At 36.9% G+C, this 107,280-nt stretch overlaps 9 protein-coding genes across 19 annotated transcripts; 4 read left to right on the top strand and 5 right to left on the bottom strand.

The window, feature by feature from the left end:
- Positions 1-1,296: 1,296 nt before the first annotated feature.
- Positions 1,297-7,071, bottom strand: LOC126794074 (AP-4 complex subunit mu). The gene is made up of 13 exons (XM_050520720.1): positions 6,954-7,071; positions 6,561-6,655; positions 6,074-6,277; positions 5,517-5,633; positions 5,270-5,398; positions 4,329-4,455; positions 4,078-4,181; positions 3,881-3,985; positions 3,569-3,663; positions 2,758-2,845; positions 2,574-2,634; positions 2,419-2,492; positions 1,297-1,586 (listed from the first exon to the last, which is right to left on the bottom strand). The coding sequence occupies exons 1-13, from the start codon at positions 7,009-7,011 to the stop codon at positions 1,488-1,490; spliced, it is 1,356 nt and encodes a 451-aa protein (XP_050376677.1). The 5' UTR covers positions 7,012-7,071; the 3' UTR covers positions 1,297-1,487.
- Positions 7,072-12,189: 5,118 nt separating this feature from the next.
- Positions 12,190-14,977, bottom strand: LOC126794377 (beta carbonic anhydrase 5, chloroplastic-like). 4 transcript variants are annotated; one of them, XM_050521081.1, is made up of 10 exons: positions 14,879-14,977; positions 14,673-14,785; positions 14,522-14,574; positions 13,892-14,005; positions 13,769-13,817; positions 13,523-13,636; positions 13,382-13,435; positions 12,969-13,051; positions 12,778-12,880; positions 12,191-12,553 (listed from the first exon to the last, which is right to left on the bottom strand). In XM_050521081.1, exons 1-10 carry the CDS (start codon positions 14,892-14,894, stop codon positions 12,350-12,352), a joined length of 903 nt encoding a protein of 300 aa, XP_050377038.1. In that variant the 5' UTR covers positions 14,895-14,977; the 3' UTR covers positions 12,191-12,349. The 4 variants fall into 4 exon arrangements, with proteins under 4 accessions (XP_050377041.1, XP_050377038.1, XP_050377039.1 ...); XM_050521082.1 differs by having other exon boundaries at positions 12,192-12,553; positions 12,778-12,883; positions 13,892-14,002; XM_050521080.1 differs by having other exon boundaries at positions 12,193-12,553; positions 12,778-12,883.
- A 9,161-nt stretch (positions 14,978-24,138) lies between these two features.
- LOC126795183 (transcription factor bHLH30-like) lies at positions 24,139-25,555 on the bottom strand. Its single transcript, XM_050522023.1, has 2 exons — positions 25,307-25,555; positions 24,139-25,193 (listed from the first exon to the last, which is right to left on the bottom strand). Exons 1-2 carry the CDS (start codon positions 25,523-25,525, stop codon positions 24,750-24,752), a joined length of 663 nt encoding a protein of 220 aa, XP_050377980.1. The 5' UTR covers positions 25,526-25,555; the 3' UTR covers positions 24,139-24,749.
- An 8,712-nt stretch (positions 25,556-34,267) lies between these two features.
- LOC126794444 (uncharacterized) lies at positions 34,268-35,637 on the bottom strand. Its single transcript, XM_050521161.1, has one exon. The coding sequence runs from the start codon at positions 35,562-35,564 to the stop codon at positions 34,587-34,589; it is 978 nt and encodes a 325-aa protein (XP_050377118.1). The 5' UTR covers positions 35,565-35,637; the 3' UTR covers positions 34,268-34,586.
- Positions 35,638-36,414: 777 nt separating this feature from the next.
- LOC126793343 (MADS-box protein SVP-like) lies at positions 36,415-58,048 on the top strand. 4 transcript variants are annotated; one of them, XM_050519835.1, is made up of 10 exons: positions 36,464-36,553; positions 36,824-37,023; positions 54,231-54,436; positions 56,323-56,401; positions 56,790-56,842; positions 56,933-57,032; positions 57,167-57,208; positions 57,396-57,437; positions 57,553-57,731; positions 57,856-58,048. In XM_050519835.1, the coding sequence occupies exons 3-10, from the start codon at positions 54,249-54,251 to the stop codon at positions 57,872-57,874; spliced, it is 702 nt and encodes a 233-aa protein (XP_050375792.1). In that variant the 5' UTR covers positions 36,464-36,553; positions 36,824-37,023; positions 54,231-54,248; the 3' UTR covers positions 57,875-58,048. The 4 variants fall into 4 exon arrangements, with proteins under 4 accessions (XP_050375790.1, XP_050375791.1, XP_050375792.1 ...); XM_050519832.1 differs by having other exon boundaries at positions 54,225-54,436; XM_050519833.1 differs by lacking the exon at positions 36,824-37,023 and having other exon boundaries at positions 36,415-36,553; positions 54,225-54,436.
- Positions 58,049-60,202: 2,154 nt separating this feature from the next.
- LOC126793401 (probable ubiquitin-like-specific protease 2B) lies at positions 60,203-71,914 on the top strand. Of its 4 annotated transcripts, none has more exons than XM_050519913.1 (16): positions 60,203-60,480; positions 61,282-61,760; positions 61,852-61,927; positions 62,038-62,087; positions 62,872-63,072; positions 63,163-63,238; positions 63,411-63,519; positions 64,201-64,245; positions 64,812-64,943; positions 65,736-65,936; positions 66,022-66,077; positions 66,155-66,248; positions 67,919-68,009; positions 68,963-69,082; positions 69,978-70,403; positions 70,553-71,914. In XM_050519913.1, exons 1-16 carry the CDS (start codon positions 60,333-60,335, stop codon positions 71,636-71,638), a joined length of 3,390 nt encoding a protein of 1,129 aa, XP_050375870.1. In that variant the 5' UTR covers positions 60,203-60,332; the 3' UTR covers positions 71,639-71,914. The 4 variants fall into 4 exon arrangements, with proteins under 4 accessions (XP_050375870.1, XP_050375869.1, XP_050375868.1 ...); XM_050519912.1 differs by having other exon boundaries at positions 64,198-64,245; XM_050519911.1 differs by having other exon boundaries at positions 64,162-64,245.
- A 6,203-nt stretch (positions 71,915-78,117) lies between these two features.
- LOC126793614 (O-fucosyltransferase 31) lies at positions 78,118-81,675 on the top strand. Its single transcript, XM_050520183.1, has 10 exons — positions 78,118-78,302; positions 78,386-78,448; positions 78,562-78,646; positions 78,749-78,819; positions 78,978-79,066; positions 79,165-79,368; positions 79,901-80,162; positions 80,301-80,528; positions 80,785-80,982; positions 81,210-81,675. The coding sequence occupies exons 1-10, from the start codon at positions 78,168-78,170 to the stop codon at positions 81,417-81,419; spliced, it is 1,545 nt and encodes a 514-aa protein (XP_050376140.1). The 5' UTR covers positions 78,118-78,167; the 3' UTR covers positions 81,420-81,675.
- A 127-nt stretch (positions 81,676-81,802) lies between these two features.
- Positions 81,803-87,815, bottom strand: LOC126793613 (mechanosensitive ion channel protein 2, chloroplastic-like). 2 transcript variants are annotated; one of them, XM_050520182.1, is made up of 14 exons: positions 87,773-87,815; positions 87,406-87,560; positions 87,208-87,267; positions 86,780-86,931; positions 86,491-86,614; positions 86,305-86,402; positions 86,091-86,204; positions 85,895-85,955; positions 84,871-85,020; positions 84,604-84,714; positions 84,249-84,416; positions 84,031-84,144; positions 83,310-83,366; positions 81,803-82,727 (listed from the first exon to the last, which is right to left on the bottom strand). In XM_050520182.1, the coding sequence occupies exons 2-14, from the start codon at positions 87,487-87,489 to the stop codon at positions 82,002-82,004; spliced, it is 2,019 nt and encodes a 672-aa protein (XP_050376139.1). In that variant the 5' UTR covers positions 87,490-87,560; positions 87,773-87,815; the 3' UTR covers positions 81,803-82,001. The 2 variants fall into 2 exon arrangements, with proteins under 2 accessions (XP_050376139.1, XP_050376138.1); XM_050520181.1 differs by having other exon boundaries at positions 87,684-87,811.
- A 6,593-nt stretch (positions 87,816-94,408) lies between these two features.
- On the top strand, positions 94,409-103,195 carry LOC126796276 (kinesin-like protein KIN-4C). Its single transcript, XM_050523057.1, has 26 exons — positions 94,409-94,745; positions 94,898-95,044; positions 95,158-95,310; positions 95,404-95,648; positions 95,818-95,996; positions 96,154-96,278; positions 96,377-96,413; positions 96,525-96,616; positions 96,701-96,817; positions 96,915-97,028; positions 97,102-97,185; positions 97,307-97,505; positions 98,055-98,155; positions 98,320-98,415; positions 98,494-98,607; positions 98,685-98,801; positions 98,875-98,955; positions 99,549-99,620; positions 99,691-99,804; positions 100,180-100,265; positions 100,829-100,885; positions 100,974-101,201; positions 101,289-101,421; positions 101,705-101,758; positions 101,891-102,430; positions 102,543-103,195. The coding sequence occupies exons 1-26, from the start codon at positions 94,635-94,637 to the stop codon at positions 102,870-102,872; spliced, it is 3,726 nt and encodes a 1,241-aa protein (XP_050379014.1). The 5' UTR covers positions 94,409-94,634; the 3' UTR covers positions 102,873-103,195.
- Positions 103,196-107,280: the final 4,085 nt, after the last annotated feature.

Genomic DNA, 107,280 nt, shown 5'->3' with positions numbered 1-107,280 from the left:
ATTTGGTGAATAAATTAGCTGAGGCGATGCGACTCGATTCATTTTAACTTAACTAAAAGCAAATCATCAAATTTCATAACTTCATATAGAGCTTTAAGTTAGAAATTGCGTGTATAGAGTAAAAAAACGAATGTTGGTTCGTCTAAGATAAATATAATTTTTGTATCGAAAAAAGATAAAAATAATTTTAATTTTATAAGAACTGTCGGAGACGTAGAGATGCTCTAAGAAGTAGCATGACAATATATAAAAGATAATTTAAAAGAACATAACGAAATAATTTGATCTAACAAAATTTACCTTATAAAAGATGGAGAGTGTAGTTCATGGAATTAACTTGTTGATCGCAACATCCGCATATGGACGCAAGATTACAAATGAAATTCAAAGTTTTTTGTGCAGTGTCAAGGACCCGCAACATTCAATCGTTGCCTAATATGAATCGTTGCTTTGTTGTTCATAGTGTCGTAATATTTGAAGTTACCTGCAACTCTGCAAGTTGATATTCTCTCCAAAATGGCATTGCAAGTTGCAAGCTCAAAAGTTCTGCATGACTGTTTTGGTTACTACCTGGATGCCTTGAACATGAAGCAGTAAAAAGGTGGGGGAATTTTGAGGTGGCTTTGGTCAGAAAAGTAGAACATACTATTTTTGACAGTTTCTCCTTCATTCCTTTCATACGCAAGTGCAAGTTTTACCCAATCCGGAAAAGTAAGGGGGCATCGCATTTTTAACTTCATCCCACTTCCGGCTTTGATTCTTCATCTTGTATTTGAAACAAGTAAAATGAGAGTAGTTTCTTCTTAGTTTTATAGATTGCGACCGCTTCTTCTAAACAAACATAGAATCGCAATTGTCAACGAATCTTATATTTATAATATAGAAGCGGTCACAATGTAAGAGAAGGTTTTCGAGAGTTGACTATTCGGCTATTGAATCTCTGACTTATGGCCGGAGCCCTAACAAAGGATGACAACCAGCGATGATTGACAGACATTGGTTTTTGGTGACCTATAAGTTATTGTTAGGCAGATTTAGTTACTTAGGCGAGTTCAAACAGGCGACCTCAACTTCCGAACCCACAAGATTAGGTTTTGTAAATCATGGCTGTTGGTTAACTGTTTATCCACCATGCCAAAAATGTCAAAAAAGAAACTTCTTTGGTTGCTTGTTACTTGTTAGCTAGTGGTGCTTGGACTATCCAAACATAGCAGAGCTTCATTTCGAGTCAATAAAACCATAAAATTGTGGAGGCTTTCTTCAGACGACATAAAAATTCAATTGTGGACTTTCCAATACACAACCACTACACAGAACAATTCAATAATTCAAAAGTAAGACGAACAATATTCAATGCATAATATCCAAAACCGCCAAAAGAGAACAGAAAGCAATGGTCTCCATAGATATCTCAGAACTAGATCCAGTGTTTTCAAACATTCAGTTCATCATTCACGAAATGGCACAACAAATGAAGCACCATTGCATCATATACGAGCAACGTATGAATTCGCGACAGTAACGTATCTTACCCACCGATATGGATTATAAGTTCCAGACTTCTTTGCTATCTGCAAGTACTTTACCTGCACCACACAAATATTTATCTCAGTACTTTCATAGGGAGATGGAGATAAAAAAACACAGTAATGCTTTAAATCTTCAGAAATCAACATAAACAAAGTATCCATTCAATATGTCCATGCCACCATAGATAACACATATTTATTTATTTCTTTATTATTTTGGAAAAAAAGTTACTATTCGGAAATTGCGGATAACGTTGCTAACGAAATCATTCATTACATGAAGATCTTATCCCACGGAATCCTTAAATAATAACACAGTTACAAAAATCTCATTAGCAAAGAAAAACCCAATAATGGACAACTCATATGCTAGACTACTATTTCAGGTTGCCATAGTTTAGATGGAGTAGAAATGCGGGTTGGGAACTTGGAATTAGGATATAAGATCTCAACCCCTATACCGACCATATTCATTTATTACACGCAGATCTTATCCTACGGAATCCTTCAAAAAATAACTCCTATGACTTGGAATTAGGATATACGATCTCGACTCCTATACCGACCTTATTCATTCAGGTCCAAAGTATGAAATGTTAGAGGAAGTGTTATTCTACCCAACCTAGGTGTGTAAATGGTTTAACGTCATTTATAATTCATGACCTAGTGCTCGGTTGTATAGCACTTTAATCATGACGGGCTGGCATCTGGACTCAACTCATACTTTTTCCATCCAACAGGACATACATAGAAACAGCATAACACAAAAGGATTTAACAGGATCCACCCTAACCAAAAAAATTCAAACGTACAAAGACTGAATTTGATCATACAAATGTTTACTGCATGTTTTGAAAAGTCAAGTATCAAAATGATGACAATGGCTTACCTGAAGTCTTGAAGAGTTATACATGGGTATTGTGAACGTCATGCTCACCGGACCAGCTTCTTTTGTGATATTTCCTGAATTTAGCATCAAATCTACCATGAGCATTCACAGGTATTAAACATAAGTGATAACACTAAATTCACAGTAAATCATACCATGAAATTCCTGTGAAAATGTCAACCTGGCACGTAGGGTGTGTTCGGAACCACCAACAATCTGTTGTGCAGCAGTGCATCACTTATCAGTATAATAGATGTACTAATTGGAAATGATTCACAGGTTATTATCTACATTTATCAATTATACAAATAAAACAGATGATGGATGAAAAATTATTGCCTTCTTTAAACCCCATTCAAGTCTCTTATTTGGTTCCTTGAAATCTGTTGTTTGTCCGATTGCTCCTGGCTCCAACTCAAAACTGGCTCTGAAAGAAATCAGAGCAAGTAAATTTGTATTGACCAGTAAAATAAATTAGCAATGTCCGCAAGTTTAACTTGCCGTGCTTATAAATGCATCTCTACAGTCTATACCTTAATCATACCCGGACAGTAAATAGCCCATTTTTTTCAAAATGTTTTGGCTATTACTCCAAGACAGGGCAATATAAACTACTGCATCTTTTTTTAGTTCACCACCAACTGAATTTTTATCAGTTTGACCAAATTTTTTTTATCAGTTGATCTAGATAACCTCTTCCATGTGCAAAAAATCTCAAACAGACCCCCTCCCTGGCAGTACTCCGAATAAATTCATAGGCTTATGAAATTGAACTATAAATGATTCCAAATAACCTGCATTTTTGTTTTTTTATCCCTAAAATAAAATAAAATCATAAAGGGATAGTCAATGATTCCCCGTCATCATGTCTTGGAATGGGAAGATTTTAGTTGTTTAACATTCTCTAAATTACAGTGAGACAATGTATATGGGACTGGATTATTGATGGACATATCTTCAAACCAAGAATAGTGGGTAACAAGCCTCCTAAGACCGAATGCCAGCATTAGACTATCAAGGAAATTTATTAAGAGAAATTTAGCGTGTTATCAATAAACTTGGAGAAACTTCTCATCACCATAGCATAAATACAAGGACTGTAGAATAATAACTAATACTCTGTTGCCATAAATAGCAAGTAATATATTACCTTGTAGTAAATTTTGGTAGTGGCATTTGTACAGAGATGGTGTTTGCGGTAACGTTTGATGGAAACTCAGCATATAGTTTCAGAATCACTTCAGCCTAAATTCAACATTGCAAATTGTTATTCTCAAGCAGAATTTTAAAAAAAATTAATGAAATTGAACATCAGCAGGTCGAAGAGGTTTACATATTCCAAAAAGGCCCACACATAGTACATGAACATACTCAATTTCTTAATTTAAGTCTAGTTCTCTTATAATATATATGTACATATGTTTGTTAAATTCACCATCTAAAAGTAGAACATAGTATACACCTTAAGCGATCCTGCTTCTTCAATCAGAGTGTTGATACGAAAAGGAGGTTTAAACTCCTGAGTCATACGGTAGTTCATGACAGGAAACTCGCCATCTGGAGGTACCTGACATCAGTAGCATGGAACATATATTTAAGTGCTTAATGTATGTAACTAATTATCCACAAACCAAACAAGAATAATTCTCTCGCACTTACCAGAGTAAGAGTTTTGTCTACATCAAAATTATCAAGACGCACAGATTCATGGAAATTACAGTCATCAAGTATCACTGCTCCCGAGCCAAATGAACTCCTATAGTCTGTAATGGAAAGAATAATTTGACAAGAACTAATTTCATTATTTAATAAAGAATAAAGAGCCACTAATTTCATATCATAATGCCACCAAAACTTTATGGCACCACTTGGACAACATAATTTCAGCCAGTCACGTGTTAGAGAAGTACCATATCCTGATGTTCCGCCTCTACCAATGCCGAGGTCCTCATTAAGAGCTAACCTGATTTCTGGATTACCAGTGAGATAGCTCTTCATTTGAATGGTTCCATCAATCTCAGAAGTCAATATGTACCCCTGTATAATGAAAACAGATTATTGATAACAGATCCCATATGTGAAAAATAAGGCATTATAGTATGCCACTTTTTTTTTGTCCTTTTGTATACAAAAAGTTAGGGAGCAAAGTCTTAAGTGTATTAATTAGATTAGTTCATTCTCTACAGGATTTTTAAAAGAAAGACTGATGCAGTGGCACTTGGATGGTCGGTAACCAGTAGAAGCTTGAGGTTAATGCCAGAGGACATAGACCTAAAAGAGGCATTAGTGCCCACAATCTTTAGTAGGGTATTGGTGTTCATTAAATGTTTGGCTCTTAATCGTCAAAAACTAGTGGACATTGTCTGTGTTACAAATCAAAGTTCGGAAATGTTTAACACCTATACTGACCGTAAAAAGTATAAGATAATGATTAATTTATTTTCTTGGTTAGTGAATAATTTCCTAAATTATTAAGAAAAATGAGTACTTTTTAACTTAATGTAGGATATCCACATCAATCTTTCTCTCTGTTCTTTTTTTGTCTCTCCAGTTCTTCATCTTTGAAACTTAAAAGCTTTTGTCTTATCACATGGCTGTCATAATAAAGTCTAAATTTATAATCTGATTTAAATTACATACACTAAAACGCTAGCCCATTCTTCCACAAACTTGCAGTAAGGTAGGATCAAGACTTTTATATCCAGGGATGTACTAATAGAGATAACAAATTTTCCCTATTATAAACCTTTCAGAAAAAAAAAATATATCCATATTACAATTGAATGATCATATAAAATTCAAAACGAAGAGATTATGCACAAAAAGGTAAATTGAAGACACATATACTCACACTAGAGCTGAAAGTAACACTGATTTTCTCGATTATGTCCACAAAAATTTCCTCCCTCTTCCTACCTCCAGGCTCATTAGCAACAACAGATTTTGTGACTGCTGTTCCAGGCATTCTCTTTGTTCCTTGCTGCATCCATAAAATTTGAGGATCAACAACTAAAGTGTTGTCACTCCAAAAAAAATTATAATCTCAACCAGTTCACCATAATTTTGATGATGCAACTAATCAGTAGATGACATCATACCATAAACAGGCCTGTAGATCCAAGAGATGATAAACGTGCGGCATCAATGACAATTGGCTCATTGAATATATAAGACTTCAACAGTTCAGTTGATGTTGTTTGCACAAAGCCAAAATCCTGACAGAAAAAGACCACTCATATGTAAGTCATACATTTCCAAACTCCATACATCAATAATATATCAGATTACTAATAACTTGATTGCAATTCTCAATTGTATCAACCTATCATCAAAACATAGCTTATAACACTATTCATATATAGACCAATTACACTTCCATCTAAGAGAACCAACTGACTTATATCTGCTGAACTTTGGACAGTTCTAATTAAACTATCATTGAGAAGACCAGTCATTTAGATAAAGGTATAGCAACCATCAGTTGCACATGGTAGTTCCAGAACACCTTGAAATAGATAACGATATTCCAGATAAACAGAGGCGCAAAAAAAGAATACAAAGAAAGATCCCGAACGAATGACATATAATAGTAAAGTGCAGAAATTCATATATAGCAAAATATGTAATACCACCAAATACGTTAAAAGGAACTTACTATGACTTCATCAAGCAACTCATAGACGAGCACAAAATTCTTTCTGATAGAATCCTCATTGAGAACTCCAACGTAATCTTTGATGACACGGGCAATTCTCTGTAGAAGCTCCAAGACAATCGATGGCGATACATTAGCTCTGGTAGTTGCGACAAACAAGAGTCCAACGACCTTCACGTGGAAGTAATTGACGCCGTCCACATTCTATCGACCGAGTAGAAATGAAAGCATCACAAAAAGAAATAAAAAAACAGAAGTCAGCACAATAAACCAGATCGACATACACAATCCCACACATTGCGCAACGCACGCTTATCAAAACCTCTAAGACAACAAGCAATGTGACACGGCAGAAGCAAAATAGAACAATTTATCCAATAAACACATCATCAAGTGCAATAAAACCACTCTCTCTAAGTACAAATTTCGGCTCGAAAAGCGTCGAGACAATGTGAAAAGTAACATTCCTCAGTAAGATAATACCTACAAAGACAGGTGGTGCTTCCTCTTGGCCGTCTTCTTTCCAGAACTTGACTTTCCTGAAAAATATCTCAGCACTTCCTTTCGGCACCTCGCCGCGATCTGCAATTCACACAAAGCAATAAGAACAACGCGAATGCGCATTCAAGTCAATCAAAAAGATCACACAATGCATCGAATTCGCAAGAGACCGAAGCTCAAGATCTTGTTGTCTACTTGTACAACGAAATCAATCTAAATGAGTAGAGATCGATAGAACAGTGGATTAGAGGTGAAATGAAATTTATAGAAACGAAAAAGTGATGTGAATCAAGATTTGAGATCGGGAAGGTGAAAATCAAAGAAGGAGAAGAAGAAGAAGAAATGAAATTGAAACAGAGGAGTAGATGGAGAGACTGACAGTCGCGGAAGACGATATTATCGCCACGTTGGGAGAGCACGAAGAACTGCGAGATCATGGCGCTCTCTCTCTCTCTCTCTCTCTCTCTCTCGCTTCTTCTCTTCTCTTCAGTCTGAACTCTTGGTCCTCCTTTAGTCTCTCCTATTTATCTTCTTCTTATAACTCTCTTTTTTTCTTTTTTTCCCATCGGTAGGATATAATAGAAGAGGGGAATAGAAAAACTGTTGGACTTAAATATTTTTTTTCTTAGAAATCTTACGCTTCCTGGAGTGCACCTATTTGAATTAGTTAAAAATAGATAAGCTTGCTCCGTACACCTTTCAAAATTGATATCCTAACTATCACTTTTAGCGAGTTCTAACTATATAAAAATAACTTTATTGTTAGAGATGCCCTAAGGACATATGTTACTCATACAATGTTGGTAGCTAACATTTCTTCAAGAATGTTTGGTCATTACGAGTCTCAACGCTATCAAGATGTTTGTTATTCTCACAAAGAAAAGAATAGATGTTTGTTGAGTTCCTACTTACAAGCGATTTAACATGTTATTGGACCTGGTGGGTCGCCCTCTCCCAAATACATCTTGTTCAGAAAGGAGAAAAAAAAGAAAAAAGGAAATTCATAATGTTTTTTTAAAGAGGATAATGAATTATAACTTGAAATCCCGGAACAACCAGAGTTTACAACATCAAATAATAAAGCTCTAGAAGTCTCCCTAGGAATTTCCTCAATCCAACAAGCCGACGAAGAATGACCTAGATCAGCTAGAGCATCATCAACAAAATTAGCTTCCCTAAAAACATGACGAAAGCTAATGCATATAAATTGGGCAGCTAAGGCTTTAATATCCCTAATAATCACAAGGAGCCTCCAAGGAGGTTGTATAACTCCATTAACTGCATCAATGACCATCTTCGCGTCACCTTCAACATCCACCGAGTGAAAGCCACGTTCCATAGTTACTTTCAAATTGTTTCTTAGCGCCATAGCTTCAGCAATAGGAACCAAGGTGCGTCAGAAAGAAGTGGCAGCTGCATAGATTGGCTGACCGTCTTCACCCCTCAAGATGAATCCTCCAGCGGCTGAATCATTTCTAACTGAACCATCAAACTTTATCTTTAATCTGTTTGTAGGAAGATTTTGCCATTTAATAATGGCCGAGGATGGTTGAGATATAATCCCCCTAGAAATGGAGTTTTCAGTCACAGCTGCAGCGAGGAAATTTGCTGCACTCAAACTGACAACATTAGCATTAGACCTGGTCCCCCTGAAAATCAAATCATTTCTTGCTTTCCAGATGAACCAAGCAACTGTTAGAACCTTTGCAAATAGGTCCTGGTCATAATTTTGGACAAAGAACAGGTTCTCCAGAACCTTAATCAAACCATCAGACCAGTTAATGGCTTGGTTAATACCAGCCAAGTTCCAAACCTATTGAGCAAACCTACACTCACCAAAAAGGTGGTTAGCAGATTCATTATCTTCAATACACATGGGACATGAATTATCATTAAGTAAACCAAATCTTGAGAGTCTATCTCTAGTCTTAAGACGACCCCTGATCAAAAGACAACTAAACAACTTAATTTTTGGTTGGACATCAAGCTTCCACAATTTATTCAAAAGGTTTATATTCTGATGCTTGTTAAGGTTATCATGTTGGATCCAAGTAGCAGATTTAATGGAGTACTTGCCATTAGCAGTAGGTCCCCAAATGACTTCATCCTCTTGCTCACACAAGGGTAAAGGAATAAGAAAATTCATAATGTTTTCTTCATCGAGTCTAATTTGAGGTCACTTTAACATCTAAAGGTGGCGGATTGAAGATTAGGATTGTCGCTTGGTGAGTTATTTCAACAATTTTCGTGGAAGAGCAACCACTCAGTGAGTTGTTCGACTTTTTTGTGTGGAGGAGGTAGACCAATCGTTTGAATACAGTCTATAATGAAGATTAAAGTGTTCGTTTATAAAAAATTTAAAGTGTTTTAAAAAATTGTAATTTCGTGACCAATTATAAACTTATGATATGACCTTGTTCAGGCTAGACCAAAAGGAGCTATGTCATTCTCGGAGTAGAAACCAAAACCCTCCTAGGGATTTACGAAGATGGTGGCGTGCTTGCTTCGTCAAGGCAACACTTGTGGTGTAGTTTAGGCAGTGATGCTCCTCCTCTGGCAGGGCTAGCTCACGGCACCAAGGCTTGGGGTGGTGGCGAACTCTTATTCGTCTTGTCTGGGTTATGGGATTAAGGAGACTCAAAGGGACGGAGGCAGTGTCGTGACGTGGTTTCGTATAGGGTCGAAAGGCCGTGGAGGTAGTGGTGCTCAGGGGTATGCGACAAGTTTGCAAAACCGTTTTGATTGAGTAGGGCAGCGTACCTAGCAGCAACGTCTCAAAGCTTTTAGCAGCAGCGGAGTCGAGTGTCTCTATCGGCTTCACCATGGCCCTCTTACATGTGGGTTTGATCCAATTCTAGGTACCGTGGGGACAAATCCTTTTTTATCCTTAAGTTTTTGGGGTTTTCTCTTTAAATTTAGAGGTAGAGAAGTTATTTGCTTTATTGCTTTTAGTTTTAGACTTTGGTTATGTCCGCTTATTTTGGACACTTTTTTAGTTTTCGAACTTTGGATTGCGTTTTTCGTTTTATTCTACCTAGTGTAGTGTCGGCCTAGGGTGACTTGTTACCCTTTACTTGACCCTTGTAGTTGTATGAGCCTTGAGCTCGCATTGGTTTATGTTAAATGAATTCGTTTCATTCCCGAAAAAAAAAATAGATGACCTTGTTTAAGAAGTTGATTTTTCTTGAGTACCTAAGTGCAGCTAGATGTTTATTAGTTGAGGGAGTAATTCTTTCTATCGGCCCTTATGAGTGTTTTATTCCTTGTACTGTTCATTGAGCATGAATATATTCTGACTTCTTGATTAAAAAAAGTTGATTTTTCTTTAGAGCTTCTATTCATACCTCCTAAAACAGCACTTAGACCTCTCTCTCTTTTCTCAAGTTCATTTTGATTTTTTCAACTCATGTGAAATTACCAAAAGGGAGCTTCTATTCATACCTCCTAAAACATCATTTAGACCTCATTCTTTCCCAAGTTAGTATTGGCTTTTTCAACATATATGAAATTACTAAAATGATATATAAGAGTGAACAAAAAGGAAAAAATATAAGAGAATTCTAAACATACCTATTTTACAATAGCAAATATAAATGAATTTTTCTTTTTTCGTCAATTTTTTATTTATCACGGGAAATCTTCCATTTGGAAATTGGAATAAGATGAGTTATTTAATTACTTTTTTATTGTTAAAAAATTACAAAAAATAATATTATCAATCTTCATATATCAATTAAAAAGCGATATGAGTTTTGATAAACTTCATTTAGGATCTGAGGGAAACAATTGTTCAATTGATGTTTGAATTTTTCGTGTTGATTTTAATATTTGGTGAGTTTCAGATCAATGAATGAAAAAACAACAACAACATTATTAATTAAATTTAGGAGTGAAAGTGAAAATTAATTTGAGATGGATTGTGTAATTATTAAGAATTTTTCGAGTTGTCTATAATAATTGAATATTAGAATTGGAAAAAAATTAATGGATAGTAATTTGATTGAATTATGGGCATTTTCGGAAAACGAAGGAGGTGTAAATAGCATTTTGAGCATTTGTAAAAGTGAAATTGAGGTTTATTAAGTAAGGAGGTCCAAATACCATTTTATGAGGTATGAATAGAAGCTCCATTTTTCTTTGACGAAGGGACTTATAAATGAGTCTTGAAATGAAGAGAAATATGGTGATCAAACGCATAATTTCTCTCTTCTTGGTGGCCAAAATAATGCAGTAACCTCTAACTAATTCATGCCACGCTATAATCTCCCATATCACACAATTTTATTGTTCATGGCCAAAGATTTGTGTGTGAATATTTGAGATTCGGATACTTAGTGTTAAGATTTTATTTCCATTGATATGAATGAATACAATTGACACACATATATATTGTTGCATACATAATTACAATGAATAACATTCCTAAACTTAGATGAACATAGTATTGTTGATTGCATATAATCATGATTCAATTAGGAGAGGTGAATCACTCTTGATTTGGGAATCAGATTCCGGGAATCACGATAGTATCCCCCCTAAAACATTGCGGGCCTGCACAGATAAGTTTGCAAGCATGTAGAAAATGCCTAGACTTGAGGAGAGGCTTGGTGAGAAGATCTGATGGTTGGTCATGTGAAGGGATGAAACACACATAGTAGCTGCCAAGGGCTACTTTCTCTCGAACAAAATGATAATCAAGTTCGATGTGTTTGGTTCGAACATGTAGCACGGGATTGGAAGCCATGTATGTTGCACTTAGATTGTCACAATAGAGCAAAATGGGAAAGTGAACTTTAGCTCCAAGTTCATACAATAGATAGCCTAAGTGCCTAACCATGTGGTTTCAGCACTAGCATGAGCAAGGGACCGGTATTCTAATTCGGCACTAGAGTGGCCGAGCGGGTAATAGTTGGCTGCTTCTTGGAACACTAAGAAATGAGATTAAAGCCCAAGAAAATCAGATAACCGGAGGTAGAACGGCGAGAATCCTGACAACCTACCCAATCGGCATTAGAATAGGTTGTGAGCTTAACCGACTGAGTTTGTGGACTGAAATGCAGACCTTGATCAAGAGTGCCCTTTATATAACGCAGATCACGTTTCACTGCTATAAGATGAGGAGCTCTAAGCTGACTCATGTACTAAGACAAGGAGTTGACTGCAAAGGCAATGTCAGGGCGAGTGATGGTGAGGTACTGCAAGGATTTGACCATCTCACGAAAGACAGTAGGATTTGGAAGTAAATCTCCATCAGTGGCAGTGAGGATTGATTTTGCCAACATATGGGTGTTAGCGGGTTTAGAATGTAGCATATCATGCTTGACAAGGAGATCATGAGCATACTTGAATTGATTAATAAGACCTCCGGAATCACTTGTCACCTGCAAACCAAGGAAGTAATGGAGAGGGCCAAGGTCTTTGATATCAAGACGATGAAGCGTCTTGACATCATATTGTGTGCTTAAGCTTGTCAACAATTTGGGTACTATTTTAGATCTCTAGTGTAAACCACAGCATAAGGTTTAAACCAAAAGCTGTACTTTGCTAGTGTTATTGACCATCTCATTTCTGGTTCATCTGGTTGTAGACTCATAAAAGGCCTAAACTTCTTCCTTTGCCCTACTTTATTCGGCCTTTCTCACATATGCTGCAATTTGAGCATTATATGTTTACAGGATTAAGAAATTATCTGTATATTGCGACTTGTAACACTAACTTACATTATACATTGATGATTTACACAGATGATCCAATAGAAAAAGAGCAAGAAATGGATCACAACCAAAGTTCTCGGTCTTTAACCGAGTAGTGTTTTTCCCCCAGGGAACTGTTGCTATCATTTACATCAAGTGTCCATTTATCAAATGCACAATTCAAGAAATCATAGTATCCCCCATGAATAGAGAGCAACTTCTTCCTTACTTTGTCTGCTATCCATGGATATGCAAGCAAATTCAATAATGAATGATTGATCGATTCCTGCAGTAGAAAGAATGCATATCACAAAGAGCTTTAGATATGATTACTCTTCCAATAACAAAATGAAAAAGTTCATTCAACATTGAATCGGAGATTTATACCCCAAGTATCAATATAATTTAAGGATTGGAGGTGCAAGCTAACATAATGTTACCACAGATAAGCTAAGAACAAAGTTTCTTGAGCAAGAAAGATTGGTTTCATGAAAAGGTGGACAGTAGTACCTTCTCGCAGTATCTGCATTGCTGATCAAAGCTAAGGTGTAGCGTAGCAGCTTTTGTTCTTAATTTGGCGACTTTAGCATTCACAACCCATCTATGAGTAAAGCTACTGAAAAAAAAATGAAAGAAAGTTTGAGACGATTGATCACCTGGCTAACATGTACAAGGATAATAAAATTAAACATTTATCAGACCTCGAATCACCATCATCTTGCATTGTCATCAGGGTCTCAATTCCTGCACAACTACTGTGGCCAATGACGAATATATTTTCAACCTAAAGTCAGCCACAAACAGTTCAGTTTTCAAAATAATAGAAAGGTCAGGACAGCAAGAGAAGATACTGAAGTAGAATGCAAGTTTCCAAGATCTTATTTACTAGAAAACGTTCTATTAACACAAAACTATACTATTACAAGAAAGTAACTCCATCTCAGTACATCTGAAAACCAGACTAGGCAGATTGGATGTGGATAAATTCAAGAGCCTATAAATTCAGTGCCTTGATCTGGACAATAACTCATATATCTTTGATGAACCACAGATCTAAGCTTTACGTGACATATAAAAGGATGGGAGGGAGAGATATAAGAATAAGATGACCTACTTCGAGAGTATTTACTGCAAACTCGAGGGCTGCATTAGTCTCTGAAGCTCCATTCTAAAAAGAAAAAAAAGGCTGATAAAAAACATTTGGCGTTTGCAGATATTTAGGTACTAAGAATAGCACACACAGAAGAGCATATACCTCAAAAGGGGGAACCAGATTTGCTACGTTTCTAATCATTAATGCCTCTCCAGGTTGAAAGCCAAGAATGTTAGAGGGGCATACTCTAGAGTCTGCACAAGCAATCACCATAAACTGTATTTGAACTTGTAAGTTTTATGCTACGTAATTGTTTCATTTACAAGAGGAAGGCAGAACAAGGAAATTGGCACCTGACCAATATATGCAACAGAAGATAAATAATTTAGTACACAGAACTAATAATACCTTAGGATCTTGAACTTGAGCTAGATTTTGAAAATGCTCAGACTCTTTCCTATACAAAAGCACAAGACCTTGAGGAAAAATATGTAATTAAGTTTTGTTTTGAACTCTTTAACCGCTACTTACAAAAACTTCTGCTTCTTGAAGCTCAGAAACCTATCCTTCAATTCACCAAAGTTTAGCCCATTCTTAGCTTTTGACACATCACTCAAAGCCTCCACTCCGACAACTGGATGTCTTCTACATACACAAAAGGACAGTTAATATCCTTTAACACACGATTGCACCATGATTGCTAATGCCATAAAGAACTGGACACTCCTATGATAAAATTGCAATTCTCACAAATCAAACTCGATACCGTACAGAAGAAATGGATTTGCAAGTTTGTACGAAGAATAATTGTGCATGTAGTGTTCTCTCTTTTTTCTACTTTGATCCATGTATACACGGATTGCAATTGTCTAATCAAGTAATATTACATCTATGAAAAATCTGAGAACCAAAGACAGTAAATACAAATGGGAGGGAGTTGTTTCAAGAATCCACCTTCAGGCAATTTAAATAACCTTGTGACCTTGGTAAGATTAAAGTAGTTAAAGCAACCAACTTTAAGATGGAACTTGGTGAAATAGTATGAACTGATAAACTAACAACACTGGGCAAAATTTATTACTCTGGAAATCAGGATCATAACCATAACAAATTAACAGACCAACCAATTCGCAAATACAGGGAAATGTATATGATACTTACTTGATGTCATGCAGAAATCCTATATGGGTTTCCTCAGCTTGTGCCAAACTTCTCTAGGATTCACATGGATACAGAAAAGCTGAATGATCAAAACAAAGAAACAATCTTTTATCATATAAAAAGGGATGATCAGGAAGCTTGAGAGAAGTACCTGGTTTGGACCAGAGGTGTGTCTATGAACACCCAGATGGGTATTACTCAAGCCAAGCCTTAGAGTACTGACAGCTGCCATTGTTGGAGCAAAAATACAAGACGCTTTTTGGCCTGAAATGAAGAAAACAAAACAAACATGAAACGAACACAGCACCATAGTGAAACACCAAGAGCTCCAGGTTGGTTCGGAACATCAATACTTACGGATTGGCCAGACCATTTTCTCTTCCCGCCTTCACATTTGGTGGTCAATAAGTTTTAGCACCATTAATATATACTTCAAGATATCATTTTCATTTCTTATTTTTAGAAAAAGGAAAATATGGTTGGATGTACAATGAGACGTGAGTAGAATAAGGAAAAAGGCATTGATCTTATCCAATGCGTGAATGCCAACCATATCATTATCAGCAGTAGTTATCCAGAATTCCAAGTCACTTGGAGCATGCAATTAGATGGACCCCTACTTGACCTAAATACATCATCTTTCACTTTGCTACTTCCCGTGAGATTCCTAGTCGGATCAAGAAGATGACCATGAATTTATACGCCGACTGATGAGTGATGATTCACGGATCAGTAATAGAAGAAAAGAAGCATTTCGGTACCGATGTTATGGGTCGTTCACCAGTCATGGGTCCATTTGCCAATTAAAGAGCAAGAAATGATGGTCATTGGAAAATAGATTAAACGTTTTTCATATTCTAATTGTTGGTATCTCAAGTTTTTAAAACTTCAAATATATATCTCATATTTCTACCCCGACCCAAGATTGGTATATCCGTTAATAAGACTGGCATCCAGCAAAATTTGAAGGGCATTTTCATCCATTTGTATATCATTATCATTATTATTTATTGTCTAGTGCAAAAATTAAAAGGAAAAAAAATCGGGAGAGCTCCATAGCTAGTAGAGAGATGAGCCAATAAGACGATGGTGAATTCACCACAATTCCCAAATTAGCCAGGGGCTATTCTAATCAACCCAACTACTTCACAGACGAAAAAAAAATCCATGCTCATTACCGTCCTCATCTTCTGCATCAATTTCTCTTGCATCAATGTTCTGCATCAATATAATTGATCCCGAAGTTAATATGATACAACGATGTTGTTCCCGGAGTCTCAGAGTTTTTCTCGTGTGGGCGAGAGAAATGTTTATGAGGAGCCTTTACTGGGAAGAAGAGGAGAGATGGGCTCCCATATACTCAGTTTATGGAAAGGCTATGATCTTCGATAGATTCAATTTTTCCTTTATGGGTAGCATGAAAGTCCTTCATATCCTAACTATAATTAAAGATTTGGAATCATGGTTGCAGGTTGTAACTCTCACGATCCTCTCTTCTGGGTACAAAGAGAATATTGCAAGATTTTTTTAATCAATTGAAAACTATTGAAGAGAGAGAATTAAAGGTAGAATATATAATAAAGGGTAAATTGGTCTTTTTGTGACTAAAATAACTCTGTCACCAGCTTGGTTAATGGAGGTAAGCGTCGTAGATACCAATCTTGGGTCAAGATTAGAAGGTAAGACCCTATTTTCAGTATTTTGAAGTTTTAGAAACGTCAGATACTGAAAAAGGTCAAGACACTGTGTAGTATTTTTTTCTATTGATCATTATATGAAGCTATGAGTTTCGTGTTATCCGATATATCTGATTTTTCTTTCATTTTGTCAAAATTTCTATATATACGATGAGACATATATGTTTCAATCATTTGATTGAAATTGAATGTTTTGAGCTTACGAATGAAATACAAATATGCAATGTTTTGAGGTTGTAATCTTGTAATAATTTAAGGATTAAAAATGCAATATTAATGTGAAAGGAAGGAGGAAAATAGAACACGCCTCACTCGCGTCCCAGATTCATTCTCTAGTCGCGAGTTTTGCTCGTCTGGCGGCCCTTCCCATCGACACAGGCCTTTGGCCTCGTCGATAAGAGGTGGGTGCGGCCGAAGGGGTTTTTGTAGGGTTTGTGTGATGGGTTAGGACTGTGTCATGGTGGTTGATGCTTCGCTAGGATGCACGGTTGGTGGAACCTATGGCTTGGATTTGGATTGGGACTCCATGGTCAAAATCGAATGGAGGGCTCTAAGATCTGATCTGGTTTGAGTCGCCATGCCTTGATCTCTTTTGTTTGGGAGTCAACCTAGTTTGGATCTCCATGATCTGGTTGGAGCAAGGGTGGTGACGTTGTTGGTGACGGGTTGTTGACTATGTTTCTTCATGTGAGGTTGTTGAGCATTGCCAGTACTAGTTTCTCCAGCATGTTGGGTCTTTTTTGAGAAGTTACTATTTTAAACTATTTATTTCCTTGTTTTCATTTCGTAGTAGACGTTGATAATCGAGATAGAGGCCAATGTATATGGGTTATTCTGGCACAGATTCTGGTTGGCGGTGGCTAGGATCTGCTTGTAAATAATTTGGGCTTGGATCGCTCCTGAAGTTCCATGATTTATATTTTCTGCAATTTTTTCTTTCTTGTAGTTTATTTCATATTCATGAGAAGTAGGGGTAAGCGATGTCTCGGTTTGAGCACATTGCGTGCCGTGTTTGTCGTAGGATGGTGGCGAGTACTTTGCATTGTTAACTGATCACTACCTTCTGGTGACAAGATTGCCAATTTTTATGTTCGGTGGCAACATATTAGGAAAACTATTCGTATTAGCATCTTATGGCTCGGTTTGAGTAGTATCTTCCTTGTATGTCGCCAAAACTGTAAAGCAAATAGAGGTGCCAAATTAATCTGCACTCTTTGCTAATTGAGGTTTGATAGAATACATCAGTTTTTAGTTGAGATTTTTACTGTGATTTTAGAGTTTTCTCTGTTGAATTGTTGTACTTTGGGGTTAAGGTTCTATGTCACCCCCTCTTGTATAATGTGATTTCAGTAATACTAATGTATTAAAGGCTACCATTCAATCCTACTTCTAAAAAAACAATATCAACTGTTTATGATCTTGAATGAACTTGTAATCTTGTAACAATTTAAGATTAGAAATGCAATATCAACTGTTTATGATCGGAATGAACTAGGGAATCATCTCACCTAACAAATGTTGGCATGATTCTTTTGACAAAAAATTCTTATGTGCGTCAACCGTACCACATGGATGGTGCGACCTGTTAGCGTGAATGACTCCGTGAATCACGCCCGTGATTCACGGAGGGAATTAAGGAATAAATTTTTGTTAAAGTGTACATTTACTAGATTATATATAGGACATTAGTGTGTATAGATGAATTAAGAGTGTAATATACTATTCTATTTGGTATCAGAGCAGTGCTCTGTTTTTCTGGGTTTTGTTTTTACAGTTTTTTTTGTGCGAGCTCGGCTGGTATCACCTCTCTCTCGGAGCACAGGAGAACAACCATTCACCCTCCTTGTTTCCACATACGTCACTATCTTCAGATGGTATCACAAGAAACTCCATATACTTCTGCCGCAGGTTTTGAGAGGGACAACACCATCTATAGCCATGTATAACAGCTTCTGAGGTCGCACCATCACGAAAAGCTTGTCTATGTAATCGAACATGCACTGAAATACCTCATCAAAAGTAGTTGGTGAAGGCCTGTCCTCGAGGTGAAAGCAAGGGTGAATAATCCCATTCATATCGAGGTAGAGATTTTCATACTCGCCGTTAGGATTTGGCTTACTAGTGTCAACCGGAATCGAAACGTCGTCGATTACGACCGGTTCTTCTTCCTTCACGTTGACGACGATGAGTGGGTACTTCTCCGCCAGCCATCTGTAGAACATCGGAACTCCCATTGCCGATTGGCGCTAAGCGCCGAAGAGGAGCAGATCGGAAGGAAGTCAGAGGGAAAATCGAAACCCTAGGCTGACTGGAACTCCGAATTGAAAAGAGAAAAAAGAGAATTCAGCATTGCCGCCGCATCGGGCTCTCCACCGCGCCGGTGGAATCGCCGCTGCAAATCCGAATTCCGAGCTCCAAATCCGACCCGACACGGCCCGGCTCACATTCAACCCGCCCGGCCCGGCAAAATTCGACCTGACCCGACCCGAACCTGATTCGACCAGATTCGACCCAACCTAGAATTGCTTGTCTTGGTTGTCAGTGCAGGTTCATCGACGGTGCACGTGCACCCAAGATAGGTTCATATCAGTTTTTTGGTGTTTTCGCTGTATAATTCATGATTTTTTACTTTTGTTTTTCAATGGGTTCTGGAGACGAAGCTGATGTTCTGAAATTTGAAGTATCTGTCAAGAGTTCTGACAGTAGTTCCCTTGGGGGAACCAAACTCAATGGGACCAATTTTCGTAAATAGAAGCGAATTATGACAGCTCATCTTCGAGGAATGCATAATATGAGGCATGTAACCGACATCACTAAGGCTCCTAGTGCAGATGATATTATTGCCTACACTAAGTGGGACGACGACAATGGTCTTGTGATGTTAGTCTTCTGGAAAGCTATGAAGGAAGAGATAGTTGATATGGTGTAGGCATGTGATACTGCGTAGGCAATATGGTAGACACTTGAAGGATTATATACTAATGACTCTGATTTCATACATGTTCATGAGTTAATGTGCACCGCTTTGGCGATGCAACAGAATGGGTAACCGGTGGCGCAATATTTCACCAAACTAAAAAATATTTGGGCTGAGATTGATGTGAAACGTCCTTGCATGATCAATAATCAGGAAGATATTGTTTGGTACTAACACGAGAAGGAGGTTGAGCGAGTTCACCATTTCCTGAAAGGTCTTGATGCAAAACATAACAGTGCGAAACAGGAATTCCTTCAAAAGACTGAACCCCCTAGCCTAATTACAGGTTTCACATATATCCGTAAGGATGAATCTCACCAGGAGAGTCTTCATCAGACACAAGTTGAAGTTTCCAGCCATACTATTCGTGCTAGATCTTAAGCACCACCTCTTCAGCAGGCCACTTCAACTCCACTTCATCAGCAAGGACCACCACCAGGCTTCGGGAATCAGCCCCGCCCTCCTTGCTCTTATTGTCATGATACTAACCATGCTCATGCGACATGTTGGAAGCTGTATCCACACCTTCGGCCTAAGAGACCTAATTATCCTCCCAAGGCAAAAGCAGCTATTCAATTCGTCCAGGAACCCGATATCTATGGTGTGGTTGGCCATGATCATCATACCACAAGAGGAGCAATATCTACCGCATCCATAGCGGGTCGTGGAAAAATTGGTATAGCTTTACATATTTATAACTTTGTTGGTTTTGATACATGGATTATTGATTCTTGTGCGTCTGATCATATGACTTATAACAAATCTTATTTTTCCGTATTGTCTCCTCTACCAGTACCCTATGTTACTAATGCTAATGGTGAGGCATTCCCCGTATTAGGGAAAGGGTCAGTTCGTATTACTCCCACACTAGAGCTTCACAATGTGTTATATGTCTCTGCTTTATCTCATCATTTGATATCTGTTCCCCAATTAAACACTGATGCTAAGTGCTCTATTATATTTTTTCCTATGTATGCGATATTTCAGGATATTCTCAACGGGGAGTTAATTAGTTGGGGATATCTGAGAGTCCGGTTGTTTCATCTAGATCAGACATATGCAGGGGAGAAATTAGGGGCACAGTTTCGGACCGCTTTAATCTCTACTTCTGACAAACTAAGTGAAGTTTGGTTATGGCATCGTCTCTTAGGGCATCCATCTTTTAGTGTTATGAAAAAATCTATGCCTACTTTGTTTATTAGTGTGGATGAGTCACTTTTACGTTGTGAGACATGTGTTTTGGGCAAGAGTCATCGATCTATTTATTCCCCTAGTATTTCTAATAAACGTGTTATTCCTTTCGAATTGTTTGAGGACCCTCCAAAGAGTCTACTGTGTCAGGTATGCGGTATTATGTGTCATTTATTGATGATTACACCCGTCTTTCATGGATTGTTCTCCTCAAAACTAAAGATGAGGTTTTTCCCGCTTGTAAAGCCTTCTATACTACTGTCCAAACACAATATAATGCCTTAGTTAGAGTTCTTCGTTCTGATAATGGGGGAAATATGTGAATCATGTCTTTCTGGAGTTCTTTAACACACACAGAATTGTTCATCAAATAACGTGTCCTTATACATCTGAGCAGAATGAAGTTTCTGAAAGGAAAAATCGTCATTTACTTGACATGGCTTGGTGTATTCTTTTTAGTGCCAATATGCCTAAATACCTTTAGGGTGATGTTGTCATAACTTCCGCCCACCTCATTAATCGTCTTCCATCTCGTGTCCTTCAGGGAAAAGTTCCATATAAGGTGCTTGCATCTCATGTCTCATTACCCTTTTTTCATAATCATTATGCCCGTGTTTTCGGTTGTGTTGCATTTGTCCATCTTCCAAAACATCAGAGGTCTAAGTTGGATACCTGAGCAGTTAAATGTGTGTTTGTTAGGTATGGAGGACATCAGAAAGGGTACCGGTGCTATCATCCGCCTACCAGGAAGTACTGTGTCACTATGGATGTTACTTTCTTTGAGGACATGATTTATTTTCCCTCTTCCGATACTTCTCTAGAAAGAGAATTCATATTTTGAAAAGTTGTATCATGAAGAGGGGGAGACAAGTAAGCCAGTAGATATGGTGACATGTTCAATTGAGATTACCAATGTGTCAGCTACACAGGCACCACCGGATGATTCCGGTGTAGTCACTCCAGAGATTCAGGTACCAGTAGATGACAACACAATTGCCCCATATGTCTCCCGTACTATTGTTTATACATCTGACCAATGCTCTCCTGGTACGGAAGATCACTCATCTGAGGTTAATCATTCTATTGGGGCTAATACTAGTGAGGCTAATAGTAGACAATATGTCTTGCCAAATAGGTTTACTTGGGGTTAGCCAATAAAAAAATATGAACATACCCTTCAAGCTAAAGCTAAGTATCATCTGAAAAATTTTATGTCTACCAAAAGATTGTCTAAATCATATGAATCATTTATGAATCAAATATCTACTATATCAGTACCTAACAAAGTGCAGGATGTATTGGGAGATCCAAAATGGAGGAAAGCAATGGAGGAAGAGATGAAAGCATTATAAAAGAACAATACTTGGGAGCTTGTATCTCCACCACGTGGCAAGAAAACTGTGAGATGTCGTTGGGTGTTTACAGTGAAGCATAATCCAGATGGGTCAGTAAGCCGGTATAAAGCATGCCTAGTAGAAAAAGGGTTTACCCAAACATATAGCATAGACTATGATGAGACATTTGCACATGTTGCAAAGATAAACACTATTCGGATATTGCTCTCTTGTGCTGCTAGCTTAAACTGGCCACTTAGACAGTTTGATGTTAAGAATTCATTCCTTCATGGAAAACCTACAGAAGAAGTGTACATGGATCTTCTGCCTGGATATGCGGCCGCTTCTCCAAGTAACTTTGTATGCAGATTGAAAAAGTCTTTTGTATGGTCTTAAACAGTCACCTCGTGCTTGGTTTGGAAGATTCTCACAATTCATGAGGAGAATTTGCTACAGACAGAGTAATTCAGACCACACATTATTTCTCAGACATCAACAAGGGAATGTAATAGTCCTAATTATATATGTTGATGATATGGTAGTTACTGAGAATGATATTGTTCAGGTGGATAGATTACAGAAATAGCTAGCCACAGAGTTTGAGATGAAAGACCTAGGTACACTCAAGTACTTCTTGGGCATTGAGGTAGCCTGGGGAAGTGATGGTATCTATCTGTCAGAGGAAGTACATCCTTGATCTACTAACAAAGACCAGTATGCTGGATTGCACTCACATTGATACTCATATTGAGCAGAACCATCGGTTAGCAGAATATCCAGATCAAGTGCCTACTGAAAAACCTCGTTATCATAGGCTAGTTGGATGCCTAATTTATTTATCACATACAAGACCAGATGTTGAGTATGTAGTAAGTGCAGTGAGTCAGTTCATGCATAATCCCAGTGTGGACCACATGGATGTTGTTGTAAGGATTTTGAGGTACTTGAAGTCAGCTCCAGGGAGAGGGAGTAATGTTCTCTAATCACAAAAATATTCTTGAGGTTTGTGGCTTCACAGATGCAGACTGGGCTATAAATATTACAGATCAGAGATCCACATCAGGGTACTTTACCTTTGTTGGGGGTAATCTTGTTACATGGAAGAGTAAGAAATAAAAAGTGGTAGCTCGATCTAGTGCTGAAGCAGAATATAGAAGTATGGCTCAGCGAGTGTGCGAATTATTATGGCTTAGAAATTTGCTACAAGATTTAGGTATTAAGCCTAAGTGTGCTATGCAGCTGTACTGTGACAACAATGCAGCTATTGATATTTCACATAATCCTGTGCAACATGATCGTACAAAACATGTGGAAGTTGATCGTCACTTTATAAAGGAGATGCAAACGCAAAGATCATCAGTTTTCCTTTTATTCCTACAGAAGAGCAACTTCCTGATATGCTCATAAAATGAGTGTCTAAGAAAACTTTTTATGATTCATTTAGCAAGTTGGGCATAGTTGATGTGTATGCGCTAACTTGAGGGAGAGTGTTAGCGTGAATGACTATGTGGATCACGGGCATGATTCACGGAGAGAATTAAGGAATAAATTGTTGTTAAAGTGTACGTTTTCTAGATTATATATAGGACATTAGTGTGTATAGATGAATTAAGAGTGTAATATACTATTCTATTCGATCGTCCCCTCACAGAGTGACCAATGTTCTAAAAATCACCGCCTAGGCGCCCGGAGACCCCTGCCCGCCGCGATTTTGTGCTAAACGGCGGTGTTAGGCGGCTGGGCGGATCCTAGGCGGTTAGGTTTTTTTTTTAAGTTCTGGATTTTGAGTTTGATTCGGATACAAAATAAGTACTTGAATGATATGGATAAGAAGAATTTGATGAGCTCCGAGAGATTAGGCTTGAAAGAATGCATTCCCGTTGTTTGAATTGTTTTTCTTATTTTCCAAAGGGTTGGTGAATTGTGTTTCTTATTATTGATTTTCGTAAGTTCATTGTTATTGAATTGTATTTTTTTTCCTAAGAGGCTAATATCATTATATCAATATTGTTGAACATTTCTAAGGATTAAGAACATATGTATTTTCAGTATTCTAGACATTATATATATTTTTACATTAATTTCATGAGTATTATATTCTTATTTTAATTATATTTATATAATTATTTGTTATTAAAAATTTAAAATATATACAAAAATACAAATCCGATTAATCCCCGATTAATATTATGGGCGCTGATTTTCAGCTGTACGCCCGATTAACGCCTATCGTTTTTATAACTTTGAGAGTGACACATCAATTTCTTCTTACCTCACCATTGCTAAAAAAGAGAAATAAGAAATCGAACTTCACCAATCGAGGATCTGCTCAAGTCCAAACACAACCCATTTATCGTAATTTCTCCAGAATTCAAACCCTCACCACACAATCCACACAAAAACAAACCTCGGTGAGTTGGAGTTCCACCAAACCCAAATGGGTCAATTTGCCATACGTTTATGCTTCCCGGCTTCTCAAATCTCAGTTGGGTATGAAAAACATTTCTGGGTTTTCTACGCTCGGTTTGAGAACATTTACATCCCTTTATTAGTCTAGTCTTTTGGTTTGGTGTGCTCTTCTCAACTCTATATCTGACAAAGAAGTACAATTCAAATTTATTAATATTCTGACATCCGTTTTTTTGTTATCAGTTTTAAGCAATGGTGAGGAGGGAAGAAATTGATACATGTCACTCTGCGAGTGGAGGGTCACACTAAGAATTTCTCTTCTTTTGACACATAAAATTGAAGCAATGAAGACTGCACTCTTCTATGCGTAGATAGAAGTTGCATCAAATTCTCTCGGCAGTACCACTCTAATCTAATATCATCAAGGCAACTCAGCATTCCACACTGTCTTTTCTTTGTTATACCCCTAAACCCTCAAAGTACACCCAAAAAGTTTGATTCTTTATAATCCTGTTTGACCAAAGACTCAAACTTTCTTTGGTTGAAACTTGAAACTACAGGACACTCATCCCTTCTATACCCCAAAAACCCATTATTACATGTGCTTCCCTTTCAAATTTTCAAGCACGACCATCATCCCGATAAACCGACCCGTAAAACCGAGCCCGCTTACCTGATATGCATACCCGACCCGACACTCTATCCTCCACCACCGCTTTCAAAGCCACCTTCAAATTTTTCAACTCCTCCTCCCCGCCCCCACCACCAGTCCACTTCATCACCACCACACTCTTGCTCCTCCCACCCACCGTCACCATCTCCGCCTTCACCGCCCTGACCCGAACCGACCGCATCGCCTTCACCAAGTCGCGGTTGAGTCCCGGCCTGTCCTCGCAGCAAAGCGTCGCCTTCAAAAGCCCTTCGCCGTAGCAACTCACTCTCGCCTCGTCCACCTCTCCCGGAAAATGCGACGTATCCTCTTCCTGCCTAGCCAGCTCAGCCATCCGACGCTTCAGGTCCTTCACGTGTTGCACCACCTCCGCCAGCAGCGACGCCTTGTCCGTCTGCCCATGCAAAGTCACAGAATGACCATAACACCCTTAGGGTCAGTGAATATCCATATATATGTATATATACATAGACGACAACGTACTATAGAGTACTGCGTACTACTTACTCTGGCGGGGCTGGGGAGGAGAGTACGGAGGGTGGAGAGGTGGGTGTTGATACGCTGCCGGCGCCTCCTCTCGGCTTCCTTGTGGGTCAGCGACGCGGCTGAGCTCGAGACGGAATCTGCAGCGTCCGTCATGTTCACCACCGACGTCGGCGACCAGGAGACGACGTTGTTGTGACCCTTTTGATACTTGCTATCCAACAATTCACTGAAAGAAAGCATTTTTTTTTATTATCAAAATGATGAAAAATGTAAGAGAATGAGGTTATTATATAGAGGAGAAGTGAACAAGAAGAGGGAGTTGGAGTTAAAAAGGAGGCAGAATCTCACAGTGTGGCAGTGTGGCTAGCTCTATCTCTCTGTAGATCGATCGTACGCTACTGAGGGGCACTGAGTCCTTTTCTTTATTTACCAGTGGTGCTGACACGAAGTTGTGATAAGGTAAAAGAAGGTGAAACGGAAACCGAGGCGGGATTGGAAGGTTGAAAGGGGTGAAAATTCTGGAGGAGGAGACCGAGGGAATATTATTGCTGAAGGAATCGTGCAGGAATTCTCGGTCAAAAAGTCTTTTTTGTAGTGATCGACCGACTCACATGCAGGGTTAATTTGTTTTTCACCCCAGATATTGTTACTGTTGATTGTGTTGATTATGAGGTTAAAGACGGGGTGGTGGAAAAGGTGGAAGAAGGGCGGTGATATTAACGGGGCTAGTTACTTCGACGGCGGGTCGGCGGCGAGGACAGATTTTGCGGCGAATCAAAGGTGGTGATGATTACCTGACAACCTCTTTTATCATCTTGTATCCTTTTTTTTTTTTGCCTTTTGCTTTCTCTTTGTTAATTTTCACCATTCCCTCTTCTGTGTACTGGGATCTGCTGCTGTAGCACCATGGTGTTTAACCCCAAAAGGTATATGGTAAATAGTAACAGTAGTGATTAAATAAGTGATTCCGAAATAGAAATCAAAACCCATGTGAGCTGTTATAGCTTCTTTTTCTATGTGATAATTTGATTTTCCAACAATAATAGATGATTTGCGTAAGAACTTCATCGACTATTTTTATTAGAAATATAATTACATCATTTGAATCTCGAGTCTCCTAATTTTGATACCGGTGAGAAACACATCTTCATCCTTCTCGTATAGTACGAGCCGTATTAGTGACGAAGACTAAAAGTTCCTAACCTTATAGACTTCAAAATTCAAATTAGTGAAAAGGACAAAGCATGTAATATTTGAAATGATCAAACATCAATACACGTTCAAGACTTGAGAGGATGGACGACATCCAAATCAACTTTTGCTCAAAAATATCGAAGACATTCAAAACTTCTATATGAAAAAAAAGAAAAAATTAAGGTAAAAACACTACTTTGTGTCCCCTAAATTGCTCTGTGCTCTGTCCTCACCTATCCTATGGCGCTATCAATGTCTCCCAATCATACCTAGTTTTTAACTTCTTCTCGTTTCTTTTGGCCAATACCTTGTTTTAACTTTAACCCCACCCCATGCTACTACTAAAACGTGTCTCCACTCCACAGAGAGTGAAACCTCCACATTTTCACAAAGTAAAATAGTTTCCTCGTTTAAAAAAAAAAATTTCCTCAAAGTAGTTAAACAATAGGGTTAATTTTCATTATGTGCATAACTACCAAGATGTTATAATATACTTCTTCATTAAGTATATTCCTTCCTGCAAGCTTGCAATTTAGACCTCCTCCAAGCTTGCGATCACAGGTCTCGGAAGTTAAAAAGGAACCTCCGGGACATGTAATTGCACTAAAATACACTGGCTAGATCGAAGTAAAACACAAATTCACTCGGAGGTTGTTCGTAGTGAAGAAGTTGGGTCGGTCAGACAAGCAAAACAATGCTGGAAGACGTTAAGGGGGCACTAAAGATCGATCAACATCTCATACCAGCAGTGTTGCAGAATTGGACAGACAAGAGGTTAACTGATTCTGTTCAGAGATTATTAGAATTGCGTACTCTACTGTTTGTAGTTGCTGCCCCAATATCAATTATAACACTATTATTGTTGCTTGGCCTAAAGATATACGCATCCCCTGTATTATGAAGATGACAGTTCCAAACTGCAAATGGCATGTTCCTACATACCTGTAGCCTCATCAAGAATGGTCCATATTCATCAGCATAGTATGGCCATGAAGACCATGCCCCTACAGTGTCATTGGTGGTTCTAGTTCAACCAAAGATTTCAGACCAATGCCGCTTCTGGCTTCTGCTAGGAGAAATTGGACCACACCAGTACTGGCCTTTGTTTTAACCCCATTGTAAGCTATTGCCATGTACCACTGCTCAGTCCTCCCATGACAAGCCTAAGCCTAAAGGTATGTTTGGACAATGAAGAAAACAATAATATACATTACACCAATATTTTAGCAGCTAGAAGAAACATCCCGAGTCCCCCATAACATGAAAATAAATGTCTTACCCTAAGATCCATCGACATTTTGATTAGAAAAAAGCTACAAATTTACTCACCATTATGTCATGGTTTACTGACCATTAATCGAGAGCTCGACTGCAAGACAAACCCGTCTAAGCAAGGATGAAATTCGGCCCAAGTATAAAGTACTTTGCCTGCTGAAGTTATAGTTAAGAGTCCAGTCAACAGGCATAAACCTTGGCTGACATACATTGTCAAGGTGACATGACAATATAAAGAAAATGGCCAGCAAAGGAGTGCATTTTTCATTCATTTCATTAGTTTCGCTAGAACTAACATCTTGTCTAGCATTCGTACATCAAGTTGTTAAGATACTTGTTTTTTCTTGGTTGCATTTATTTTTAATGGTAGCAAAGTAAATATACTAGTAGAAGACTATTAAGGAGACCACTAAACCAATTCCAAAAAAAAAAAAAGAGACCACTAAACCAGCTAGCTAATGTCAGATGAGATTTATAAAGTTCGAATTTTCCCTTCCACAATGCCCAGTAAGATTACATTAGTAATCGTCTTAATATCTAAACAGCTCAAAAATGAGCAGAGCACAAGCACTGCAAAATCCACTAGACATTGCAGCCATCCAAACAATTAAAGGAGCAAAACCACCTAAATGAGAACGATTAAGCATACCTTGTTGGGTGGGTCTAACACACTATGCAACTCTTGCATCAAAAGCTAGCAACTAGTACTCGAGTCTGGATAGTTCTAGGGCCAAGTTAAAAGTGCTTGTATGCAGCAGTACTAGATTCTAATCAAAAGCTGCACAGAGGATATAAATAGTAAGGAAAATTGAAAACTCAAACTTTATAAAGGATGAAGGTTACATGCAGCAAGGATTGATACCTATGAGTCCGCCACTCAAACCGGTCCATTTCTGTGGTAAGGAGACCCTGAAGGAGCAATGAGGCCAAGTTTTTGCATCACTCTTAATCTTCGTGCACCTGCCTCTGTCAACACTACTTCCTGTGCACTAGATCCAATTTCTTTGTGCTTCTTCAATAACCCTTCCTGCTTGATAGGTTGGATGGGTTTACCCTTTGCTTTATGCTCAACCTTCATTCCTTGCTTCTGTAATCTTGCAGAACTCCTTATTCTTCCCTAATAGCAGATTTACAAAGATAATGTGAACAGATGACAAAAGATACACACATGTACATAGACCAACTTAATAATTTATAGAAGATCCAGTTCTATATGAAATAGTGCGGGTAGAATGATTTTATTAGATTCCGAATGATATTCTGCCAACCAGGTCCATAATTTTTTAAGCATCAGTAGTCTACATTCTACAACCAGGTCTCCATATGTGACACTAAAAGGCAATCTAAGGAGTATAAATGATTCAAAATCAGAACTTACAAAGTTTGAGTCCACTGCATGATTAGCTCCAGACATGTTTCTAGAAGCATCAACTGTCACACATCCGGTCCATATTATCAACATATTGACCGGTATAAGAATAAATAATTTTTAAGAGTTCAGCCATTTTTGTCAAGGAAAAATGTTTAAATATCTAGTACATAATCTGCTGCAATAAGAATAAAGTATAAAGTTTTGAGCTGTGAAACATGCTTTTACAAAAACACAGGGTATATAATAGGCATGCGAATCCCATGATGCATATATGAGAATGCATCTTCCAGTTGTTTAAAAAAAAAAGAGTAAAACTCTACGGGTACTGGTGCCATGTGCAAAACTCACGAAAACAGGAAGTTAACCATCACGTAAACTGTAAGTCTGTAACTTATAAGTCTCTAAACCGTAAAGATGTCTCATCATTGTCAACAACAAGACTACAAGTTCATTACATCAAAGCAATGATTATTTACAGGAAATGTTTCACTATTCACCACGCAAATAAGTTGTTTTGCTTACCGGATGGTGACAATACCAAAATACCATGCAATATATTTAACATGTATATTAAGTTAACTGACCTTTATATTGGAGTCTTTCCTTCTTTGATCTATATGATTTCATATGAGAGACATCCTGTAGCCATGCACAAAGGATATTGGATAAATTATTGACTAAGAGCGTGATTGAATTCCTACCTAGGAGGAGCAGAAGCTCTTCAAAGAAATGTACCTGCTTCAGAGCTTTGAGAAATATCTCTCTATGTGAACCATCATTCTGCTCGAGAATCTGAATATATATTAGTTTAAACAATATGATCAGGCATAAAACATAGTATCAGAATCCGGGGAAAGGCAACATTAGAATTCATAGAAGCAGTTCAAAAAGAATCCAATATCAATTTAATACATACTATTTCAAAATCAGAACAACATTTTTGAGGGTCCACATACAAGCTGCAAGAAAAAAGTTCAGAGAAAAGTTATGTAGAATTGAATACGAACAATGATAAATCAACTGACCAAGGACGAAAGCACTTACAATTTATAGCTTCCATAGAGCCGAACAAGAACTTCCCCTGATGATGTTTTAAGGGGCTTGTTGTTCCCAGTCACAGTGTTTTCATTAACAACCTACCATATAAACAAGCCGAAGAGGAAATGATCCTTTCCAATGACTAAGTGAAAAATTTGATCGAGTATAAGTTTCAACAGGTGCAACTAAAACGCATAATTCCCAACTACCATGAAGATATAAAGCTCTTCAAAAATCAAGTACCTGTGCAGGCCACCATAAGCCTCCATTGGTCTCAACCCAGATGAGATCCGCCACCTTGACTTCCCTTCCAAGATGATTACCAGCAACATCATTTCCATTTTCCATATTTTCACAACTTTTCCCAGTTGCACGATGCCTGTTGTTAAATTTTGAAACAGACGCATTAAGAGTAGCTTATGTTGCAACACTGTACGGTTTCATATACATGCACACAAAAAAATCCCGTTTCATACAACTTCTGCGCAAACAGGACATTGCACTACAATTTATTTTACATGTCATGTAGTCTTTCTTTATTTCTTCCTTGTAAGAGATGTGTTAATCTAGCTATAGTTCTGCCAAACGATATTGCACTCCTTATCAAACACTCTTTCTTTGTTCCTTGTTACAATTTTTTTTATATATATATGCATCACACTGTCATTATGAAATAATTACGTATGTAAACCTTAGCGTTATTTATTTCAGAATTACACCAGGGGATGAACCTCAATGTGTCACAGAAACACAAAAGGCGGTATGATGTTTCATATAACACTATGTGCCCTTCCGTTTGTAGAGTACTTATACAGATATGCTTACAGCCCCTTGAAACCCCTAGACCTGTACTTTTCTAAGGAAAGCAAGGCGCTTTATAACATGTTAACAAAACTTAAATCTCGATTACTTATCACCAACCACAAAATTAGTATAGTACACCACTCTTATATTACGTCTGCTAAAATGCTAGTAGCTCTATGCACATTTTAACATTCCACTGCCAAAATCTGATAGATTCAACTTTCAATCCCATATATAATTGCAAAGACAAGATTGCCATTCCGCAATACAACAAAAACACAAGGGATTTCCCACACAACCCCACTCATGATAAAAGGTCCAGTCTTTTTCACTGCAACTAACTAACAGAGTAGTGAAAGTAGTAAGAAATTGTAGCAAAGCAACCTTTTGTCTAGATTCTCCCTACATTTTCTCAGCAACCAAACAGCAGCCACCCAACTCCAAACCAATACGATAAAACAACCCACAATTGCCAGAGATAAGAACTTTTCAAGAAACAAAACAAATGAGGAAGAAAGAAAGAACAAGAAGTGGATTTGGGTCACTTACAGTAATTGATCGAGAGAGAGAGAGAGAGAGAGAGAGAGAGAGAGAGAAAGAGGGGTGTGTGGAATTGAATCAGTTGAACCAGGTAAGATGAACATGAGAGGTTTTATATAATGAAGGTTTCATGGAGTCGAGGCGCCATGGGTGATTGGGTGGTGTGTGCATTGGGAGTAGAAACGAGCTGCATTTATTGAACTTCTTCCCTTCTTCCTTAAAAAGCGCGCTTAACGTTTGCGTTTTGCAATTGTTGGTTTTCTCTTCCTCAATATTGATTTTTCCTTTTTTGATAATCCCATCAATTTTCCAATGACTAAATTTTAAGAACGACACATGAGAATTGTTCCACTAATAATCAAGTTTACTTTATTTTCAAAACTATCATATACGTACATAAATTACATAATTCGATATATTTTTGATACATATTGTTATACCGATATATTTTTTGGGGTAAGTTGGTTTTCTCAGTAATAATGAAGAAGGGAAAACTACTCTTACTTATTTTATATTGTTTCTCTCTCACATTTTTTCTGCGTAATGGAATTCTTCCTCAAAATTATGTTGTAAGTGTAATCAATGAGATTATTGGTCTTGAGGTTATTAACAATTTTGCTATGGGTCTTAGGGTTATAAATAATTCCCCCCCCCCCTCTCCTCCTTTGAAATTTATGGGTTTCTCATCCTCCTTCATAATATGTTGATTGAACTAATAATTGGGGTTGTGCGAGAGGAGAAGGAGGAGGAGAAAGGAAGAAAAATGCAAGGAAAAGACTCAGATTTGACGGGAAATGTGGTTTAGAGCAAGATGGGGGAGATGTGGGGAATAAATTATTTATAACCCTAAGACCCAGATACCCAGAGAAAAATTGTTAATAACCCTAAGACCAATAATCTCATTGATTACACTTACAACATAATTTTGAGGAAATTTTCTATCACGCAGACAAAAATGAGAGAGAAACAATGTAAAATGAGGAAGAGTAGCTTTCCCTTCTTCATCACTATTAAGAATACCAATTTACTCCTGAAAGTATATCGATAACCATATCAACTAACTGAGTGAATAACAATATGTATCAAAAGTATATCGCATTATGTAGTTTATATACTTATATGATAGTTTTGAAAATAAAATAATCTTAATTATTAGTGGGTTAAAGGTTTCTTAAAATTTAGGCTTTTCTAATATAGTAGTTGCCAATGTGATACTCTATTGTGTTTTGGCCAGTTTCCTAACCTCCATCAAATAATCAAAGTTGTTACTATGGGCTTTCAAGATCGATAAATTTGTTCCCAACATTTTCAGCAATTTTTGTTTTTTTGTTTTGTTTTTGGATTTGAACTCACTAAACTATGTTAACATTGATGTTTGTGCAAGTTGCGGATTGAACAAATGAATAGCTAAATATTGGGGATTATAATTGCTGATTCACTTGGGATAATTTATGATACAATTTTGTACAGTATTGGTAGTGAAAGTAATGCATTATCGAGCTCTTTCAAACGGAGAGTCGGAGACTGAATCAGGCTAGCTCCGTTGGTTCGGATCTGCAAATGAAAACATGCTAAGCCGGACCAGTTCCTCCAGTTTTGGTCCAACCAAATTTACACGGTTCCAGTGATGAGTCTACTTTACCCTTTCTGTTACATTGGAAGTTAAAACCCACCTTTGTGATCTCTCATTGCATTCCAAACTACATTTTCACATACTTTCATGCCCTAATTGTTTAGTTTTGATAATCTGTTGACATTTTCTTGCATATCTGTAATCTGTATACACAAATATACTGCACTTAATAGAATCCCGCCATGAATAACCAAGAAGTTGCAAAAGGAGTACTCATTCTGGTAGAACCAGTAAGAGAACCCACAGACTAATTCTTGACAAAGTATCTCTTCCCACTACAGTGGGAAAGGAAATAACAGCCACCTATATAAACCCAATCCATCATGTTGTTTAAACGTATTCAGAGTCTTCCGAAAATTACAGAAACTGCTCAGAGAAGCATACAGTAACGACAAACAGTCCAAGTTTGTCAGTGTTAAAATGACAGAAGCCTGAATAATTATCATCATACATATACTATATCCTGTATTTGCCACATTTTCCTATACAAATCAGTGAAATCACTTTGTTACTACTAAGTAGACAGTATTGCTTCAACTAGTAACCTTACAAGTAATAACTCTTTAGCTTTCAGAAGGAAGCTCATATCTACTTTCTATAGCTAGGGGTTACAAGATGTGTCATAGCATTGTCAGCTTCAGAGGATATGAAGTACTTTTATGCAAGCTTCAGAATGATAGTCCCTAAAATTAAACTTCAGTCTATTATGACAGGCTTAAGACTTATAAAGTAGAGTTTCAATCTCCTAAACATTCCAGTTCCTTTCTCTCGATGTGAGATCCTGTCAACCTACTCAAGATTAAAAACCACTCCACACAGTAGTTTTATACAACAGCAGTTCATAACCTATTCTTATATTTTTAGCTGATAAACACAACCAAAAGAAAAATAATGGAACTCATTGAGTGTACTCGGCTATTTAGCCTCAATTAATTTTCTTTTCAAGTCTTCCTGTTTGTTATAAACCTATTCAGTCTTCCTCATGTTGCATATTTACAGAGGATTAACATATGAAAATACAGAATGCAGCGAAAAGGTTTTATGGATCGACTTAACAAAGAATCAAATAGTAGTCAGTCCTGCAGATACTTTTGATCAAACGCACCCAACCTTCAACCCCAAACAAAAATGAAATGTCTAAATCAACCAATTAAACATGCCCCCTAAATACATGCTCCTGTACATTTGATATGAAGATAGAAAATGCCAAAGGGTTCAAAAGCTCAACAAGACAAGGACTTAACATTTTCGCTAGAAGAAGTCATCTGCAAATGCTTTCAGTTTGATAACTTAACACATCTACAAGCAACTATTACATCGAACACAAAAGAAGATTGAGACTGCAAGAGTTACCTTCCGAGTTTTCAAACCGAGCAGCTGCTTCAGCAAAAATTTGTCAGTCTTCCCTCCCTACAAACCAAAATTCAAATGCATGCGATTACAAGCTAAATAAACTTCCGCGGCCGCCCCCTCTTCTTTGGCACCGACGCTGAGTACCCTGAATTCGAGTTCCCACCCGAAAAATTCAGCATTCCATCCCCACCAGCAGCTGCCGCCACTGCCACCGGCACCGGCGCAGGAGGCGCCCTGGAAGTCTCGGGGGTTTTATACTGAGGCGTGGTGAAAATCGGCGGCATCCAAGTAGGATATGCGGCCTCCTTGGAAGCCGCCGCGGCCGCCTTGCCCTTTCCTTTATTTGCTAAGCTCCCACCAACGAATCCCATGGGAAAGAAGCCCCAGCAGCAGTAATAGGCATCCTGGCCTGCCACAATTGGCGGCAAATTCGGAAGCACAACGGCTTCGAATCCTCTCTTACAATTCTCACACCTCAAACAGCACTTCTCATAAACCCCAGGGTACTCATACAGTATGTAACAATAAGGACACGCCGTCCAGAAGCTCGATAGCCTCGCCGCCGGCCTAGGCTCGAAAACGCCGTCGTTTTGAGCATTCTGCCCACGCCGCACCGGGAGCTTGTTCGAATTGGCGGCTCCGGCGGTGAGATCGACGGGGCTGTAGAGGTTGAGCTCGGTGTCGAACACCGGCTTCCGGGCCGGGTCGGACAGAACGGCCCATGCATCGACGACGAGCTTGAAGGCGTGCTCGGCGAAGGCGTACTTGTTCTTGTCCGGGTGGAGCAGCAGCGCTAGGCGGCGGTAGGATCTCTTGATCAGATCGGGGTCGTCGGATCGGCGATCCAGCTGGAGGATGGCGTACCAGTCGTGGTGGTTGTTTACGCGCCTGTCGGCGGCCAGGAGGACGTCGACGATGGCCAGGATCTGATCGGAGCCGTCGATTAGCGGCTCGGTTTCTTGTGCGAGAACGGCGAATTCGCGCGAGCTGCTCAGATCTCGGCTCTGCAGGAGCTTGTCGGCGATCCCGAGTAGCCGCTCGGCTTCGACTCTGTTAGGATTGTGGCCCATAGTTTTCCGAGTGAGATCGCCGGCGACGGCGATCGCTGTCTGGAGCTTTGCTTTTGGTTTTTTGTGCAGAGGATATGGAGATAGAAAATGCTCTGCTAGTGTTTGATTTTCCGGCGGGTTTACATATCTGGGCTTCAGCTGCTGTGGGTATTTTGGTCATTTAGCCGTAGGCCCATATTCAATTTGGATCACTACTATTGGGCGGAAAAAGTTTTCCTATTTGGGCTGTAGTAGTTAGCATTAATAATTAATTCCTGTGTGAATTTCGTTGTGTACGACGTCGTTTAATGGCTAATTTCATGTTTTACACTCGAAAGCTAACAGCAAGTACAGATCATTTCATCGATTTAGTGAAGTAAAATTCTAGATTAATTAGTTTATATTTTTCTGTTAGCAGGGAGCAAAATTTTCACTACAGCCATACATCATGTAAATGTGTTTGAGACTAGTATATGTACAGTTACATATGGTCTAAAATGCTGACCGATCACCACGTCCATATGTGACATGCCAATTTGGTTAAGCTGACTTCCTTTTTTGCAGGAAAAATAAACGGCAACCAACAAGTGATCGACAGACCGAAGAACTTAAGCTAGATTAAAAGTTTAAAAGATTTACGGAATACCTGAACATAGAATAAGACCACGTGGATCGGAGATTCCTTTTCAGGGAGTTCTGGAACACTTGCTGTAAGGAGAATCGTCGTCCACGTAAAACAACCTGTTTGGGAGATTTGACCGAACTATGGTCAGCTTTTTCTGAGGTTAAACTGAGAAAGAGATAGACGGTGCAGATCAGATCTATAAACCCTGCATGCATCATTAGCCGTCGATTGCCGCCACGCCCGTTTCTTTTTTACCTTAAAAGGAAAACAACACCGTCCTCTTTTCTGAAAACAAGCCAAATTGGGTTTACTACTGCTCTCTGCTGTCACTTCTGGTGAGACCCAAATTAACCCCCAAAGCTTCAGGTCTGAACCACCAAGGAAGGTAAGCAATTCTCCTGACCTTTATCTGTTATTCGATGTTCATGAGCTATTGTTTATTTGATTGGTCTGTTTATTTCTTATTTGGGGATTTCCGATCTTCACTGAAATCTGGGTACCAAAGCTAGGGTTTCTAGCTCAGTAGTGTTTGCTTAAAATTGGGGACGACGTTCCATATCCTTTTGTTTTTTCATTATTGTATCTGATGAGTGTATAAATTCTTCGATCCGTTGATCAAATACTTTGATTTTTGATGGAGCAATTGATCGAGCAGCTAGCAGCTAGCTATGAGTAAGATATAAAGATTGAGACAATAGAGAAGCTTCCGGCGAGGCAATGACCTTTTCAAAGAGGAGAATTGCCCATGAAAGCCGGAGCGTTATCTGTTCTCGGCGACTCTGAGATTGCTATCATTGTCGATCATCGTCTTTTCTTATACTAACAAGCTCTATGAGCTCTCCGGCTCCGATCCAGGTACTTCACTGTTTAATTCTTTTTGGCTTTCTTCCCCCTGAAAATATTACCAGCACGGAATGACGAGAAATAGAGAGATTGTGTGTGTGTGTGTCCTGTGCATGTGCTAAGACCTTTGTAGATCTTCCACGGTTTCCCGCAGTATGCAACATGTGTTGATCGATGAAGTGTTTTGGTGGGAACATGAATTCTAGTTTGCTTTTCAAAACTCTGAAATTTACACATGCAAGTAGGTACTTGTCAAAAAATAAAATAATTTTTTTATAACCAAAAATAATAATAATAATTTTAGTTATTTTTATAATATATATTAAATATTCTTAGTTGATAAGGTAGTTAAGGATAAGATGAATAACACACTGCTCATACGTTGTTATATCCAGTAGTGTATATGCATACACACATGAGATCCGTACGTGTATCAGATATTTTTAGTGTATATAATTCATGTTTTGCTGTAAATATTTTAATTACTATAGATATTTTCAGTCAATCACGCTATCATATAATTTACACGTTTGTTCAAGGTTTCGGTTACAATTTTCTGACCAGATGGGTAGTATATATACGTAACTGTACGTATATCTTTTTTTTTTGAAAAAGAAACTATATATATTGTAGCAAAATAAGGTGACAACCGGAAGAACACTCGGTGTTGGAAGTAGATTCTCCATGCTTATTCCTATCAAGATTACTAATCACATGACTATCGCTAGAAACAATAAACATAAGCTAAGAAGACTCAACCAAACCAAAAGATTCCAGAAGTAGTCGATACCAACTCGTCGCCAATCTCAAGAAGAAACCGCTCAAATAGCATCACATCCTAAAACTTCTGGCATATTTGTAGAGACAACTGTCCACATTACATTGACACCCAGAATGCACCAACGTTTAAAAAAATCTCTGAAAATGGCATGCAACGACATCGACCCTATCGACGACCTAAACCCTCACTCAAAAGAGGATGGACGATAAAAAAACTTAAAATAAACCTAAGAACAAGAACAAAGAGGTCTAGGCCAAACCAGCCCAAATACACCTAAGACCACCCATCCTAGGCCCAAAGAGCCCAGGCCCACCAAAGAAATCGTAAGAGACAAGCTGCTACTAAAGTTCAACGACATGTTGTCCTCAGTCTGGCCACCACACCACTGCCCCGTCGTGACGGCGAGAGTACCACCTTCAAAGAATCAATCTAGCAACAAAAATTATCAAGCTTTGACCTGGGTTAGTAACCCATATTAGAGATCGACAAAGACTTGTGCTTCCTCATCTCTACAACCACATCGACATAACTCTGACCGCCACAAGGTCCCGAACAACACCTTAAGATCGCCCAACATCCCCGTAAGCAGAAGCCGCTGCAAACCGAACCCAAAAACCACAATTCAGGCCGCACCCGGAGCTGTCGACCTCTCACAATCCACCGCCATCAACCCACCGGAGCAAGGCCACCAACTGACCTCCTTAATTCTCATCTGAAGGCCGCGTCAATGAACGTGCCGTCGGAGGGAAACAATTTTTTTTTTTTCAGAAAACCCTAGAGATCCGGTTTCTTCGGAGCTCAAAGGGACTTTGTGGTGAAAAACTGTACGTATACCATTTGGTATATGGTAGCATGGTTAAAATAATTAAGCTATATAATTTGAGTTTGTCATACTAGGTAAGTGTGAATCTTTTGATGACATGTTACATAGAAGCTTGAAGATATTCAGCTCGGATGTGCATGCATGCTTCAATTGGGAATTCGAAGCTGTCATCATGATCGTGCATTCATTTATAATAACTTGTTTATGTCATGTAATAATGGTTTTGGTTGCAACTTTTATAACATGTGCATGCATGAGAGATACATGGAGGCTGAGAATGTAATGTGTCAACGTAAATATTATGGAATAAGAATTAGTGAGCTTTATGTTTCTTTGTTCTGTTAGGAACGTGTTACAATGACTTTTACCAAAAAAAAAACAAAAGAAAAGGAAATGCCAAAAGAGACATAACCTAGAAGATTTGTGTTGGCATTTGGTGAAGTTACAGTTTAGTTGCTAAAGCTTAGCTACCACCTGCCTCGTGGGCGTCTTCAATGCTGTGGACTGTATCAACCTAGCTTCATGGATCATTTTAATTTGCTCATAGAAAAACAAAGTGTTTTGGAAAAATTATGTGCATAATCATCACATTTGTTTTCTCATTAAATCAAAAAGATTGTTGATTGATAGTTGGTTATGCAAATACATTTTTGTTTTTTTAGAAAACAAAATCGGAACCGAGACGTTAACGTAAGTACTTTTCATAAGAAGTTAAGAACACAACTTTTTTAATATAGAACAAAACAAGTATTTGATTCAACAAATAAGAATCTTATAAAATAATTATGAAAAATAATAACTAATAGGAACTATTATCTGACGCTTGATTGATGACAATGAATTAAAAGGCTTGTAGTTTACAATCACAAAAGCTGGGAAATTGTTGCTTATGTATATATCTTTTCTGATCTTCCGAGGTTTTATACATTTGATTTTCATGCTAAGAGAGTAAATCAACTTCAGTAGATATACTAGTCTCTCTGTTGAGATTTTCCATAAGATTCTGGGAGATCATATTTCTGCTACGCTAACACAAGATGCAAGTGGTCTTTATTAATAAGTCATACGTTTTTTTTTGGCAGATTAACCTAACTTTCATTCATAAACACAATAAGTAAAAACCCAAGAATGGGCCACGATTACAACAACACCAAAACAGGAAAAGAAATACATAAACCAACAAACAACCCCTAACAACATAAACCAAACAACAGCCTCCAAAAGGAGGTTAAAGACTGAGGCAATGTCACCGCCGACACTAGCCGAAACACCCCATAGAGTGATCGTCATATTTCCTGCTGTCTGGAAAATCCAGCCAAACGAAACACCAAGAACACGAGATCCCCATAGATCCAACTTCATAGCCCATAAAAGGGTCTTCCGTCACAACCATGTGACCACCAAACAAAAAGATGCTTGGTGGTATCATAACCAAAGAAAATAAAAAAGGAAATCGGAGGTAAGGAAGGTCAGCCCCAACAACGGTGATCAGACCCGATAAGATAAGCGACAACGCGCTTTTGCCATTGACCGGATGAAAAGAGACAAGCTCCTTCTCCACGACCAAAGAAAACAAAAAAAGAAGAATGGAGGGAGAAAGCTGAGCAGAGCTAGTGGAGCTAGTAAAAGCGTGATGCGGCACCAGAAACATGGTTGATCGGGAGAGAGACCTAATACTGTATAAAAATTGAAAATTTGGAGGAAAACGAAGGAAATAACATAAAACATAAGAATGAAGGAAAATAATAAACAAAGATGGGGAGGAAAAGGATGGATTAGAGAGAGCTGATGAGATCTGAGAGGCTAGAAATTGAGGTTTGTTGGGGGAAAAGCTTAAGGAAAAGCTAGGAAAAACTGCCAATAAACAGACAGGGGAAAGGAAATGGGAGCATCTGAAAGGCATGACATAAGCGACTATTTTAGTTAGTTATCCATAAACTAGATAATTTCTGTAATTAAAAACAGTTTAGTCGTTTGTTTTACTTCTCGATCCCAGTTTTTGCTGCCTATCTAATTACCTTAGTAGACTCAAAAGCGAGCAATGTTAGCTCTATTTAAGTCTAAACTTTCCCTTTCCATTCCAGTCCCAGCTATTGTTGCTTATCAGCAATGGTCTTTCTCTTTTATCTTTCCCTAGACTCCACTACTGATATTTTTTCATTCTGAGCTGAAGTGATCGATTGGCTCTCAGCTCCTACTGTCTACCTTCTCATTCAAGTTCCAAGTGAACAACAATAATCTCTCTAGATAATTGTAGATATCAACTGATCTTTGCTGCTAAAAGAGTCTGCTCGATCAGCTCTGCTTGACCAAATTATGTTCCATGCATCGACTCTACCAGCTAAAGCATGGTCTATGGATTTTCTAGGCCCAGTTTAATGTTTCTGTACATTTAAACAGTGTTGTTTCTATGGTTAAAAATTTGGTGGTCCCTTCAATTTATTGGTTTGAGCTAGGTACTGGTTTTGTGTGCGTTTAGAGTTTGAAGTATATATAAGAAGATATCATTTAACTTTAAGCAATTGAGAACTATACAATTAGATACTCATACAGTTTTTGTTAGCTAGACGTACCCAAATAACATAATTATAGTATAAGTATCAAGAAATCAAATATCGAAAACTATTCGAAGCTGATAAAATTGCACTAACATGCATGTATATAATAACAATTTGAGATATTCTCCATTCCGAAAACAATGGAAAGGTATTCTGAAATTAAAATCAGTACTGGTATTTGCTTAAAGTCTGTTTTCTAATCATCAGTAAATTTAGCTACCTTGCAAATAAATCTACCTCCACATTGAATGCAATGTTGAAGATGCTCTCACAAGACTATGCTAAGTAGAGAAAGATATCACATCAAAATCAATGTAGAGAAAAATTACAATATATGTGATATATGAAATATTTAAAGTATTGGGGCTGTCTTAGATTTCTGCAGATTCATACTTTACTAAAATTTAGTCCAAATTGGAAATGATATTTGCAATATTTAAAGTATTAGGGCTTCTTTAACTAAACTTAGGGCTTCTTTGCCTTGTCTTCAGATCATTGGCTATCAGTTAGGTATATTACCTTGTATGATAAACCTTGCATAAAAGTGTGCAAAAGATTGTCCTTCTATGTACAGATCGAAGGCTATGGGTTCTTGCATCAATATATACCTGTTAAGTGAGATATGCCCTTTATATTTTTTGTTTTCATAAAGAAAAAAGATTATGAAGAAATATGTGCCTTGCATGTTAATTTGCAGTAGTCGGCATTTGCTTTTAATAATAAAAATGTTCAGTTTATGCTATTCCAACGCCGTCGCTCTCATTCATTCATGAAAAAAAGATCAAATATTTATACTTTTTGCTAACTAGAGGACCAAAGTATATAACTTCTGAGCCTGCCTTCCTTGAAAATGATATCATTACGCCATATACAAGCTCCTGAATATAATCTGGACTTCCCCCTGAGAACCAAATATATATTATGAATTCCATAGGTTCCATTTCAAGAAGTTTTCACTTCATTAGTTAAGGATGATGGCATGGGGCTACTCATGTGCAGAGTTTTTTTCCCTTTTGTAATACGTTTACTAACGTGTAATGAAATTGACTAAATTGAACGTGTAATGAAATTGACTAAATTGAGAATAGAGGAATTGATTATAAATGAATTGATTACGATATATGATAATTTTGATGTTACTAATACTTAGGAGAATTTGAATGAAGGTGGGTTTCACATCCTCATCAAGAATCGATTCCCACCAAAATCCCTAAACTAGACCAAAATTCAAGATTAACAATGACTTTTGACCATTGTCTAATATAGTTCTTGACCATTGTCTATCCAACAATTGTCTGATACGCGACTCAGACAATGGCTGGAAAGTATTGTCTGAAAGTAGCACTTTAGACAATGCTCAGTTACAAAATTAGTATTATCTGAATACCAGAAAACATGCAATGCTTATTTATAGAAAACCATTGTATAAAGTTATGTTTTGCAATAGTACAAACTAAGCATTATATTGTTTGAATCATAGAAGACAATGCTTCTTCTCCTTGACTGTTGACTATATGGTCTCCATACAAGGTTTTTTCTTTAAAATCTTTTGTCGTCCAGGTCACTTGACAATGCTTTTTGGTTTTCAAGGTTTGAGACACTATTGTTTGTTTCTTTCCATAGACAATAGTTTTATTTTGGAAATGAATTGGTTTGCCATATTGTCCAAAAAGATTACAAATCCAACAAAACCAATTCAGACCTAAACCAACAACATGCACATACCAATTCATAATATATATATATATATATATATATATAATCAGAATCAAATCCTTATCAAATATAGCTACATTATCTTGCCTAAACATACATAACTAGTACTTATAAACTGTGGTCAGGTTGGTACAAACTTTGTCCATCAGTAATTAGCAAATTGACTATGAGACGATGTGCTTTAGGGGGGAGGGGGCACGAACTCCTCTAATGTTTGCAGGCTCACTGAGTTTCTGCAGATAAAAACAGAGAAACTTTCCATCAATGCCCATATTTTGATGGGGTCATTCAAGCATGATGCATATAAGTGATCACATTAAAACACAAATAAAAAACAGAGGAATGTCATTGTACCAATCAATATTCCAGTATATAGAACAATCATATATAAGAATACAACTTTAACTACAATTAACTAAAAAAAAGGAACAAATGTCAGTTAACTCAGAATCTTCAACGACATTACTATCACATAAACAAACTGACATGCCCGCATATTACACAAATTAGCCAGGTACACATTATATAAATCATACTATATAAGCCGATAATTTTTAGATAGCTTCATAATATCATATCCCAGCTGGGTTTTGATAAGCCGATAATGAATGATCTGTCAAATGCAAGTGATCAGCTTCTTTGGAGAACCTTCATTGACTATATATCTCTTATGATAAACCAACAAAAGTATTAGGTATATATCAGGACCATGGATCACAGATTCAATCAATGAAAAGGGGAATAAGAAAAAAATCAGTTCTTATCTTCTGCTCACAGAGAATAACAGAAATCAACTGTAGAAAATATTCACGAAAACCTAACATTCTCTTTATACTACACTACTACACATAACATCATCAATGTTCAAACGCCATGGAAACCTTTTAACGGCATTTTTCGATGCCATCGTCAAACGTCGTAGAAACCGACGTCATACTTTCACGAACTATTTCACAACGTTTGCCAAATGCCATAGAATTGTTTTTCATGTTAGAACAATAAAGGTTAAACTCTTATCAACATAGATCAAGCACCAACCATAGATAATATATCTATCTACCAAGCAAAGGTTAGAAGATGTTGAGTGATGTCTTCTTGTAAAAGAAAAAAAAAAAGATGAGTCATATCGGAAAAAAAAAGATTTTAAGCAGTAATAAAACTATAGAAACCAACCTAGTCGAGGTTGCATAGTGTCTTTCTTAACCGGCGCTCGGTGATCCAAACCTCTTTTAGCAACCCTAAAACATAAAAACAACAGATAAATGAGACTGCGAAGTATCTTCATTGGTAGGTCTAATAGAAAGTGAGCAAAAAATAATGTAAATAAGAAGACAGGAGTGGTAAACTATTTTTGATATGCAGAAAACAGTTTAAGAACATGATCTTATCAGAAAGTATTTTATTGAACCACAAATACATTTTCTTATGATCCATCCCCAAAGAATAGTGTGGTACCTCTTTCTTAAGCCTTCAGCTAGATACACATGCACCCTTCACATCCTTTGAACTGAAATCTCCCTTCTTCTGTTTCTTAAGCTTAAGAGATTTGATCAATATGTTTAGTTGATTTGTCTTTATATGTTCATCCTCTGTTAACATGAACAAGCTTTCAATTAGAACATACAACTTCTTTGAAGTCTTCAATAAAAAAACATCTTACCCAGGGTTCACAAGCATCTAATTATAAGTTGATAAGAAACAAAGTGAAGCAAACACACCAATATAAGCATCTTACAAAGAAAGGATATACACCAAAACACTATGATAATACTTTGACAAACTTGTAAGGAAATGGATACCTGGAAGTGATGTTTCGTACTCACAAACACAAACACGCATCCTATCCTACAAGAGAATATCATTCATGTAAGCAAAAATTTAATGTAGTAAGACTCTAAGAATATTAAAATGCACCAAATGAAGCATATACAAGCATCTGTGACATAGTTGGCTACATTATCTGAAATTTCCCATGCTTCATCACTATCCAAAACAAAACAGGAAACACATAGCAGAAAAATCATAGCTCACTTCCAATAACTTTAGATAATGAAAATATGAGGATATAATAGCTAATATAAATATGATAATATACCCCTGACGTGGTTTAGAACCCACAACAATAGCAGCAATGTCCTTGATCTTTGTCCTAACAACACTAATCTCGCGATCGTCACTTGCATGGAGCTCCATAACTCTATCTTTGTAGAGTTCAGGTTGGCAAAGAGATTGTTGCTAAAAAGTCAAAACAAAACGACACCGACCCAATACAAACAATACACCATTCACATATGACACTCCCACATAAGCACATAAACAAACACCCTCAAAACAACCAAATCACATCTTATAATGATCAAAGTCCAACCCAATATGTACTATCTCAGTAACCCATGTAATTAGTTCATACATCATAGCAACACAACAATTTGGGGAAAACACAAGACTAAGAAGCATGCAATCCTTTTCAATTCAAGTTCATCGAGTCTAACCCGAAAATGTTGTGGTTGTTTTTCCGGTGCCGGGAGGGCCATAGAACAGCATATGCGGACAATGAAAATCCCAAGAATAATTAATTACACAAATTCCATGAAATAATAGCAACATGGTTGAAGGGTGGGTTTATCTCTGAGGATTTTTGAAGAAATTGACAGTGACTTCGTGAGGTTGAGCCAAGTACGCTGCCCAGATATTCCTGAGCCCAATCCCGTATGTAGATATGTAGACAGAGCTTGTGCTTTTCCCTGCCGCACTGTACGTCAAATATCGAGTTTGTGTTTGTGCTATAAACTCCAAAACGTATGCTCAGCTTTACCTACACCCTCGAAAACCAAATTCATGCTCAAGAATCAAAAATCCTAATCCCAAATCAAAAACCCGAATTCCCAAATCGAAAACATAAAACCCTAATTCAACTCGAAGAATTCTTACCTTTCTGCAACAACCTTGAAGCTGTTGAGACCAGCCATAGCTCACAGAAAAAAGAAGTTTAGCTCGATCTGGGTTTAGCTCTGGGTTGAACGCAATAGAGTGAATACGAGAAAATGGTGGATTGAATTCGAACGAGAGAAAAAGGAGCTCGATCTGGGTGGGTTTTTGAAAAAACGAGAGAAAATGGGAGCTCTAGGTTTAGCTCTGTGTTTCCATTTTAGATCTGGGACATTTCGTTATAGATGGTTTGTAATAGACTAATAGTATAGGCGGGGAAAAACACCTTTTTTTTAGATGGCGCCATCAATTGAGTTAGCTAGAGTTTTTGACAGTATTGCTTAACGTTTGAACATTATTCTCTTTCCACTTAAAAGACAATGTAATTTGAATAAATATAAAGACCAACGTCTATAATACATAGTCTTAAAGTTGTTCAGACAATGTTACATATATATGGAAAAACATTGTCTATGCTCGGCATAAAGACAATGGTTAAAACAAAAACCATTGTTGGAAGCGAAATCTATAACAATGGTAATCATGTACAAGCTGAACCATTGTCTATAATATTTTCAAACAATGGTCACTTTAAAACCAATGTTGTTCTCCATAATTCAAACAATGGTTATTTCAGTAAGCATTGTCTATCTTGTATTGTCTAATCCATATTTTGGCATAGTGCTAACTTGATACCTAAGGAGGGAGGTGGGTATCAGAATCAATTCATCCATCAATTTTTGTTATCTAAATTACCCTAATTTAATTGAGAATATTTCTAAATTGTCCAATCCAAATTGAGAATATATATATATATATATATATCTAAATAGTATTGTTAAAACCTACAAATAAACAACCACATCTATTTTACGGGAGTACTTAAAGTCGGTTATTTTCTTTCTCTAATAATATTATCCAATTTTTTTTATCTTTTATTTACATAATTTATGATTGATAGGTTAAATTTAGTTGAAATTTGTTTTTTTATTGGGTGTTTAAAGAAAAGAAAATTGGTGTGGTGACATTTGTATGTCGTTTTGATGGTAAAATTTGATGTAGCATAGTAGCACTATTGATAAGTAGAGGAAATAAGTGACTTCATAGATATATAGAGGGATTTCAGTTATCAAATTAATTTTAATTCTGATTCTGATGGTAAGTAAATAACATTAATCATAATTAGTATTGTTTATATTTTAATTCCATATTGTAAGTAAATAGTTCAATAGAATTGAAATCTCTACATCTAAATCCATTTCATCTCTCATTCCTAATGAATTCTATTCCTAATGAGTTTTATTCCAAGTTAGTAAACGTGCCAGGATTTGAGAAGAACAGTGACCTCGTGCAATGACGGAGTCAGGATTTGATGTTGGGGTGGGCTTGAAATTTTTGTGTGTTTATAGAAGTGATGAGAAAACTTATTGTTGTCAATATATATGCATAAGAAAATGTAAAATTTATTAGCACCCAAACAAACTATGTATTGAGATGCAAAAATATAAATCCATAATTTTTAGAGATAATCAATGGAAAGCATGTGAATGAATTTAGATAATTTATAATGATTGAAAAAGTCTGGAAAAGAAAGAAAAATATTTTAAAGAGGTTGGATGATTGATTTCCTGTAGAAATAGAAGGGAAAAAATAGAGGAAAAGAAATTGGTGGCAATAAGATTCGAACCTAGGTGGTCACGGAGTAAGGCTAAGCACTTACCAAGTCCGCTAAACCCTAAAACCATTGAAGGAATAAAAGACATCTTGATCAAGCACTTTAGTAACAAGAAGAAAATCTTCTAAACTATACCTCACTGAATACACTCACAGAATGGAGCTGTTTACCTTGTGTAAATCGTAGTTAGTTCATGGACATTCAACTGGTATATATAGTGGCCTAAACGCAGCTCAATTTCATCCCATAACAAAACAGAGTTGTACTCAATGTATACCAGCCTATAGATTCATAGTTTATCACATATATTTCATATCAATCTGGTTAATCGAATCAACAAGTTTTCTACTTCTATTGAGAGACATAAACCTCAAAAAGATCAGAATTAAGTTTATATTTACAATTCTACTGTTTTGTATTTGAATTCAATCACAACTCATGTATGCCGAGCCATTAAGATAATGAAGAGTCCATTATTTTTCCAACATTCTCCCACTTGGACCAAATTATCTAAATGCAAAACTTTAGCATGATAATCAAACACTAACAATAACTAAAGTGCGCGGTGAGATGTAAGAGCAACTCATAACTTGTCCAGCTTGGTCAATATATTATAATTCATGCTGAATCTAAGACTGAATTTAATCAGAAGACTAAAACAATTGAAGATCACCAACAACAATCATAATATACCACATAAGCTCAATGATAAACAGAAGAACAATAATTTTTATGTCTACCTCTTCATTCCTTTGTTCTATGTAAGTCCTCTCCATGACTTGAATAAAATCCAAATCCTCACAGTAAGCATAATGAAAGAACTTGTAGCTCACTATCATCTGCAAAAAGGTTCTATGTACAACACACATAAATAAGTCTGTAATGATAATAAAACATGATTTGAAAATATGAATCTATTTATAACTCATGAAAAAATACAAAAGAAAAGATATGAATAATGTCTAACTGTAAAGAACTAAAACTTCTAAAAATTTAAGAAGGTGACTCCCACTGAATTCAAGCATCCAACTTTGATAAAATTCCCAGATTTTTGACATGTTTATGGAAACAAGCAACTGGTAAAGCCTTAGTAAAAGGATATGCAAGTTGTGCTTCTGTATTGATATTATGGACATCAATTTCATCTTCTTTGATTTTCTGTCTCACACCATAATACTTCAAATCTATATGTTTAGAATTGCTTGACCTTTTGTTGTTCCTAGCAAAATAGACAGATGTTTCATTGTCACAGTAGATCTTAGTTGGTATGGAAACTAAGAACTTGAGTGCATCTGTTTGAACCAAAAAAATTCTTATCCACAGACCTTCACACACTCCCTCATAGACTATAATGTATTCTGCCTGCATGGTGGAGGTGCAGTTTATCCTTTGCTTCATGGTTTTCCATGCCACAACACCACCAGCTAACATGAATACATAACCACATGTGCATTTATTAGAGCTAGGAAAATTACCTGCAAAATCTGAATCAGTGTATCCAAGCATTTCAAGATTTTCTACATTCCTGTAAACAAGCATGTGAGACTTAGTTCTCTGTAAATATCTAAGGATCTTTTTCCCTGTAACCCAATGTCTTGACTCGGATTAGATTGAAACCTTGAGAGAATTCCAACAGCAAAAGATAGATCTGGCCTGGTACATACTTGTGCATACATTAAACTTCCTATAAGACTTGCATACGGTTTGTTTCCTATGCTACTGTCACCTTCACTCTTCCCCCCATTTTTAGACGTTTTAGTAAGTTTATCTCCCTTAGACACGGGGACTGAACCTTCAGAACAAGAGTCCATATTAAATCTCTTGAGAACCTTACCAATGTAAGCATTCTGAGATAGTCCTAACAAGCATTGCTTTCTGTCTTGTTTTATTTCAATCCCTAAAATAAAATATGCTTCACCAAGGTCCTTCATATCAAAATTATTAGATAAGAAGGCTTTAGTTGCCTTTAGTAGCTTCATATCAGTACTAGCTAGGAGAATATCATCAACATATACTATCAAATAGATATAATTCTTCCCAATAATCGTAAGGTATACACATTCATCTACAATATTTTCTGTAAAACCAAAAGATGAAATCACTAAATCAAACTTTTTATACCATTGCCAGGAAACTTGTTTGAGTCCATAAATTGATTTTTGTAGTTTGCATATGTAATTTTCTTTTCCAGTTTCGATAAAACCCTTTGTTTGTTGCATATAGATATTTTCATCTAACTCTCCATTTAAAAATGCAGTCTTAGCATCCATTTGATGAAGTTCCATGTTAAAATGAGCTACAAGAGCCATGATAATTCTGAATGAATCTTTAGTGGATACATGAGAGAAAGTTTGAGTGTAATATATACCTTCTTTCTGGGTGAAACCTTTAGCTATTAATCTAGCTTTATGTCTTTCAACATTTATATGTTCATCTCTTTTTGTTTTAAAAACTCATTTACATCCTATAGGTTTATGCCGAGAATTTGGCTAGACTAATTCCCAAACCGAATTTTTTCTCATGGAATTTAGTTCAGCTTCCATAGCTTCTAGCCATTTTTATGAATTTGAGCTTTCAATGGCTTATCTATAGGTATTGGGATCATTATCTTCTGCAAGCATTTCATCTAATTCATGTAAATATACATAATAGTCACTGTTTTCACCAAAAATGGGTTTTCTTTGCCTTTGGGATCTTCTAAGTTAGGGTTCAACTATCTCAGGTTGTTATATGTCTATGTTTTGAGGTTCTTCTTGCTGTACTGGATTGACTTCAGGTTTAGGAACAAGATTTGTATCTGAATCTTGATCATTTGGCTGAATTAAAAGGTCCACAAATATCAGTATGTATTAGTTCTAAGAGTTTTTAGCCTCTTACTGCAGTTTTATTGTTTTTATTTGCCAATTTTCCCTTATAACATTCGATGAAGTCTTTTAGATCACTGAAGTTCAGCTCATGTAATATTTTATTCTTGATTAGTGTTTTAAGTCTCTCTTTAGAAATGTGTCTTAATCTTCTGTGCCAAAGGTAAGCATATTTGTTGTTGAATAAAGTTCTTTTATTTCCAATTACTGTATTGGTTCTTAGTGTGTCTTCATTGTTTTCAATTAACATGATTTCTGGTTTTGCAATAGAACAATTTAACTGCAAATAATTACCACTGAAAACACCATAGCCAAGTAAACTTAAACCATGAAAAAAAATTATTCCATAATTGTCAATGACTAGCATGCAACCTAACTTAACGAGTAAAGAAACTGAAAACAAATTCCTTTTAAGAGAAGGAATATAATAAACACTATCTAAACATAAAAATCTTCCAAATCTTAAGTCTAATTTGAGAGTTCCGATGACTTTTACGGCTACTTGCATGCTGTTTCCAACGCACACTGTATTCTCATCACTCCTTGGTGCCCTACTTTTTGTCAAACCCTGCAATGAATTGGTTATATGAATTGGCGATCCTGAATCCAACCAGTAGGTATGTGGTTCAACATTTATGAAATTTACTTCTAGAGAAAAAGCAGTTTTATCAAACAAAGACACAATATTAATACCAAAAGTAGTACTTAAATCAATAGAAGATGTATGAGAAACTTTACCCTTCTTGGCCAACCATTTCTTGAAGCCCTCACACTGCTTCTTTATGTGACCAAACCTTTTGCAGAAGAAACACTTTGCTTTTTGCAACTTGCTATCTCCTGGCTTCAGTGCTGCTGCCTTTGCAATTTTCTTCTTGGGTTTGAGATTAAATTTCTTCTTCTCCTTAGCTTTCTCCACCACATTGATTGAGGTAGCAGGTCCACTTTCCTTCCTCATCCTGTCTTGTTCATCAACGCAGATGGAAATCAGCTCATCCACTACCCTTTCTCCTTGTTTGCATTGTAATTGCTCCTCAAGTTCCCATATACAGCCGGAAGAGACTCCAGGACTATGTGCACCACTTGAGCATTACTCACTCCCATGTCCAGCTCCCTGAGTTGGTTGTTGATGTTGATCAGTTGCATGATGTGAGTTCTCACACTTCTAGTTCCATCAAACTTCAAGTCATATAATTTCTTAGAGAGCCTTGCAACTTCTGCCTTATTTCTTTCCTTGAATGTCTGAGCAATGGCTTCCATGTAATCAATAGCATACACAGCCTCTTCAATGCATCCTCTTACAGTATCTAAGAGTGTGTTTCTTATCACATATTTTGCCATGCGATTTTCCTTGTGCCAATCTTTGTAAATATGCCTCTCTTCCCTGTTATTGTCTTTATCTAGCTCTTGAGGGACCTCATCAATCAAGCACTGGTCCATATTTTGGTGCATGGACATATAGAATCCCACTTGGAATCTCCATTTCTTGTAGTTCAATCCTCCATTGAGCATAGTGATTTGTCCCAGATGGACAACATCTTCACCTAATCAATCATAAATTTCAAAATGCACATGAGTTTCAAAAACATGCTTATATGTAAATGTGTGTACTGTAGATATGTTATATGGTATGTAGTTAAACATTCAAGTTTAAAATCAGAAGCATATATGTAGTCCCATAAACTGAAATTATATTAGATAACACTTTTAATAGCATAAAATCCAATATATATATCATCTAAATCTTTGGATAGAGAAAAGTCTCAACAGAAACAAGTTTTAGTTTCATATAGTGCACTGCATATTGCTTTTAATAGTTACATAGGAAAACATCTCTTTGGAGACCAACATACCATGTATTTTTAACAAGCAATATCACAAAATTGATCCAAAGTTTATCAGCAAAACCAGATAACATTAAAGATTACTTTGTGTAATATAATTAATGGTATTAAAGTTTTCCTGGAATCAAACGAAATTACTATAGCAAAAACAACCAAAATTCATCATAAAACATAGATCTTTAAAACTGAAAACTTAATTAGGGGAGAGCTGCAGCAATCGATGCTTTATATAGAAAATAGGTTGTTTGGATTTCAATCTTGATTAAAATATATAATCTATCTTGATCAAAAAATTGAATTGAAACTTTAGAAACGAAACACAATTAGATTGATCAAGCTGTAGATTTGATTATAGTTTCAAAATTGAAACTTCATACCTCAACAGTTGCTGTAAAAAGGGGTCAGCGGAAGCAAAATACAAGTACAATACAATCTAAAAACGAAAGAAAAGGAAAACTGAGATAAAAAAATGAATCATGCAGAAAAAGCTGTTAAAGCTGTTAAAGTATTTTTATTCTAAAAGATGTATCTTGTGGTTTTATTAAGGTAACGGGTTGACTCGATAAAACTAATGTGATGGGCCTATTATGAAACCAGATCCTTTTAGCCCATAATTGAAAAAAATAAATTCCAGCAAGGTTTTAGTTTAAACATTGTATATTGATTCATGTTCTTGTGAAAAAAGCTCATGAGAGCTCTGATACCATATGTTATAACAAACTGAAAGTACAACACCTGTAGTTAGATCGTTTCACAGATATATGAACACAAAACACCAAAGATTAAACCAAAACATGAACTGAAGATAAGAGTATTAAGAGTTTATCATCAACAATAGCCATTGAAGGAATAAAAGACATCTCGATCAAGCACTTTAGTAACAAGAAGAAAATCTTCTAAACTATACCTCACTGAATACACTCACAGAATGTGGCTGTTTACCTTGTGTAAATCGTGGTTAGTTCAGGGACATTCAACTGGTATATATAGTGGCCTAAACGGAGCTCAATTTCATCCCATAACAAAACTAAGTTGTACTCAATGTATACCAGCCTATAGATTCATAGTTTATCACATATATTTCATATCAATCTGGTTAATCGAATCAACAAGTTTTCTACTTCTATTGAGAGACATAAACCTCAAAAAGATCAGAATTAAGTTTATATTTACAATTTTACTGTTTTGTATTTGAATTCAATCACAACTCATGTATGCAGAGCCATTAAGATAATGAAGAGTCCATTATTTTTCCAACATGAATTGCTCCAACCCTAGAATTCAAGTAGTTTTATATGGTTGATGTGGATGTGTGTAAGAGAGACACCCTTTAACATCAGAGTCAATTGTTCAGTACCCATTGAGGAACAACACAAATTAGGGTGCCTAAGTGAACCGTCGAAATTCTCACTATCGTAGCAGACTAGCAGGGGGCTGGGGACATGCATGTAACAACACAACAAAGTCTACAGAGAAATAACGGCCACATATGGTAAATGAATTTACTGAAAGAATTTTAAATTTAAAAATCAAACCGACGTAGACGGTGGAGATTTTAATAGAAGTACACCGAGTGCATTAAGCTCTGTCTGATGTGTCTAAGCTGATTCCCTTGTTCTTCCCGGGCCAAAATAGAGAAAGCAGAGTTAGATGTCCTTGCCCTTATTACCATAAAAGGGAAAGAATAATTTCCATTCTTGTGCAACCGAAGAAACCTTAAATACTCTTCACCTCCTTCGGCTTTAGGTTCCTCAACACCCGAGAGAGTTAACAAATCAAATGAGGAAAATATTTTCCACTGATATTAGACTCTGATAATCTAAGTATGTTTCTGTTTTTCCTAATCGGTTTTAATGTGTTCTTTGATGTAATTCATGAGCTAGCTGAGCATATGTGCTGTATGTGGTGGGGGGTTTATTTCTCTGAGGTTTTAGATCTGGATTCTAGGGTTTTTAGCTCAGTAAGTGATGTTTGAAATTGGCGGAAAATGTTGATTAGTGGGTTGGTTTGATTTTTTATGAATCAAGTTGCAGGCTTGCTAGCTTTCTAGGATGAAGCCGACAAGGGAGAAGATAAAGATCAGAAAAATCGACAACTTGCCAGCGAGGCAGGTGACGTTTTCGAAGAGGAGAAGAGGGTTTTTGAAGAAAGCTGCAGAGCTTTCTGTTCTCTGCGACTGTGAGTATGCTGTCATCATTTTCTCTGCTACCGGAAAGCTCTTCCAGTCCTCTAGCTCCAAGTAACCCTCCATCTTATACTTCTTATTTGGACTACTTTTTCTTTAAACTATGAAGCAATATAAAACTTGTAACATGGTGCTAGAAAGGAGAGAGAGGTGGTATTTATATATAATCAAGAAGGATGTTTTTCTGGAATTCCATGGTTTCCAGTTTCTAGCAGTACGTCAAATATAAAATATTGTAGACACGAATACATGATAGACACACTAATTAAATATTAATTTTAATATATATAATGTATACATATGTATTTTTCCTTAATCTATTTAAGAAGAAGAAGTAGAGCTCTTGTTATTAATTTTAATTATCTTATACGGCCGAGATTAAAACAAGAAACTAATGTACACCGTTACTAACATACACATCTACACATGATTCTTTTTAGTCCACATGTCTATCACAATCCCACACTCTCGCGGTAACTTTTATGTTTTCTATCTAAAACTCTAATAGGTGGCCATCACCAGAATTGCAGAACTCATTCAAGCTCATCAAATTCTCTCACCAGTCACCACCATAACCATCCATCACCAGATTCAATTCATCTTGTTCCTTGATCGATTTAGGGTTTAGGTTCAATTCATTTCTCACCAGAATGACCAGATCCGCCATAACCACCTATCACCAGATCCAGCATAACCCATTTGATAGATCTTCAAAATAACACAAGTGAAGAACCTAGAATCGATTCAATTGTTTAAATGGTCTGAGAGAGAGAGAGAGAGAGACGCAAAGAATAGGGAGGTGGACGATGTGATTGTGCGGCTTTGAGAGCTAGTCACCGTGTCCAAAACTTATCAGTCAACGTGTCCAAAATTTACCGAAACAGAACACGCGTATTCTATCGTATCCGGACATATTTGGTCGTATTGTGTCCTTGTCCGTGTCGGACATGTGATACGCGAACTTTTCAACGTGTCTATGCTACTTACCTAGTACATGCATCAATACGATTGCATTTTGACAAATGTTGCCGCTGCTTGCCAACACATGCAATTGCTAACATGTGGTGAGTATATTTGGAATTCATTTCAATGTAGTATGATATTTATATATTTACAAAATTGCTACTAACTACACTATATTTGAGCTTTGTAACCCTTTGCCACTTTGGATTGGGGTGCCAACTGCCAATTATATATTTGATATTTGTAACCCTAAACTATTAGCAGATAGCAACACTAAATGAAGACGATATACATACCTCATAAAACGGCAACTAGCAAATCGTCAGCACATTAGGGCATTGCATGGCCCTCAATTCCCCTCATGATTTTTCAATGAATTTTTTTCTCCCAAATTTATTTTCTCACAAGCTTTCTTGATTTGGATAAATCAGCCCCATCACTTGATTAATTAGATCACTAATTGGTGGTCTCGACTCTCCCTTTAATTAACTTGGGTTAATGGGCAGCTTGTTTTTTGTTAATTAATCCAGCCCATGGTGTTATGTCTAATTTGCCAAAATTTAGAAGTAACAAAAGCAGTGCCTCTTCCAAAGCAGTACGCGTCTCTGCCAAGGCACAATATATGTTTTGATCTGCGTAACTAAAACAGTGTATCTACCAATGCATAGCTCAATAGAGCCTTTTGCAGCATCTAATTACTACATAGTTCAGGGTCCCAATTGACTTAAAGTTTAATTATTTGGTATTTAGTTGGTTTTGTTGGCATGCATTTTCATATAGTTTAACTCGTTAGTTGTATTTTTTTATTTTTTGAAGTTGGGTATAGAAAGAAAAGCTACATAATATCAACATTGTATAAATCAGGACCACTATAATCATGAAACACACCTGTGTGTATGTTTGCAATATATGCACCTACAAGTTCAAAAGATCGGGCATGCAAAAATAATTTAACTAATTTATTTTGTTTTATCAAGTACCAAGGATGTCATTGCAAGGTACATAGAGCACAATGAAAATGTGGAGAAGTTGGAGCTGCCATCTCTCAAGCTCCAGGTAATTATTAATTAAATTGATTCCATTAGTTAAAGATTCTTTGAAAAGAAGTCAATTAGTTGATTATATAGTGTTTAGGTTCTAGAGCTTCAATATTCTTTTAAGGCTATATATCATTGCTAGCAAGTAGCAAGAGGTCAAATGTAGACTTCCTCGTGTTTTAAGCTTTGGAATCTAAGTGATAAGGGCAATGTCAGTATTGGCGTCAAGAAAAAGAGTAAACTAGGGCATTCATATTACTGTGAAGGCACCATTAATCTATCTGCCGGCCGGTCATGGTTGTTATCATTTTGTTTATTTCTCTTTGTTGATTGCTAAGCATTTACCCTTTACAGGGGGTAGCTATGTATATTATGAAATTGATAGTTTATCTCTGTTTCTCATTTAGCCTGATCGCATCAAGTTAAGTAAGGAACTTGCAGACAAGAGCCGCATACTAAGGTAATTAGTTAATGTAAAGAAATTCATAAGATGTCTGCTGGCTAGAACGAACATATGGCAATTGAGCTGAATGCCTTTCGCGTGAAACAGGCAGATGAATGGTGAGGATCTGGAAGGGCTGAATATAGACGAGTTGCAGATATTGGAGAAAGACATTAAAGGAGGACTTAGCCGTCTCCTTCGTTCCAAGGTTTATCTTATTAAATTACTTCTCCAAAGCATGGCTCTAATTTTGGATTATATATGTATATATAAACATGTAATTATGTATACATTGATGTTATAACGTCAATACATCATAATGAAGAAATCCATTCATTGCAGGAAGATAGGACCATGAGTGAGATTCTGGCGCTTGAAGCAAAGGTGAGCAAGTTATTTAACGTAATGTGGTAGATATGTGCTCTATGTATTTTTAAGGACGTCAAAAGTATATATATAGTTCAACTAGATGAATGTTTGAGTTTTGCAATTTACAGTTTTAGGTATTAATTAGCTTCTATATATATATGCATAATTTTTGTTAATTTTTTTTTTTGGTATTTAATTGCAGGGAGCTGAGTTGTTGGAAGCAAACAATCAGTTAAGGCAGAGGGTAAACAACTATGTACCACCCTTGTTTATTATTTTCCGTTAGGGTCAGGTTGGGGATTTCTTTACTAATTACCATTATGTACGTGAATATAGAGTTTTGCATTAATCACATACAGATAGGGATGTTCTCCGTTGCAAATGGAAATATAGCTGGTGTAATCGCCTTGGAGTCGGATACCTCAACGACAGAAGAAAGTTTGTCATCGGAATCCGGCACAAATGCCAGCAACTGTTGTGCTAATAGTTCTTCCCCGGATGATGACTCTGGTGACGAAACTTTATGTCTCAAACTTGGGTGAGCTCGCTCGCTTCCTGTGTTACTTTTTGCTTCAGTGTGCATGCATCTTCATAATATTTCGAATCTTATCTGATTGAAATCTGTTCTGCAATCACTTTTTGCATTATTCATAAAATTTCAGGCTTCCTTATTGTGGCTGACTGGCCTGAAATGGGAAGATCCAAAAGGTGAAAGTATTCTTGCATGGCATTTATAATAAAATGTACTACTTTAAGATGCTATGCACGATATTTGTATGTATGTGTGTATGTCTTTGTTACATTGGTGCGTGTAAAATCGGGAGGCATGGCTTGTAGTGTGTGACTTGCCAAACTCTAACCTAGGGGTGGGCATAAAAAACGGAAATCCCGATCCCGTCCCGATTCCTAATAGTGGGACGGGACGTGGGACGAATAATTTCTATCCCGCTTCGTCCCGTTCCGTCCTACCTTTAATAAAAACTTAAAAATTCTTATATATTTGTATTAAAATGAAACTAATTTATGTTCTTAATAACTCCAAAATTATTTCAACTCAAATAATAATGCTAAATTATAATATTTTGAACATAATATGCATTTTTTTATATTAAAATTTCATTATTAAATATTACTTTGTTAATGAAAAAGTAAAAATATAGGTTTTTATTTAACTTCATAGGAAGTTGGGATTTGTCCCGTCCCGTCCCAACCGGGATTAATCCCGAGTGGAATGCATTCTTAAAAACCCTCGTCCCGTCCCGATTCAAAAGAGTGGGACGGGACGTGGGATGAGCCCCGTCCCGTCTCATCCCGTCCCGTGCCTACCCCTACTCTAACCCGAGCCCATTATCTGTGCAACTATGTTGACTGTTTATGGTATGTAAAATTTTGTTTTTGTATGAAATGGACGGACTAAGGCCCAACTTAATCTAAAATCGATTTAACAAATTTAGGTGGCGTGATGTTTTCATATCCATATATATTTTCATTTTTAAAAATAAAAATAGGTTAAAAATGTGTTCGTTAGGTTATTTCTTAAAATGTAAAAAAATAAAAATTGAAAATATTTTTAACTTTTATAAAGGAAAAGTGAAAACATCAATTTGACGTTTTCACTCTTATTTTCTTAATTTTATTTCTAAAACTTATTTTCTAAAATTGTTTGCAAAAACGTTGTTAAACATGGCTAGTCACATCCTCTTAAAATTCAAGTTATTAGAAATAGGTTATCTATATCTATATTCTAATAACCACATTATATAAACTAAAATACATGTAAAAATACTATATGTCTCTACATCATATATTAATTTAAAATTATATTTGATATTCAAGGGATAAAAAGATAAAAGCAAAAATAAAAACAGAAAAATGAAATTATTTTCTTTTGCAAATAACTTCCGTTTATAGTAACTACCCCCACTATCTTCTACAATTATATTGTAAATCCCTATCTTCTACAAACTATCCCTAGTTTGTTAAGGAGAAAACTACCGTGAATCAGTGACATTTTAGCCAAGATCTTCCTTGGTTTCAAACCGCCTAACATATGAATTAGCGAGATCACAATCTTTTGTCATGTAGAATCTGAACAAAGAGGTTTTATGTACAAATATTGGCTAAAAACTCAACCCAGCTAGCTCAAACCTTGCAACTCACTTGTTACCTTTAGGCTCTAGCATAGGTTGATGCCACAACGATGCTACAAATAACTTTGGCTTCTATATATACCAACCCTTAGAATCACATTCTTTATTCTCGTGAAGGGTTGGTAATACAACATAACGGATTTAATTCTAAACAAGGATACATATGTCACAACACATTGAACACACTCCATGTTATATAACCCTTGAATTTGGACTCTATATACGACTATATCAAATATTTGTATTAGATTTAGAAACCTCATTAACAATGTGGGAAACAAACTTGTCGCTTATCTCTATCATGTCCACCATCCTAAATAATGCCGAATGTCTTTTATAATACTATAATTATAAATTTGTTGAGAAAAATGACATTTGACATTTATTTAGGGTGGTGGGTATGAGGTGAGTATGATAAAGGTGAACGACAAATTTACTTCTAATAATGTGACTCCAATTTGGACATAAAGAGATGGTTTCGCTTATGTGAGAAAATGACGTTGGACAAATCTAGCGTGGGAATTTGAAGTAGTGTCAATTTCGGTCATATTTGGAAGGATAACTTCATTTCCCTCTCACATGTCACCGGTAACCCGCCGGATAAGTTCATCGACGGCGGTGTTTCCAACCTCCGTCCACGCGCATCAACTCACCTCCCACCAAAAGCCATCGAGTTTAAGTCCCTTAACAGATGGCACCCTCCAATTGGCTCTGAAAAAGCGAAAAAGAAAAATAGAAGAAAAGTAGAAGAAAAGTACTCGTCTCGGATTGGCTGGTTTCGCCTCACACATTACACGCTTCAAAAAAAGAGGAGACCCTCCCACTTCTCTCGCGCTCTCTCTCTCTCTCTCTCTCTCTCTCTCTCTCTCTCTCCTTCTCACACACACAACACACCCTTTCTCTCTGATTTGACCGACGCTGACAACCCCCCATGCTCACTCGTTGACTCGCCGGACCTCCCCGATTCCCCAAAACCCTAACCTCTCGCGATGAAGAGCGCGCCTCGCAGAGGCCTCGAGGTCTACGATTTCCACGAGGAGGACGAGTTCCCGGACCAGGTCGTCAAATTTCCCTGCAAATCCAAAAACCCTAGCCGCGGGGATCGTCGGAATTCCAAGGCCGAGCTTCTCCAGCCTGGTGAGTTCGCCTCCTCAATTTCAAAACGCTTCTGGTTTGGGCCGCATGTGATGATGACTAGTCCATGGAAAATGAAATCAAAGTTGAGAATTTTTGTCTCAGTTTTTTTTTGAATTCAAATTATGAAGTTTACTACATTGATTTCAAATTCGAATTCGAATTTGAAGCTTGTAATTGTGGTTATGGTCACTGTGGGCCCTGGGCATCATTCAAAATTTCAGTTCCATTTCAGTAGCTTATTGTGTATGTAGAACTTCAATTGGATTGATCTGAATTTCTCTTGGTCGTTGTGATTTTTGACATCTCTGTTTTAAGAAGTTGGGAAAGTTCAAATCAATGCTGTGAAATTCGATAATTCGGCAATTTGTTCTTGAAATTCAGCTGCATTTTTAATCAGTGAAGTGATGGTAATCGTTAGTTAGTAAAGGGGGTAATTGACGCCAGTATTTAGCTGATTTTGTTTTTCGGTTGAAATGTTTGGCTGATTCAGATAGTTAGGTAGTTCGATACTGCGAGGCAGCAGATTGATAGAAAGTTGAGCACGCTACATCTAGTTTCTTAACCGGTTATCATGTAATTGGGTACTTCAATTTCTGTCTGTTAATGATTTGTGATGGTTCTTGTTACCTAAATGTAGTATAGTTTCTCACATTTTGTATGCCTCCTTGTGTCTCTCTTTGATCCATGTTGGTATCCTATTGTTGGTGTTAATTTTATTTAATACGGCTGATTCAAAGGTGAATTTTTAAACTAGCAGTACCGTTTCTTAGAATACATTAATCAATTTATATGTGCTTCTAGGTTCCAAAGGACCCAAAGTTCGAGCAAAAGAAATCAGCAGCATACCTTGTGTAGATGTTGATGACGCGGACACTAACCGCTGTTGTAAAAAAGTCATTTCTCGTTCTGCTTTGGAAGCAATTGAAGAGAGGCTTGCTAATGAAAAAGAATCAAAATTCGTAGCTGCTATGGAGTCCAAAACTTTTAGTCAAGAACAACAATCTGATTTGGACAAAGTCAGTTCCATTCCTTGTTCAGGGGTTGATGCAAAAGACCATGATCGTAGCAGTGATAGTGCTATATTAGATATCCGTTTGGGGACAATGGAAGAGGATACTGCTACAGAATCTAAATATTCGAGTCATGAACAACAGTCTGAATTAGAGGACAATGAATGCAGACAACTTCTTTCTAAAATAGAGACTGGTGGTTCAAATGCTCCCTCACTTTCCCCGCGGAAAAGTCAGTTGGACTGTGGCCTGGCAGTGTCCCCATCCAGGGTACTTTTACTGACGCATATTTTCTCTCAAGTACATCCTCAGTTTAGAAATAACTATCAAATCTGATGTTATACACCTTGGTTTTTGGCAGAACGACCCAGTTGATGCTGATGAATGCACAAGTGAGTCTGCATCAAGTCCCCTATCCCCAATTGAAGAGGATGATGGTATTTTTTGGTTAATTGGTGGATTTTTTATGCTGATCTAGTATTGACTATACCTATTCATTTTTTCGTGCATTCCAATGTTCTTATAGTTATATTTTGTTTGCTTTCAGGTTATTTGGGTACTTACGAATTGGGTCTTCGCTCAGGAAATTTAGAAATGGTACTCCTCTTGTATTTTGCCCATCCTATTCAATGCATGTGAGATTGATCCTCTATGTAACTTTATTCTGATGAAACCTACAATGATACACAAATAGTGTGTTGCGTAATATAGTTTAGGGTGGTTGATACCAAGTATATTGTTTTCTACGTGCACTTGGAAAATAGTGAATTCTTCTTTTTCTCTAAAACATAATAGTTATATATTAGAAGAACACAAGAATGTAAAAGCCAAATGATATTAAGTATATAACATTATACTTCTATGACGAAGCAGATAAATAATAGATAATGAAGCAGAGATTGACCGAGATGTTGCTGACCTTTTTGGAGTTCTAACTTGACTCTGGTTGTTGTACCTTGGAAAATCGTTTGTGCATTCACTTCCTTATCTTTCACTTATCTGTTGTTTCATTTCCATTATTCAGATCATTCTGGGAGCGACTCTATCCCATTTCTTACTTGCCAGTGCCAGTTGATGAATTTTATTTTCTTCTAAGTTTCTATATGCCAGTGTTAGTGTTCTTGGGTTCTTAGACTTGTTCGCCAATACCATATCTCTCTGATGCTATTATTAGAGGGTCAAATATATTGTTGAATTTTTTTGCTCTTCTCTTATCATGCTCTCTTAGTTAAATCAATGTTGGTTAATATATAATAATTTCAGAATGTTCTTCTTGGTGTGCGAAAAAAGATACTTATCTGCGTTATAAGATATTTAGCCCATTTTATTCACTTCTATAAGACCTTCAATTGTGACATTTGTTCATTTGCGTACTTTGCAGGATAATGTAAATATGACCGTTGTTCTTTATCCCGATTATGTTGTATATGGGGATAGTTATTGTACAGGAGCCCAGCAGATAACCTTCTCTCACAGTTGCATCAAAATAAGTGGGTTAGCACCGTCTGAAACTGACGAAACTTTAAATATTGAGTGGGGAGTTGATGATCTTGTCAATGTTGAGTGTCTGTGGGTTCAAAATGTGAGTCCTGATTCTATCCTATTGATGGTTACCATTTTTACATATGCATGGTACTGAATGCATACAGTTCATTATTTGGTCTACATTCAGGCTGAGTTTGTCTTGATAAAACTCTGTGTACTATCAAAGGATGCCGATCAAGATGATGATGCGCATGGTATTTCAGGTTAGTGCACTTGTACAACCCATGTTTTGTTTTGTTTGGTCACTGCATAACGTTGCTTGTGTAATATGAGGTGATTTTCTTCTGCCTCTCGAAGAAAGAAAAAAAAAGTTAATATGTTTAAATTTTGGAGCTGATTGTGCTTCTCATTCTTTGCTACCTATATTTCTCCTAGGCATTGAGGAGTTAAAAATTGGAGTTGTTGAACCCAACTGGTCCCAGCAACAAGAAAGAATAGCATGCTTGAACGAAAAATATTTGGATATATTGGATCCTGTGCAAATGTAAGTGTCCTTTAAAAAAGCAATTTTATACAGTATTTCTCTGTGTTCTTCATGTACCTATTTTTGTTTATGCTCTATATTTGGTCAGTAAGCCACGTAAAGTTGTAGCCAGAACTGTTAATGTCTTTGTTTGCCGCAAAGTGGTGTACTTTTTTTATATGTCAAGTATACATGTACAATTGGAATTACTTTTGTGCAAACTAGTAAATCTCAGAGTGTTTAATTGTTTCCAACTTGTAGAAAGACAATTTTAGGAGACTCTTTTGAGACAGCTGCAGCAAATAATTTAGCTGAATATAAGTTGATAGACTTTTAATAAATATTGTGAAATAGGTTACTCTCAGTTGTTTTGTTGCTGTTCATTTATCTAACCGTTTGTAGTTCGGTGCATAGTGTAAAGTTCAACCTTTTTCCATCTTTTGGTACAAGAAGCATGGAAGCGGTGCAAACTGGTAAATCAGAGTGTTTTTAATTGTTTCCAACTTGTGGAAAGACAATTTTAGGAGACTCTTTAGAGTTGGCTGCAGCAAATAATTTAGCTGTATATAAGTGGATAAACTTTTAATAAATATTGTGAAATAGATTACTCTCAGTTGTTTTGTTGCTGTTCATTTATCTAACCATTCGTAGTTCGGTGCATAGTCTAAAATTCAACCTTTTTCCATCCTTTGGTACAAGAAGCATGGAAGCGGACGATTCAATTGGGCAGAGGCATCATTTTCCAAAGTGAGTTGAAGTTCCTTTTTTATTGTCATTGGATTTACAACTATTATAATACTGCTCATAACTATTTACATAATGTTTTGTTCGTTAGTTTTCTTTCCTTTATTTGATATGTGTGTGTGTAGTTCTTTATGTGTTTATGAGACATTTAATCCCTTTATGGTTCGTAATATAATTCTTCTACTCTTATATGATGAGGAATGTGGTCATCTTGAATTTGTAGTTTAATCTTGCATGGTTAAATTCATCTCACATTCTTGAATTTGTTTTTGTAGAAATCAAGGAATTTGTGTTTTGAGTTTTGCGAAAACTTTCCCATGTAACCATGTTTATCACTTTGCTTTAAATCATAGAAGAGATGGGAAAATAATTATCTTAAGTTGTTCATTATCCTTTTACTGATTGCACAACTTTACGGTGGAAACTGCTCATATTATGTGGTAAATGCCCGGAACTATTGCATCACTTTGGTTGTTAACTAACACTGTTGCTTAGTGTTTTTGCTTTTCTTCTCTCACTCTTGTTTCTACTGTGTGATATACGCTAACAAAGTTTGAGATTCTATACAGTTTTGATGAAGATTTTGAAACTCTTGTATATCCGGAAGGGGATCCTGATGCTGTTTCCATCAGTAAAAGAGATGCTGATCTCTTACAGCCAGAGATATTTATTAACGATACGTTGATTGACTTCTATATCAAGTAAGCTTGTCCATGCACAGAAATGGTTTTATTTGGTCAACCTTAATACCCATACTTATTTTCCTTCCTGTGATTTGACCATTCAAAGAATTCTGATCTTGTGACTCTGCCATGACCAGATCAAAAGTTCTTTTTTTTTGTTAATTATTTGTTGTGTTTTATTAGAAGTGATTTATTGTAAATTATTGTAGTTGGCCCTACCCCCAGTTTGGTGTTAGGAGATTCTGCGCCGCAATTAGTATGCTAGATCACAATGTTACCATGGGAATATCTTGTCCGAGGACTTAAATAATCCCGTATACACATAAAACATACAAAAGGAGTAAAACTTACAGCAAAGAACTCAAAATAGTCCAACAAACTCCATCAGTAGTGCGATGAAAAGAAAAGGGTTTGGTGGTGAAAAAAAGTGGACTGGGTGGTGAAATGAACTGAATCAGTGAAGTGAGTAGAACAAAGGGGACTGGGTGGGGGCAAAAAACAGGATATGTGTGCTTTATTTTAGTTTCTCCAAGGCCAGCACTAAAAAGGCAATTGGGTTAGGTTGTGCGTAAAAACATTGTCCTTGGATTAGGCTAACCTCAGCTAGGATAGCTCATCTAGAACTTTAGGAGTTTATTTTGCCAAAACTAATGGGTTATTGAGACCTTGCCCATTTTAAAATCATATGTCCAGCACCTGCAATTCATGGATCTTTACTCGTTATTTTTCTTTTGGCAAAAATGCGTCTCGTCGTCATCAGTGTTTTTCCTTTGTATCTAATGTAAAAGTTCCTGTTTAACCCATTGATAGGTATTTGGAAAATCAAATTCAACCCGAGGAAAAGCACAGGTTCTACTTCTTCAATAGTTTTTTCTTTCGAAAGCTGGCTGACCTGGACAAGGATCCATCCACTGTTCCTGGTGGCAGGGCTGCTTTCCAACGAGTTCGGAAATGGACAAGGAAAGTCGATTTGTTTGAAAAGGATTACATCTTCATCCCTGTAAACTTCAAGTATGATCACGTATTCCAACTGAATCTTTTATATGGTCAGTTAATTCATGTGCTCATATGTGGCTTATGTGCTTTTTATTGGCAGTCTACATTGGACTCTAGTTGTTATATGTCATCCTGGTGAAGTGCCTAGATATAAAGGTAATATCTTTGAGTGGACCTATGATACTGTTTCCACATTAGTCATCCATCATTGATGTGCTTTTGTCATGTTTCAGATGGAGGCTCAAGCACGTCGGCTAAAGTACCATGTATATTGCACTTGGATTCTCTCAAAGGAAGTCATACGGGCCTCAAAAATCATGTCCAGAGGTACCTTTTAACTGTTAAAGTTAATTTTAATTTTATTTTCTTATGGGTGAAGAAATTCTTTTTCACTCTTTTCTTTTCATTTATTTTGAAGAAATTATCCTTCACTCTCTTTTCATTTCTTATTGTTCTTGTTTTTATTATTCAAATTTTAGAGGGGAATAATGTTATTTGGTTCAAGTGGTACAAGTTTGTGCAACAGTGGTGTGAGATTTACATCCTATTAATCAAGTAGTGAAAACAATTGTTTGAATATAATTGGTTTTACGATAATTTCTACGGTTAGTGTAATTACAGATCCCCTTTGATTGATGCAATAACTGCAATTATCTTTAATGGTATATGTCTGACCCTGTAGGTCAATCTTGTGGAGTTCTGTTAAGATATCTGGTCTTCCTTCTTGTCAGACAAGACTGTCACATATATACAAAATAAAGTTGAATGCACAATCCTTTTTGGTTGAGACGCTCTGTGTGTGGCTATTTTCAGTATAAACAATAGGAATTACTTATCCACGCCCAGAGGCTTTTCTGATCAGTCCAATACCCCAGAGGCCAGGACTGTAGGTTTCTTCTATGATTGGATTTTGATATGGAAAGTGGTGTTCCCTTTGATCAAACAAGTATGTCCTATATAGAAAAGATTCTTTTGAATGATACTATAGTGTCTGTAGTTCTTTTAGTGTAAACTAAGAGGTTAATAGTTATCCAGGTCCAGTGGCTTTTCAGAGCTTGCAAATAGGTCATGGTTCCGCAAAGCAAAAGTCTTTGGTTCATACTTTATTCTATAGTACGATCTGTATATGAACAATTGACATGTGTCTCATTGCAATAGAAGTTCAAGATTAGATTGGAAAATGAGTAATATACGCTGGAACTTTGTAGCCATTGTAAGGGATGTATGACAGTGGCATGTGACTTTAAGCATATATGTTGAGCAAGAAATCCTGTTATGATGTGAGATGAACTAAAGTGATGTGTAGACAGCGTAGTTATCTTAAAATTTTAAATTTTATAATGGTACAAAGGTTTGAATTTCAGGAGTTATTGTTGTTTCTAATACCCATGATTAGAGCTTTCCATTTCTTTGCACAATGGCATCTACTTGTGGTTCTGTATTCAAGACAAACCGTATTCAGTTTGGCATCTACTTGAGCTTTCAATTTCTGTATTCAGTTTGGTATTCAAGACAGACTATCAGACAAAAGCCACAAAACTGAATGATGGATATGGTAATCAATATTTCGTCCGAGTAGTCTTTGAACCTTAAGTGTCGATGCTTGTTAATATAAGATTGCAGGTGGGAGTAAGATGGTGTCTTCACTTGGACAAAAGAAGGGTGTTTGTTCATGACGCACACACTGCGCGCAGGCACACATTGTTTAGCTTTTTGTAGTACACTTAAAATTTTATCAAACGGTGAAACTTAACTTCTTATACATATGTTTGGAAGACACCGAATATATAATATGTACGAATTTGCAAATGATTACAGGGTAGAGTTGAATTATACATTTCCCAGTGCTGTGCTTTGCTGTTATGGCTTAGTTTTCTTTCTTTTATGTTTTCTGTACTTCTGTTTTCCTATGGGTCTCATGACATTGACTTCTTTTATTGTATCTTTGAAATTAAATCTTCTAAACTGTGATACCAAATGCTTGATAATGATTGCAGTTATTTGTGGGAAGAGTGGAAAGATAAGAAAAAGGAGACATCAGAAGAAATCTCATCAAACTTCCACAACCTGCGGTTCCTCTCATTGGAGGTATAGATCAGTCTTATCTAACATATTTAGAAAGGGAAAAACAAAGCAATTACCTAAATATCTGCTTTAGATGGATAGTCTAGCTGAAGGTCAAAGATGAAGGGGATGAAGGAATATAGGCTATATTGAGTTATATGATCACTCTACTCTATGGTTTTTTACCTTGTTTTTTGTGCTAGCATATGTCCAATTGTACTTTATTTTCAAATAAACCATCTTGTTCACAGATGACATGCTTGCTACTGCAACCAACTTTTTTCTTGTCCACTTATTTGGAGGATTCATGGGCCATCTCAAAATTTTGATATGCAAGTTGGTATGGATTGGGGTGATAAAAATGCGGCACCTCTGCATTTTCTGATGCTCATAAGGAGCTAATGCTATTTTGAAATGGGGGACATTTCAACTTCAGTTTGAATTCAGAGATTGAGGAGTGCCAAAGTTGCAAACTCATTTTAAGAGACCGTTCTCAGAAGTCTAATTAATTTGATACCTCATACTAAATGCCCCAACCCTTTTCTCATAAAAATGGTGCCACCACTTTTGGTGAATGAGACTTGAATTTCCTCTCTTGTAAAAACCAAAGCCTTTGATTGAAGGGCAGAAGACTAGTTTAGATTTTATGATCAAGATGATCGACTGCAATTGTATATAGCAGATAAAATAACAAAAGTGTTCTTCCTATTATGTTCTGAAAATCTATATGGATAATTAGAACTATGGTTTTTTTTCTTCCCCTTTCTAATCTTCTATTATCTCGCCTCCTAATTCGTCAAATAGATCTCTACTCTATTTAAATTTGCATAAGATACTTATGTTTAGGAAAAGTTACAGATGTTACACTTTATCCTCATTGTCTTGTGTGTTCTATGATATACAGGATTGTGAATTGATTTCAGTTTTTGCTGATGGTATACTATTCAAACTATGATACTGGCTTACTTTCTTGTCAGCTACCACAGCAGGAGAATACATATGATTGTGGCCTGTTTTTACTTCACTATCTAGAGCTGTTTCTGGAAGAAGCTCCTGCTATCTTCAATCCATTCAACATAAATAAGTTTTCCACCTTTGTAAGTGGTCTACTCTATTTTAGTTTCTCATTATTATGCCTCTGTGTTGTACTTTCCTAGTAATATTTGAAACAAATTTTTTGAATATTATCATGCATGTTTTAGCTTCTGCTTTGCCATGGTTACAATTGATGTGTAGAAGGTGATGATCATAAGCTCTTACCAGTTTTGAGTCGGACCCACCAATGCGTGAGTATAGAATAGGAATCATTTGTTTTTTATGCACACTTTTATACATATATATTCCATTAATACTTCCTATAGATGTGTTTTAATTTTTGAACACCAAGAACTTGGGTATGGAACCATAATTACAATTGATGTGTAGAAGGTGATGATCATAAGCTCTTACCAGTTTTGAGTTGGACCCACCAATGCATGAGTATAGAATAGGAATCATTTGTTTTTTATGCATACACTTTTATACATATATATTCCATTAATATTTCCTATAGATGTGTTTTAATTTTGAACACCAAAGAACTTGGGTATGGAACCATAATATCTAGGTCAATTTATAAATCCAGTGAAAAATTACAGAAGTCATTGGATGAAGGATTAGGAAGTTCAATTATTTTTGTTGTTCTCTTTGAGCCAGCCACCTATATGTTTCATATTCAAGTCCTTGACTCGAAGTGTTCTAATGCTTCTGCATACCTGGTTTGTCTGTGAATGCCGGCATTTGGTTCCTACCATATAATGCCATCTTTCCACCTTTATCTTGGTTCCTTCCAAATCTCGTGCTCATAATGAGTTTTTAGACTCATGTATCATACTTTCTATTTGTTCTTGATCTTTAGACATCTGATGTGACATGTAAGGAGTTGTATATTTTTGTTCAAATTCCTTATGCTTTGTATTTTAACTCATATGAAACTGCATATTCTCTTACCAGCTTAATGCAAATTGGTTTCTTCCTTCCGAGGCTTCTCTCAAGCGCACTCTTATCCAGAGATTAATTTTCAAACTTATTGAGACTCGTAATCGGGATGTGTGTTTGCCAGCTGACATTGATAGAGACCAGGCTAATTATCCAGGATGTAATCAGCTTAATATTGGTGCGGAGTTTCTTTCTGGAAGATCCAGTCCTGCTGTAGCTTGCCAAGAAAATATATCAAATACTCAAGCAGACCATGGAATCGAAATGACTCTGTTACCCACATCTTCACTTAGGAGCTCTGAGTGTGTTAGTGATGCAGGCCTGGTTCTCAGGGAATTTTTCCAATCAGGAGAAGCTGCAGGTTCACTATTTGGACAATATCAATCCTTCGAACAGAAATTGCCTTTCTTCCATCCTAATGGAGCTAGAACACCAGTAGAGGTACAGACTTTTCTCCTTATATTAGGTGAAATTCCTTGTTTGTTGGCTGGTATTGAAAGCTAGAACATGATTTGTTCTGGTTTCCTTGTGATACTAGTCTATTACATAAATTCACTGAATATACTTCCCATTGATTTCTTTCATAACAGGAAGAAACCCAAACTGGAGAGCAATTTACCTATCTGGCTACAGAAGAGGGTGGCTTTCAAGCAATATCTGAAATCACATCTCAAACTTGTGGTATTCAATGCTCTTCTAAGTTTTTTGGAGCTGAGATCTCTTATAACTTGGGGATGTCTGAAAAGGAACCAAATGGAAACATTGAAGCATCCCCTGAGCGATCAGTTGCCTCTGATGATTCTGAATGCATAGAGATCATTGAAAATGGTGCAGTTGGAGAAGATCTAGGGCCAAGCCAGAAAGAAGAAATGGATGCACAAAATTATCAATCGTTGCAAAGTGTCACGTGTTTGGCAGATGGCCTTCTTTCCGGTTTGGGTGAGATGCAGTGCGGATTCTTGGTTGAAGAAGGTTCTCAGGACCATGAAGAGGTGCACGACGCACATGAAAATGGAGTTCCAAGTCGGAAAGAAGAAACAAATGTACAAACAGAAAACGTTGCATGGTTAGCAGATGGCCTTGTTTCCGGTTTGGGTGAGACGCAGGGTGGTTTCTTGGTTAAAGAAGGTTCTCAGGACCATGAAGAAGTGCATGATGAATGTGAAAATGGAGGTCCAAGTCGGAAAGCAGAAACAAATGTACAAACAGAAAACTTTGTGTGGTCAGCAGATGGCCTTGTTTCTGGTTTGGGTGAGATGCATAGCGGTTTCTTGGTTGAAGAAGATTCTCAGGACCATGAAGAGGTGCATGACGAACATAAAAATGAAGGTCCAAATCGGAAAGAAGAAACAAATGTACAAACCGAACACGTCATGAGGCTAGCAGATGGCCTTGTATCTGTTTCAGGCGATATGCCGAGCACTCCTGTTATTGGAGAAAGTTCTCTGGACCACAAAAAGGTGCACGTTGGAAATGAAAATAGAGGTTCACTTCCCTCATCCCAAGAAATTTCTGGTGAACCAATTCATGAAGATGTTGACATGGTGGGCAATGGTACAATCTTACGTGATAACGGTTCAGTGGGTGAGTCACAAGAGTTAGAGTCGGATGAGCAACGAGCTGCTAAAAGAATGAGGCTCACACATCCAGCTGAAGTGGAAAGATGTCTGACGTGAAACCTTGATGAGGATTCAAATTTAGTGAGACCATAGATGAATGTTTTCTATCTCACGTAGATGTCTGTGCATAAGTATTTGATAGGTTATTTGAACGCTGTGATTCCTGTGAATAGTCAGGTCAGATGGTGGCACCAAGGGTGTTAGTGTTGTCACCCGGGCAGAAGTGGTAATTGAATATGAAGAATATGTTTTGAAGTGTTGGCCAGAATCTTCTAGTCTTCTACATTTCCTTGGATCGAAATGAAGCCACAATCCAAGCATGAAACTTAACCATTTTTGTTTGTCCCAAGTGAACATCATTTATATACTTTTATTTCCTCCATGGCTCCATGTAGGAGGATGCTATGTAGAACTAAGGCCACGTTTACTTTGGGTGAAAGGAAATCAATCAGTTTGAGAGTCATTCTCATTACGTGTTGAAATGTTGTTTACTAAACTACTAAACTATGGGGAAATCAAATATTTGTGGGCCCCAGTGTTGGACGGAATTCATTCTTCATTTCATTCCTGGGGGTTAGAGGTTGGTATTGAATTTGATTCACTCCTAAATCAGATTTATTGCCTATTTTACTCTTACAATATTATTAAATTTCCAAATTGTCCATGTCAAGGCCCTAACACTTAAAAAAAAATTTAAGAGGGTATTATTATAATTGAAAGAGTTATGATTTATACTTCATTCTTGATACCACATATCAAGTAAACAAAGAAATCGGAGACTCGGAGAATCATTTTCTCCCAATGAGGTAGAACCTCATTCTCCCTCATTCCCATTCATGTTTAGTAAACATGTCATAACATTATCAATATCAGATTCTGATTCTAGAAAACATCGTGTGATATGCTTTAACTGGGATCCTAGATTTCAGTTGGAAGAAATTTGCAGATAGAGATGATCCACTCTGTTCATAACTTCATATTGATGCACTATGCTATCCGGTAAATAAAAGATAAAGAAACATCCAGGCATAGTAACTGAAAGTGTGAAAAAATGGGAAAAGAATTAACTAAAGATACTCTACATATAACAAAATTGAAGTTGTTTGAGTAGCAACAAACCAGTTGAGTCCTTGACCAAAAAAAACCAGTTGAGTCGGATACATTCTACTCTGAAACACTTCCTAACTACAACTAAGAACTGTTTTTACCAATAGAAACTTAAAGTGGGCAGTTAAAGTGGGTATTACACAAAGTCGCCATTGTTGTATAACAAGTCAGCTGTATAACATATTAGTCCTTCCAAGAAGTGATACTCCACTTTTATCAATATGATTTCATAGATTTACAGTATTCTTCTGTGTTTTTTACTAGTGTAAAAGGGAGTAAAAAGTTCTGATAAGGGACGGGGGCGGGTCCGGTTGTGGCGGTCCTCTTCCGGGTTGTGTGGGCGCTATGGCTTAAAAAAAAGTGTAAAAGGGAGTGGCAGTGGGTAATGGACTAATGGACCATTCCGTTTCTTACAACTGGGGCGACTAGGAGACTGAGTTGATGGCATAAATGCAGGAATGACCCTGGACTAGTTATATAGCAAAGACATCTCTGTAAAGACAAGCTGCTCTACAAACTTGGCATTGCTAGACTTTGTCTAAACTCCATATGGGCGAGGATTCTACTCCATATATACTTGCTATAATATATGTAATTTTGTCATGTTTCAGTTGGAGACAGAAGATGGGTTAATGAATTCTCTCAAAGAAAGTCACACAGATCCATGTTCAAAGGTTATCTATCATCTATTGAAGTTCATTTATTATATTTCTAATTTTCCTTTCTATCCATTTTATTGTGAAGACTACTAGCTAGTGTTTAGAAATCTTTTGTTAAACCATAATTTCTTTTTATATGTTACTATTCTCCTGCTAATTACTCAAAAATTGATAGACGAGTATTGTAATATGATTTTTTCCGGGAACTGTTTAGAGTAGTCCTGTAATTTTGCCAAAACAGAATAACCAGTGTTATGCAACCGGACCTTCTCACTCATATATCCACTGCTTCATGCAGGCAGTACCACTGGAAGCTGATGTTTATTTTTATGGATCTCTTGCACAGACAGTAATGTCATTTCATTGGTGCAGCCAATACCACACGACCACTACAGATTATGACAGTACCAAGAACACTTACTAATGTAAACATTCAACTACTGTTATAAGAACATGTATTCAATATCATCCAATTTCTGGCATCAAGTCAGGAACAAGAATGCCTTCAACACAATCATCAACAGGTCGGTTCAGCCTCTACAGTGGGAATCATGCACAAAAGTTCAGATTCATTCACATACATTGTGTCGATCGAAGTCTATACATAAAATTTGCTTCAACAGAGCTTGACAAAACAAATTTATCTGCGTATTGATTTTCAGAAGCAACCCCCCCCCCCCCCCAAACATACTTCTTTCAGTTCAGACTTTAGACTCAAATTAGGGTAATTTGGTGTTTCTGAACTACTATGCATGTACGCACTACACCCTACACAGAACCAGCCTTATAGCAACTTTTTTTACTTCAGTTATCAAACCTTGGAGTCGAAAATAATTCAACTTCTAATTAATGTGAGGTAAAAAGTAGTTTTTACTTACGATCAGAACCTAAAGCTCACAAGATAGTGTAAACTTACTCCCTCATTTGAACATAGAGTTATATTTACTCACATTGCACAATTAGAGAGACAAACTGATATTTGTGTTATGCAGAGCAAACCATGCCAACATATTCAAAAAGAGTATTGATCATAGTTGATAGAATTTTATCAGGTGCCAACAAAAATGTATCTCACAGATATATGACATGGAGTTCATGCACAATCAAGAAAACATATAGAAACAACTTTGATTGAAATGAAACATATCCAACTTTATTGAAGATAAAAACAATTAACTATATATAGCAATATATAACAAAACTACAAGATGGTTTGCCCAATTCAGCTGTCCGCCCAATTAACGCCTAACGTTTTTTATAACCTTGCTAATCAGTCAGATCACCCAGCAATATATCATCAAACAAGATTAGATCCGACCTCATATTCTCAATAAATTCAAGATCACTCAACAAATCTTCTAGTTTAACATGAAGAAGATCATATGCCTTCTTCTTTGACTTCTTCTTCATATCAATATGAAGCTTCGAGATTTGTTTCACCAAAGAAGACTTATCATCAGCCTTTCTCACCCGATTGCTACTGGGCTTCATCATTACTTGCGCGCAATCAAATCACATAGTATCACAATTAGGACAAAAACAAGAATTAGGGTTTTGATGGATATGAACTAACAAGATAGTAGAAAAATATCAAAGCAATGTGATAGAGCGTTTTATTAAAACGTCTATAATAAACCCTGTAAAACATCATTGTTAGTATAGAATAAGCATGGATCGTTCAGTTCGGGGAATTGAAGGGAACTCTAAACTTTTAGTGTTAACAAATAATTGGGGGTTTGAGATTGATTATTAACTACTAAAATAAAACCTAAATTATTATTTACATGATCGACTTCTCTTTAACAAACTTAAACCAAATTTACCATTACATCACATAATTACAAGTTCGAACCTATCATGCATTCTAATTCTACCAATTACATATTTTTTAGACACCAATACAATTAGAGCCTTAGGGGATCATCTAATCGTGCAAGATTTCAATTAACATTTAGATTGACTTAGGGCCTAATCTAAATTTGCATGCAATCGAATTCAATAACACTTACAGTAGAAATCAAACAAGATTACATTTAAGCACCAAATCTTTGTTGGAGACATGTTTCATGTATGGCGTCACCCACCATGGTTTCACATGCAAATTTCCAGAATTTTTACTACTTTTAATCAACACAAATCAAACCTACTTAAGGCATGATTCGATTTGTGTCAATATGGTTAATGAATCTAGCACTCAAACACAATCTTAGGGAATGCATCCAAACACTAAATTCACATGCACATATCTGAAAATTATCTAAAAGTATGAGAAAGATAATTAGAACACGACAATAGAAATACAAACTCATTAATTATAGAAAACCATCAATTCGGCAAAGATCCAAAAATCCAATAAAATAATCTGAAAATTTCGATTCTTAATACAAAATAATAATCCCACACAAACATCATACTACAATCTTCATAGACAAAGTATTGTAAAAAATAAAAAACAAACAAACCCACGGAGAAGAGTTGCGAGAATCACACGTTGTATGAACCTTGGAGGTGTGTCTTCAATGGTGATTTCGGTGGAGATGTAATTGCTATATGGAGGAGGATGGATTGTTGTTTTAATGAAGGATGTTTGAGGTAGTATTTTAGTAGAGTTTTGGCTCTTGAATGCAAATGAGAAGTCATCTTATTTGAGAGATGAATCCATGTATATATAGAGGAAAGAATGAGGGTAGTTGCATCTTTCCTCATATTATAATGCAATGCTTTAATCCCTTAAATCATGCCATGTTTTGTTCCCTAAAACATGTCATACTTTAATCCCTAAAACATGCCATGTTTTATGCCTTTAATGATCATCTTCTATTTAATTGTTGCATGACTTGGCTCTATCTCTTTTTCTTTAATTATCTCTTCAATCAAATCTGAAAATAAGAAAATAAAATCATAAGTAAGAGATAATTAGTTTCAAAACCTAACAAGGATTCCTAGTCAAACTAGGACTCTAAACCAATTATGCGTTTTTAACTCATGTAAGCACAAAAATGCATCTAATATCGCCCAAGACTCTTGCTACGACTTAATGACTCAATAGTACAACAATAAGGGCTAAGCAAAGTACAAATTGAGGTAAAAACATGTTAAGAACGTCGCACAAAGTGCTCCTATCACAATGCAGAGAGATTTGTTATGGTGAAGTCGGTGTGGGTATTTATAGACGCGCTTTAGGGCGGTCGGTGTTTCGTGGTCTCCACGCTGTTCAATGGTAAGAGACACACATTTACCGTTATGCCCTTTGTTTTGTAACCCACAAAGAGTAATAATTTTGAATTTGAAGGAGTGATTTGTCCATTTATTCTTGAAAAGACAATTATTTATTTATTTTTCTTTTTAATATGTAAATTTTCAGATGAACCAAAAGAAAGTACAAGATAAATATGTTACGTACTATATCAAATTCTTCTAGAAATAGTTGTTAATGTTTATCTGAGACAACGAGATGGACATGCGAATTTGGGTCAAATTTTTCGGGAAATAGTTGTTGGTGTTTATAAAATTGAATGTCAACTTGAACGAAGTAGTAACATAAACTAGAGCTAGAAAATACAAATACAATAGAAGGGAACTGAATGAAAATGAGAGTACAACGAGTGTAGTAACATAATAATGAATAAGCAGTGAAGTAGCACGAGTGAGCCACTCGTTATTTTCCAACACGTAGGGCACAAATATCGACACTGTTAAAAATATCGAGTTCGTAATTTGATGCTTCCATATGAAAGTACATGTAGCCATGAACGCGAAAAGTATTCACAAAATATTTTTCGACACTCGGTTTGTTTCTTCCGATTTTTTAAAATTTTACGAGTCTTTATAATGGTTTGTTAGATACTTAAATTGTTGTTACACTTAAAATCTCAACTTTTAAATATTCATGCACCCTCTAATTTAGCATTTGGTCCAAAACTTTTTATAGCCATGTTCACCTCAGTCTCTCTCAGCTCAATACTTAAGAGAACAAATAATTCTCTGTGTCCCTCGCATTATCTTAAAGCGACCACCATATCACTTCCCACCTTTCAGCCACAGCGCTGACGTCGAGACAACCCTGGCTAGCTAACCTCCACCAACATATGTATTCAACACCTCTTGCTCTACTTGCCAATCACACATGCACGTAAGTTTGAGATAACATAAAAAAAAAAAGAGGTAGTGAGGTGCAGTCATAGACTTAGTGGTGACATCAAGCTTCGGCGAGCTTCCCAGCCTTCATTTGGGGAAGCTTAGCTTCTTCTCTTCTAAATTTTCTTCCTTATTCAAAATCCCATCAATTCCTTCCGAATCAAAAGAGGAATGAACCTCTATCAATATTTAATAGCATAGAAGAGGCGCCATCATTCGGAAATCCTAGTATATGTTACTTCTTAAGTTAGTTTAGTTGTCACATCAGTTTTATCTATCTTAGTATATACCTAAGTATTTTAGAATGCACATTAATGAATTGGAAAAATGACACTCCATTACTGAATTCAGTGAATTGCCTCCTCGTGCGTATTAATGAATTCTAGACGGGTCTCTTTGTCTTCAGATAAATAAAATCCCCATTGCAAATTCTCATTTGGGCCTTTCTCACATGACTGGAATCTCGGGTTGTCTCGGGTCGAATCCAAGTGCCCAACACATGAGGAGACAATGCAAGATGAGGACATCCACACCATAAGCTTCTATGCATCCTTCTCTTCCCTTCTTCCTCTTTAAAACCTCGGATCCAACTCAGACCTCCATTTCTGACTCTCTCTTTCTCTTTCTCTTTCTCTTCTCAATCACTGATGTGAAGCTTTCAGGGTTTTCCAAAATCAAAACCCATGAAGCTCTACAGAGACTACTCCCCCAATCACTCCCAGAGAGCCGCCTTGGCTGCCCTCTTCCTCCTCCTCTTCCCCACCTTCTTCCCCAGTCTCTTCGGCCCATTGGGCCGCGCCTCTCCTTCCATCTTCTCTGTAAGTCACTAAAGCTTTCAGCTTTCCATTAATGGAAACTCTTAGTTCTGTTCTGAACTGATACAACATGCAATGTAATGCAGGAATGGAATGCTCCAAAGCCCAGACATGTACATCTTCTAGAAGCAGCCTTATCAACCCAATCTGTAAGTTCCACTTTTTCTCTGGATTTTGTCTCTGCTTTAATCTATGTTGGTATTTAACAATGTCTGCTCAAATTGTGTGCGGTGTTTTTTTTTTTTTTGGGAAATGTGGTTAGTCTGTTGAGCAACAGATCAAGGTTTGGGCTCCATTGGGGAATCAGGGATGGAAGCATTGCCCTGATGAGCCTAAAAGTGCTTCATGTGAGTCATAAAGTTGTGTTTTTGGGAGGTGTGATGTGAATTATGTGATGATGTGACGCTGAATTGATTGTTATCTGATGAAATTTCATTCATTTGTGGCAGCGAGGCCGATAGGATCAAATGGGTATATCCAGGTGTTCCTTGATGGAGGCTTGAACCAGCAGAAAATGGGGGTGAGTTTTAGAAATTTTATGATGAAATTCATAGTGAAGAGATGTATTTTACCGATGATGAGCATTTTGTTGGATCTGTTACTTACTGCAACATTAGCCCATTGGATGTGCAAAATTTAGATTATCTGATCAACTTTATTTGGTTGTTTTGCAAACAGATCTGTGATGCGGTGGCTGTTGCTAAAATCTTGAATGCAACTCTTGTTCTACCGCACCTTGAAGTCAATCCTGTGTGGCAAGATTCGAGGTATATAGTGAGTAAGTTAACCTGGAAACTTTTTTCTAAAATGTATTATTCTCTATTTAGTGGAGACACTGATGCGGAACTGTTTGTGGTTTTTGCAGTTCATTTGAGGAAATCTTTGATGTTGATCACTTTTTAGACGTCTTACGCAATGAAGTTTCTATAGTTAAAGAACTTCCTAGTGAGTTCTCTTGGAGCTCTAGAGAGTATTATGCTACGGGCATACGGGCTACTAGAATTAAGACGGCACCTGTTCATGCTCCTGCTGAGTGGTATCTGGAAAATGTCTTGCCCACAATGCAGAGGTCAGTGAATGCTTCAACCTTTCTAAGAGATTCTGAGTAGTTTCTTAAAAGTTAAAAATGTTCACCTTAGCCTGTTGGAACTTTATGTTTTAGAATGCTAAGTTAAATATCATAGTATCGGATACAATTTTGAATATGGTTTATGTTCATAAGGCTTGATCCCCTGCCCACAATGAAAGTTTGAACTGGTCCTGTTAATTTAATCTCAAGTTTTTATGTCCTTTATCCAAGTAAAACTACAGGTAGAGTTGGTGGAAAGGTAGGTTGAAGAATCAAACTTTACATGTAGTCATAATCATGATGAGACAACAACCGGCTTAAGTTACATAATATATAGCATATCTTGTTTTTGGATTGCTATTGTCTGGATTTTAGGCAAATTATCCTATGGACATGGTTCAATTATCTTATTTTTGAACAACTGAGCTACCAACCTTCAATATATGCAGATGTTTGAACCATATGTTCACTGTCCATGTTCTATTTGGAGTAAATACATTTTTGTGACTTGGAATGTGTTCAATTGATACAGTTATGGAATTGCTGCTATTTCCCCGTTCTCCCATCGTTTGACTTTCGACAATTTGCCTGAAAGCATCCAGCGGCTGCGTTGTAAAGTGAACTTTCAAGCTTTAGCCTTTGTTCCTCATATTAGGGAATTGGGAGAAACTCTTGTTAATCGTCTCCGCAACCCTCCTATAAGAAACCAAAACACTGACTCACAAGAGGGAAGAAATGACCTTGATAAACAGGGAGCTGGGAAGTTTGTTGTTTTGCATCTCCGCTTTGACAAAGTATGTTCCTTATCTGCTTTGGATAATCTTGAGGACTATGGAATATGAATCTTTCTATTTTCAGAAATTGAAACTTCAGGTCTATGCTTAATGTCAAATCCTAGTCTGTTGATAAATTCCCTGAATATACTCATACAGGATATGGCTGCTCATTCCGCCTGTGATTTTGGTGGTGGTAAAGCCGAGAAACTTGCTCTTGCAAAATATCGACAAGTAATTTGGCAGGGAAGAGTGTTAAAATCTCAGTTCACAGATGAGGAGCTGAGAATTCAGGGGCGTTGCCCTTTGACTCCTGAAGAAATTGGACTGTTGCTAGCAGCTCTGGGCTTCAACAATAGCACTCGGCTCTATCTTGCTTCCCACAAGGTTTGTCTCGAGTAAATATTTTGTTATTAATGACCACGGCTATCACCTTTTTTCTCCATTTAGAGCGCAAGTTGGTTCAGTTCTTTTAGAGCAGTTTCAATAGGTTCAGTATTAATGAATTCAATGCTTTATAAAGATAGCGCATTGAAAGAGTCAAGCCTCTATCATAATTAAATTTCATTCTGTGCAGAAGGCAAATAAGAACACAAGGTTTCATATTATCAAGTGGATGACCAATTTACTCTATTTATTTCAGGTTTATGGTGGAGAAGCAAGGATCTCAACTCTGAGAAGACTATTTCCACTAATGGAGGATAAGAAGAGCCTTACTTCCGCTGAGGAAAGGGCCATGGTTGAAGGCAGGGCTTCTCTGTCAGCTGCAGTTGACTATTATGTGAGCATGCAAAGTGACATCTTCATTTCTGCTTCTCCAGGAAATATGCACAATGCACTGGTAATACTAATCAAGCCCTCAATACTCTGTACATGTTTCTGTTCTTTGATATTGTAATGGTTGAGTAATTTACATAGGTAAGTCTGATTGTACTCAAATATAGTGAAAATGATGCCAGATGCCCTAAATAGCTGTTATGACTGTAATCTCTGTATTACATATTTCACTTGGAAAATTGCTTGTATGTGTCAAATTTCTAATGGAGATGATCAAATCTGTATCATCAGGTGTGTCATCGAGCTTATATGAACTTGAAGACTATTAGACCAAGCATGACCCTGTTGAGTAAGCTATTCTTGAATAAGAGCATGCAGTGGTCAGAGTTCCAACATGCAGTTTTGGATGGGCATAAAAACAGACAAGGGCAGATCAGGTTGAGAAAGGAGAAGCAATCCATATACACATATCCTGCTCCTGATTGCATGTGTCAAACTTAATTGACATAAATATCAATTGTGGTTCTACATTGTTATCGGTACTGAAATCACAGGTAGGTTTTGTAGGTTGTCTCATTATTGTAGTCTTCATTTAGGTGATTATTGTATATTGATGCCTGAATGGCAAGCCTAGGCCGTCACCAGTGAATGAGACCTCCAATATGAGCGTAGAGACTGCTTTATTTAAGATCTTAGTTGTAAAATTTTGAATAGGCTAAAGTTCTGTTGGTGCCTTCTGGGACTGTTTTCTAGCAACATAGTGAACTTGAGCTTCATTCATCTAACCCAAGTTGCAGACTCTTAGTACACTATCCTGATCTTAGTTCTGTCACGATAAATCCAAAATGAATTTCGGATGATTAATTCGCCAAGCATATCAGACGTCCTACAAAGGTTTATATTGAAGATGGGAGAAACTGGAATTTCAAATTGACCCACACATTTCCATTTCAAATTACAATGTGATGCCGGCTTCAAAAACGCAGCGACATCCATATTTACACTTTCACTTACAACACTAACATTATGCCATTGGAAGCCTTCTTAGTTCTGCTATTCACTTGGCCACGCTCTAGAATGCAGTCATGAATCTTTCAAATCTGTGCCAAGAGGAGACGTGACACTGCCATTACGGCTGGCAGTGAATTCTTTTGATTCTACAGAAGATGGAGCCATATCTTCCTCAATTGGGAGTGTTCGCTTTGAGCCATCTAAGGCAACACCGAGAACAATATTCTCTTCTAAGGGAGGACAGGATGTAGACGGTGATGCAACAGGTTTCTCTCCATCTCGCTTTACCTGCACAGTGGTCAAAGGATTATCCGTCTTTCCACCACCTATCTCAGGTGAAATAATAGGCATAGATGTCGCTTTATCTGGAGTTGCATCTTTGAAATCAACTCCATTCTCCTTCCCTGCATATTTTGTCATCTCAATCTGCATCTGGGGTTCAGATGTTGGCATTTCTGAAGTCTTGGGATTTGTGCTTGAGTTGGAAATTGAAGTTGTCTTCTCTTCGGTTTGCACAGGAGTTAATGTCAGCTCAGGTTTATCTTCTTCATTGTCTCCAGTTGTGCGTGCTGAGCGATTAGAAGCCTTACTTTTGTCATCACTACTGATTCTGTATGATGGCTCAATCAGGAGATATGGACGATTAGTACGCACCGAAGAACGACCAAAAATGGTGTCGGCAAATGGTACATTTTCCAAGTCAGCATCACCATACACTTTCTGAACTGTGCGGAGGGGTGTGGCAAGGCGTGCCCGATGATGGCTGACAACTCTGAGAAGATCCAAGAGTATTGCCTCCTGTAGCATTAAATAAATCTTTATGAGAAATATTTAATATTCAGATCCAGAATCCTTGATAGCTTGTTATATATCTATGAACAAACATGAAATTCAGGCCTAGCAAAATATCTGGTAAACCGGCCAAAGTATGAACCCTGTCTACAGTCTGATTGACAACGTAACAACTAATTCCTTTGTTAGTCGATCCAAAAATTACCCCTATGTGCTTCTTGAAGCACCACTTATCAGGAAACTGAGGAAAGTAATATACTAAAGTCATATACATAGCAGAACAGCAGCGCATCCGCGCATGGTTAATAGCACTACCATTTTACTGAAAACTCTCAGGATCAAGCCTCCGAATCATTAATTGGAAGTCTGGAATCAATAAGTAAAACGAACCAAACTTGAAAGCACAAAGCTTGTGCAACTCTAAAACCTACTCTTTTACTTGTGTTATTAGTCGGCTTGTCTAGGAAACTTCCTAATGTTTGTAATGGCATCTAATTAAAGTTTTATCTCTACTTTTACAATTTTTCGATTCGAACATTTTGCTTTACACACATAATATTGCATAAGAGTGTGTAGTCTTACTATTACCTTCACGCAGAGATACTCTTCAATGTGAGATGTTTTCACAAAGCAAGATACCAAAATCTGTAATAAAATTGGATAAAGAATCAGATTTTAGGGCTGAAATACGGAAAAAACAATCATTAAGTGTTACAGCAGTTGCGCACACACAGAATCAAATGAACAGATAATAAAAGAAAAACCCCTATGGCACTTTTTAGATGCACAGACTGCTGAAATCAGATTATGACAGGAAAAGAAGAATAACATTGCCTGATAAAGATAAACCCGTAATGCAGAAAAGGAAGTCCAAAACTGACTAATCATGTATATTTCTACATGCTGACCAATATATGTTCCATTGATATCAAAGAAGTAGCTTTCTGCCTGTACTCCGGCCACATGCAGATGTTCATAATCAACCCAATAAAAGTAAATTGAAAACAAATTTTTTTACAAAGATTCAAGGATTTGGATGTGAGATTAACAAATAAAATCACCATGGACATATACAAATATAGCCTTCATATATACTCAATATAGAGGACTTAATTTTTTTTTTTGGAAGGTTAGGACTTATTGCTGCTGGAAAGGATAATTGAAAATATATAATGGCAAAGTAATAGAAAAGGCTTTTCTCAAATGTTGCATGCCAAATGAAGCATGCTGTCTTGAAATATGATGAATAGATATTTTCAAAAGTAATATATCCATATGAACCTCAACAATGCCAGCATACAATCCTTACCATAAGAGCCTGATTCTCTGGATTGATATCATCCAGAAACACTCTTCTATGCAACCTTTGCTGCTCTACTTGAGGATTTTTGGCTAAAACCTTGCGCATGTCAGCTACAATAATCTGAAGAAAGTAAAGGAATGGTCCATTTCTTGCATGAGATGATAGAACCATTGCAAATTTCTTGAACCATGAGCCTACACAGATCAGTGAACTGAAATACTCACATTTATTTTATTGACATCCAAATGACTAATGGCTATGTGGTTCTTGATGCGCCAGTGAGTCTTCTGGCTAAGATTCCTCACAACATTCACAGTGAACTTGTGATTTGGAATGTGAACTGCTTCTCGATCATCGCCTCTTATTATTGTTGGTGACCACCACCCCACATGCTGGTACAATTTATCAAAAATTAGAAAGGACATGCTAAACGGCAGTATTTGTTTAGCAAGGGAACCTCACTGTTTAAGGCCTCTTATTTATAGGGTGGAGGCAATGTATCAATGCATATGTAATTAGGATCTTCCCAGTTATTTACTTTTTGAATTCTATGAATTACTTGTAAACATGTATACAAACCTCAACAGTACCAGAAACTTCATAGCCTTCAATCTTAGTCTGAATCCATTCATTGACAACAAATGGCCGTGTGGCATGGATCATTACACTGGAAAGGAAGTTTGTGAATATCTGAGTTCAAAAGGCAAGGTACACAATCAACATTGATGAAAGTCTCAAATAGCATTTAACATGGATGAAAGTATACAATTGGAAAATCCAGATTGCTTATTATGAAGAAATAATAGCTATTTTAGTTTCAAGTATTTGGGGAAGAAATACGTGTACCTCACGACCAGCAAGGGTGAGCAACACTGTACCAAGACCCCCAGCTGTAAGCCATTTCTGGGTCGAGAATCCCAGCAACTCCATAAACAATGACACAGCAGCAACCCAAACTGCCGAATAAACAGCTTTGCCAGCAAAATCGAAGCCCATCTGCCAAGCAAAAAACAATTACTGTCTAAATAAGAGGATACCATACCCTCAAGATAGATAGATCTATACAATTGTAAGAAAATAAATAACAAAAGTAGAAAATTGATTGGATCAGCGGCGGATCCAGGATTGGATCATTGGGGATGCTTGAACTTAACTATAAAAAGATAGTGGATAATCTCGATGGAATGAAAGAATATTACTAATTGAAATCAAAATCGACGGGACATTTCATTGAAACCATGAAGCAATTTTTTTTAAACGCTTTGGTTTGGACTCAAATTTGTTATTTTAGTCTAATATACACTTATAACCATTGGAAAAGAATACTTATATATATCAGACAAAACGGCGTACATAGTCAAAATCTAACACAAATACACATTTGAATAAATAAGCAACGTATTAGCTAGTAATTAACCTAGCTAGCATTCTAGAAGAATAGATACTTGACTGAGGACACGCTATTGAGAAAGAAGAGTAAAGTTTAGAAGAGAAACAAATGAGTAGCATTAGTTAGTTGGGGATACTTGGCTTAGGAGAAAATCAAAAGATTTAAAACCTAATTTTTTTTCCTTGTCTTGAGCTTGGGGATGCTTGAGTCACCCAAAAAATAGGCTTGATCCGCCCCTGGATTGGATGACGAAAATATGCGACAATCTTATTTGAAAGAAGCTGATTACAAGGTACAATTCATCAGAACTTTTACCACAACTGCTCATCTTCATCGTTGTTAACTTTGTTTTCATGAGATCTAGTGCCAATTCATTTTGAGTATTACACGGTGAAAACGGAAGTCGTGGAATTCCAACGCAGTAATAAAGGCAAAACATGGAATAAAGATAGTAGCCAACTGAAAGTAACAAAAACATACATTTCTGGTATCACTTGGGTCTTTTGTCTCTGCAAAGAATTTCTGTGCTTGTTGGTTCAAGCTGCAAAGAGAAAATTAGACCACAACCCTAAATTCAGTATGAAACAAATATTAAGCTATCTCAATAGAACCCCAATACTATTCCACCGAATTGATAGATTTATTTAAGACAGCAAAGTAGCAACACTGCACTGACCTTGACAAACAGTAGGAAAATGCCAGCACTGTCGATAATGATTGTAAAAAATGTATAACTCTTTGCTTGACAGCCTGGCTAGCTTCTGATGGTAGGATTAAAGGATCCAATGCTCTGGAATACCAGATTGTATTGGTTAGTGCAGAAAATATAGTGAACAAGTAAACTCTGACAAGTTTAACTCAAACAATTTACATGCGGTAAGGAAATATACCTGCATACAAGCATTGCTCCGCCCCAAAGCATCAAAGGCCTAATGTAAGAGGTCATAACATAGTGTGACCTACTTTTCATCCAACTATTATCAGTACGCTGCAGGAAATTGCAGGGAGAATTAATCACTTCAACAAATAAACAATTTCTGTCTAAAAGCAAAGTGGTTTAAGTATAAATTATATACTTGAAAGAATATAATCCTCCCCATGCGCATTAGAGGCCCAAGACCGCAAACAGAAAAGGCAATGATGGCAACTGCCTGAATCAATTTAAGAAAAGTAGGGCTTCCACGTAAAGCATCATAAGACCTGCACAGTATGTTTGAATTCTTCAGATACCAGATACTAAATACTAATGAGATAACTATAGAATGATGTCATCTAAGTGATCTGATGTCTAATTTTATAAGCAACAAATGCAAGGAAAAACTAACAAGAAGGAGCATTTTACATTAAAGTACGCAACCGTTATACCTTGTTAAAACCACAGCAGCAGATTTCAGAGCAGGCGCCCCAGTTCCTCCACTTGGTATAAAAACAGATCTACACAAGAAAACATTACATCTGGAAGATACTGGACCTATTGGGCCTCGCACGCTGCTTAAAAGATGGAGACTGCAGGCAGCCTATTGTGAGAATCACACGTTAGAAAAGAATTTTTGCACGTCTTAGCCCTCAATACACAAGCGTGCATACATCATATGCTACACTAGAAGCCTAAGTCCCTAACCTTTACAAACAAAGCCTTCAAATAAGAAACAGTGAGAAGCTTTTTTCAGAACTAGAGCATAGTCAACCATTCAAAAACCAAGACAAGGACAACTATGTGCATAAGAACCATACCAAAAACATAAACCAGCCATTATAGAGAGCATGAAACTCAGAATCAGTGAAAAGCATACCAAGCCGTGTGACGGAAGATTGATGCTAACCATATGTACTCGACCCTTTCCTACAACACACTGCAATAACCCCAACATAATTCCATTTCAATTCATTTAACTTCAAGAAAAAAAAAACACCAAATTATAAAATAAATAAAAAACACTGAGAAATTAAAGGTAGTCATTGATGCAAATGTACAAGGAAATCTCACATACAGCATTAGGATTACTAAGGCATCCATGAACACTATGACTCCTCCTCCATTCATACAACAGCCTCATAGAACCAGCTTGAACCATTTCGTGATCCCAATGCTTTCGAATCCCGGCCCGATTCTCCGAGACTCAAAGCTCCCAAATCACTGCAACACCTACTCAACCAGCAATTCAACATTTCTCAGTTCATATTAAAATTAAACAAAAATTACCAAAATTATTAAAGAAAACAAAATTTATAGTCAATTAGAACAAAAACGCAGAGAAAAAGAATTAACTGGATAATTCCGGTTACTGATTGAACTACACAGCACTACAGAAATTAAGATTAAAATGGAATAAAAAAGTAAAATTAAGAGAATATTACTATGAACAATGAAGCTGAATGAGAAGAAGAAGAAGAAGAAGAAGATTTTGCTTTCCTTTTTTTTTTTTTTTGAAGAAGAAGAAATTGAAGGTTTCGTGTAAAGGACGCATGCGTGGGTGAGAGAGATAGAGAGAGGTGAGGAGAAGCCAGAAATGGCTGGCGTTGCGCTAACGTGCGCCGGGAGGCGTACGGGGTGGGACGACCGGGGGGTGGGAGCGTGGACCAATCAGAGTGCAGGGTTTTGGATATTCGGGTTTATGTGGCGCTCAGACTACGAAGCGCGCTATTGTGCGCGGGGCGTGCGTATTTTAGCGGCAACTTCCTCGCTTTGCCAACTAGCTGTGGTTGGTCGGTGTTATTAAGGCACGTGTTTCGGGTCTGGGTCGGGTTTGGCTTTGTTATAAAATTTGTGAAATGAATTATCTAAATATTTCTCTATGGATAATGTTTTTGGTCTTTGCAGAGTAATTGACCAAAATGATGGTCTTATATGAAGTTGTTGGCGTATTTGTTGTGAACTCTTGTTCTAGCAAACGTTTAAATAGTGTGAAGCTTTGAAACAACAAATGAGTTCAGAGTTGATTGTTCATCTTCAAGTTTTTTTCTTGTTTTTTTCATTAGCTGTAGTACATAGAAAATGATATATTAGCACATCAACTCCAGTGTACTGTAACTTTGGACATGGGCATATTCGGACTATCTATAGTACATTACAGTTTACAAGCATTGATCAATCATAGAATGCAGTCTAATTTAATCAATCAATCTCTTTAGTTCCTCTATTTCATGAATATGATTTTTCACCTCTTTATAGTACCTAATTTTGTGTGATATCATAGGTTATTGACATTCTTGTAATGATATAAATCATCATATTTATAATTGTTCCGCAACAACTATCAGCATATGCGGCGACTCCTTGGTCTAGCTGAATATATAGTGTTATTAATACAATATGCTTGAAATTATATGTTTACATATGTATGTTGTATCAGTACCCTTGATATTAATCGGTTCGGATGTTTTAGGATAGTGTTGATGACTAATATTGAGTGAAATAACCTTTTCTTTATCGTCCTTCCAAAAAAACATTTTCTTTATCTTGACGTATTGTGCCTCCCAAGGGGAGGTGATCCATATTTTTTTTTTTGCAAGGTGATCCATATCTTATATTTGATCATTGTGAAAAGTGTATAAAGTGGTTGTTACTCTTGACAAAAAAAGAATAGAAAAAATGTAAATATGATGTAGACACCTAATTTTGTGATATCATAGGTTATTGATATTCTTGTAATGATATAAATCACTCTTGACAAAATCTAGACACCGAATAGGCGTATAGGAAATGGGAAACCTTTTCCTTTCACAAGTAGGATTTGGATACTTTTGGCTATATATAAATTCGTAAGATTCCCTTGTTCGCTTGTTCTCAATTCGTTATTTCATTCGCCATCACACCCCCTAATTAACCATCTTCCGATCTATAGTTTCTAGGGGTGAGCATAAAAAGCTGAAATTCTCGATCCCGTTTCGAAATTCGTATGGATGTGATGTGATGAGATGGGACAGAGGTCTAAAAACATATGTCTTGTCCTGATCTGTTCTCGTTTCATAATAGTGGGATGTGATGTGTGACGAATAATTTTATCCCGTCTTGTAATTAAATAACTTATAATCTTGACCGTTGAATATCTCATCTTTCACCGTTGATTTATAATTCTAAGGGTTATGTACTTATGTCTTAAGCCGCAAAAGAGAACTTCATTCTCACTTTCTCAGCCTTGGTCTCAGTCTCTCCCAAGTCCCATCTCGTCGGCCTCCCTCTCCTCCTCTTTGATCTCCAACATCCTCTATGTCCCTCCCAACCTCCTCCGTTCTATGACTTCTCTCCACTATGTTCTCAAAAAGAGGAGTTTTGCGGGTTCACTTCCCACAGCCATTGCATCCACTTTCACAATCGGAGCGACCGAGCGATTCCCTCTCCTTCTTATCTTAGTCAGAGCTCTCATAATCCGGGTAAGTTAATTTCATCAAGAGATTTCAGTTTTCAAATTTCGAGTTCATTTCAATTCAAGGTAGTGTGTGTGATATTTGTGTGTGAGATTTTGATGCAGGGTTCTGATGATTACTAAACTTTGTTTTAGATAGTATGTTTGATCGATTTCACTTGCATGCCCTACTAATATTTCATTGTTAAACTTTGTTTCAATTGATTGTTACTTTCTTAGTTGATTTTTGTGTTAAAAAGACTTTGAACAATTTTGGGTTTCTTGTCATATTGGTTAAGGATGGCTAGAGGAAAGAAATCAGGTTTGGTTCAACATAATCCCTCTGCTTTAGGTTTGATTATTATTTATTAATGTTTCTGTGTGACTAATGTGTGTGTGTAACTTATATTTTGAGATGATGCATATATGGTAATGATGTGTGTGTAACTGATGTTTTTGAGATGATGCATATATGGTAATGTGAGTACTAATGCATATATGGTGTTATTGTTCTGTGAGTACCACTGATACATATATGGTAATATTTTGAGATGTTTTGTTGGACTGATCATATTTTATTGTCATCTTTTGTTAGTATGTGGTACATGTAGATGGAGGCATATACATGTCGAGGCTGCAATCTCCTAATTCTTCATCTAGTACTATCACAAGTAGAAGCAGCTCTGGCTTAAGCCATCGGGATCAGCGGCTCAGTAATTGGAAGAAGCTTGTTCAAGAAAAGGATGAAGTAGTTGCAACTCATGAAGTTGATCAATACTTGGATGTTACATTGGATATGAAGAAGATCACTTTGACATCCTGAGTTGGCGGAAGATTAATTGATTAATTAAGTTTGTGATGGATTCTTTGTCAATGTTGTTAATTGACTTTATTAATAATTGATTACTTGAAATCTTGAATGATAATTATCTCTTAGAATTGAGAAAATAGGTATTTTAAAGTCGTGGGATTAGGCTTGTCTCGTCCTGATCCCAACTGGAATTAATCCCGAGTGAGATGCATTCTTAAAAACCTTCGTTCCGTCCCAATTCCGTCCTGATTTTAAAAAGTGGGATGAGACGTGAGATGAGCTTCGTCCCGTGCCCAGTTCTAATGGTCCCATCTAGCTAATAAAGGTTTTCACTGTCTGTCATGGATTCAAATGATTAGGTGGTATGTGGTCACTCCACCGAAGGAGCACAGGTTCAGCACCTCCGTGGAAGAAGTCACACCCATCAACGTCCCACTAGGTCTGGCAAAAGCACTACCTTCACTGGCTCGACTACAAGTCCAGTTTCACTACAGTGCCCAACACCAAATCTTCGCCAGTCCATCATCTACCAGAGCATATACGGCCTCCCATCATCACCAGAAGAAACCAATTAAGCCAACCCTAGTCCACTATCATGAGGACTACATGAAGAAACTGTGCGGTGAATTCGATTTGCGCATCCTACTGAGATCTGTTGATCCACTAGGTGCAAAATTTTCTCCATATCTTTTGAAATTTGCAATCAAGCATGGAAGCAAGGAGCACACCCAAATAGTCGGTGAGATTAAGTGTGTGGGGAGGCAAATGATTAATCCGATGATGGCGAAGCGAGGTTTTTTTGCATTGCGAGTTTCGATTTTGAGAGTGTATATGACTTATCATTGCATGAGGAACATTGTTAAATCCCAAGCAAATCCCAAACCCGCAGTGCATGCTTTAAGCCAGCCACGCCAGTTACATAATGGGTTGCGATGCGATCCAAGCCAACTGCGGACGCGCCCACACGCGCATCCCGGAGACAGCTCCAGAAAACACCTTAAAGTGAAACAAGTCCCACATCGGGAAATGAGTGCTTAGCTCACCTCTACTCAACTATTAAAGGTCAGAGCCCTTTTCACTTTAGGTAAGCAATCTCAATCACTTACCGTTACTCTGCATAAATTACCATTCAGCTGACTTAAGTATCGGAGAGTTGAAGACCATGCCGACGTGGTCTTAACTCTAACGTGTTGTGTTATTTTTGATAGGAACAACATCAAGGAATACAATAAAGATCACATATGGAGTAATGAAGTGTATCACACCACGCCGTAACACACGACATTAATAGTTACTAATAATCAGGTCTCTCAAGGCGGAAGAGATTCTGGTTTGGGTTATAAGGGAAATGAACATGAGGGTTAGGGTTTTAGGGGAAGAGATTTGTAGTGAGTGCTTGGAAGAGTTTAGGATCGGTTATTGCATTGCCATGCCTTGCTCACACGTGTTTCATATCAAATGCATTCGGCAATGGCTGGCAAAGGAAAAACGCTTCTGTCCTCTTTGTCGATTTAAACTGCCTCCTCTACCTGGATCATCCCTCACATATATGTACCATCTCGATCCAATTATCTTTGCTTCTGATACAATGATCGGGGAGAGAACTCAGAGGAGCACTGATCAATCGATGCCGATTGGTCGTCTCAGACAAAATGCAACAAGCGTAAAAAACAAAAACAAAAAATTAAAAGTGGGATGGCGAAGACCCACATCATTCTCAAAAAAAAAAAAACCAAAAAAAAAATCTAATAACCTGCATGCCATGCAATAAGGCAATCGCATTCTCCATTTTCACAGGGAAAATACCCAAAAATAAAAACTATTAAAAAGGAATAAGAATCATTAAAACCTTTAATCTTGTACATATGCCTGGTTAGTCTTAAAAAAAAAAAAACTAGAGTCGTGGTTCATGTAGCCCTAACAGTGTCATTGTGGACTTTCAATATGAAGTTCATTGTGAGCAACTCGTTGACTCAAAAAATCACGACGGCATTAATTTCTTTATTTTAAATGAAGTTCTCTTTTGATAAAAGAAAAAAGAAAAGCTAAATTAAATGGAAGATATGTAGCCATAAGATAAAAAAATCCAAAGAAAAAAAAATTAAGGAAGATCAAAAAGAAAAATAAATAAATAACGGAACTTTTCGAAGTACCAATCTCCTTTTTATAAGTGGAAGATTGTGAGTTGAACTTACAACATATATGTAAGTTGTTATATCTGAATTCTTAATCTGATAAAAAAAAACAACAACAACAGAAACAAACAACCATTATATGATTCTCTATCTAAAATATGGAGTTTTTTTTTTACACACAATAAAATGATCTAGAATATTATGAGTTGAATAAGTTATTCAATCAAAGGGCCGGGCAGTAGAAGCAATAAAAATATAATTGTAAGAGAGGTAAAATCCATTATAGAGAACTATGGATGTATAGCTAGCCAGATCGTTATAAGGTACGACAGTCCCTGGTATAGTACGTACCAGGTATGGTACAGTCACTAATCATCAAACATCGTTTTAAACTCATATGGCTGCGTGCATACAATTAGCATGTACAGATGCATGCAGATTGTGATTAATTTCATATACACTATGCACTAGCTAGAAAAATTCAAAGCAAGAGCCAAGAGATTGAGAATAAATTGTAGATGGCGTGCAACTGAAAGGAACGAGGAAGAACGTATCAAGAAAACCAAACAGTTTGAACTAACAGCTACGTACATGCGGGATACAACGTACGTACTAGTAACTTCAGCTCTACTTTCTTCACTCTGAGATCTACTGAACATGTCAAACAAGAGCTACGTAATAGTACACAAATATATCGGCTTCGATCAATTATTTCAGACTAGCGATTAACATGATTGCTAAAATCAAAATAGTAAGTTGACGTATACAAAGTTGGCTACATAACACGTATGATCGACTTTTGATTCGATCAGAGTTCCATAGAATAATATGTACGTAGAAACATTGAGGTTAAATTGAAAGGGGTGCTCGCTAAAGCTGAAATTGCAAAAACCTTGATTTGATTTGGAAAATTGAGTTCGAATATATACAAAGGGTTTGTTATTGTCGTGAAAAGAAAAAGGGTCGTGGGTTACAGAAGTAACAGAACAATGCCGTGGGGCTTCTGCTGATTATGGTTAGAGAATTATACAATCTACAAGTGAAATATACAGTCTACAAGCCATTGAGAAGAATCAAGTACGTGGTCACTTATAAGAACAAAGACCTTTCCCCTTCAGTCTAGGATTCCTTACCTCGGGGTATATAAGGTAATCGTTCATGAGAGTCATTCAAATTTGGCGAGCACAAGAAAATGAAAAACATGAATTTGGTGAATTAAAAGTGTAAGGACTCTACTTAACTGATTACAAATGATCAATTGCCAAATTCTCGATATCAATTTTCTTCTAAAACCTAATCGTCTAATATAATATGTGATTGACAAGTTTGAAAACAAACCCAAAAAGCCAATAACAATTAACGCCCACGATCAATAAAGAAACCAAGGTTCAAAATAACCTTTCCAATTTCATCATTCCCACGATCCTCATGATTTCATTACTAGGGTGTTCTTAGTATATTGGTAAACACTAAACACAAATTGACCGCCCATTTCAGTGGGCCAAGTCCCCCCATTCTTTTCCAAAATTAAAACCCGCTCATTGGTACCGTTAGAGAAAAAATAACACGCGCCTCTCACGTGCCTATCTTATTTTGAATTCGCACTCAGACCGCCCTTCTCTTTAAACTTTGGACCCCCCAAATTCTCAACCCTCCGCTTTCAAATTCAAAATCGCCGAAACCCAAAATATTAATTTAAAAAATAAATAAATAGAAAAACCCCTCCTCCTCCATTTTCAGATCCATCAATCTCTTCTTCTTCTTTTAGCTCCCAATCTCTTGTGGCTCGTATTTTCATTTCTCCCTCGTTCGTTATTCCGTTTCCGTGATTCTCGCGGCGAGTACGCCGCGGCGCGGTGGTTTTGACTCAGGTGGAGCGGTTCTGGTTGCGCCGGCTGTGGATTTCTAGGGTTTCCGATCTGGATTAGATGGATAACTCGGAATGCGTGCGGGTGGCGGTCAACATCAGGCCGTTGATTACCTCCGAGCTTTTGGTCGGCTGCACCGATTGCATCTCCGTCGTCCCCGGCGAGCCTCAGGTGAGGATTTTGAGCTGTTCATTTCGGTTTTTGAATACTTGATTTTGTTTCGGTTTTTGATCGATTGATGTGGCTTTTGTTGAATCATTGAATCAAAGATTTGATTTTGAGGGATTTTTGTGATTGATGGAATTTGGGGATTTAATAAACAGGTGCAAATTGGGACTCATACGTTTACGTATGATTACGTATACGGCAGCACAGCGCTGCCGTCGAGCTCGGTGTACGACGATTGCGTTGCGCCGCTGGTGGATGCGCTCTTCCATGGTTACAATGCTACTGTGCTCGCTTATGGCCAGGTTTGATATATTGTTTTTGATTATATGTTGTTGTGGTTATCGTGTTTTTGTTTTCGTTTATGATTGAGCTGATTTGGTAGTGAACTGGTTTGATTGTTGTTTTGGTATTGTAGACGGGTTCGGGGAAGACGTACACAATGGGGACTAGCTACACTGGGGAAGGAAGCACTGGTGGAATCATACCGAAAGTGATGGAGACGATTTTCAAGAAAGTGGAGACAACCAAGGATAACACTGAGTTTTTGATCAGGGTATCGTTTATTGAGGTATATATTGAGTTCTATGACTGCTTTCAAAATTGGTGTGAACTGAAGTTATTTGGTGTGGATTGCTGATGATGTTGAATTTGCGAATCTCAGATATTCAAGGAGGAAGTGTTTGACTTGCTCGATCATTCAGCGGCTCTCTCTAAACATGAAGGGGCAACGAATGTGAAACCTGTAGCAAGAGTGCCTATCCAGATTAGAGAAACAGTGAGTGGAGGGATAACCCTTGCCGGTGTGACTGAAGCAGAGGTTAGGACAAAGGAAGAGATGGGATCACATCTGGCTCGAGGTTCTTTAGCTCGTGCTACAGGGAGCACAAACATGAACAGTCAGTCAAGGTGCTTGATTCTTTTGTCTGTTAAAGTTTTAACTATTTAAGTGAGGTGTATGTCTCTAAGTTCACGGCATAATAAATTATTACACTTTTTATTGTCATGACATTGATTCATTTATTTATGAAGTAACTAATATATTATTTCATTTCTTTTCTTTGCTTTCACAATGTAGTCGCTCACACGCAATTTTCACAATAACCATGGAGCAAAAGAAGAATGCTCACTGCCAGAGTGGAGCAAATAATGATGAAATTGGTGATGACATACTATGTGCAAAACTCCATCTAGTTGACCTAGCAGGTTCTGAGCGGGCAAAACGAACGGGTGCAGATGGCATGCGCTTGAAAGAAGGTAATTATAGTGTTTCTTGTGTGGAAGCTTTCTTGTATAATGGAACTATCCAATTCAAATTTGATGGGGCTGTGGCAGATCAACCCATTAAATTAAAATTACCTCATGTTTTTGTGTATTGTTTTAAGTGGCTGCACATTTGTTGTTCTTGTAACAGGCATTCATATCAACAAGGGTTTACTTGCTCTCGGCAATGTGATTAGTGCCCTTGGAGATGAGAAAAAGAGGAAAGAAGGTGGACATGTTCCCTACCGTGATAGCAAGTTAACTCGCTTGTTACAGGTATGCGAACTGTTTTCTCTTAATCTGGTGATGCTGATCCTCAGTTCTTGTAAGTTTGAGACATGTCTTTAGCTGACTATTTAAAATCAAATATATAGGATTCACTTGGGGGAAACAGCAAGACTGTGATGATTGGTATGTTGCACTAGTTTTCTTTCTGTAAAGTGCTTCTGACAATTGGGATAATTCATTTCTCACTATTCATTTCTTTAGTTTCTAATTTCATCTTCTTTTGCCTTTTGATAGCTTGTGTTAGTCCAGCTGACACAAATGCCGAAGAGACCTTGAATACTTTAAAATATGCTAACCGTGCTCGTAATATTCAAAACAAGGCAGTGGTAAGTTTTGGGTGACATAATTCGATCATATGGTTTGCTGTTGGCATTTACTCTCATTATCTTATGTATACTCTTTATTTTTAGGTGAATCGTGATCCGATGGCTGCTCAGTTACAATTGATGCGCAGCCAAATTGAGCAGTTGCAGACAGAACTTCTATTTTACCGCGGTGATGCTAGTTTACCATTTGAAGAATTGCAGGTATATACTACTTTAGAAGAAGTTTGAAAGAGTGCTTTTTAAAGTTTGTTATGTGTTTAATGATTTTAAGTCTTTCAATAACCCTCCTTTTTACTAGATTCTTAAACACAAAGTTTCATTGCTGGAGAAAAGCAATATGGAATTGAAGCAGGAGCTTCAGGGACGTCGAATGACTTGTGAACATCTAACACAACGCGCACTTGAAGCTCAGGTGTGCTAAGGTTGAAATGATGTTTATTGATATTAACTAGGCCATGACAGTTGACTAATATTTTATATATCAGGTTGAGAAAGATAAACTAGCCATGAAAATTGAAGCCTTCCGAAATGGTAAATCTTGGGATGAGATTGATTCCAATCCAGTTCAGGTCTGTAATTCTTCCACTAGCCAGATAATGCATTATGTTTTTTCCCTTTGCTCATTGTCTTACTGTGGCTATCTGTTAGAATAGAGAGTAAACCGTGAAATGGCTTTTTAATTCTTTCCAGGAATATGACATGCTGACAAATTATGTGTCAAGAATTCAAGAGTTAGAGGGGGAATTATTATGCATGAAAAACTCACGTAGCAGGAGACCTAATGAATGTATTGAGGGGGATGGCGACGGCTTTCACTCAAAGAACATATTATTCCCATGTGATAATGATTTTTCATCTGACTGTGATGCCAAAGATGGGGACGTTTCTGGTAAGATATGAATATTCCCTTTCTGTTTTGTCATTTTTTTCACTTATGTAGTTGATCATATATTATCTAATTAGTTTTTTCCTTCATTATAATGTCATCTACCCCCATCAAGCCTCCCTGTCTTACTTTCTGTTACAGCTATTTGTCAATAACTTTTATTGTTATGGGGTACAAAGTATGAGTCTGTCATAGTTTATCCTTGGACTGGTAGTGGATGTTACAGGCTAATATGGGGTTCTTTGGACTAATTATGGTGATGTCTTTGAAAATTTTCTTGAGCAGAACAAGTAAAGATGAGATGTCATTTTGGCCTTGAGTTGAAAAAAAAAACATTTGGGGGGGGGGGGAATTGGATTGTTGTGTCGATGATGTCTTCAAATATCTGGATCAAAAAGCTTTTGTCTCATGTATATATATATATATTAAGTTACACTACTGTGATGTATTGTTGTATAATACATCAGTTATCTGTGAACAACTTCTTCTCAAGACTTGTACAATAAGATATGTCTCTAATGAATCATTTGCACTCAAATTGAATATTTGTAGATGTTATAGAAGATGTGGAAAAAGAGCAAGAACATTCTTCTCTTCAACAAAAATTGGATCAGGAGCTGAAAGAATTGGACAAAGCTCTTGAGCAAAAGGAGGTAAGTTTCTTCCCTGGAGATATTGAAGCGATTATCAGTGGTTGTATCATCCTACTGTTGTCTACATATTGCTTGTTTTTTTCTTCTTCTCTCCATTCTCTTGGGTGTATGACTGTATAGTCACTTTGTCCATATTTTGTTTTTTTTTTTGACTGCCCATAAAGGCCGAGATGAAGCGGGTTGCGAGTTCTGATACCTCGGTTCTTAAGCTGTATGAGAAGAAGGTTCAAGAGTTAGAACATGAGAAGAAAGCCCTTCAGGTTAGTTTTTGGCTGCTACTATGTTGTCAAATTTATATGATTAGTTTGGCTAAAAGATCTTATAATTACTATGTTCAGAGAGAGATTGATGAGTTGAGACATAATCTGTCCAATATCTCATCTACTTCTGGGGATGGTGCTCAAAAGTTGAAGGATGATTATCTTCACAAGCTTAATCTTCTTGAGGGACAGGTGCGTAGACTGATAGACAATTAGTGTTACCCCTTGGATAGCATTTTCATATTTCCGACTTACTTTTTGGTTTGCAGGTTTCTGAGCTGAAAAAGAAACAGGATGCTCAAGCCCAACTGTTGAGGCAGAAACAGAAAAGCGAGGAGGCAGCAAGAAGACTACAAGATGAAATTCAGAAAATAAAGACTCAAAAGGTGTTATTTGTTGTTGAATCAATGAATTGTGTTTGTTCTCTGAGTTGTTTATTAATACAAGGTTATTTCCTAGGTTCAATTGCAACACAAGATCAAACAGGAGTCTGAGCAATTTAGATTGTGGAAAGCATCACGGGAAAAGGAAGTTCTTCAGGTATATAGAATGCAGTATATAAATCATATAATATATGTTTAATTTTGGGGTATTATTTTAACAAGAGCCACATACTTGCTATATGAGTTAATTGAACACGAATAGCAGATCAGTTATGAATTTAATCATTTTTAGTTGACATATGATGATGATTCTGGGTGCTGTTAATTTTGATGTTATTTTGCAATCCCTGAAGGACAATAACTGCTATGATTAAAACCTACAGGGACCAAGGTAGAATGCAGTCCAAATTGCGGACAGAGACATGAAGTAGTTTAGCTTTTAATTATGTAACCACTGAAAATTTTAGATAGTTATATTAGTTTTTTTTGAAGTGAAGATGTCAGAATGATATCTGTTGATTTTTTCTCTCATGTATCGTCTGTTAGCAGATTAATCCTGTTACTCATTTCAAAATGTTATCTGCTCTTTTCTTTTTGGTTAGGGAGAACACCTTTACCTGGATGTATACGATATATACTTATAAGGATTCAATTTAGGATGCTGTACATACCGTAGCTTGATTATACCGTATTTTCAATCAATATTGGTAACTAGAAGGTACTGAATCTTCTTTATTTTTCTGTCATCAGCTGAAGAAAGAGGGAAGGAGGAATGAGTATGAGATGCACAAGCTATTGGCTTTAAACCAGAGGCAAAAAATGGTAAGCAAAACATTTGTGTGGGATGCCCTTGGTTTATAGAAAGATATGCTCACTTCTCTACACTTACCAGGTTCTGCAACGAAAGACAGAAGAAGCTAATACAGCCACAAAAAGGCTAAAGGAGCTTTTGGAATCCAAAAGGACTTCACGTGAAACGTCTGGTCAAAATGCTCCTGGTATTCAGGTAATTGTAGCTCGAATCAGTCTAATACAAGAAAAACCATATTAACAATGGAATTTTTGTATTTAAGCTATGGAGTTGGACATGCTGTAGCCTGTGTAGGTAAATGGTGTCGAAAAATTAAGTGGAATGACATTATCCTATCTTTTAATTAAATAGAAAAATTAACACTGGACTGGACACATCCTTCTGATGTACATGATAGTGAAGTAGTTTGAGTATTGTTTTAGCTTGTTTTCTTAATACAGCAATTTCTATTTATGTAAACAGGGATCTAACTGTCTCTTCACTCTATATGACTGACTGGATGTAATGTTTTTTATTTTATAGTTATGCATTGGGATGCTGTTCCTACATGTAACTGTTTTCTATGTATAGGCTCTGATGCAGGCAATTGAACTTGAGCTTGAAGTCACAGTTAAGACACATGAAGTGAGATCTGAGTATGAGCGGCAAATGGAAGAGTAAGCCTTTGATTCTGCTGGAATTATTTATAAATAGATATCTTAAAGAGTTTTACAATTGGCTTGCTTGAAGGTGGCATTAGACTTAGACATGTACAACTGTTATCATCAAGTATAAAGAACTGCATTGTCATTAGCTATGAAGAAACTGTATAGCAAATATTATTCCAGACATGTTGAAAAGTTTTAAGGAGTTAAGTCCATCAGTATTGTGAACCTAGGGAGATGTACTTCGATCGTAGAGTATATTAACAATAACTCTGGAAAAATTCATGTGAATGTAAGTGTTTGCAGTATCACTCTTTGTTTGTACTTTTTACATGATAACATCATGTGTGAAGAACCTAGGCAATCATACATTTCAACCCCTCCAATATGTTGGATATATTCTTGCTCAACGAATTTGCAGTTATCCATAGTTTTTGTATTCCATTTGAACAAAGCCATGCTCTCTGACCGATGACTTTCCATATGGTTATTTTTCAACTTTTTTTTTTGACTGGGACAGAGTTTCTTATGCGGCAATTCTCTAATCAATTTCATTCTGAACTTTGGTGCTACAGGCGCGCTAGGATGGCCAAGGAAAGAACTAGGCTAATACAAGAACAGAGTAACCTATAGTGAGTATTTTTGAAGTGGATTGAATATTATGTTTGCCATGTTACATTTATCTTGTATATAACTTTGTTTCTAATGGTGCTAATGCAGTGATTCCTCGGGAATAATGTCTCCTGGTGCTAGAAATTCAAGGATTTTTGCACTTGAAAACATGCTTGCTACTTCATCTAGCACCATGGTGTCTATGGCATCACAATTGTCTGAAGCCGAAGAGCGTGAGCGAGGTTTTAATGGTAGGGGACGTTGGAATCAAGTGAGGTCTCTTCCAGATGCTAAAACCTTGATGAATCATCTGTTCAACTTAGCTTCCTCTGCCAGGTAATAGATTCTATATTAATAGAAATAGATGTGCAACCATCACAGTCACACATGCTTTGGTATATGACTAGAATTTCCTGTTTCAAGGTGCTTGTTACGAGATAAAGAAGTCGCGTACAGAGAGCAGGATTTGGAAATAAGAGATTTGAAGGAAAAAGTAGTAAGCCTCAACAGTTCGCTCAGAAAGTTGGAGACCAAAAATGCTGAACTTATGCGTCAGGTGAAGTCAACAGCTATATTGAATACAACTTTGAGTGTAGTCCTTTACATATTTTATTTATATTATAGTATAAATGTGGATCTTGTGACAGGATGTGGGTCTAGCTATTGAAATTATTGAACATCAACTAGTAAATGAATTCCAGTAAAATAGTAAAATACTAAACATGGTCTGTTTGTCGACACATTTGGTTTCATATTATTTTTTCCCATTAGGTTTCTAAAGTTTTCTTTTTCTTTTTATGAATGCTAACTCTTGTTTGGTTAATCTTTTATTGCAACAGAACTCAGCGTTGAAGAAATCAGAAAATGGACATAAGTATGATTTGCGCAAGCTAGTAAGTCTTCTTCATACGGCCATGTTATAAACCACTCATGGCCATTATGTTTTGATTTAAGTTGATTGAAAAATATATTATTAGTCTTTCTTCTTGGAATTCACTGAATTACTGGTGCTTTATGTGCTTCAGGATTCACGGACATCATTCATCTTGGAGGACATGGATACTGACTCAGATGATGAGTGGATAGCATCAGGAAAGCCAAAGACTAAAAAGAGAAAGTCCAAGTATGAAAGTTCGAGTGAAGGTTTCAACTCGTCAAGTACTAATGACTCTGGAGGCTTCAAGTTAGACAATGCTGGTGAGGGGATAGTCTGTGTGATGAAGAAAAGTGAGCTGGGTGTATGCTGCTTCTGTAGCAAAACCTCATCCTGCAAAACAAATAAATGTCAGTGTCGAACTAGTGGAGGATCATGTGGGGCATCATGTGGTTGTGTGCCTGCTAAGTGTTCAAATAGAGAATCTAGCCTAGTTGAGGTCCATGGGACTCCCGAAGGAGAGACTGCTCGAGGAATTGGCATTGATGAAGACACTGAAACAGATAAGTATCAGCTTCTTGCTTCTCAGGGTGCCAAATTACTTCAGAATGCACTAGTTGAGAGGCCTAGTGAAACAACCGATGATGATGGACCAAGAAGGAAAGCTCTTTCAGAGATTGGAAATACGTTGGTATACTTTATACTCATCCTACATTGTTTATATTGAATAGCTGGTTCAAATTGCTGGACTAGTTCTATTCACTTGAACACTGTTTTGGTCTAAAGGATTTCTATAAATGCAGGTCAAATCCAATGCACCGAAGCCTAGCGAGAGAAAGAAATGGAGAAGAAGAGGCACAATTCAACTTGTTACAAATGCTCCGCCTCCCTCGCAGCCAGCAACTGCTGAAGCACCTCAGAGGCCAGATAAAGGGGCACCAGAGGCACCCATCCCTATGAAGCTTCCCAGGGCAATGCGATCAGCTGCATCGAATGGTGGCAACCCATTTAGAGAAAGGAATTCTGACAAATCAGATCAATCTGGTGTCAACAAGGATGCCGGTGTTGCTGCGCCAAGAAGTCCTCTCCGGCAGAACAAAACATCAGATGAGAAGGAGAACTGCGGCCTTTAAATATCATTTCTCCCTCGGCATTATTTATACCATTAGTAGCGGGAAGCTGTGAAGCCAAAGATGCATGTCCAGTACTGACTTAGGTTAGTTGACTGTGTTCGACGTGGCTAGCGATGTCTAAAGTATTATGGCTATGGGACTGATCAGTCCCTAAAGCCTTTGATTTTTTGTTTGGTTTGCTGGAGAGATGTAGATGCTTAGGTGTCTTTCTTTGATGTGTTTAGATGGTCATCAGGAGTGTTGTTCAAGTTAATGCCTCTGCAGCATTTGTAGTGGCATTTACTAGTGACATGAATCCTTTGAGAGATATTGTCCACATACATTCAATTAATTTGACACATTGTTCATAAAATTTTCCAATTGGTTCCTGAAATACGGCACATTGTAGTAATTTTTTTTCTCAAATTTTCAGCCACAATAGGTGGTTCTGTGAAGGTGAAAATCTAGACCTGAGAGCGAGAGGAGCAGCGGGAGAGCGATGAACGAACTCGGCGGGCCGGACTCCGATCTGGCTGACGACGACTCGCTTCCCCAAGCTGGCGATCACTAGGCTGCTGGAATTGGCGGCCATACAATTAAGACTGACTAAGAGAAAAAGAGAGAAGAACAAGAAGAAGATTAGATATTTGTAGAAGATTAGAGAGTGATGAGGTGTTTATAGAGTGGAGGAGAGCGAGTGAGTGTAGCTGATCCTTGAGCTCACTTACCCGTACGTACACTGCGAAGCGGTGCCGTTTCGGGGTATGACTGGTTGCGTTTAAATCCACAAAGGGTTATATTGTCTTTTTGATAACGTACTGGAGCGTATTTGTCCGTTTTATACTCGAATTCGACATCTTCCGGCGCGTTTCTGAGCGTATCCTTTGGTGTTAAATGATATGTTCTCAAAAACTTATCGGATATGTGCCCAATGTTCCCGGATGTAGCCGGAGACAGATCAGTGTGTCAAGGAAAAGACAATTGTACCTCTAAGTAGTTTCTTGGTTTACAGCCAATGGTCTAAATATCGTTTTTCGTATCGTATCGGTCGAGAGGTAAAACGATATATCGGGGGATATATCGGTTTTATCGGGGATATATCGGTTTTATCGGATTTGCTTATTTTCAATAAAATTTATAAAATTATACTTCAATATGTATCAAATAAACTAAAAAACGGTACTAAGTAAACTAAAGAAAATAAATACTTAATTTAATGACAATTAAAGTACACGAACGACATCTAATAATAAAAATAGGCATTTAAGAATGATTATTTAGACTTGAAATTCATCATATATATTTAAAATATATATAAAGTAAAAATATATATGAAAAAATGAAAAAAAAAGTTTTTCAAAAAAAAAAGAAGAGGAAATAAATATTAAAAAATTAAACAAAAATTGAGAAAAAAAAAAAAAATCAAAGTTTGACCGATATATCGGAGTTTGACCGATATTTGACCGATATATCGGAATTTGACCGATATTTGACCGTTAACCGATATAGTCAACCGATATGGCGATATCGTATCGTTTTCTAAATATCGCCGATATATCCGATATTTAGAACACTGTTTACAGCCCCACCAATGCCGTTGGTGTCGTGGCAAAATTTGGAGGTAACGTGGTCAACTAGTAATGGGAATAATGGCTGTGGGTGTCGATTATTGACTGTTTAGTAGATTAATACTTCCCTTTTATAAATGGCTATGGGTGTGTGCTCTCTACAATAATGTAATCAAGACTAAGAAAAGTAAAAAATGCCGGATGAAGTTAACAGAAAATTTTCAAAAATGTTCTGAAGTGCTATTTAAGTACCATATGATATTATAGTTTTTAAGTGCTATTTAAGTAGTTCTTAGCATTTTGGTATCATTGCTGGAATTGGAAAAGCCCTAGTGAAGCAAAGTTCACAAGCAGTACCTGTGGCTATCTGTTGTATTCTTAAAATCGGATCTTTGTTTGTTAAATGTCAAGTAGAAGGTGGTTGTAATTTAGTGCTAGCTTTTTCAGTAGTATAAATGTGACATAGAGAATGTTTGGTAATAGATTGTTTTCCTGGTTCAATTTTCCATACTACCAGTCTACGGTGTCTACCACCAATTAGTACTTAGTTAAATGCAACTTTCATTTTATTCCCTACTTTGATGGCAAGAGTTAGTGCTCTTGTTTCGTATCATTTTTTAAACTGTGAGAACAGAGATGGCAGAAACTGATTAACGGGAACAGTATAAACAGCTCCTGTGGCTACATATTAGTTTGCAAAGACACGGCTCATCTTTTCCTCCTTCAATATAATTTAAGATCTTCACAGAAATTAAGTAGTTGAATATAAAAGCATAAAAATTATCTGATGCCAAAGGAATTGGCATTTTTGCTGAGTTTAAAGATATATTTGAATCATCACTTTTGAAATCAATTTTCTATATGGATATGAGTTTGTGAAGATCAAAGTTAGTATCAATGTCAAATAGAGCCGATTTATACATTGCAGAATCACAAGTAGAGTGAAAAAATCATCCAACTTTCTTAATGTAATTACAGAAAGGCTTAATATCTCTTTTATGTTCTTTCTTAAACTTTAATTCAAAGAGCTTGCAACCAGTGGTTCATGACTGAAATTTCAAATATATAAGTGTGTAACATCTTTAGAATTCTTGTATAGCAAGACACTCTCAGTGAAACATAAAAAATGAAAAGCTTTGAAAGGCCACCTGGATGGAATCAAACTCATCTGTAAGGGAGAAGCTGCCATTGGGTTTGCTACTTAAATTTGGCGTACCCCGTTTAGCAATGCAGCTACAGATCATTGGTAATAGTTTGTATTTTTACTGTTCTTTGGTGTTTTCCACAATCATAATCTCATGTCTTAATCCATTGACATAAACTAGTCATTTTGTTTTCATTTTTTCCAGCTACAGATCATTGGTCTTGGTTTATATTTTACTGTTCTTTCGCCTCTCCTAATCTTGACAGGAAATTTGGGAACCCCGTAATCATATTGGCCTGCCAGGTCGTATAAAGCTTCTGTAGTTCACAATGCTGGTGCCGGAAGCACATTACCAGCATTCGTCACCATATCTATAGATGACTTCATTACTCCATCATACTTGAAGTGTGTAATTGTAATTGATTGTGGCTTTGGAACTCATTGGCATAGTACGATTTATATCCATATTTTAGCTCATAATAAAAAGAATGTGATTTTATAGACGTACATAATTTGGTGTACTGATTTTGAATGAGTTTGAATTCTTTGTATGTAATTTCTATCCCCACTAATGAGGATGGCATTCTACTGATTTTAAATGGAATTTGAACTCTTTGTATGTATGATATGGTTTGTGAAAAAAGAAAAGAAAAAAACAACCAAAAGTAACTGAAGCAACCAAACCAATAAACAAAATTAATTTCATTGAAGAAAGTATAAGATAAAGTAATGAGATAAAAGGAATCAACTGTATTGATAATGAAATATTTAACAAAATTACATTATGAACTGGTTTGAGCAGCAACCAGACAAATAAACTAGAACTGGGTTACTACACTAGGATCCTGAGAGTGGTAGCACAAGTAGTATTGGATTTTAAGAATCTCCAACTCAGCATCATCCATCACCAACCAAATTATAGCCCGTCGTCTGCTCCAAGATGATCTTCAAAGCGGAAGTTGAAGCTGGTGCATTTATCAGACTGAAATTGGGAGGCACGATCCATAGGAGTGATATCATTATCAAGAGTAAAAGAAAATGTTTGATCATCATCATGGGAGGATATCTCGTGTCTGAGCTTCTCTTGTGTTTCTGTTGCAAGATTATTGATGTACTACACCCTAATTATGTACTGGCCCTGCATTGGATTTGGAATGAAACCTTGCATCCAGTTGTGATAATTTCGTAGGTGCCAGATGGAAGTTAAATTATTCGGCAATTATAACGTTATACATATGAATAATTCTACAGTGTAATATGCTTTGGTCCATTGGTTGATCAAACGCTTTATTGCTTGTCTCTGCCATATTAGGGTAAACCTCTGGCTTTTGGGTTGCCTATATTGGAGTCATTAACGAATGGTTCTGCTAAAGAATTTAGAATGACTGGATATGGAAGAGCACCAACTCTTATATATTGTTTACCACATAACCGATTGGAAACTTTGATATAGAAGATATAGGCATATATGAACTGTGTCTGATGGTTTATATTGTTATCTGAAAAATTTTAATTGGCTCATCTCCTGCTTACATTTTCTTTTGTTATATGTGATAAACATGCATCAAATTTCTTGACTCTTGATTCCTTCCGGAGGTTTCTGTAACAGATGATGGAGAGGGTGATGTGTTTGATGTAGCTGCTGAAGATTTGTATATGTTTCTTACTCGTGCTAAATCCTTGTTTTCTTTCCTTATCTCTTGTATTTAGTTGGTTA

The sequence above is a fragment of the Argentina anserina genome, chromosome 5 (assembly GCF_933775445.1).
Source record: "Argentina anserina chromosome 5, drPotAnse1.1, whole genome shotgun sequence".
Lineage (NCBI taxonomy): Eukaryota > Viridiplantae > Streptophyta > Magnoliopsida > Rosales > Rosaceae > Argentina > Argentina anserina.
The sequence above is the reverse complement of the archived record's forward strand: the minus strand, read 5'-3'. Positions and strand labels throughout refer to the sequence as shown.

Excerpts from the sequence above, each read along its gene's own strand:
- LOC126793401 (XM_050519910.1), top strand. The coding sequence starts at position 60,333 with ATGAAGAGCGCGCCTCGCAGAGGCCTCGAGGTCTACGATTTCCACGAG. Across the intron at positions 64,944-65,735 it reads TTGATTGACTTCTATATCAA|GTATTTGGAAAATCAAATTC; the intron begins GTAAGCTTGTCC and ends ACCCATTGATAG. Across the intron at positions 66,249-67,918 it reads CTCAAAAATCATGTCCAGAG|TTATTTGTGGGAAGAGTGGA; the intron begins GTACCTTTTAAC and ends TAATGATTGCAG.
- LOC126793343 (XM_050519833.1), top strand. The coding sequence starts at position 54,249 with ATGAAGCCGACAAGGGAGAAGATAAAGATCAGAAAAATCGACAACTTG. Across the intron at positions 56,843-56,932 it reads GACAAGAGCCGCATACTAAG|GCAGATGAATGGTGAGGATC; the intron begins GTAATTAGTTAA and ends CGCGTGAAACAG. Across the intron at positions 57,438-57,552 it reads ACAATCAGTTAAGGCAGAGG|ATAGGGATGTTCTCCGTTGC; the intron begins GTAAACAACTAT and ends AATCACATACAG.
- LOC126793613 (XM_050520182.1), bottom strand. The coding sequence starts at position 87,489 with ATGGTTCAAGCTGGTTCTATGAGGCTGTTGTATGAATGGAGGAGGAGT. Across the intron at positions 86,615-86,779 it reads GCTGCTGTGGTTTTAACAAG|GTCTTATGATGCTTTACGTG; the intron begins GTATAACGGTTG and ends CATACTGTGCAG. Across the intron at positions 86,403-86,490 it reads GGAGGATTATATTCTTTCAA|CGTACTGATAATAGTTGGAT; the intron begins GTATATAATTTA and ends AATTTCCTGCAG.
- LOC126794074 (XM_050520720.1), bottom strand. The coding sequence starts at position 7,011 with ATGATCTCGCAGTTCTTCGTGCTCTCCCAACGTGGCGATAATATCGTC. Across the intron at positions 6,656-6,953 it reads TAATATCGTCTTCCGCGACT|ATCGCGGCGAGGTGCCGAAA; the intron begins GTCAGTCTCTCC and ends TGTGAATTGCAG. Across the intron at positions 2,846-3,568 it reads CTACCAAAATTTACTACAAG|AGCCAGTTTTGAGTTGGAGC; the intron begins GTAATATATTAC and ends GATTTCTTTCAG.
- LOC126794444 (XM_050521161.1), bottom strand. The coding sequence starts at position 35,564 with ATGGGCCACAATCCTAACAGAGTCGAAGCCGAGCGGCTACTCGGGATC.
- LOC126794377 (XM_050521080.1), bottom strand. Across the intron at positions 14,575-14,672 it reads ACACCTCTGGTCCAAACCAG|AGAAGTTTGGCACAAGCTGA; the intron begins GTACTTCTCTCA and ends TGTGAATCCTAG. Across the intron at positions 13,052-13,381 it reads TTGCAGTAAATACTCTCGAA|GTTGAAAATATATTCGTCAT; the intron begins GTAGGTCATCTT and ends GGCTGACTTTAG.
- LOC126793614 (XM_050520183.1), top strand. The coding sequence starts at position 78,168 with ATGAAGCTCTACAGAGACTACTCCCCCAATCACTCCCAGAGAGCCGCC. Across the intron at positions 79,067-79,164 it reads CCTGTGTGGCAAGATTCGAG|TTCATTTGAGGAAATCTTTG; the intron begins GTATATAGTGAG and ends TGGTTTTTGCAG. Across the intron at positions 79,369-79,900 it reads GTCTTGCCCACAATGCAGAG|TTATGGAATTGCTGCTATTT; the intron begins GTCAGTGAATGC and ends CAATTGATACAG.
- LOC126796276 (XM_050523057.1), top strand. The coding sequence starts at position 94,635 with ATGGATAACTCGGAATGCGTGCGGGTGGCGGTCAACATCAGGCCGTTG. Across the intron at positions 95,045-95,157 it reads CTGTGCTCGCTTATGGCCAG|ACGGGTTCGGGGAAGACGTA; the intron begins GTTTGATATATT and ends TTGGTATTGTAG. Across the intron at positions 96,818-96,914 it reads TACCATTTGAAGAATTGCAG|ATTCTTAAACACAAAGTTTC; the intron begins GTATATACTACT and ends CCTTTTTACTAG.
- LOC126795183 (XM_050522023.1), bottom strand. The coding sequence starts at position 25,525 with ATGCTTTCTTTCAGTGAATTGTTGGATAGCAAGTATCAAAAGGGTCAC. Across the intron at positions 25,194-25,306 it reads TCCTCCCCAGCCCCGCCAGA|ACGGACAAGGCGTCGCTGCT; the intron begins GTAAGTAGTACG and ends TTGCATGGGCAG.